The 121,575-nt window shown below is 38.2% G+C and overlaps 4 protein-coding genes across 10 annotated transcripts; 3 read left to right on the top strand and 1 right to left on the bottom strand.

Moving 5' to 3' along the window:
• Positions 1 to 28,253: 28,253 nt before the first annotated feature.
• CDNF (cerebral dopamine neurotrophic factor) lies at positions 28,254 to 50,980 on the bottom strand. Its single transcript, XM_047742912.1, has 4 exons — positions 50,750 to 50,980; positions 36,688 to 36,815; positions 35,493 to 35,634; positions 28,254 to 30,080 (listed from the first exon to the last, which is right to left on the bottom strand). Exons 1-4 carry the CDS (start codon positions 50,862 to 50,864, stop codon positions 29,902 to 29,904), a joined length of 564 nt encoding a protein of 187 aa, XP_047598868.1. The 5' UTR covers positions 50,865 to 50,980; the 3' UTR covers positions 28,254 to 29,901.
• Positions 50,981 to 51,265: 285 nt separating this feature from the next.
• On the top strand, positions 51,266 to 91,471 carry HSPA14 (heat shock protein family A (Hsp70) member 14). Its single transcript, XM_047742693.1, has 14 exons — positions 51,266 to 51,427; positions 52,696 to 52,776; positions 52,851 to 52,933; positions 61,285 to 61,333; positions 61,469 to 61,574; positions 62,415 to 62,505; positions 63,492 to 63,596; positions 64,685 to 64,846; positions 66,572 to 66,727; positions 69,103 to 69,205; positions 86,053 to 86,265; positions 86,866 to 87,039; positions 89,282 to 89,352; positions 90,199 to 91,471. The coding sequence occupies exons 1-14, from the start codon at positions 51,371 to 51,373 to the stop codon at positions 90,275 to 90,277; spliced, it is 1,530 nt and encodes a 509-aa protein (XP_047598649.1). The 5' UTR covers positions 51,266 to 51,370; the 3' UTR covers positions 90,278 to 91,471.
• On the top strand, positions 55,000 to 59,059 carry MSANTD7 (Myb/SANT DNA binding domain containing 7). The gene is made up of 2 exons (XM_047742701.1): positions 55,000 to 55,710; positions 56,227 to 59,059. Exons 1-2 carry the CDS (start codon positions 55,149 to 55,151, stop codon positions 56,748 to 56,750), a joined length of 1,086 nt encoding a protein of 361 aa, XP_047598657.1. The 5' UTR covers positions 55,000 to 55,148; the 3' UTR covers positions 56,751 to 59,059.
• A 6,580-nt stretch (positions 91,472 to 98,051) lies between the features above and the next one.
• Positions 98,052 to 119,565, top strand: SUV39H2 (SUV39H2 histone lysine methyltransferase). Of its 7 annotated transcripts, none has more exons than XM_047742700.1 (6): positions 98,052 to 98,270; positions 100,936 to 101,081; positions 113,635 to 113,766; positions 116,347 to 116,493; positions 118,033 to 118,162; positions 118,929 to 119,565. In XM_047742700.1, the coding sequence occupies exons 1-6, from the start codon at positions 98,240 to 98,242 to the stop codon at positions 119,033 to 119,035; spliced, it is 693 nt and encodes a 230-aa protein (XP_047598656.1). In that variant the 5' UTR covers positions 98,052 to 98,239; the 3' UTR covers positions 119,036 to 119,565. The 7 variants fall into 7 exon arrangements, with proteins under 7 accessions (XP_047598656.1, XP_047598651.1, XP_047598652.1 ...); XM_047742695.1 differs by having other exon boundaries at positions 98,053 to 98,270; positions 113,635 to 114,306; XM_047742699.1 differs by lacking the exon at positions 98,052 to 98,270 and adding an exon at positions 98,281 to 98,645 and having other exon boundaries at positions 113,635 to 114,306.
• The last annotated feature ends 2,010 nt before the right edge of the window (positions 119,566 to 121,575 follow it).

Below are 121,575 nucleotides of genomic sequence, written 5' to 3'. Positions count from 1 at the left end.
TACAGACCAATATCCTTGATGAACACAGATGCAAAAATTCTCGCCAAAATACTAGCCAATAGGATTCAACAGTACATTAAAAGGATTATTCACCACGACCAAGTGGGATTTATTCCAGGGCTGCAAGGTTGGTTCAACATCCACAAATCAATCAATGTGATACAACACATTAATAAAAGAAAGAACAAGAACCATATGATACTCTCCATAGATGCTGAAAAAGCATTTGACAAAGTACAGCATCCTTTCCTGATAAAAACTCTTCAAAGTGTAGGGATAGAGGGCACATACCTCAATATTATCAAAGCCATCTATGAAAAACCCACCGCAAATATCATTCTCAATGGAGAAAAACTGAAAGCTTTTCCACTAAGGTCAGGAACATGGCAGGGATGTCCGTTATCACCACTGCTATTCAACATAGTACTAGAAGTCCTAGCTTCAGCAATCAGACAACAAAAGGAAATTAAAGGCATCCAAATTGGCAAAGAAGAAGTCAAACTATCACTCTTTGCAGATGATATGATACTATATGTGGAAAACCCAAAAGACTCCACTCCAAAACTGCTAGAACTTGTACAGGAATTCAGTAAAGTGTCAGGATATAAAATCAATGCACAGAAATCAGTTGCATTTCTCTACACCAACAACAAGACAGAAGAAAGAGAAATTAAGGAGTCCATCCCATTTACAATTGCACCCAAAACTATAAGATACCTAGGAATAAACCTAACCAAAGAGACTAAGGATCTATACTCAGAAAACTATAAAGTACTCATGAAAGAAATTGAGGAAGACACAAAGAAATGGAAAAATGTTCCATGCTCCTGGATTGGAAGAATAAATATTGTGAAAATGTCTATGCTACCTAAAGCAATCTACACATTTAATGCAATTCCTATCAAAGTAACATCCATTTTTTTCAAAGAAATGGAACAAATAATCCTAAAATTTATATGGAACCAGAAAAGACCTCGGATAGCCAAAGCAATATTGAAAAAGAAAGCCAAAGTTGGTGGCATCACAATTCCGGACTTCAAGCTCTATTACAAAGCTGTCATCATCAAGACAGCATGGTACTGGCACAAAAACAGACACATAGATCAATGGAACAGAATAGAGAGCCCAGAAATGGACCCTCAACTCTATGGTCAACTCATCTTCGACAAAGCAGGAAAGAATGTCCAATGGAACAAAGACAGCCTCTTCAATAAATGGTGTTGGGAAAATTGGACAGCCACATGCAGAAAAATGAAATTGGATCATTTCCTTACACCACACACGAAAATAGACTCAAAATGGATGAAGGATCTCAATGTGAGAAAGGAATCCATCAAAATCCTCGAGGAGAACACAGGCAGCAACCTCTTCGACCTCAGCCGCAGCAACATCTTCCTAGGAACATCACCAAAGGCAAGGGAAGCAAGGGCAAAAATGAACTTTTGGGATTTTATCAAGATCAAAAGCTTTTGCACAGCAAAGGAAACAGTGAACAAAACCAAAAGACAACTGACAGAATGGGAGAAGATATTTGCAAATGACATATCAGATAAAGGGCTAGTGTCCAAAATCTATAAAGAACTTAGCAAACTCAACACCCAAAGAACAAAGAATCCAATCAAGAAATGGGCAGAGGACATGAACAGACATTTCTGCAAAGAAGACATCCAGATGGCCAACAGACACATGAAAAAGTGCTCCATATCACTCGGCATCAGGGAAATACAAATCAAAACCACCATGAGATATCACCTCACACCAGTCAGAATGGCTAAAATGAACAAGTCAGGAAATGACAGATGCTGGCGAGGATGCGGAGAAAGGGGAACCCTCCTACACTGTTGGTGGGAATGCAAGCTGGTGCAACCACTCTGGAAAACAGCATGGAGGTTCCTCAAAATGTTGAAAATAGAACTACCCTATGACCCTGCAATTGCACTGCTGGGTATTTACCCTAAAGATACAAACATAGTGATCCGAAGGGGCACATGCACCCGAATGTTTATAGCAGCAATGTCTACAATAGCCAAACTATGGAAAGAACCTAGATGTCCATCAACAGACGAATGGATAAAGAAGATGTGGTATATATACACAATGGAATACTATGCAGCCATCAAAAGAAATGAAATCTTGCCATTTGCGACGACGTGGATGGAACTAGAGGGTATCATGCTTAGCGAAATAAGTCAATCGGAGAAAGACAACTATCATATGATCTCCCTGATATGAGGGAGAGGAGATGCAACATGGGGGGTCGAGGGGGTAGGAGAAGAGTAAATGAAACAAGATGGGATTGGGAGGGAGACAAACCATAAGTGACTCTTAATCTCACAAAACAAACTGAGGGTTGATGGGGGGAGGGGGTTGGGAGAGGGGGTGGGTTATGGATATCGGGGAGGGTATGTGCTATGGTGAGTGCTGTGAAAACCTATGTAAACCTGGCGATTCACAGACCTGTACCCCTGGGGATAAAAATATATTATATGTTTATTAAAAATAAAATTAAAAAAAAAAACAAAACTACCAGCCTGTATTACTTTGCGATATCAGCCCTAGGAAATAAATATAATATATTTACATGAATTGGAAGGAAAATCATGAATTTTAATTTCTGTCATATAGGAAAGTTTCAATCTAGTGAAACTCACAACTTTCCTGACAGTCTTTGTATTTTACTTTTGGATTGCAACACTGAAAAAATAAATGATATCAATAATTTCTTTTTAAGCCATATTATCTCTTAGGTCTTGCATGTACCTCATCAGTGCTATATGACAAGAATTTATATTGACACAGACTGTTAAAAAGTCCTTTGCTTCAAAAAGGAAGCTATCGCTCATTTTCTTCATTTACAGAAAATGGACTGATAACATTAAAAATTTCAACAACTAAGATCATAATAGAATGACTTTTTACATTTACTCACCACCAGTAAATTAAAAATTTTAAAACAATTTTGCAAGCAGAAGTTAATAATTTTTATTATATCACAGCTATCCTCACCCTTTACTTGATGAGATGTTACTTTACTATTCCACACATCATAATGATATCTGAGAGCATAACTGAAAGACAGCAATCTGTTGAGGGAGCACTGAGACAACAGGCTGTGTCTGCTACTTATCAGGAAGAACCGAGGAACAGCAAACTGCAAATCAAGAGTGAGACCAAGTTTTTAAGATTTCTCAACAGATTGTCATCTGCCTGTTGGAAGATTATATCTGTGTATGAATTTGTTTTCTCTTACTATTCCAGTGAAGGATAAGACAGGTGTGATTGGACACATGTCAGACAGTGGTGGGCTATAAGTCAGAGGTCTCATCTTCTAGTCCCAACTCTGTCACTACGCAACTATGCAACCATGCAACCATGAACAAATCATAGTGTCTCTCTTCCGGTGGAAAATTAAGATTTAGAGTTAGTTACTTCTGCTATGGGACCATTCTGGAAGGGTTTCTCTGTCAGAGATCAATGAGGCAAGGTAATTGTAATCAGTAAGTGCTATGTAAATCGCTGATCTGTAAACACACCACCCCTCACTTGTTGTAACACATGAGGAGTTTAAGGAATTATGGTGTGTGTGGATTCAGATGCTTAAGAAATGATTTAGGAGGAAAGACCAACAGACCTGCTCTGGGTGTAGGGTCACTGAGAGTATCTTGTTAGGGGCAGTTGTGAGTTTGTCCAGGAGCTCTTTCTTTGTGAAGCTTTACCGTGGTTCCCAGTTCCTGCCCCCCCTGCCCCACCCCCTCCAGTTGCTTTAGGAACTGGCTGTCAACTGATAAATCTGCTTTTCTAAGATAATAATCACGTTTACTAGTTGAGCTCAGAACACAATAATAAAAGCCCTTTGCTTTGTTTGAGTCTTGATATCCTTGACTTTTTTCTTCTTTTACCTGAATTAACTGTCCTAACCAGTGGCATATTCAGGAGGCTTCAAGCCTCTTAGGCTAGCCTGAGGCTAGCTAATAGAGACTGTAAGTGGATGCAACCAGCATCTATTAAATTTCCTCCCTGTTCACATTACTGTATTTCAAAGTTCCTTCTCCACTGTCTTTGTAAATGTGTTTTCCTCTGCATATTGAAAATTCATGGCATCAGTTCTTATAACCATAGTTTGGTAGCAAGAGAAAGACAACTCAAGATAAAATGGTTTTAGCAAATTAAGACTTTGTTGTCTCGCTTAAGGGAGTGTAGAACTGGCTTTGGGCAAGGCTATACCTAGAGGTAAAATAGCATTTTCAGATCTTGAGAGCACGAAGAGTGTCACAGAAGCATCTAATAAAACCCTGAGAGGTCAAGCTTCCTGGAGCAAGTGACATCTATACTAAATCCTGAAAAATGAATAGGATGAATTATACAGGAAAAGAGGGAAATTGGGGGAAGGAAAAAAGGACATTCCAGGTAGAAGTAGAAGCACAAGGTGAGGTCTGGAAGCAAGAGAAAGCAAAGTTCCCTTAGGGTATGGCCAGCCCTACACATGGCTGAAAGGTGAGACAGATGAGAAATAGTTTTATAATAATAAATGGTGTACAGATGAAGTTGGTCTTTTGTCACACTGAAAATATGAGCCTTATCCTGAAGGCTCTAGGGAAACACTGAATAAATAAGGACAGCTTCAAAAATAGTGTCATGAAAACTGAGCCCAGAGAAATGTGAAATGAAGAACAGGCAGCCCTATCATCTAGTCCAATGGTTGTGATGGTTTAAGGTTAAAGTGAATATATGAGTGCCTAGTCCTAAGAACTGTTTTTCCCAGTCAATTTCCAGTTAACTACTTCTACAGAGTTCACCAAATCCGAGACTACTACTTGAATATTTTTAAATTGCTGTAATAGGATAATTGACTCTCTGCTTGACTTACTTCACTCAGCATAGTCTCTTCCAGTCCTGATCAACAGTATAAGAGGGTTCCCCTTTCTCCACATCTTCTCCAACACTTGTTGTTTACTGTCTTATTAATTTTGGCCATTCTAACTGGTGTAAGGTGGTATCTCAATGTGGTTTTGATTTGAATCTCCCTGATGGCTAATGAAGATGAACATTTTTTCATGTGTCTGTTAGCCATGTGTATGTCTTCTTTGGAGAAGTGTCTGTTTCTGTCTTCTGCCCATTTTTTGACATGACTATCTGTTTTGTGTGTGTTGAATTTGAGGAGTTCTTTATAGATCCTGGATATCAGCCCTTTGTCTATACTGTCATTTTCGAATATCTTCTCCCATTCCATGGGTTGCCTCTTTGTTTTGTTGACTGTTTCCTTTGCTGTGCAGAAGATTTGATCTGGATGAAGTCCCAAAAGTTCATTTTCACTTTTGTTTCCTTTTCCTTTGGAGACATATCTTGTGTGGCTGATGTCAAAGACATTACTGCCTAAGTTCCCCTCTAGGATTTTGATAGATTCCTGCCTCACAATGAGGTCTTTTATCCATTTCGAGTAAACCACGAGAGACTGTGGACTCTGAGAAACAAACTGAGGGTTTTGGAGGAGAGGGGGGTGAGAGGTTGGGAGAGCCTAGTGGTGGGTATTGCATGGAGCACTAGGTGTGGTGCATAAACAATTAATTATGGAACGTTGAAAAAAAAATAAAATAAAATTTTAAAAAATTGCTGTAATAGGAGTAATAGTAATAAACAGAAGACTTTGATCTGTGCCAAACAAGGATCCCTATGTGACAAGTAGGAATCAACCATCTGATTTCAATTTCTCTCTCACACACACACACACACACACACATTATTCAATGTATCATCCAAACAGTGACAGCTTTTTAAAAATCAGATTTCTTGAGTTACAAATTATATACCATAAAATTTGCTAACTTCAAGTATTCATTTTGTTGAGTGATGATAAATGGCACCATAGTCAAGACATAAACCGTTGCCAGTGCCCCTAAAACTTCCCTATGCCCCTTTTCAGTGAATGTCCTCATCCTGTCCTTCAAGTCCGACAACCCTAGATCTTCTCTCTATCACAATAATCTGGATTTTTCTAGAATTTCATATAAATAGAATCATCTAAATATAGTCTTTTGTGTTTGGCCTCTTTCGCTTAGCTTTTAAGATTCATCAATATTGTTAATTTCTGTAGTTTCTTTTAATTGGTGAGTAATATTTCATTGTTTGGAAATACCTCCAGTTAATGTTTATTTTTTCCACATGGATAACTAATTGTGCCATCATGGTTTTTCATAAAGACTGTTTTTTCTCCGTTGAATTATTTCAATCCTTGTGTGGAAAATCTGTTAATTAGGCATGGTTTGGTCTATTTCTGGACCCAGTTCTGTTCCATGGATCTATATGTCTAAATTTATGCCAATACCACACTCTTCTGTTTACAACTTTATAGTAAGTCTTAGAATCAGGTGATTCTAAGTAAATCAGTGATTTGTCCAACTTTGTTCTTTATTTTCAAAATTATTTCGTCTATTTTAGCTCCTACACAATTACATATAAATTTATAATCAGTTTGTCCATTTCTACCAAAAAATTCTACTGATTGGAATTGCACTGAATCCCATAGATAGATTTGGGGAGTATAGTAGCCTAAATAATGGCAATGGGCAATGACCCGAAAATGTCATGTCCTGATCTCTGGAACCTGTGAATGTTGGCTTCCATGGGAAAGACTGCATGTGATTAAGGATCTTGAGATAGAGAGATTATCCTGCATTATCTTGGTGGGCCCTAAGAGTGATCAGGTGTATCTTTATAAGAGGGACACAAGGGGAGACTGTAGACAGAAGAAAAGAAAGGCTATGTGACCAGAGAGGCAGAGATTAGAGTGATGGAACCACAAACCCAGAGATAACAGCAGCAACAGAACCTGTAAGGAGCAAAGAATGATCTTCCCTAGAGCTTCTGGAAGAAGTGTGACCCTGACAACACCTTGCTTTCATCCCCAGGAAATGGATTTCAGGCTTATGGCCTCCAGAACTGTGAGAGAATAAACTTCTCTTGTTTTATGCCACCAAGTCTGTGGTAATTTGTTATAGCAGCTATAGAAAACTAATACATGGAAAATTAACATCTTTTTTTAAAAAGATTTTCTTTATTTATTCAACAGAGAGAGAGATCACAAGTAGGCAGAGAGGCAGGCAGAGAGGGAGGGGGAAGCAGGCTCCCCGCTGAGCAGAGGGCCCAATGCGGGGCTCGATTCCAAGACCCTGAGATCATGACCTGAGCTGAAGGCAGAGGCTTAACCCACTGAGCCACCCAGGGACCCTGGGGGAAAATAACATCTTAATAAAATTGAGCTTTCTGATCCATGAGAGTGAAATATTTAAGTCTTCTTTCATTTATTTAAGTCTTCTTTCATTTCTTTCAACTTCTTTCATTTCTTTCAATTTAAATTTTCAAAAAAAAATTAAAATAGTTTTACATGTACCAATCTTGCATTGGCATTTATTCTGTTAAATTTATCCCAATACCTTCCATTTTTTTAGGCTACTGTAAATATTTTAAAAATATCAACTTGCAATTGTTTATTTCCAGCCCATAGCAATATCATTTTTGCCTATTGTACCTTGTACCTTGTGACCTTGATAAACATATGTATTAGTTCTGGTAGATTTTTTTTTTTTTTTGCTGATTCCTTAGAGTTTTATACTTAAATAAGCATGTCATCTGTGAATAAAAAAATTTTATTTCTTTGTATCCAATTGCTATCCCTTTTCCTGCCCCTCACTCCTTATTGATTTGGCCAGGAACTGTAGTATAATATAGTATAACATTAAATGGAAGTGTCAAAATGGATATTCTTGTCCTGTTACTGATCTCAGGGGAGTGTGCATCCAGACCTGTACTATATTATATCATGTTAGCTGCAAGTTTTCTACTGATGCTTCTATCAGGATGAGAAAGTTCCCTTCTATTCATAGTTTTCTCAGAGTTTTTGTTGTCTGTGTTGAATTTTGTCAAATCTTTTTTTTTTCTGCATGTATTGAAATGATCTAATCATTCTTTTCTACTCTATTAATATGGTGGATAACACTGATTTTTGAATGGAAAATTAACCCTGCATTCCTGGAATAAATCCCAAGTGGCCAAGATGTATTATCCATTTTATAATCTGTTAAATCTAACACGCTAAAATTTTGCCAGGTTTTTTTGTCTCTGATTATGAAGGCTATGGGCCTATGATCTCTTTTTCTTGTAATGTTTATCAGGCTTTACAAGAAGACTTAAGATTTTTATAAAGATTTTATAAAGACTTGGGGTGCCTGGGTGGCTCAGTGGGTTAAGCCGCTGCCTTCGGCTCAGGTCATGATCCCAGGTCCTGGGTTCAAGCCCCACATCGGGCTTTCTGCTCAGCAGGGAGCCTGCTTCCTCCTCTCTCTGCCTGCCTCTCTGCCTACTTGTGATTTCTCTCTGTCAAATAAATAAATAAAATATTTAAAAAAAAAAAGATTTTATAAAGACTTAAGATTTTTGGCTCTTGGCCAACACTCAAATTAAAATATTTTTAATTAGAATTAAGTATTTTTAAATTAAATATTTTTTATTTAGTTAAATGTTTTAAAAAATTTTATGGAGCATCATATACATACAGAAAATGTATATATCATAAATGTACAGTTTAATCTATTTTTATAAATTGGACACACCCTTGTAACTGGCATTCAGATCAAAAAAATATTACTGGGGGCGCCTGGGTGGCTCAGTGGGTTAAAGCCTCTGCCTTCGGCTCCGGTAATGATCCCAGGGTCCTGGGATGGAGCCCCGAATTGGACTTTCTGCTCAGCAGGGAGGCTGTTTCCTCCTCTCTCTCTGCCTGCTTCTCTGCCTGCTTGTGATCTCCGTCTGTCAAATAAATAAATAAAATCTTTAGGAAAACAAAACAAAACAAAAAAAATTACTAATGTCCCAGAAGATCTCTTTGTGTCCCCTTCTTTTTAATACCTCCTCAAAGATAAACACTGTTTGACTTCCAACAGCATAAGAGTGCTATTTTTTTTAACTTAATGTTAAGTGTAAGCGAATAGTCTGGTTTATTTCACTCAACATTATGCTGTTGGATTCATCCATCTTGTTGTAATTTTTCATTAACGTGTAATGAGTACCCCATGGTGTCAATATGATAAAATATCTGTTCTACTGGGAATCTGAGTAGCTCCCAGTTTGGGCTTTTATAAATAGTTATGCTATGAACATTCTAATTCATGTAGTCATTTCTGTTGGGCATAGCCAAACATTGCGTTATGTTATAAATTGTCACTAATGTAAAAAAAAATGAGCATGAATGTTAAAGTTAAAAATTTAAAACAACTAAAAAATGAAACAGAAATTAACCAACTTGCTTTAAATACTAAGTAAATCAAAATGCTACCCATTGTTTCTTTACCGCCTCTTTCATAATATAATGATGCCTCCCACCAAACGCTTCTACCTGTGCTGCTCTGTCTCTTCAAACTTATCACTCCATCCATGTTCCCTTCACCCTTCCACTGCTCCTCTCCTCTCACCCTCCACTGGCCATTTCCTACCACCATTTAAAAGCTCTCAAGTTGGGGCACTTGGGTGACTCAGTCAATGAAGAATCTGACTCTTTGTATCAACTCAGGTCCTAATCTCAGGGTTGTGAGTTCAGGCCCTGCACTGGGCTCCATGCTTGGCATGAAGCCTGCTTAAAGAAAAGAGAAGAGAAGAAAAGAAAAGAAAAGTTCTCAAGATATTCCCATAGTGAATGAAATCTTAGCCTAAAAGGGCCTAAATATCTAGTGGGAACCCAGGATTTAAATATACTATTTTTGTGTCTAAAACTCACTCATAGAGTGTTCCATTAATTTAGTCTTTTTAGATCTTGGTCATCATCTTACATCTTACATCTAGGTTTGAGTAATTTATCTGTGCTCACACATTAACAGACTTAATTTCGGATGTTACCTATTGTGACCAAGAGAAGGGAAAGAATAATCAAGTCAAAGTAAGGCTGGCAACTCCGAGTTTAATTTTCATCCATGATAAGAAACTGTACTAAAAACACAAAAAAATATTAACCTCTTTAGAGGTTAATGTGAAGAAGCAGCACTGTGTTCTCTGATCCTGAAACACTAAACTAATTTTTTAAATATTTTATTTATTTATTTATTTATTTGAGAGAGAGAGAGAGAAAGAGTGAGTGCTTGAGCAGGCAAGAGAGAGCATGAAAAGAGGGAGGGGCAGAGGGAGAAGCAGACTCCCTGCTCAGTGGGAAGAATTAGTTATTTCTAATAAATTTTAAAGTTATTGACTATGTATTTAACGTTATACAGTCTAGGAAAATAGATATTGAAAGCTTTTAGATCTGACCACCCTAAGACTAATATAATGTCTAGTCTTTTTATTTGAATATGTTTTCCTATATCATAGACTCTATATCATTTAATAATCCTATTTTCTTCACTTATTTAATTTATAGCATATGTATTTCATACTGCCAAGAAGTCTTCATGTCTTATTTCCAGTAGCTATCTCTTCTATGTTGAATGACTACTTTCTGTTTTTCACTAAAATAAACATACTAGGAGAATTTTCATGAATACAGCCTTTTCTCTATATTTTAGATTTTCCTACTAAAAGAAGAGCACAAATAATATAAATATTTTCATGATTCTTGAAATTGTTAAATCTTCTCCTGAAAGATGAATTTTATTTCTTCTTAATAGTAGTCATAGTACTCCCTGGCTAAGAAAGAAGTAAGCAGAAGGTTGCATGCATACATATAAAAAGAATATTAACAGACCTAAAGGGAGAAATAAACAGCACTACAATAATAGTAGGAAACTTTAATATCCCTTTTACATCAACTGATAGATCATCCAGACAGAAAATCAATAAGGAAATATTGGCCTTACATGACACATCAGATCAGATGGACTTAACAGGAATATACAAAACATTCCATCCAAAAGCAACAGAATACACATTCTTCTCAAATGAACATGGAATATTTTCCAGGATAGGTCATGTGTTAGCCTAAGTCTTTATACATTTAAAAGGATTGAAATCATATTAAGCATCTTTTCCAACTTATAAAGTTATGAAAGTAGAAACTAATTATTTGAAGCAAACTGGAAAGTTAACAAATATGTGGAGATTAAACAATAGGTTGCTGACCAACCAATGGATTAAAGAAGAAATCAAAAAGAGAAAATTTTAAAATACCTTGAGAAAAACATAAATACATATGTAACATACCACAATTTGTGGAATGCAGCAAAAGTAGTTCTAAGATGGAAGTTCATAGGGATAAATGCCTACCTCAGAAAACAAGAAAAGTCTCAAATAAACAACCTAATGTTAAAGGGATAGAAAATGAAGAGACAGCAAAGTCCAAAGTTAGTAGAAGGAAGGAAATAAAATCAGAGTAGAAATAAATGAAATAAGAGACTAAAAGGATGATACAGAAGATCAATGAAACTAAGAGCTGGTTCATTGGAAAAATAAATGAAATTGGTAAGCCTTTAGTTAGACTCACTAAGAAAAAATAAGACTCATAGAAATAAAATCAGAAATAAAAAATGCAATGTTAACTGATACCATAAAAATAAAAAGTATCATAAAAGACAAATAGAAATAATTATATGCCAATAAAATAGACAATGTAGAAGAAATAGATAAATTCCTAGAGACATACAACCTATATAGAATGAATTATGATGAAATAGAAAACCTGAACATACCAATACTAGTAAGGAGATTGAATCTATAATCAAAAACTTCCCGGGGCGCCTGGGTGGCTCAGTGGGTTAAGCCTCTGCCTTCAGCTCAGGTCTGATCTCGGGGTCCTGGGATCAAGCCCCACATCAGACTCTCTGCTCAGCGGGGAGCCTGCTTCCCCCTCTCTCTCTGTCTGCCTCTCTGCCTACTTGTGATCTCTGTCAAATAAATAAATAAAATCTTAGAAAAAAAAAAAAAAAAAACCTCCCAACAAACAAAAGTCCAAGACCAGACAGCTTCACTGGTGAATTTTACCAAACATTCAAAGAAAAATTAGTACCAATCCTTCTCAATCACTTCCAAAAGAAGAAGGAGAAGGAGAAGGAAGAAGAAAGAAGAAGAAAGAAGAAGAAGGAACTCTTCCAAAATCATTTTATGAGATTAGCATTACCCTGATACCAAAACCAGACAAGGATACCAGAAGAAAAAAATTACAGGCCAATATCCTTGATGAACATAAATGCAAAAATCATTGACAAAATGTTAAGAAACTGAATTCAATAATATATTAAAAGGATCACACACTATGATCAAGTGGGATTTATCCCAGTGATGCAAGGATGGTTCAAAGATCTGCAAATCACCCAGTGTGATCTATCATACTAACCAAATGAAGGATAAAAATCATATGTACATCTCAATAGATGCAGGAAAAGCATTTGACAAAATTCAACATCCATTTATAATAAAAACTAGACAAATTGAGTGTAGAGGGAATATACCTCATCATAATAAAGGCCATATATGGCAAGCCCAGAGTCAACATCATACTCAATGGTGGAAGCTGAAAGTATTTCCTTTAAAGACAGGAATTAGACAAGGATACCTACTCTTACCACCTTTTTTCAACATAGTAATAAAAAAATTAAAGAAGACACAAATAAATAAGAAGACATTCTATGCTCATATATTGGAAAAATAATATTGTTAAAATGTCCATACTATCCAAATCATTCTATAGGGTCAGTGCAATCCCTATCTAAATTCCAGTGGCATTTTTCAAAGAAATAGAGCAAATAATTCTAAAATTTGTATGAATACACACACCGACACAGACACAGACACACAATCCAAACACTGAAGTAATTTTGAGAAAGAACAAAGCTGGAGGCATAATACTCCCTGATTTCAAACTATATTACAAAGCTATAGTAATTAAAACACTATAACATTGGCATAAAAAGACCTATAGATCAATAGAAAGAATAGAGAGACTAGAATTAAACCCACACATCTATGGTCAATTAACATAACAACAAAGGAGCCAGGAATATGTAGTGGGGAAAGGCTAGTCTCTTCAATAAATAGTGTTGAGAAAACTGGACAGCCACATGCAAAAGAATAAAACTTGACTTATGTCTTATACCATACACAAAAATTAACTAAAAATGGATCAAATACTTGAAAGTAAGAGAGAACGCATAGGCAGTAAGCTCTTTGGCATAGGTCTTGGCAATTATTTTTTTATTCTGACACCAAAAGGAAAAGCAACAAAAGCAAAAACAAATAAATGAACTATGTCATACTAAAAATCTTCTTCACAACAAAATGCAAAGGCAGTCTACTGAGTTAGAGAAAATATTTTGCAAACCGTGTATCTGATAACGTACTTATATCCCAAATATATAAAGAATTCATATGATTTCACTTATGTGTGGACTCTTAAAACAAAACAGAAACAGTCTTATAAATATAAGAGAAAAAACTGGTGCTTGTCAGAGGAAAAGGTTGAGGGGGATGGGCAAACTAATACAGGATATTAACAGGCAAAACCCACCAAAATAAACAAATAAATAATAAAATAAAATGGACTAAAAAATTACAAGGGATAAAGCCCTAGGAATTAATCTAGCAAAAGCTATGCAAAAAATAATAAAATTAAATTTTTAAAAAGCTGTGCCTGGGTGCCTGGGTGGCTCTGATGGTTAAGCATCTGCCTTCAGCTCAGGTCATGATCCCAGGGTCCTGGGATTGAGTCCCACTTTGGGCTCCCTGCTTAGCGGGGAACCTGCTTCTCCCTCTCCCTCTACTGCTCCCTCTGCTTATGCTCTTTCACGCTCTCTCTCTCTCTCAAATAAATAAATAAAACCTTTAAAAAAAAAGTTGTGCAAAACATTTAGGCAGAATATTAACAAACTATTAAGTGACATAAAAGAAGACCTAAACAAATGGAGAAATATAATGTTACTATAGAAAAGTCAACAGCAATATGCTAATTTTCCCCATATAATCTATAAATTCACTGCAATTCAAATAGAACTTCCAATTGCTTTTTTCCATGAAACTTAATAAGGAGATCCTTAAATTCATATAGAATGGAAAAATACAAAGAAAAGCCATGTAAATATTTTTTAAAGTAACAGTGATAACACTAAGTATATTCCCGTATCAGAGGTTGTGATTGGACAATAGCAATTATTAAAATAGTTAGGATTTCACCCATGGAAGAAAATAGAAGCCTAAAAATTGACCCAGACAGTTGTATATCATAAAGTAACACTATAAATCAGTAGAGAAAGAAAAAACTGTCCAGAAAATAATGGAGAAAAATATAAAAATTAAATCCCTACCTCACATCATCAAAAATTTTGGCTTATTAAGTAATTTTAAGTAAAAAGAAAACTTTAGGGGTGCCTGGGTGGCTCAGTGGGTTAAAGCCTCTGCCTTCAGCTCAGGTCCATGATCCCAGGGTCCTGGGATTGAGCCCCACATCGGGCTCTCTGCTCAGCAGGGAGCCCGCTTCTTCCTCTCTCTCTCTGCCTGCCTCGCTGCCTACCTGTGATCTCTATCTGTCAAATTAAAAAAAAAAAAAGAAAAAAAGAAAACTTTAATTCTTTAAAAATAATAGGAGAATATTTGTATGATATTAGGTCAGGAAAGAATTTTTTTAACATGATAGGAAATGCATAAATCTTTAAGGAAAACATTGCTAAATGTGATTACATTGAAAGGAAAAATTTTCTATATAGCAAAAGGCTGCACAAAGACAAAAGCAATGCTACAGATCTGGGGAAAAATTACCTGTGATGCATACAACTGACAAATAAATAAATTTTCAATTATGTAAAGAACTCTCCAAATCACTAAGGAAATGAAAAAACAGGAAAAGAGACAAAAGGTAAAATCAAGAAATTCACAGAATAGGACACATAACAGTAAGATATTTAGCCTAGTAGAAAATACAAATTAATAATAATAGTCCATAACACATTCAATCATACTGAAAAAAATTTTCAAGTCCAATAAAATCTAGTGTTGGTGAATAATGATTTACACAGCTATGGACTTAAATAAAAAGATTTTAGCAGCTAGGAGTCAGTGATTAAAACCCCTTGGGCATAGAATGGTATCCTGGTCCATGAGGCAGGAGGCTAGCCCTGAGACTAGCTTGAAAAGAGTGTCCTCTATGAGACCCAGAATAACTCCTCTCACAGGCCTACAAGCTCAAAAGAGAATCATCACTGCCAAGAATTCTGGGTGAGGATAAAATCCAATCCTGTACCACATTTAGGTTTGGACATAAACCTAAGTTTTGTATACAAACCTTGTATATTTATTATTAGGGTATAAAACTCTGAGTAAATGCACAAAAAATCCTGTACAAAGGGAAGGAAAAATAAAATAAGATGAAACAGAGAGGGAAGCAAACCATAAGAGACTCTTTACTATAGGAAATAAACTTAGGGTTGCTGGAGGGGAGGTGCGTGGGGAGATGGAGTAACTGGGTGATGGGCATTAAGGAAGGCACTTGATGTAATGAGGTCTGGGTGTTATATGCAACTGATAAATCACTGAATTCTATCCCTGAAACTAATACACTATATGTTAACTAAATTGAATTTAAATAAAAGATTTTTAAAAATCCTGTACACAGATGTTCATAGCAGCATTCTTCATGAGAGACTAAAGATTGTGACAACACAAATGTCCTCAGCTCACGAATGTATTAAAAGTGGTATGTCTATAGAGTGGAATATTACAAAAGGAATTAAGTACTTATTCATGTTACAACATAAATATACATTGAAAACAGTATGTCAAGTGACAGAAGTCATACCAAAGGCCATGTATGGTGTGAATCCATTTGTAGGAAATGTCCAGAACAGACAATCCGTAGAGACAGAGATGAAACTAGTGTTTGCTAGGGTTGGTAGTCAAGGGGAAGGAAAACGACTACTAACAGGTACAGGGTTTCTTTGGGGGGGGGAGAAAATGTTTTAAGATGAGGTGGTGGTGATGGTTATCTAATTCCATGATACACTAAAAGCACCAAATTGTATAATTTAACAGGTTACATTTTGTGAGATGAGTTATATCTCAGTAAGGCTGTTATTTAAATACATATATAGTTTTTACAATTTGAAAACATAATTGATAGATTAAACAACATAACAGGTAGGTTAGATATAGTTGAGGAAAGAAAGAATGCACTGAAAGACAGAGCTTTGGGAAATTATCCAAAACTCACTACAGAGAAATACAAAGAAGTACAGTGTGAAATGTAGGTTATGAGAAGTGGAGACCAGAAAGCAAATTCCAACATAATGTTAAGACTTACAGAATAAAGAATATAGAGATGTAGAAAGACATATTTTTGTGAATTAATTTTTTTCAAAATACAAGCCTATGCACAATCTTCACTTGTATAACCCTCCAATGTACATTTTCCTTATCCCTTTGTATTTCTTCAATGACTCATTGCTTCTAAAGTGACATGCTTTGCAATTATTGCGTATTTAAAAATACAGTATGTATCACCAGTCTAGATTTACATATACAATAAGTACCACCAGCATATATTTATATCATCACTCAGAAAAACGAATTATTATCTACTCGATGTGAATGATTTTTTAGGAACAATATCTGTCTTCTTTTTTAGTTCCTTACTAATTGTTTTGGTTCCATTTGTAACCTCTTAACAAGAACTAATTTTGCTTGTTATCAAAAAGTATCAAACACACAATTTCTTGAATTTAGTCCTTCTGTAGATGGTTTCATCTATTTTGTTCTATCAGGAATAGTTCCTGCTACTATCTTCTCAGGGTTTGCCATGGCACTGGGGGCTGGCTCCTGTGAGGGTGTTAAGGCAGATCCAAGAATTCGTGTCTTAGAGTTTGCTTACGCAGCATAAAAGCCAAAGAACCATGAGAGCCTGGATCAGAGGCCTATCCATTTCCTCAGAAATTACCACCAACTGTTACAGGATTCCCAAAATGTGACATTCCTCCCAGAACTACTCCTTCAACAGATACCGTGAATGCTGTTAATAAGAAGTGTCATGATTGAGCCCATTCCTCTGAGATTCAAAAAAGAAAATAAAAAGGAAAAGAAATGAGCTAAATCCAGATGCTCGCTAAATGATGAAACCAGCAAACTCCTCAAACATACTGACATGATACTTGGCTTTAGGACCTCCTAGGTCTGTTGTTATCATCTCCCGTGGCATGTTCCTCTCCCCCTTCCCTTACAGAACTTGTATCAACTAACACATGGCAGCGCATTCACTGAAACAGCTCAGGGGTTATTTATGTTTTATTATTTTTTTAAGATTTTATTTATTTGAGAGAGAGAGAGAGCAAGCTTGAGAGGGGAAAGGTTATTTATGCTTTAATCAGACACTTCCTTCCTGGTGAATAAAATCTTCCAGACACAAAGGTCTCAGATCTCTAAGGGTGAAATTCCAAAACACTGTAGGAAGTGAGGAACAAAGTTTGGGTGGAATACCTAGCATATATGAGTATGTGTATTAAATGACAGAAAAATATTAAGATGGCGGTGCCAGAACAGCACCTCACATTGGTGAGTGCTGGTGGATGTAACTGATGGGAAGATCAGTGAGTCGTTAGCGGAAGTACTCAAAAGTTCCACAGAGCCATCTTGAACTCGGACTAGTATCCTTTCATTGGTTACGTGGTAAAATTTCTGAGGGGAAAAAAAAAAAGCTAACTTTTACATATTCTTCTTCCTCCCATTTATCCCTAGGCACAAACATAGTGTTATGTAATGTTTGAGGAAATGTTTATAAAATGGCTAAGCATATGGTCAGAGGATCAGCCAGATAAGCTGACACCAACATCAAAGGAAGGGCAGGAGGGGTGGGAAGGTTATGAGTCAGTGTGTGCACATCTCCTGGCGAGATGATCCCCCACGTCCTCTGAATCTATTCTAGAGCCGCATTTGTTCTCCCAAACACCTCAGCCCAGAGAGCCTACAAGGGAGTAGCACTTGAATAGAAAATGCTTGCCCTGCTGTTTCCCCCAGAATCTGGACTGCAGCCAGCATCCGCAGTAGAGAAGTCATTATGATGAAAGAGTGAGGGAACCTGTTCCTTGGCCTTCTGCACCTGGGAAGGAAGAAGAACTTCATCTGAGGATGCTGCCACAGACAGAAGTGCCCACCAGGAGGAGTGCGTAGTGCACTGTCCACAGGGGCATGCACGGACCCAGGCCTGCTTGCCCTCTGCTTTATAGACTACTGTACTGCTGGGTCCAGTCAGCAAGAGGCTCAGGGGAATTAGGAATTGGTACCTGGAGAGAATCTGGTCCTCATCTCATGTAGGGAGAAAGGAAAGGAAGGGAAGGGAAAAGAAAAGTGAAGGGAAAATGGAAGGGGAAAGGGAAAGGAAAGGAAAACTCCATGTTAGTGACTTAGACATGAGGTGCCTAGAAGTAAGACTGGGGGGACCCATCCCCAAATGTAAACAGTTGTTAATCTTTGCCTTCTGGAATTATCAGTGATAGCAGTTACTTTATTTTTGCTTACGTGAATTTTTAAAAATTTTCTACACTGAATATGTATTATTTTTAGAAGAGGGCAGGGGGTGGAAAATGTTCCCTAAATGTCTCCCACTTCACACATTGGAGAATATTAGCTCAGCTGACCTTTACACAATACCCAAAAGTAGGTTAGCACACATCACCATTTTAAGTTCGCAAATAAACTGAGGCCTGAACTTCATCATTCTTCACTGGGCTATACTGATCCCAAGTGAGCTGATGTCATAGGCAAGTCCCTTTTTTGATGGCTGATACAACCACCCACTCTCCTGCAGCCCTCTAACTCTCTCCACCCCACCCACTGTGGCCTGCTGAAGGTTGCTGCTCATTCTACGATCACTGGCTACTTGACCAGAGAAGAGGGCACCTTTTATTCTGAGACTCAGGATCTATACCCAGTGATCAAGAAGTAGAAGGGTGGCTTGTTTTCTCCTGTTTATGACCTCCCTTTGAAGCCTGGAATCTTAGAGACTAGAAGAGGTTAACTAGTTTGCCCAAGATCGCACAGCTAGCAAATGACATAGCTACGATGTAGACCTGACATTCTGACTATAGAGACCTCACACTTAATCACTTGATTGTAGCTCCTCAATAAAATACTCAAGATTCATTCAAAACAATATAGATGTAGAAATCTCCATGGGCATACCACCAGAGCTGGGGGTAATCTCTTTGCTCTTGACCTGCACTAGCCAATGTGAGTCGGAAGCACTTGAGATAAGAAGACAGTCAGCATGAATGGGAGATTGGTCACATGCAAATGAATTAATCACATACATTAAAGATAATGGAAGCCAGTCTTCTCACTGTTGAAGAAGGGAGGCACAAACATGGAAAAGGCAAGACTCATGTGATATTGGATTGTAATCAGGGGCATTGGCTTGAACACAGGCTATCTAATCTATAGAGAGCTATGGCTACCGATGTAGAGAGCATATAACTACCCACTGAGAAGACCCAGCCAGAATTGATGCCACTCTGGTAGCACTGAGCACCTTTAATGCTTAAACCTTGATTTCTAGATAACATTCTCAACTAAAAGGATCTAAAGGCTCCTTGTAGACATAGCTGACTCCAGGACTAGGGCAGGGAAAGTATCAGATCAGCCTGAAATCTCTTATGGCAGAAAAAAGGAAGTTCTCTAAGAATCATGGTAACTGTCAAAAGTCACAGGACCTTGAGAAGGCTCTCATGGGCTAAATCTGTGTCAGCTTGAGCATCGTAGTAAATAATGCTAGTAATGGATTATAACTCATTCAATAAAACAGGAGTCCACGGATCCAGACTGATATAAATAAATAAGAGGAAACTCTACCTTATGCCAGCAAACATGAGTAGAAGAAATGGTAACATTATGTAATTACTTACCCACCCTGTTAATAGTAACTGGGTCAGGAATAGCTTCTGTGGATGCCACAAATAATGGGTAAAGTTTTAATAAGAAATCAGGTACTAATATAGTTTTGAAGTATCTCCCCACAAAATACTTATTAACATCTCAATGAATATTTATCAATACTTATTAATACCCCATCACAAAGTACTCATTAATTAATAGTACTGTGGAGAAACCTGACAGACAGCATTTTAACCAAATGAAAAAAGTCAATCTCACCAGTAATAGGTTAAATCAACATCATATATCTGCTGATAATATAAACTGAGAAGAACATGTGGTTATTTCTCAAGATACACTTAAATCTAATTATGACAAAACATGAGACAAATCCAAATGAGGGACATTCTTCAAAGTAACTGACTTAGACACTTCAAAAACATCAAGGTCATGAAAGATAAAGACTAGTTTGCTCCAGATTGGAGACAACTGATGAGACATGCTAACTATGTGCAGCGTGAGATTCTGGAAGTATAAACACTGGGATAATCAGGGAAATTTGAGCAGGCATCTGTAGAGTAGAAGATAGTACAATATCTGTGTCAATTTCCTGATTTTGATGGGCCTCCTGGGGCTATGTAGGGAATGTTCTCGTTTTAAGGAAATGCACACTAAAGCATTTAGAGGTAATGGAACATTGCACCATTTGCAACATAATTTCAAGTGGTTGAGAAAAAATATGTGTATATAGAGAGAGATGAAAAATATAGTGGAATATAAATAATTGGCGAATCTGGGGAAGGGTATATAAGACTTCTGTGTTCTGCTCTTGAAATTGAAAATTTTCTGTAGGTTTAAATTTATTTCAAAGTAAAAGTTCCCCCAAAAAGTATATGATAAAACTCAATACCAACTTTTAGGTTAGCAAAGTAAACAAATAATACATATCCAGAGAAAGAGACAGACCAAGGCATGCTGAGAGACAGACTCAGAGAGATGGGGGAAGGGAGAAAAAGCCATTATTTGAGACAGTTTTCTATATTTATGTACATACATAGGGGTTTTGCTGCTGTTTTTAAAAATAGGATCATATTGTACAAAAACAACTTGCTGTTTTCACTTAAAAATATAACTTAGCAATCTTTCCAGATCAGTAAGCTAAATCTACCTCAATCTTTTTAATTACTGCATAGACTTGACTTATATTGCTAGTCCATCATTTTTAATCAATTCCCCATCAGAAGATATTTAAGTTGCTACCTAATATCCTCTAAAACATTTATTTTCAATTTATAGTTTTACTACCAAATCATACGGTTAAAGTCAGCATGTGAACTGCTGCATGTCACAGAGGGGGAAAAAAATCCTCAGACTTGGGTCACACAAATTTCCAAAAGTAATGATAAGTTCAAGGCAAGGTTAGTGTCAATGGAAAAATCAATAAGATTCTTCAGCGGGGCCTAAATTTCTCACATGCCCACTGTCTAGCAGTGCAACTGGCAAATTTTCAAGGGTCTCTTAATCTCTTTTTCTATTAGTCTACTTGCTTTTAGAACTCTATTTTGATTTAGGAGGCCTCTTTGTCAGTCTACTTAGGAATGACATTGCAATTTCTACCCTTATCCTACAGCTATAAGCATTTTCCAGAATGCCTGCACATGTGAAATTATTCAGGCACATTGATAATCAGCAAAAACAGAATCAGAGGAAACCATTTTGTCCTCTGTATTTGTTGCTAAAGAACCCTTCTCCCTTGATGTACTCACTGGGGTGACAGAGTTTCTGGGCACACGTCATTATTCTGTAATGAGAATAGGGAAGTGGAAGGGGCCATCCATGAAAGAATGTAAGCTTCCCAAAGCAAGATGAGGCTGGGTCAGAGGTATCTACAGCACCACCACCATGGCAACATCCCGGGGGGGACCTTAAGTGCAGTAGAAGCAGAGGTTGGCCTGGAACAAACATTCAAAGACTTGGACAATTCTCTTGCAAAGCTGACCCCCAAAACACTGAGGAATTGCTAGAAATACAAGGTACAATTTCTGTGCAGAAACAGAAAATAAGTTTGTGTGTAGTTATTTTTATGAGGCTTTAGATTTTGTTCAGTGCGGCCAGTGAAGCTAACAGAAAGGGTATCCTAGGAGTCCTTCCTGCTTGCTTCCATTTCCCAAGAAGTGACATGGTCACCAAAGACTCAAGATCGGCCTCTTTGAGGAAGATGCGGTCGCAGCTACAGATGTTCTGTACAGAGTCCTGATCCTGACTCACCACTGTTTGCTCTCACCCAGGAGCAAGTCGGTCAGGAAGCCTTGCCACAGCCATGGCTTTTAAAGACACTGGGGTGACACTGTGGGACCAGAGGCGGTGTTTCACAGAACTAGAAATATTCTCACCAGCTGCAATGTAAAATCTTTAAAGCACGTACATGTTGACTTGATCAGAGGCACAAAGGAAAAGAATCTCAAAGTGAAAGGACCAGTTCGGATGCCTACCAAGACTCTGAAAATCACTATAAGAAAAACTCCTTGAGGTGAAGGTTCTAAGACTTGGGATCATTTTTGGATGAGGCTCCAAAAGCATCTCATCAACCGGCACCGTTCTTGTGAGATTCCTAAGTAGATTACTTCCATCAGTATTGTGCCAGGAGTTGAGGGTGAAGTCACCATTGCAGATGCTTAATCAATCTTTTTAATAAATTATCAATTGTTTAAAAAAAGGACTCAAGATCTTAGGAGTGAAAAGTTTATAATAACCACAATAACCCTTCCACATAAACCACACATAATAGTCACTTTAAAAATATTAAGTTTTCAGTTCATCATCATTTTTACAGCCGGGGGTGGGGGAAATCCATTCGAGTTAACTACAATGATTAATAAAAGCATTTAAGTGTCCTTTGTCTTTTTAAATATGTATTTACTCATGAAGGTCTAGGTTTAAAATTAAGGCACAAGTAGGTTTTTAACCAAAGCACATTCATAGATATTCATTGATTTTCCCAAGCACTATATTACCGATTTCCCCCACCCCCAGAAGAGAGTTACATGAATTAGAGTGTGTTATGATAAGCATAGGTTAGATGAAAATAATTGATACTACTATGAAGACAGAAAAAGAAAATCAACCTTATATTTTCTAACAATTGAAACAAGTGAGAAGGAACTTTTCAAAACAGAACAATAAAGTATCACATTATAGTATATTATGTTTTTTGTCTGATAGAAAAAGGAAGACAGGAAAATTACTAATAGTCAAACTAGTACAAATAAAGCACAATTCAAAAGTGCTTCATCTGAGATTGTGGAGTTTCAAGAGTTTTAAAGGCATTCCAGAGACATGCTGATGAGTACATGTCTCAAGCATTTCCAGACAACTGGTATACGAGGTTGCAATAAAAAGATGCAGGAACATACTCATCATGCTTTTTGTCATTGAACAAGACAGTTGACCTAAGTTCTGCATTTCACATGAAGCAATAGCATCATGGAGATGTGTAGAATTACAGCATGCTCCAGAAATATCGAGTTAGCCCATAAAAGAGATAGCCCATTACCGAGCACAGGTGACCTTCTAGAATACATTATGGTCATGATTTACCAAGTTCTAATCACTTCAGGTTACTGCTATTTGACTATTTATTGCAATGTCTTTAAAACCCCAAACTATGTCATGTGAATGTGCCAACTTCCTAAAGATCACTTTAAAGTCATAGTCTCCGAATCATAAAACTCACCCATGAATTTCTCAGCCTAAAATTTACTTCCAGAAGTCAAGTGACCTAAATTCATTTCCTGACCTCAGTGGACAAGTCACTAAACGTCTCCTTGCCTTACTTCCTTATCAATAAAATGGGCCAGTGATCATCATACCTTCATGTAGAACACTGTGACAGTAAATGAACTCTTGAGAAGAAAAATGCCATTCAGATTCAATTTTTATCTATTGAGGTGTCCACCCTGAGCTGGGCACTCTGTTAGGTATTTTACTTCTATTCTTCCATTTAATGAAATAGTCCAATTAGGTAGACGCTATTAACTATGACCTAAGACAAAAAGTGAGGGCCAGAAAAGGTGAATTAATTTTCTCAGCACAACTAGCCATAGGCAAACACAGGATTTAAATTTCAATCTGATGCTCTTTCCCTCTTATTTCTACTTCTCTCATTGTATAGTCAAGTTGCTATCGCAGTAATAAGATTTTCCAGTAGATTGAAGTTTTTAGGAACCACCAATAAACTACTAGAGAAAGCAAAGAAGACTCCAAAGATCATTTGTAAAGTTTAGGTCAGACTCTTGAAAACATACATCCCGAGGTCAAGGAGCTGTGACACTGAACTTTCTGGGGAAAGTTTATATATATATACACACACACACATATACATACACACACACACACACACACACACACATATACATACATATGTATATATATATACACATATAAGTATAATCTGGAAAGAAGAAAACTCCAGACTTTTTAAGGAAAGAAACAAGGAATTATTAATTTAGGATTGAGGAAGAATAGAAGTATGTGAGAAGTAAATATTTGACTGGCAATGGAAGACTCAGAAATGAGGAGGGCATCTGAATTCCTGGGATAGTCATTTTTAGATAATACCCAGCAGGTGAGCAAGTTTGCTGCCTGCTAGAAACTGCACAGTCCAAGATCCCTTGGAATGTATCTATAGCTGCTCCGTCACTAAGGCTCCAACATTTGATCTGTTTTTTCCAAAATAGGTTTTAAAAAATTCAAAAGGAAAAAAGCAAGAGCCCTGTAAACAACGTCTTCTGCAGCCGTTTGTAAACACTGACGCCAGAGAGAATGGCAGACAGTTGTTTCCGAAGTCCGAGCAGACCTTCAGTCTGAAGAGAGAGAAGGCTTGAGGGCGGGGGCTGCCGAAAGAAGAGCAGCTCCTCCTTTCGGTTTTTTGGCTCTCATGACCTGAGGAGGAGAAACCACAGCTGACCCACCCGTTTAGAAGGAAGACAACACGGTGAGCAAATTTCCTTGATGGGTACCTAATGCAGACCCCGTGCCGTGCTCCAGAAAGTCGTGTGGCCAAAATAAAGAAGTGAGGGGCCCGGAGTCCTAATTTTCTGAGACTCTCAGGTGTTTCTCAACTCCTTTCTAGGAGAACAAGTTCTGTCTATGAGAGACTAGTCTATGGGAGCTAGAGGTTTTATCAAAGAAGACCCAGAGTCTTAATTAATGATTGATTAAAGCCTAGATTGGAGTCACCACAGAATTACAGTACCACAGTCTCTCATCCAAGATTCAGAAATGCAAAGTGCTGTGAAAATAAAAGGTTCTTTTTTTGTAACTCATCTGATAAGCAAAACCTGATCCAGCTTCTTCTGGTGACCAAACCTGACCTGGATTTAAGAGAGAGTATTAGAAGGTGCTGCCCCAAGCCCTTAGGTGATTATGAAATATTTAGTGTATGCACCACACTGTCTTTCCAAAATCTGAAACATTGTGAATTCCAAGAATACCTACCTCCAGGAGTTTTGGTAGTGGATTGTGGACCTGTGTTATGTATCTTTATGTGTTCTTTTGTCCTTTTGTTCTAAATGCAGGTTAAGTCATGTCTCACACGGTATAAGCAACTAGTCCACAGTATTTTAATAAGCAGCTACACATTCCCAGAAAACGCACAGTTTGCCAGACCGTGTATGTTAGCTTGCAAGGTCAGCCACCAGAGTTTGGAAGAGCCCACAAGGTGGGCTTTCCACACCAGGAAACTACCACGGCTGGTAAGGAACTGCCAGGATTATATGTAAACTATGACAGCCTCACACACAAAGAAATAACCTGAGAAGCTTTAAAAAATACTACCCTAAAATGGATCCACTTCAGTGACGACTAACAACCTTACCTCTATGAATTCTCACATTTAAATTTTTAACTTATCAGTCTCAAACATTATCGTTTTCATTTAAATCCTGGTGAGGGGCGCCTGGGTGGCTCAGTGGGTTAAGCCGCTGCCTTCGGCTCAGGTCATGATCTCAGGGTCCTGGGATCGAGCCCCGCATCGGGCTCTCTGCTCAGCAGGGAGCCTGCTTCCCTCTCTCTCTCTCTCTCTCTGCCTTCCTCTCTGTCTACTTGTGATCTCTCTCTGTCAAATCAATAAATAAAATCTTAAAAAAAATAAATAAATCCTGGTGAGTTTTAGAATCTCGGCACCAGGTATACCTGCACAATCCCCAATTCTGAAAATTTTTATCAGTGAAAAGAAACCCCCAAACAAACAAAAACCTTAATATATACTGCTCATCCCCTTTTCCACTTCATATTTGGTGGAATCATTCTATTTCAAACACACCGTGAAAGAATAGGCACTTGGCAATCATTACTTCTGGATGAGTCTGGAAGGTACGAACTCAGCTATCTGCTTAGAAAAAACACTTACTAAGAGCTCAAACCCACGGGTGGAGCCTCTGGGATCACAAAATGCTCTGCTTGTTTTTTAAGGATTGATAATCAAATATTTTCTTGTCCTATAAGCCAAGCTAATTTGTTCCAAATGTAACACTCTTTACTGGAATGTGGATGACAAATATCCATACTCAAGGACCTACAACTTTTAAATGTTATATCTAGTCTCCCATGTGTATTTGGGCACCAGATTAAAACATCATCACTTTGACTTTTTGAAATATAAAATAGATCAGGAATAATGTCTTCCCCAGCTGCTGCTGTTTAAATGTAGGTGTTTGGCCCAGAGTTCTCTCATGTCCGTCAGAATGCCTGAATTGTAAATTTTGTGTGCACATGGATTTTGGGTAAAAATACAACAAAAATTGCATATGTGCATGCGTGCACACACACACAATGAGAGAGGAAGCATTTAAAATGAAAATAAAATAGGGGGCGTGTGGGTGGCTCAGTTGTTAAGCATCTGCCTTTGGCTCAGGTCATGATCCCAGGGTCCTGGGATTGAGCCCCGAAATCAGCCTCCCTGCCCAGCGGGGAGTCTCCTTCTCCCTCTCCCACTCCCCCTGCTCTGTTCCCTCTCTCTCTGTCTCTCTTTCTGTCAAACAAATAAACAAAATCTTAAAAGAAAAGAAAATAGGAAAACAGTAGCTACTTCTTGTCAAACCAAAAAAAAAAAAATAATTGCCTACATTTACAAAAGAAGCAAATAATAAGGAGGAAGAAGACTTATTTAGGGTAAAATAACCAGGAATTATAACTAAGATTCATGGGAATAAAAAAATGGCATTGTGTGGCAGAGATGACTTGTGGCCACAAACTTTTTCTCCATTCTTCCTCAGTAAAAAAATATATAAGTAATCCTGATTTTATAACGGCAGCAATGAACTCAACAAAAAGATGTTCTTTCCCAAACTCCCTTGCAGCTAGGTTTGGCATGGGATTAAGTTCTGATCGATAATCTGTAAGCAGAGTGTGGGGGACGGGTAAGGAGAAGAGAAAGGGGAAAGGCTTCCCTAAAGCAGCGGGCTCTGTTTTCCATGCCTTGTCCCTTCTGCAATAAGGAGCTCCAGAGTCAACTTGGACCATGAGGTAAGAATGGAGCAAGTCCCTGATGTAAAGCAAAAAGATGAGAACTCAGTTCCTAATAACTTTGTGGAGCTGCTGTATTTATTCTGGACTGGCTATCTCTGGACTTCTTTTACATGACAGAAGCAACTCGTGTGTGTTTATTGTTGTTTGTTTTTATTGTTGTTGTTGTTGTTACGGTTACATTCAGCTCTATCAAAAACCTGAGACCGACAATTGGAGAAAATAAATCAACTGTGGGATCCAGGACTCAGGCCCTCTCTTGCCACTCCAGGTGAGCAGCACAGGCCTCACTCAGGGGCTTTGCTAGAAAAGCAGTCTCAGGCCCCACCCAGGCCTCCTGAATCAAAATCCAAACTTTAACAGAATTCATGGGTGACCTGTGGGTATGGTTTAAAAAGTTTCAGTGGCGAAGGAAAAAATGAAACAAGGTGGGATCGGGAGGGAGACAAACCATAAGAGATTCTTAATCTCACGAAACACACTGACGGTTGCTGGGGGGTGAGCGGGGGAGGGAGAGGATGGTTGGGTTATGGACATGGGGGAGGGTATGTGCTATGGTGAGTGCTATGAAGTATGTAAGCCTGATGATTTTCAGACCTATACCCCGGGGCAAATAATACATTGTATGTTAATAAAAATAATTTTTAAAAAAGTTTCAGTGGCACTAACAGAGTGAAAGCTCTATGAAAATCCAAACCAAATATCATGGATTTGAATGAACTGCTGGGCAGTGCTCTTAGGACCTAGATTTCTATCCTGAGGAAAAACAACAACACCACTGAGAAAATATGACCTGATTTTGAGATCAGACATCAAACATACTATGTTCAAATGTTAAGTTCCTCAACAGGTTCAAAATGCACTAAAAGAAAACAAATACAAAGGTTATAAAAAATAAACAACTAAACTAAATATGGACTTGTAAAGATATAATTTGTAATAAACTAGAGTGCTTTACACACAATGATCAAGCTTCTCAAATCCAGAAACAATAATCCTTTCAGTCATTTATTATACCAAAGCTTTTTTATTCTCATTTTTATGTTACTAATCACCAATTCTCTGATAAGTTCGGTAACATCTCAACTGCCTAACTAAAAATTAATTTACCTCCATAGTATTTAAATGTGAAAATTGTACTTTCAGCATACACGTTCAATCTGGAAATTTTCTCCTCCACTCCCCAAAAGGACTCCCAATCAGCAAATGTAATTCTCTACATGAACAAGATGTTTTGAATCAATGAAGTTCAGTTAATTTCCAAATAAGTTTTCTATAGCAGTGTTTTAAATAAAATGTATATTTTAAAAATGACTGAATCTTAACTGTACTGCTGATGAGTTTCACAATCCTATCCAACCCTGTAACCACCACCCCAGTCAAGGTACAAGACATTCCTATCCCCCCCCAGAAAGTCCCCTTGAGCTGCTCTGCAAGTCTTTCCCACCTCTGCCTCCCCACCAGAGGCAACCACTTGTGGGGGTGGGGGTTCTCACCCTGATGTGGCCAGAAAATGGAACCAAGAATGATTCTACAATTTAAGGCAGATAAAATAGCATTAAGAACCATAGAGCTTGTTCTTGCCTGCAGGTGCTCTTACCATGCTTTAATCTTCCAAAAACGCTTGTCTCGGGGCACCTGGGTGGCTCAGTGGGTTAAAGCCTCTGCCTTCGGCTCAGGTCATGATCTCAGGGTCCTGGGATCGAGCCCCATATCGGGCTTTCTGCTCAGCGTGGAGCCTGCTTCCTCCTCTCTCTCTGCCTGCCTCTCTGTCTACTTGTGATCTCTGTCTGTCAAATAAATAAATGAAATCTTAAAACAAAACAAAAAAACGCTTGTCTAATGTGTGATAGCGAGGAATACAGAACACCTTGAGCTTAGTTCAGTCAACAGTGTGAGCGCTGATACAATTTGCTAAAACACAGGGTCTCCTTAAGTGGATTCTTGATCTGTTTTAAGTAGGTATAAATAGGTTTTAAATAAGTATTCCTTCTTTGGGAAAATCCTAATTTCAAATAGTGCCTCCTGCCCTCCCAGATCAGATGCCAAAAAGAGCCACAGAACATAGAGTGATTGGCAGTTGAAAGTACAAAGTTTACTTTTTTAAACCTTTGATTATGCCATGTTATTCTTTTGGATTGAAGGTGGGAGTTAGGTAGACAAAACATTGTCTCTTTTTTCCTAAACCAATATATTTAATTAAAAATTAGTGCACAGAGAGGGGCCTCTGAGCACTGTCTTCCTTCTTTGAATCGACTTACTCCATCAATTTCTCAGTAGTTCACATTTCTCGATTTTAAGGACATGGATTAAGACAATATATGTGATCCTTACAAAAATTATGAGAAAGGCACTGTTAGGTTTGGGTACACTGCAAATGTAAGACACTAATATCAGCAGTTTTCATTGTAAATCCAAGTAATCAATTCTTGGTTGGTTTTTTTTCTTAAAGCAAAAATAATGAGACCACATACAGCGCAACTCCCAGTTACTCTTAACCAACAAGTCATTTTCCTGGAGAGTCACTGTGTCTTTCATTAATGGCGCACCAGCATTGGAGGGTCAGAGCTCTGTTTTGGGGTTGGCTGCTGCATACTTGGGTGCCAGTTCAGTGATGAGATTCACGTAGTCGGTTTTCTCCGCACAGGCTCTGCACTCCTCTCCCCAGCTGTGTAATATCTGTTTCAGCTCTGCTACTCTCATCTTTGACAGGTCCACTGATGCCAGGTCCAATTTCTTTTCTAAACAACGAAAAGGGAAAGCACCATTTAAAAGAAACAAAAAACAAAAACAAAAACAAAAAACTGTGAAACACTTAGAAAGGCCAGCGGTGTTATTTATCTTGGTGCCAACTACCTTATGTTTCAAAGTGGGGAACAGTTCCAATTTCTATGGAAACCAAGACATACCTAAGAAAAATGTGTTATGTACAAAGCTATTGGGATCATTAGTGTTCTATTCAATTTGCTTTCCATGGAATTATACTTGCTTCAAAACAGGAGCCTGGGTAGCTTTACAGGATTTTGTGACCACTCCATGGCTTCTCAAGACCATAATGACTAAAATGACTACACTGCATCTTAATTGCTGCTCCTAAGATACAGAGAAGAGTATTGATAAATGGCAGTGCCTTGGGATGGCCTTGAGCATGGCCAGCTGAAAGCCCTAGATTGTAATTAACTAGAAAGTAATGGTTCGAGTTCTGTAAGAACACATGTCTGCATTAAAACAGATGGGCATACCTATTACAAGGCCCTATGGAGTTTTTAAATAACAAATGTAAAGCCACCAAAAACATCAATGAAATTAAGAGCATTCTCATTGGTCCTTAATTGTTTGGGATCTCTGGCTGAACTCACCTGATCCTCTGTCCCTACTGGGATTACAAAATCATCACAGCATTCATTGGTAGTCCTTTGGGATATATCCACTTCTCTAATGCTAGTGCTTTGGTGCCAGCCAATCTGGCTCTTAACCTTCTTGCCAATAACACTTGTTATTAACATCCAACTCCTCTAGAAAGACTACTGTTTCTACTTACTATCTGCAGACAATGTCAAGAATGCAGCTACTTCCCCATCATCAACCCCCGAAACAGGAAAAACAAACAAACAAAGCTCATCTATAACATACTCATAATTGTAATTTCCCTGTCAGAAAGGAGAAATTCTTTTCGTTCCCCCACCCCCAGGACCAGTTGTGTGTTTGGACATGGATACAACATTGAAGTTTGCTTATTTAATAATTAGTGGTAGCCCAGGACTTTTGCAGCTTGATTTCTCTCGGGGAACCCTTTCCTTTTTTCCCCTGAATGATAGAACACAGCATTTAAAAGTCTCTTATTGGGCGCCTGGGTTGCTCAGTGGTTTAAAGCCTCTGCCTTCAGCTCAGGTCATGATCCTGGAGTCCTGGGATCAAGCCCCACATCAAGCTCTCTGCTCCGTGGGGAGCCTGCTTCCTCCTCTCTCTCTCCCTGCTTCTCTGCCTACTTGTAATCTCTGTCTGTCAAATAAATAAATAAAGTCCTTAAAAAAAAAAGTCTCTTAACAACCATAACATGGTCATCAAGTGACTTATCAAAAATTTCCAGTATGTGTGCTCAAATCTAAAAGTTGGATTTTATACTTAGGAATAAATGTAACCAAGGAGGTGAGAGATCTTTATACTGAAAACTACCGGACTTTGATGAAATAAACTGAAGAGATCACAAATGGAAAAACATCCTGTGTTCGTGGACTGGAAGATTAATACTGCTAAAATGCCCACCCTACCCAAAGCCATCTATAGCTTTAATGCAATCCCCATCAAAATTCCAATGGCATTTTCACCAAAAAAAAAAAAAAAAAAAGAAAGAAAAAATAACTCCAATTTGTATGGAACCACTAAAGACCCTGAATAGAGGGGCACCTAGGTGGCTCAGTGGGTTAAAGCCTCTGCCTTCAGCTCAGGTCATGATCCCAGGGTCCTGGGATCGAGCCCCGAATTGGGCTCTCTGGTCAGTGGGGAGCCTACTTCCCCCTCTCTCTCTGCCTGCCTCTCTGCCTACTTGTGATCTCTGTCTGTCAAATAAATAAATAAAATCTTTAAAAAAAAAGACCCTGAATAGCCAAAGCAATCCTCAGAAAGAACAAAGCTGGAAGCATTGCACTTCCGATTTCAAACTGTACTACAAAGCTATAATAAAACAGTGTGGTACTGACATTAAAACAGACACATATACTAATGGGGTAGAATCAAAAGCCCAGAAATTAACCCTTGCATATAAGGTCAATTAATATTTGACAAAGGTACCCAGAATATACAATGGGGAAAAAACAGTCTCTTCAATAAGTGGTGTTTGGAAAACTGGATAACCACATGCAGAAAAAATAAAACTGGAACCCTATCTTATATTGCTTAGGAAAATTAACTTGAAATGGATTAAAAGTTAAACATAAAACCTGAAATCATAAAAATTCAAGAAGAAGACAAAGGGAAAGACTCCTTGACATTGGTCCTGGTAATGATTTTTTGGATATGACACCAAAGTACAACAAAAACAAAAACCAATAAATGGGGCTATATCAAACTAAAAAGTTTCTTCACAACACAGAAGCCATCAACAAAATAGATGGCAAGTTACGGGATGTGAGAAAGTATTTGAAACTTATATATCTAATAAGAGGTTGATATCCAAAATATATAAAGAACTCATACAACCCAACAGCAAAAATATCTCAAACAATCTGACTTAAAAAAATAGGGAGAGGAACTGAATAGATATCCTCACAAAGATGACATACAAATGGCCAACAGGTCCTTGATAAGGTACTCAGCCTCACTAATCATAAGGGAAATGCAAAACAGTCTTACAATGAGGTATCACCTCACATTTCTTAGAATGGCTGTCATCAAAAACTTAAGAGATAACAAGCGTTGGAAACAATTTAGAAAAAAATCACTCTTGCTGGCAGTGTAAGTTATTACAGCCACTATGGAAAAGAGTATGGAAGTTCTTTTAAAAATTAAAAGTAGAACTACCAAATGATCTAGCATTCCCACTTCTGGGTATATATTGAAAGGAAATGAAAATAGATAGATACCTGCATTTCCATGTTCACTGCAGCATTATTCACAATAGGCAAGATATGAAAACAACCTAAGTATCAACAGATGAATGGACAAAGATGTGATGTTTGTGTGTGTGCACGTGTGTGTGTGACACACATGTATACACACACAATGGAATATTATTAAGCTATGAGAAAGGAAATCTTGCCACTTGCAACAAGAAGAATGGACTAAGTGAAATAAGTCAGAGAAAGATAAATACTGTATGATATCACTTATACATGGAATCTAAAAAAGCCAAACTAATAGAAACAGAGCATAGGATGGTGTTATCAGGGGCTGGTGGATAGAGAAATTAAGAAAATGTTGGCAAAAGGGTACAAACTTCCAGTTACAAAACAAGTTCTGGGAATTTAATGTATGCTGTGGTAGTCATGGTTAATACTGTATTATACATTTGAATATTCCTATGAGAGTAGGTCTTAAATGTTCTCATCACAGAAAAGATACAGTAATCATAAAACATGATGGAGGTGTTAACCAACACAATGGTGGTAATATTGCAATAGATAAGTGTATCAAGCCAACATGTCATACACCTTAAACTTACACAATGTTTTATATCAAATATATCTTAATACATCTGGAAAAAATAAAAATTAAATTTTAAACACTTTTTGTTATTTGGACAGTCAGCTACACCCTGTGCTCAGGAGACCCTTTAATTTTTATGGTGATTTCCATCCTTTAAAAAAAAATAGATCTAGCAAAAACATACTTTCAGGTCAAAAACCAAATGACACCTTCCTAATTGAAAACATAAACCATCTCTACACTTACCTTGTTTGTTAATTTCATGGCTGACTTAACAAAATACCTTAAACATGCTTTGATAGCTCAAATTATTAATATCCCACAAGTCGAAGACCCTGTTCAATCTCAACTTTATTGCCAACCATAAGCAGGGAAGGAGAATTTATTTATTTATTTTTTTAAAAGATTTTATTTATTTATTTGACAGAGAGAAATCACAAGCAGGCAGAGAGAGAAGAGGAAGCAGGCTCCCTGCTGAGCAGAAAGCCCAATGCAGGGCTCGAACCCAGGACCTGGGATCATGACCTGAGCCGAAGGCAGCGGCTTAACCCACTGAGCCACCCAGGCGCCCCAGGGAAGGAGAATTTAGAACTGCTGGTCTATTCGAGATAAATGCTTAAAGGAAAAAAAAAAAAAAAAAAAAAAACACGTTCTTGCAAGTGTCAGTAGTGTCTTTGAGTTTTTCTAGAGAACTTGGCATCTGGCTTTAATTTTAAAAGAGGAAAAACTCTGTAACCCAAAAACTGTAAGGAAAACGTTGGTCCCAAAATTAAAACTGGTTCATGGCTCCCCAAGGGCCTCTAGTGGCCAGCATTGCCAAAACATAGTAACTCTGCATTTCTTTTCAATAATATCTGAATAATTTTTCTATTATTCAAGGATCCAAGTAGGATCCCTTGTACATAGCAGATGTTATTCCAAATACATCTGTCAAATAAAAGAATCAAGACAGGCTTGTTCCTTTTATGAATATTGTTTATATAAACTCAATGATTCCTGCCTCTACTTCACTGCTTGGAAGCCAATAAAAACAGATGCTTTCCCCCATAATCACTACCTTGAAGATTAGGGCCTGCCCTTGGCAAATTAAGAAATAGATTTGTCTTTGGTATCTTCTGACTTTAAACCTATTTAAAGCCAGCTTTGTCACTATGGTGCATAGGCATATTACACAGCTATGTTGGAAAATAAGACTAAAATAATTCAGAGTTGGGTGCTAATTACTTAAGTAGTTTATAATGCTACAGTGGGTCTGTAACATAAAACAATGACTTAAGCAAAAGAAATGAGTCTTTTCTGGTAAAATCTCAGGTATTAAGGACAGGCTAAGGGAGGGATGCCCCAGGCTTTCCACTCACCTCTTCAGTCTACCCAAAAGGCTCGCCCAGATGCAAATCATCTGTACTATATAGGAATAGATCTATATCGGTGAAATTCATAAGGCCAAGGATAATGTTTTAAATAGGACAGCTCCTCCCTTTCCTCACTGTTTATTTTAGGCACCCTCGATAAGCTTACTTCATCAAGCAAAACCTGACTTGATGTGAATAACCTATTTTCTAAATTTTAAAGCTGGCAGGATGGTAGACAAATCTAGGGAAAAAAAGGTATAGTCCATCTTTAAAACTTCAAAGTCCCGACATCGCCTTTGAATAGATCCAACTTTTGTCTTAATAGGTCACCAAGACCTAAATCACCATGAATAGCTGTTCCCTTTACATTTGGATTTTTTCCTTGACATACATAGTCGACATTGCCTTGGTGATTTAAGAGTTTAAATGTGGCTATCTGGGTTGGCAGATTTACCAAATGCTGATTGTGTCAGTATTCATTTCTCTTCCCCCAGAGGAGCTCAGATGGTATGAGGTACCATTCAGCAGCCCCGGAACCTACTGGTGAATGGAGATTTTCTTCCCTTCTCACACCAACTTTTTAGAAACAGGGACCTCAGTTTAGAGAATTGGCAATGCTCTGGACATATTGGAAAAATACACCTGTCCCCATTATACCATATTTCAGTTCACATATCTGGCTGTCCATCTTCTTGAGCTTCTCGCAAATCTTAGCTGCCGGCATATGCACACTCATTGGGCGAGCGACCTCACTGAGGATCTTCGTGGCTGCGTCCTTCGTTGCGCCTAGATAATAGCACTGAAGGAGTACAAAGGGAATTTAGTGTCCTGGGTGATGAAAAAAAGTAGTTAATATAGTTTGGAAAAGTGAGAAAGAGGTTAACCTAATTTTCATGGCCCAGCTATTAAATTTTAACTCCTGCTGACTAAGACACCAGGAAACAAATTGTTCCATCTCCGTGATCATGTTAATTAGAAGCGCCCTACACTTCACAAGATGCTCAAAGACTATTAAGAGCCAACACTTGCTAAGTGTTTTCTCTGTGCCAGGCACTGCTCTCGGGCTTTAAAGGTCTTAACTTACTGAATTCTCACAACAGTCCTGTGAAGTAAGTACTGTAATTATCCCCATTTTACACCCAAGTCTACCGAAGGTCACCAGTTGGTAAGCAGAAGAGATGGAATTTAAAAATCTAGTATTTTGGCTCTAGAGTCCATGTCCTTCTCCATCATGCTATGCTGTCTTTCCAGCTGCCTAGCTGAGGTAATTTACACTTAAAAATATGAAACTTCATGGCACAGATGAATGTTGAGACTTTTACAGTGTGTCAGTGAACAGTCTACAATGCAGATTTAACTGACAAACTGAACATCGAAATTTTAGGCAGAATGAATTGGCTGGCAATTATCTGTAGCGAACTAAAACACTATATTGAAGTCATCTGTGTAAACCCAGGAAACACCATTATAAGAGAACATAAATACTTCATTAGTTATGTAGAAGTGACTTGATAAAAATGTTTTGACGGGTTTGACTAATAGTCTTGGTAACAAATAGAGAGTCTACCCACACTTAACCCAGGACAGAAAATGCTCATTAGGAATCTGTGTAACTTTACTTGCAACATGGAATTGCTTGTCTATTCAGAAAGCAAAATGAATGCAGATATATTCTAAATGAAAACACATCAGACTACATTTCACTGGAAGATCAATTTCTGCTTGCTATCTGCAATGAACATGCTTGAGGCAAGCATTTGAAGAGGAGAACATTAAGACAAAGATGAGAAATGAAACTATTAACAAGTTCTTCAAGCATAAGGGGAAAATGAACAGGGAAAATTTACCATACCAAGCGGTTTTCTTTTCCTTTGACATCCAAGCAAAAGCTGACCAATTCCTTTTCTATGGTGTCCAGGGAAAAGTTGACTCCTCTGGCTATCAAGGAATTATAGAATCGGTTCAAGAATTCTTTACAAACTAAAAGGATCAAAGAAATCGTGTAGTTAGGTACAGTATAACCCGGACCACAATGTGTATGCCCCATTCACAAAATAAAAAAGTTAAATATGATTCAACACATTGTGACAACGAATTCGTTATAAGTAAGAATGGTTTGGGGTCTATAGAAATTTGCTTAGTGGGCCCTGAATAATATGAATTTATCAAATCAATCAATCAAACTTTGGAACCAAGTTGAACCTAAAATGAGAATTCTCCCACAAAAGTTAATCTTAAAAGAGAATATAGCTTTATATAGGATACGATGCTTGGGACAGCTTTGTTTAAAGTGCAGAGAAAAACCTGAATACATATCTTAAATGAAACCCCTTAATAGTCTGCCTATGTCTGTATGTTCTATCATCACAAACTTAAGTGAAATTCCAAATTTGAACAATCATATTCAATCCCAGCATCCAGAGTCAGAAAAGAGGCAGAGGAGCTACGAAGTGACTCAGGCAATAACCAGAGTCAGCATTTGTTGGGTGCTTACAGGTACTGGCACCATTCTAATGTATGTTATTAACTCATTCAAGTCTCAGAACAAAGTGATGCTGTAGACGCTTACCATCCTTATTTTACAGATGAGGTAACTGAGTCAAAGAGAGTCCAGTTAACTTTCCTAATAAGTGCTGGAGAGGGAATTAGATCCCAGGTCATCTGACCCTGGCCCTACACACTTATCCATTAGGTACTTCTGCAGTAGGAGGATGCTGCTTTCCCATGTTGCTTTCCCAGATGGGGCAAGTGTGCGGAGGAAGGAACTGGAGGCCAGAAGTTTAAACTGGAACACAGTGGCACTAGTATTAGAGAGAGAATTCTAGAGAAACATACTAAGGAAGAGTGGAGAGTGCTCTGGCCCTTGGTTCTATCCCTACTCTTGATTTATGGTATTAACTAAAACCACGTAATGCGCTCCCATCCCCAATGTTCAAGTGTCTTTTTTTTTTTTTTTAAAGATTTTATTTATTTGTCAGAGAGAGAGGGAGAGAGAGCGAGCACAGGCAGACAGAATGGCAGGCAGAGGCAGACGGAGAAGCAGGCCCCTGCTGAGCAAGGAGCCTGATGCGGGACTCGATCCCAGGACGCTGGGATCATGACCTGAGCCGAAGGCAGCTGCTTAACCAACTGAGCCACCCAGGCGTCCCAATGTTCAAGTGTCTTATCTGTTTGTCTGGTAAATGATGCAAGGTCTACTGATAACCCTAATACACAAACTAGACACCTGCTGTAGTTTAAACTGTGTCCATCTGATTAAAATAGTTTATTTAATAAACATTTATTGGGCACTTCCTATGTATAAAACACCTTAGGAGGTACTAACAGATAAACTTCAGGAAGGAGGCATGATCCAGAAAGGAGAATCAGGTTGCAAGAAGTAATGTGAGAAGATAAAATTGCAAATGGGAGAAAAACCTAAATCAAGATAACTGTGTAAACAATAATAATACACATGTAGGGGTATAAGCATAAGGTAAAAACCCAAAAACGGGACAATCCTAACATATAAGGTGAGAAATATAGGAAAATTCACTTGAAACTTCCTAAGATCCTTTATCATCCAGAAGAGAGTGGAGAAACATTATTGTTAAGTTATAATAATTTTTAGCCAATTCTCAAGTTAACAACATAAGGGTAATAACTAAAAAATATGAACAGATTACTTTCAGATCTGTATTGGTGCTAGGCATGGGGAGGGATTGTTCAAATATTATCAGTCTGCTGGAAGACAGAAAAGGTTTAGAAGAGGAAGAAAAAGAAGAAGAAAGAAAAAGAAAGAAAAAGCACAATACATGTTTTTAAAAAACACAAAATTGAGTGGGAAAAAGAAACCCAAATATATCATTAATTACAATAAGCATGAATGTATTAAACTTGCAATTATAGAACAGGATTTTTCAGAGCAGAACTATCAAAAATTCAATTGTATGCTGTTTATAAGAGTCACATAAAAAGTATGAGACTACAGCAAAAGGCTGAAAAAAACAACAAAACTGAGATTTTAAAAAATAAAAAATTATGCCTAGAAAATGCTAACCAAAATCTGCTTAAGTTCTGTAAAACATTTTTGAGAATAACAACAGTTGCTACTAACCATAAAATGAACCATTTACCAGAAATACCAAAATAAATGTTGTAAACTAATGCACAGCCAATAACATAGCTTAATAATATAGAAAATCCTGATAGAATTATAAGAAGAAATCAACAAATTCACAATAACCATAGATGGCTGAACACCCTCACAGCAGTTATTTGATCAAATTGACCAAAAGTTAATAAGGACATTAAACATCTGAGCAGTATTCACAAGTTATTATCTGTGCAACCCTTCTCCCCCAAATTAGAGAACCCACATTCTTTTCAAGAAACTATGGAATATTTACATTAATATACCAGGTCATAGGCCAAAAAGCAGTTCTCAACAAGCACCGGAAAACCTGCATTAAGCAGACCACATTCCCTGAATATAATTAGAAATGAGTAACAAAAATAATATAATCCAACTCAGTGTCTGCCCTTCTTGTGCCTGGAAATTTTTAAAATACACACTTCTAAATAAGAAAAAGTAGTAACAGAAATGTACAGGTTTTAGTACTCAATTCCAGTAAAAATGCTATACATAAAACTTAAGGACTACAGTTAAGCAGTACTTACAAAGAAATTCATCACATTAAGTATGTACTTTTCAAAAGAAAAAATGGAAAATAAATAAGTAAGCATTCAACTTAAGTTTTTAAAAGTATAACTATATAAACCAGAAGAATATAGAAACTACCAGATAATAAAATCACATAAATTAGGTAGAAAAAATAAGGATATATGAAAATAATAGCCAATAAGGAAAGACAATTTCTTTGCAAGGAAAAAAGTGATAAAGAATTTTTTAAGTGATAAATAATATTCAGACAACCAAATAACAAGTAAGAACCCTTGGTAATTAAAAATATTATTGTGAAATTAAAGGAGAAAGTCAACCAGATTTACTTAGGGAATTAGGCTGTGTGGGGGGGAGGAGGGATCACCAGGAAGTGGACCAAAAAACAAAGAGATTGAAAATGATTAATAAAATTTAAGAAATTTGGGAAGACAAATACCTAAGTAATGAGCTTCAGGAAGATAGAATAGGGAATTGTCAAAGAACCAATATAGGGAATATTCTTTTTAGCGGAAGACATAAATATCTGGATTTACAGATCCACAAAATTGGAAAAGATCTATATCAAAACACAAAAATCAAGAAACTTTAGAACACCAGTAAAAAAGAAAAGATTCTATAATTCTGCTGAAATCTAAAATAGCTCTAACAACAATTATGAAATAGGGTGTCATTAGATTTCCTAACACTGGAAACGATAAGAAAATGGCTTAATGTCATCAAAATTCTAGAGAAAAAAATGGTTTTGACCTGGAATTCTATAAATAGTCAAGCTATTAATTAAAATGCCAAAGTAAATAAGGTTATTTTCAACATTCAAGATCTCAAAATTATATTATCATATGATGTTTTTCAGCACAGTAGTCTTCACCAAAACAGAAGAGTGAACCAATCAAAGGAATGCCTTGGGTTCCAGGAAACAAAGGCTCGAACACAGCAGAGACCAAGGAAATTCCCAGGAGGGGAGGGAGTCCTAGGACAACAAGCTAGAGAGATGAGTGTCCAGGTTAGAGCAGGACCCAGGAATTAGGCCACCAAACAGAAAATCAAACTAATAGACTACATAATGTGGTCAGCTTGTTCAGAGATAATTTTTAGTTCTGCCAGAAAAAATAAAATAAAATAAAAAATAAAAATAAAAAAATATATATGATATAAATTAATGATTAGAACAAAAACTGATCAAGGAAAAATTGAGGCAAGTTTTAATTCAAGGGGAGAAAGATGTGCATGAAAGATGAAATCCTGGTGCACTAAGTAACTCACCTTTGAATAATATTTACATGGCACAGCAATATAAACCCTGAGATTTATTTTTACCCCAAATGGTGATGTAAAGGTATGTTAAATGAGAGAATGGGTGTGCAGGAGACAGATGTGGGTGGGTGTATAGATCTAAAAATTCATTTTCCAAAGATAATAAAAGTGAAAAACTGAAAAAGAGCATTTTAATCAGTTTACTTAGATTAATAAAGATATGTGTCAGATGAAGCAGCTAAACTACTTAGAAGTAGCTGCAGAGTAAAGCACTATCTAGAGAAGAATGGGTAAGAGTCTAACATTTTTCAATATAGGCCCAGGGGAAAAAATTTACAATTTAAATTTATGCATATACATAACTATTTGATAAAAAATATAAGCTATAAAACATTGATTAAAAAAAAAAGAAGGGATACCTAGAGAGAGAAAAGAGACTCTAAAATCATAAGAAAACACCATAAGAAAGCTTTATTTCAATAAATTTGAAAACAGCATAGACAACATCACAGAAAAGTTTAACAAAAATAACTTACATAGAAATAAGAACCTGAACAGAGCTAAACCATTTTAAAAAATTGAAGCAGTAATTAAAAATCCACCAGGGAAAAAAAGAAACCCACTACCAGAACTATTTTATATAAACTGTCACAGAGACAAGGATAGCAAAGGAAAAGAAAGAAAGGAAAGAAAAGCTCCCAATCTTTAATGAGATTGGCCAAACCTTGACATCAAAACCAGGCAAGGACAATATGAGACAAAAATTATTGGCCAATTTCACGTTTTAAAAATAAAATGCACATTAAAAAATCATAATAAAAAAAAGAATCACATCAGTGACCAAGATGATTTAAAATCAGAAAAGCTATTAATGCAATTTATCATACAATCATCTCAGTAGATGTATACATATTTAGTAAAATCAAATTTCTGTTCATGATTAAAGCAAGCATCCATATGCACACACTTAGCAAACTCAGACTAGAAAAGAACTGCATTGACTTAATAACGGATATCTAAGAAAGCTCTACAGCAAATGTCCGACATTAGCAGTAAAATGATCCTTTGTCACCACTTATATTCAATACAGAACTGGATATGTTAGCTAATAGAACAAATGTTTATTAGAAAGGAAAAAGCGTGGCTCAGTAGGTTTAGCATCCAACTCTTGATTTTGGGTTCAGGTCATGATCTCAGGGTCGTGAGATCAAGCCCCACATCAGGTTCCATGGAGCCTGCTTAAAATTCTCTCCCTCTCCCTTTGCCCCTCCCAACCCCAGCTCACACTCACTCTCTTCCTCTCAGAAAAAAAAAAGGGGGGAAGGAAAAAGCAAAATTTTTTATCATTTGCAGATTATATGATTGTCTAGGTAGAAAAACATTCTTAATAAGGAGAGCATTATGGGGTGCCTGGGTGGCTCAGTGGGTTAAAGCCTCTGCCTTCAGCTCAGGTCATGGTCCCAGGGTCCCAGGGTCCTGGGATCGAGCCCCGCATCGGGCTCTCTGTTTAGCAGGGAGCCTGCTTCTCTTCCTCTCTCTCTCTGCCTGCCTCTGCCTACTTGTGATCTCTGTCTGTCAAATAAATAAAATCTTTAAAAAAAAATAAGGAGAGCATTATGCAAAATTGCTATCAGATTAATACAAAGAAATAATGAGGAAACTGCAAATTTAAAATAAGAAATCATTTACATTCATGATAAAAATTCTAGTATAACCAGGAATAAATTTAATGAAATATATCAAGACTTTGGAGGAAAAAATTACAAAACTTGATCAAAAGACCTTAAAGTAGACCTCAGAAATGAAAAGATAAACTATGTTCATGGATGGGAAGTTTCAATATTATGGATGATAATTATTTTTAAATAAACTTATACATTTAATGTTATTTCAGGGGCGCCTATATGGCTCAATTGGTTAAGCTCTGCCATGTCTCAGGTCATGATCCTGGGCTCCCTGCTCAGTGGAGAGTCAACTTCTCCCCTGGCCTCTCCTCCTGCCTTGTGCTCAATCTCTCTCTCTCTCTCTCAAATAAGTAATGTGATTCTAATCAAAATTCAAATAGGACTTTTATGGATTTTATAACCTGATCCGAAAATACATATGAAGAAACAAGAGCAAATGAAAGCCAAGAAATGTTTGAAGAAGAAGAAAGAAAAAAAAGAAAAAGGAGTTTGAGGAATAGATATTATCAGATATCAAGATTTGGTTCTGGAGCTATAGGATTGAAAACACTGAGGGAATGGCACAGAATAGACCAGGAGAATTAGTCTAGAAACAAATGCACAAATAGAGTCTAAAAACAAATGCACAAATCTAGAGGAGGTTGGTAAAGGATAGAAGTGATGCTAAAAATCAATGGAGGATAAAAATTTACTAGGCAATAAATGGTATTAAGACAACTTAACCATGGAAAAAGATAATCTTAGATCTCTATCTAAAACTAATGCAAACATAAATCCCTGGTGAAGATTTATATGGGAAGACCATCACTACTAAATTTTTAGAATAAAACCCAGGAAAGCATCTTCATGATGTCAGGATAGAGAAAAAAGATTTCGTAAAGAAGGTACAAAATACAGATCATATATTTGATTACAGCAAAATTAAATACTTTTATAATGCCAAAGAAATCATAAACAAAAGATAAGACAAGCTATAGACTGGAGGAAGATATTTACAACTTATATAACTGACTAAAGATTAATATCTAGAACACATGAGAAATTGCAATGGTCATACCCTTCGGTCTAATCATTACCAATGACCATAATCTCTCTATAATTTCAGTTGAAATCCCATTGTTTGACCATCACCTCCTATCTCTCCAGCTCACCTCCTCTAACACCCAATGTCCAAGTTCTCCCAACCCCACCAGGTTGTACAATCCATTGATTTTCCCACTTTTTAACCATGCTTCCTTGTCCAGTTTAGATTCCACGTTCTACACTATAGTCACTTCTTTGCATATAAACTCAACTTTCTTGCATCTTCCCCCCTTGTTGTATGCACCTGGAAAAACCCTAACCCTAATTAAAGCCAACTCCCCACCCAGTTTGTACCTATACTCGCTGAGCATAACTGGAGGAAATAACACAGTGGTGCTCACTGGTCTCACTTCAAATTCATGACCACGAATTTTCAGTGAGCCATCAGGGCTGCTTGACAACCCTACTCCTTTGGCCATACTCCCACTATATCCAACTTCCCAAATGACAATTGCAAAACTGCTCTCTCCTCAAACCTAGTCTAACACCTCCACCTCATTCTCACTCCCACCTCATGATCCTGCATCCTATTTCTCCGAGGGGAAAAAAGCAACAGGAGAGAACTTTCCCCTGGTCCAGCCACCTTTATCTACCACACCTGTACCTGCATGTTCTACCTTTATTCTATGAATGAACTTTGACAACCCTTACATTTGCTAAGGAGAGCCTATCAACTACCTGCTCCTCCACTTCTACACTCTCCCTCCTGTCTCGTTCCCCATTAGCCTGCAACATGCATGTGTTACTTCTCACATCTTAGAAGCAATAGAAGGATCTCTCAAGACCACATTCCTGCCCCACCACCACCAAATACGACCCCATTTCCCCATTCCTCTTCAAGAAAAAAAAAAAAACTCAAAGAATTTTTATTCTGTGGTTTCTAATTGCCCTCCTCTTCTCTCCCTCACTCCCCCACACCTAATTTAAAGCCAGTGAGTTATAAAAGGTTTGTTGTGAAAAAGAGTCCTTTGCCTCCTCTTGTTACCTGATTGTTTCTTTTGTCTACTTCCTTATTTTGTCCTGCATGATAGTCATTTGAATTGTATTTGTGGAGATTATTTGAAGCCTAAAATGATGATGCCTTATTTCCATAAAGGATTTGTGTCTGTATGTATCAGGCTTAGGAGCTACTAGCCAGGGAATACTTTAAGCTAAATTGAGAGCTTGATATTATCTTGGACCCCTGATGTGAAATTTAGCTGCAAATCCAAGTGAGGACATCTTGTGGTTATAATCGCTCCGAAGTGTATTTATTCCTTTCTTCTATTCTGCACAGTGTCAAGGAAATTTTCCTTAGAGACCTCTGTGTGTAGGGATGTGTTAAGTTTATTGCTCATTCAACCATGCTCTCAGGGAGTATTTGGAATTTGGGAATCCCAGTTTAACAAAGAGTGTTCTAGTAGACTCCCTACTTAAAACAAGTCTTAGGCTTTGCCTTCCATCTCCCTCACACAAAAGATCATCTTTACTTTGGCCAGTGTCATCTGGGCAAAAATGAGTGTAAATTCAGTTTACCATTCAGGATTGCTCCTTCCCCTTCCAATTTTGGACTAATAAATTTTTCTATCTTGTCAGCTCTAGGTTCCTTTATGATGTTTTCATATCTTCTTCAGCAGCATTAGGATTTCTTGGTCAGAGGATTGCTATAATCTGACCCACTAAGTTCCCAACATCCTAATCAGATTCTTTGAAAATGAAAGTCAGATTACGCTACTTCATCTGCTCAGCAGCCTCCTGTGGCTTTCCATATCACTCAGAGTCTAATGCAGTCTCTAAATTGTCCCAAAGTCCCTGATGACCTGACTCTTCACCGCCTCTCATGCTTCAGTATCTGTCACCTCTCCCACTTAACTACATTGCTCTGTCCTCAATGAGGAACCTAGACTGGATGTGACATATGTATTTTTTGGCTGAATAAAAGAGCTCCTGCATATCTGTAAGAAAACCACAGTCCAACAGGGAAAAGTTAAGTTGAAAACTCATATAATGGATCACCCAGAAATTCTTGCTCTATGACCTAGAGAAATCATTACCCATGTGCTCCAGGAAACATATATAAGAATTCTCAGAGCACCATTGTTTAAAACCATGTCAAAGTGGGAAAAACCTTACTAAAACTCCAAGAGAGAATAGTTACATAAACTGTATTTCCCTCAGAGAGTAGGATTCTATAGGCAATTTTTAAAAATGAACTACAGAGGCACCTGGGTGGCTCAGTGAGTTAAAGCCTCTGCCTTCGGCTCAGGTCATGATCTCAGGGTCCTGGGATTGAGCCCTGCATCTGGCTCTTTGCCCTGCAGGGAGCCTGTTTCCTCCTCTCTCTCTCTCTCTCTCTCTCTCTGCCTGCCTCTCTGCCTACTTGTGATCTTTGTCTGTCAAATAAATAAATAAAATCTTAAAAAAAAAAAAAGAACAAAACCAAATGCTGGTAAGAAATATTCTGAAGGAGCTAGGCCATGGAATTACCTGGCTCTTCTTTAAAAAACAAACAAACAAACAAACAGCTACATCTGTGGTTATCAGTGTACATAAGTGCCCTAATATCATGTTGAATGAAAAGGTTGCAAATGAATATGTACGATGTACAATTATATAGAACTAAGATTAAAAAAATACATAGGTTATTTGTGATACACACATTTATAGTAAGAGTTCTTTAAAAATGGAAAAGAAGGGGCAACTGGGTGGCTCAGTGGGTTAAGCCTCTGGCTTCAGCTCAGGTCATGATCTCAGGGTTCTGGGATCAAGCCCTGCATTGGGCTCTCTGCTCAGCAGGGAGCCTACTTTCCCCTCTCTCTCTGCCTGCCTCTATGCCTACTAGTGATCTCTCTCTCTGTCAATTAAATAAATAAAATATTTAAAAATGGAAAAGAAGCACACATTAACTTTAGAACAGACATTTCTCCTGGAAAGGGAGAGAAAACGGTGGCTGCAAGTGTGCTATTTTATTTTTTTTTATTTTATTTTTTATTTTTATTTTTTTAAAGAAAGAGCATGAGAGGGGAGAAGGTCAGAGGGACTAGCAGACTCCCCGTGGAGCTGGAGCCCAATGTGGGACTCGATCCCGGGACTCCGGGATCATGACCTGAGCTGAAGGCAGTTGCCCAACCAACTGAGCCACCCAGGTGCCCCTATTTTATTTTTTAAAGAGAGAGAATGGTAGCAAAAATAGCAAAATATTAACAATGAATCTAGATGCTAGGTATAGGTCATATAAAAAATTATCCTGTTTGAAATAGTTCCTAACTGATGTTAAAAACTCACCACACTATCTTTGACTGTCACAGAAATCCCCAATAAGCTCAATAAAATATTTGGTAATTGTTAGGTCCGTGATGAAAGGAGTGAGACTGATAGAAATCGAAGGTCAAGCAAAGCTTTATTTCGAGCCAAGCATCGAGAATCAAACCAACCAGTCGGGGCTGCTTCTTACAGAGAGGGCGACCATCCCCCAGCCTCAGAGAATAACTTTTATAGAGCAAAGGCCTTGTGGTTGAGCCTGGCCACACACAGGTGGCCAATGAGATTACAACACACAGAGAAAGCTGCATAGTCATGCTAGGTCACACACGGGTGGCCAATTGAATTACAATTTACCCTATAGTAGATATTTGAACTAGCCTATCACCTTGGGCAGAATTGGTGCCCAAAAGGCAGAACCCACACTCCTTGGTAGCTAGGGAGACAGTATGGGCGCTCCACTGATTGGATGTCTCCACCTGGCCTGACCCGCCCTTGTAATTTGGGCTCTGTTCCCTGCGACTGGTCGACCATATTTTACTAGTTTCCCGGACTTGTTTGGGAAATATAAGAATGCCACCTGCAGGAAAAGAGCTACAAGTTTTTCAAAAAGATAATGATCAATGCTTAAAATTAGGTTAGTGGAATAATTAAACTGGCAATGGGCTAGTTCCATCCACACCTTCTAAAACTGCAGTCAGTCCTACATTAACTGCTTGATTTTGGAGGAAAAATTTTAAAAAGATACCAATCATGGTGATACCAGGACTAGGGGAGAATTGCTACCTAAGAATAGAACACAAGTTATAAGGAGTTAGGAGCTAAAAAGTAGCCAGAACTTGAATAATTTGTATATTACTTCATTCTTCTGATTTTATTTTTTAATATTTCCTTAAATAATTTAGTCCACAACACTGTACTCAGAAAGCAGTATAAGTAGTAATTCAGTGATTAGGCTCTGAAGTCAGACTCTCTGGGTCCCAATACCAGCTTTACCGATTACTACCTGTGTGATCTTGGGCCTTTCACTGTTGAATCATCTGAGAGTCTAACTCTAAAGTTAGACTTAAACACAGGGCTGTGTTTAAGATTTTCTCTTTTTTTCTTCTTTCTCTCTAGTGATTCATTCTTGACAATTTCTTCCATCTTCTTACTTACTAATTGTTTCATCAGCTCTATCTCATCTGCTGCTAATCCCGTTAATTTCTATTTGTAGTCATTTAATCTGGTTCTTTTCCAAATATGGTTGGACATTTTTAAGAGTCTTTTGCCCTTTGTATTTTCATTCCCTTCCTTTATTTCTTAGAACATAATAAATGTATTTTCTATTCTGTGCCTGGTAATTCCAGTACCTGAAGCTTTCCACTAGCCTCTGCCACCAGTCTCAACTGGCTGTCACTTATGGTGCCTGGATTCCCCATGGGTGCAAGACTTTTCTGAATGTAACCTTTATTTCTTAGACTTTAACCGTGAGAACTATTTGCAGGCTGGGCTAAAGGTGGATTCCTACAGGTAAGATCACCATTTGCTGATGCCTAAAACCCCTTTAAACTAAAATTTCAGTTTGAGATGCTTGGGACCATCCAGGTTGTACGCATTTGGGCCTCAATGCATATGTGGACTATCTTGTGATTAGGAGTTATCTGGAGACAGTTTTGTTTTCCCTTTCGGTACAAAATTCAAATACCACAATTGCTTTCAGTCTCTAAAGACAGGGATAGAGTTGTGGTTATTTCCAGGTCACCTTTTATAACGGAGGTCTATCTCTTTAGGGTTTCAAATTAATTGGGGGAAGACTTCATATTACACTCCTAACTTGGGAAGGTCCTGAGCTTTGTGTTTATTCTTTTTTTTAACCAAAGCCATGAAAACCTAAATTCAGATTGCTGGAGTAACGAGGGCCCTCAAGGCAAAAGCTACCTTCCCCATTCCTTTTACCTCTTTTGGTCCACTTTTACCTTGATTTTTGGCCTCTGGTTGTGCCTTCCTAACTTACTCTTAAAATAATTTTTAGGAGCGCCTGCGTGGCTCATTGGTTGAGCATGACACTTGATTTTGGCTCAGGTGATGATCTCAGGTGTCCTAGGATGGAGCCCTGAGAGTGGCTCCTCATTCAGCAGAGAGTTTGCTTGTCTCCCTGGGTCCTTCCCCAACCCCTCCCAAGCACACGCACCCACACACACTCTCTCAAATAAATAAATAAATCTTTAAAAAATATTTTTACATTTTTATTTTATCCAGTGTTTTTAGCTGTTTTCAGCTAGAGGACCAGTCATGTTGTCTTTTAGAGCTCCAAGTCCTATTCATTCCTAATGCTATTAATAGGAACAGAATATTAAATACAACAGCCAGTCATTTGTGTTTTTAACAAATATTCATTGAGCAATTAGTAAATACCAGACAGTGTTCTAGGCTGTTGAAAAACAAAGTCCATACCCTCAAGGATTACATGTTAGGAAATAAAGAAAAGTATCTTATGGCTGTGAAGAAAAAGAAACATGATAATGGGGGTAGAAAGTGACAAGGTAAATAGTATTATTCTAAATGGAGTGGTCAAGGAAAACCTCTTGGATAAAGTGGTATTTGAGCAGAAACCTTAAGAAAGGGAGAAGACCGTAAGTGGACTACTTGGGGATAGAACTCTCAAGGCAAAGGGAAGAAATGCAAAGGCTCTAATGCAGGAGTGTCCTTGATGGGTCCAAAAACAGGGTAATGGGAGCAAAGTGAGCAAGAGGAGGGAAGACAGTAAAAAATGAAACACACAATAATTACAATATGCTGTAATAAATCTGGGCAAGATGGCATAAGCTTCACATTTAATGAATCGAGGGACTCTGGCTTTTCTGAGCCGTTTTCAGGTAGACACTCCAGAAATTAAATTACTAATGAGTAATCAAATCTATTGTTTATGTCTCACAAGTTCTGCTTTAAATGCATAGATGCAGTTTTAAGATTCTTTAAACAAAATTATAACTTAGAGGAACAAATATAACTATAGAAAGTTTAAAAATGATATTTAAAAATGATATCGTGTAGATATTTCAAATTTCTGGAGAGAAGTTTAATTATTGCAGGGCTGGTAGAAAACTGGACTCCAATTCTTAACACTTCATCAAGTTATTATACAAACTACACTCATCCAATTATTCAATGTATATTGTGAATCTACAATTTCCTGTTAAGCAGGGATAGAGTCCCAAGGTCACATCAGGGTGAGAAGGATATACACTTACATAAATTATTTTGGTCTATGAAAAATGGTTGATACAGCAGTCCAGGAGGAAGGGGCTAGCATAGCCAATTTTCTTCTTTAATCTTGGTAACAACCCTCTGAAGTAGGTACTATCACGCTGATTTTGTAAGGAAGGGGCATGGGGGTTCAGAGCACAAGGGTTGGTGGAACCTAGCCCCACGTGTTTTGATTTCAAGTGCGTAGCTCAGGTTCTGCGAACAGAAAAGGAATAATTCCCGGGTATTCCTCCTAAGGAGTTAATGTACTCCTTTGTGAAGCAACTTTACACTGTAAGTCCTAATAAACGTTACTTTCGTTCTCTGGTTTAAACCACCTCAACTCAATTACAGACAACTTGTTTTATTTTTCTTTTGGGAGTCAAACGAATTTAAATTTGAAAGACCTCTCCTGGGCTGGGAGGGGCCAGACTCGCCCATTCACAGTATCAGCACAGATGGAGCGCTAGGGTCCTCCGAAGCTAGTCGCGTCTACACAACATCTAATCCAAATCCAAACTCCCCGGCTTTGACCACAGCCGTTTACAAGTACAAGACAGGGAGGGAGGCGGCCTCAAGGTGTCACCGGACGCGGATCGAACTTCCCAGACTTGGGAGAAGGCGGTGGGAAACCAGGAACAGGGGCCTGCATTTCCTGAGTTCAATATTATTTATAGCCAGCGCCGGGAGAAGCCAAAGCCGACAACAGCTGCGCTGCAGCGCGGTGCCATGGCCATGCAAGCGGGTCTCACACCGCTCACCTTCACAGTCGGCCCCTGGCCGTTCCCCGGCCTCCTGGCCCATCGCCGTCCTCGAGTTAGACACCCAAAGTCCGGCACAAAAGGCCACCATTGCGGCTGGGCCCATGCACCACATGATGAGCCAGCCGCTCCAGACGCCTGCCACCTGCGTCCACCAAAACAGCCACGCAGCTATCGCCCGGGGCTGTTACAGGACGCGGAGGGCAGGGCTAGGGGTTAGCGGGCGGTGGAATCTGCCGGGAGTTGCTGGGCCAAACGACGCAATTCAATCACGAGTTTCCATTGGCCTTTCACGTAAGGAACTAGAAGGGGGGCGGAACGAAGACATCCCTTCCAGTCCCTCCCCGACTGGCGCGTGCGCAAGATCGCACACGCGTTGCGATTCTGGCAGGGCTAGCTAGGGTGGGAGGACGCAGTAAAGCTATTCGCCCGCAGTCGGAAAGGAAAGGCGAAACCTTCACGCTGATTGGTGGCGACGCGGGAGGCCGCGGCGGATGGACCGGACGCAGTGGGCGGGCGGGAACGTGAAGTTTCCGCGGTGCCTGATGGGGCTGTTCCGAGGCCCGAAGCTGTTGCCACAGGGAGACCACTCGTTACTGCTGCCGCCTTCTCTGCCGCCTCATGGCGGCCATCGGAGTTCACCTTGGCTGTACATCAGCCTGCGTGGCCGTCTATAAGGTGAGGGACTGGGGGAGCTGGGCTCCAGCCTGATGGCCCCCAGTTCTCCGGGTGCGGGGCAAGTCCTTTGGTTTCCTGTGGGGTTGTGAACAGCGTGTCGCCGGCCTAGGAATGTCTTGCGGAAAGGTATTATTGCGGGGAATCTGGAGCTGAAGGACCGGGCGGACCCGGCCTGGTCCTCCGCAGCTCCTCGGAAAAGGCTGCTGCGCGCTGGGTCCGGGAACGTCCGGGCTGTAAGGGGCCTGCAGGGGGGCGGTCCCGGGAACGTCAGGGCCTCTGGAGGCGCAGAGGGATCTCGGGGACGTCGTGGGCACTGGAGCCTCGGAGTCGGGCGGACCCGGGGACGTCAGGGCAGCAGGAGGCCTGGAGGGTCTCGGGGACAAGAGGGCCGCGGGAGGCCGGGAGAGGGGCGGTTCTGGAGACGTCAGGGCCTCAGGAGGCCGGGAGAGGTCTCGAGGACCTCGTGGGTGCTGGACGCCGGAAGAGGGGCGGTCCCGGGAAATGTCTGGGCTGCAGGGGGCCTGGGAGGTCTCGGGGATGTCAGAGCGGCAGGAGGCCCCGGAGGGGGATGGTCCCCGGGGACCGCAGGGCTGCTGCTGGCCGGGAGGTGGGCCTGAACATCCCGACCCGGAGGTTTTCAAAGGTTTGCCAGGAAAGGACCTGCTGGTCGAGATCTGGAACTGGAATTGATGATCCCGCGAAGCTCGTGAAGCGAGTTGGTGGTGCATGCTCTACTGACTTGACCTTTCTTGAATGAGGGGGCTTAACAAGGAACTGTAGTCCGCTTCTCAACAGTAGGGAGGTGGAAGGAACAATAATAATGAACTCCCCTGATATTAGTCTTGCATTTAAATGTCAAGTGATTTGGAAGGAAAAACCAAAGGGATTTAGTGTGCTACCTCATCATATGTAGAAAAAGGAAGAAAGATGTATTTGTCAGGAAAGAAAGAAAACTGGAAAGGGTGATATAAGTCTTATTATTGTATACAGGAAGGTTATTATGTTTGATCCAATTATTGACTAGAGCAGATTGAAAAAAATGAGGCAGTTGTTTGTGAAATGTTGACCTTATATAAAATCTAGGAAATTAATAATGGCAATTAAATCTGCAAGTTTAAAGTATTGATACAGTGGTTTTTTTTCCTACAGGTATGGCAATGTAAAACTGACCCGCATATGTCTGATGAGACTGTGTGTGTATGTGTCTGTGTGTCTATATCCCCCCCTTCAAAAGATTACTAATAGAGTTGTGTATTTTTTTTTTCCAGGATGGCCGGGCTGATGTGGTTGCAAATGATGCAGGTGACAGAGTTACTCCAGCTGTTGTTGCTTACACAGAAAATGAAGAGGTACTATTCTCCTCATGTTTGTGTTTTTGAAATAAGTAAAATTACATGCATTGTAATATGCTGTTCTTTTTCAGGTTGTTGGATTGGCAGCAAAACAGAGTAGAATAAGAAATATTTCAAATACAGTAATGAAAGTAAAGCAGATCCTTGGCAGAAGGTATGGAATAAAATAATACTTTTACATATGGAAATAAAATGTGTTCATACATTCTAAGCATAACTTGAAATGAAACTAGAAACATCAGTTTGGTTTTTTTGTTGCTTTTTATGATTGAATCATTTCAGAGATTATCCCAGTAGGCTCTTTCTTTTGATGATTAGTGTTGTATTTTCTCAGGGATGGGATTCACTCAGATACTTGTTTTTTTGCTCAGAGATCTGTTTTTACTGATAAATGCCAACGTTCGTATAGTTTGATAATGTTTCGTTTAGAAGTGGTAATTTGGACTTTTCATCTTTTTACATGACAGAGGGAACTTGAAAGATTTTGTGGGAATTTGAAGTCTATTCTGCACTGTAGCTGACTTTTGCAAAATTTGTTAAAATTGGTCATAATTTATATAGAAGCTATTGATTTTCTTTCTCAGGTCCTTTTGTGACACTTTCTGGGAACTAACTTTTCCAGTTGGCTTACACATTTAATCATTAGAGAAACAGCTTAATTAACATCTTAAGTAAGAATCAGGTTAATCATCTGTTGTATCTTTAATTAAAAGATTAAAGAGGCTTGCTTCTCCAGACTTCTGTCTCCTCAAATTATAGATTACCATAATAATTAGGGGTTTTCATTTTCACTGGAGTAGTAATACTTGATACAGTGTTTTTAAATTTTCAAAGTGCTTTCACATCTATTATTTAATCCTCTCAAATCCTTAAAAGATTGGTAAGGCAGGTTTTATTCCTCCCCATTTGTAGATGAGAAAATCAAGACACATAGAAATTATGGAATTGCTTGGTTAGTGAGGGGGGTGAGCTAGATAGGACTGCAGTTCAGGACTTCTAACTCTTAGCCCCAAGTTCATCTCCCCTTTCTGCTTTGTTCAGTTGAGAATTTAAGTATAAAAGCCCCATGTTGATCTTGGGATTTGGGGGTTATGGATAAATCTAATATTTATTTCTTTCATACATACAGATATTTTTTGTTATCCCTTACCTGTATTTAGTTTAATTGAACTTGATTTATTTTTTTCCTTAGGGTATTTGTGCAGTAAGTCAAAAATGATATTTTGGACAGAATTTAAATTTTTGTGATGATAAATATACTCCCCTCTCCATTTATGTGTTGACAAAATTGAGTATTGCACATATTGAAAATAAATCAATTGGTGTCAAAATTTGCAGGTTATAAAATCTCTAAAAAGCTCTAGATGGCTTTGAAGCTATATTGACTAAAAGAAGCCAACAGTATGGATTTTTTTCAATTAAACTTTTTATTTTGAGATCATTGTAAATTTACATACTGTTGTAAGAAATAATACAGAAAGACTCAACATATTACTGGATTTACCACTTCCTCTGGATGCTAATATCTTGGAAAACTAGAGTACAGCATCACAACCAGGATACTGACATTGATACAGTCAAAATACAGAACATTTCTGTAGATCTAGCTCCTGGTGGCCCTGTTGGATTTTGCTATTTTAGGGCAGATGATCAGAGTAATGATATGGTTGTGTTCTGCCATACCATGCAAAATCTTTGTATTGTCAGGAAGAAGTTAAGCTTAGTTTTCTGGCCCCCAAAGTTATCTTTTAACAAAGTGCCATGGTGATGGTCAGATGTAATATGTAACCACAGCAGACTGCTGAGGCCAAGGCTGGTAAAGGATGAGTGCTCTTCAGACCTGCTGTTCCACCATGGTCCTGCTGGCATTTCTCTAGAGCGAACTGTCTCTTGGCCCAGGTATTCCCACCTTAGCCTACTTACAAGACAGTGGTGATTTTTACAGATAGACACAGTTGTACCAGGTCTCAGCCTCAGAAGCACTCTCTCTTTTGTGGAGGAGTCGATCCCCTTTTACCAAGCCAGTAATGTCCTTTTGAGCTCTTGGTCCAGTACCTGTCCTGGGCGAACCCTCACAGTTGGGCTTTCTTGGTCTTGGCGTCCTGCCTGTTTGCACCCTACTCACAGGTAGCACCACCTAACTTGCTGCCACAGTTATCCTTACACCCTCCCTGTAACTCTCATTCCCCTATGGCCTTCCAGCCAGAAATGCGGTCCTTGGACCTGGCTTCTCAACAATTAGCCCCGAGAGGGAAGAATCGGCTGGCTCCTGGAAGTACACTGAGAGCACACAGAGCTTCCCCACACCTTCAGACTTGCACCTTGCAGCCCAGGAGCTTCCTGCAGCTAGCCTTCCTTCCCGGTCCACTATGGCCAGTTCCAATAGCAGTGCGGGCATCCGGTGGTCCCGGCAGGAGACGCGAACTCTTCTCTCCATACTAGGCGAGGCAGAGTATATCCAGCGCCTCCAGACTGTGCATCATAATGCGGATGTCTATCAGGCTGTGTCTAAGCGAATGCAGCAGGAAGGCTTCCGCCGCACCGAACGTCAGTGCCGCTCCAAGTTTAAAGTTCTGAAGGCGTTGTATTTAAAGGCGTACGTTGCCCATGCCACGAGTGTGGGTGATCCGCCGCACTGTCCATTTTATGATACGTTGGATCAGCTTCTCCGAAATCAGATAGTGACTGACCCAGACAACTTAATGGAGGATGCTGCTTGGGCCAAGCACTGTGATCAGAACCTAGTGGCCTCTGACACCCCAGGGGAGGAGGGCACCAGCCTTCTCAGAGCAAAAAGGACTCAGGCAGCAGATCATCAGCCTATCTTGAAAACAGTTAAGGAATCAGATGAGGATTGTCAACTGAGAATCAGTGACCAGATGCGAGAAACCAGTGACCTCGAGGACTCCTGGGATGAATCCTCGGGTGCAGGTAACTCCCAAGCATGTGAAGGATTGGGGTACCAGAGTCACTTGGTTCTAAACAGCAGCATATATTTGGATGGTGTTCTCTTCAACCTTGTCTCCATTTCTGACCCCTGCCCTCTGTTTTTTAAGCCTTCTCGTAAGGTAAGGGGCTCCAGGTCTTCAAAAGCAATGACCCTAGGTATATAAGGTATTAGATCTTTTGAAATGTGGAAAAAGTACTCTTTAGAACCAGACTCGATTTGGCATTATTTATAGTGGGTGCATAGGAACGTGAGAATTGAGATTGGGTTGGCGGCTACGTGGAAAGGGGTTCAAGAAGGCAGCGGGGTGGTTTTGGAGGGAAGATAACGGTCGGCAGAAGTGTCCAGACCAAGGCATTGAAATCTTCCCAACCCCTTGTGGAAAGAGGCCTTTCCAGGAACTACCACAGTGTTGTAATTGTCTCTGAGCTCCGCTGCTGGCTCCAAGCATTCCCTTCGCAGGAATGTCCTCTTTGCAACATTGTTGCTTTGTTTTTCAGGGTGCTCTCAAGGGACCCCCAGCTACAGCAGTTCCCACCACCTTTTCAGAGGTGCAGTTGCTCCCTGTCAGAGCAGCCCCATGACCAGACTGGGTGTGTCCAGTGAGCCCAGTCCCTGCGCCAGTACCAGCCGGAACACTCCTGGGGTGGCCTCCACACAGCGGCCTCCGGTCGTCTCCTCCAGAGTTCCTTTTGTTTCTGGTGGGGATAGGCCTTTGACCAGTGAGCCCCCTCCAAGGTGGGCGAGGCGAAGAAGGCGGTCAGTGGCCAGGACTATTGCAGCTGAGTTGGCAGAAAACAGGAGGTTGGCACGAGAACTTTCAAAGCGTGAGGAAGAAAAATTGGACAGGCTGATTGCTATTGGTGAGGAGGCCAGTGCTCAACAAGATACTGCCAACGAGCTCCGCAGGGATGCCGTGATCGCAGTCAGACGCTTGGCAACGGCAGTGGAAGAGGCCACCGGTGCTTTTCAGCTAGGGCTTGAAAAATTGCTTCAGAGGTTAATTTCAAATACCAAAAGTTAGGAGTTGATTGCAAAAGAGTCTCTTTCCTAAACTGGTAGAAGCCCAGGTCCCACACCTGCCTTTTGGTACCCTGGCTCCTTTTACAGGTCCTTCGGGAAAAAGAGCAGATGAACCATTAATACACAGGGTGGCAGGAAGATCCACACTAGTTGCTTTCCCCAAGCTTCTCCACTAATTGAAAGACCTCTCGGATGTGTGAGGAGCGGTCTCCTAGAAAACAGATGGAGCCGAGTCCAGAGCGCTAGTTAGCTGTGGCTTTCCCTCTGACGCGAGGCAGTTTAGTTTACCTCTACATCAGTTTCCTCATCTGTAAAATGGGGGCTAGGTAATAACTCCTGACCTGCCTACCTCACAGGGTTGTTGTGAGGATCAAATGGCTAATAGATGTGAAAGAGTTTGAAAGTTTAAAAGCACTACACACTATATACATGTAAGTTATTAATGCATCTGACCTTGGCTGAGGTAAGGCTAGGGTGAGGCACATTAGTTGACAAGATACAGAAGTACGGTATATACCATGACCTCATTGCTTGAATCTTTACTAGTTTAACTTGACTGATTCTTGTAAGATCTTCATTTTTTTAATTCCTCTGTGTAGCTCATTAGGCTAATATAGATATATGTATTTGTACCTTTATCTCTTAACGTTTTCACTGCTGTGTCTGTGACATACCTACGAGTAAGCACTCAGTGGTCAAACCATCATTCCCTCCATTTTACTAGTTCTTAGTGTCTTATCACTATAAAGATATAATTCAGAATGGACAGGGAGCCACAGTTGTGTGTTATGATTCATATTGATAATCTCTAATGAGGTATTGGCTGTTTTATAAAACATTAAATGTAAGTAAATTCTTTGCATTCCATATCCTTTGGGTCCCTTTATATGCATAATTACGTGCCTTTAGGTTGGGTATCATTTGAACAACATGTGGAAACAATTTAGAATCTGTTTTCCAAATGCTTTTAGCTAATTTTTGTTCTTTTCTGTTAGCCTTTTTTCTGTCTCACATGTTACAGAAAGCAAGCCCTGGAAAACTGTCCTAGGGAGCTTTGCAAAATCACTTTTTCTCATACTGTGTAAACAGACGTTCACCTTGTTAATGGCATATGGTGGAAGAGGACAGCTTTGGGAACAATTGAGGATGGTGTGGATAAAGACTGCCTGCAGAGTTAACTGCTTTTAAGCACAAAGCCCTCAACAGACACATCCCCTTCCCTCCCAAAGCATACATACTTCTCTAGGAGATATGAAGGTGTTGAGCCATACTCCAGTTTACTTCAGGAGGAATGCTGAATGCTGGCCATCATCAAACTAACTTAAAGCTTTTAAGTGGTTTAGTCAGGACTTTCAGGAGATACAAATAGGAGCCTTGGAATTTAAAAGGCTTTCCTCCAGTCTACAGGCTAAGAATAAATAAATAAACAAAACAAGTATAGGCATGTTTGAAGATATTTTGTTTTATATTTTGTAGGCTTGGGTGCTTACCTAAAAGCTGGCAATACAGATCCATAGAGAAATAGTCAAAACAATAGTGGGAATATGCCTGGAACCATGAATAGAGGGCAAGCGAGCAAGCTGTTCTGATGAGTGGGAGATGAATGTAGAAGGCAGCTGGTGTGGTAGAACACACTGGACTCCAGTTAGAACTGGGTTCTAACCCTGTCACAGTTTGTTATATCAGGCAGATGACTTGCCCTGTTTGTGCCTCAGTTTCTCTAAAAGGAGAGATTTGTACTAGATGACTTTTCTAGTACCTTCCAGTTCTAAAAAAAATTGACATAAGTGGCATAACAATAAAAGGCGAAGTGAAATTTTAATTGCAGTGTTTTCAGCTACGGCCACATACTGTATGTTTGAATTATTGGTAACAATTGTATTTTAAGGAAGCATTCTGTGATCTTAGTATTTATTAATATACTCCGCTTAAATAAGCATCACACATAGATTCCTTGCTTTAAAGAAGCATATACTAAGGCAGTGAGATGGGCATATATCTATACATGTGCATTTTCTCAAATCATTTTAGGCCTTTATATGGAGGGATGTGTGTCATTTATAACTGGATAACACTAATGTAGATATGTAGACTTTCTGGAAAAACAGGGCAGTACTTGAAGGAGAGTTAGGCCTGTATTAATCTATTAATTGTAGCAAGGTACATAGGCAGGGATTTATTTGAGATAAGAGAAGTGCTAAAGAACAAAAGTGGAGTAAAACTCGGAAGGTAGTATCGTGAAAATCTTTTGGGCGAAATAACCTTCACGTGAGAATAAAACTAAAGTGAAAATTCTTAATGAAATAAACAGAAAAAGAGGCGAAATGTTGTTAAGGGGAGGCCCCATGAGTGAGAACAAGCTCAGAAATCCTGCCTAAGCTCTAGGCCCAGCCATTCGTATCTGCCCGTCTTTTGGCAGGTCATTTTACCATTCTGTGACTCAGGTTCCTCGCCCACAGAGGGAGAAACGAATGACCCTCCTACCTACCTCACAGGAATGTCGTGAGGGCCAATTGAACAGATGAATGTAAAAACACTTTCAGACACAGAAGGCGCCGTGTTGTGACAGTAACGGGGAAGAAGACCCTGGGGCACCTTAGTGCTGCGCGTGCCAGGTCCGACGGCCTGCTGACGGTGCAAGAGACATTTAAGGAAGGACGAGGAGGAGAAAGTGGCGTTGCTTATAGAGGTGGTGATACAGTGGTGGGATTAACACTCGGCCACCTAAAGACCATGATGTAAATGAGGTGCTGTGTATGCCAACTTCCCACCGTCCTTTGTGTTTCTGTTAAGTGATTTAATCCTGATGTGGACAAATAAAGTTTTCACTTGTATGTACTTGTGGGTCAGTCCGCTGCTTTCTGGCGATATCCATGACCATGTGTTGTCACGTCCACACTCTGCTTTCTTTTTCTTTACCAGCTAATCCCCAGGGTCTCGCCTGTATCTGGCTCTAAGAGCTTTCTGTGCTTCCTGTCCTCACACGAGAAAGACCCTCTTTGCAGGGCAGTTGAGAAGTAATTTTCCATTTCTAAAAGTTCTTTAAATTCCATAATATAGGCTTTCCTGGCAAATTAACTTGTCTAACATAGCTCACAGATAGTTTACAGATAACAGGGTAAATTGTCCTGGTTGACTAAAATTCTCTTCTGAAGAAAACAGCTGTTAAGTGTCATGCTGAAATTACATTGGTGCAAAAAAATTACAATCGGTAGACTTCATCTTTTTTTCTTAATCTTAAAATAGTTGTCCAGGATGTAGTCTAAATACTGGATTATTGGATTTAGAGGAAGGAAGGGAGGGAGGACTGAGGTGAAAAGAATACTAAACTTCGTATTAAAGATCTGGATTCCAGTCCTTCTGCCATGAATTAACCCTGTGACTTAGGGCAAGCTCCTTACCTGTTTTCCTCTCTATCAAGTTTTAGGTAATAGAGAAGGAAGTATGAGGGATCTTCAAGTGTTCTAGACAGATTTCTGAGCTGCATGAGTCCATCAGAAACCCCTTTTGTCTTCCTCTTGTTTACACAGGTTAGGGTCCTCAGGTGTTCAGTAATGGCAGCAGATAGTCCCTATTCATTTCCAACTCCTCTTACTAAAACTGATCCCGTGGACGGAATAGCTATACCTTGGAAGAAGGGTTAACTGGAAGGGTTTACTTTAATTTCTAGATGAAATTAAGCGAAGGATGAGCAACTCCTATCACTGCTGAAAGGGGCAGGAGTACTTAAGTCCTTTACCTTCTTACTGGGAGGCAGTTGATAAAGTGCAAACAGCAGAAGACTGACTAGACAAGACCCCTTACTAGCTTATAAGTCACTGATTCCCTAAGGACCTCTTTTCTCTAAAAGAATACCTGCCGAATTAACCCCACTTAAGTGTTGTGAAGATCAAGTGAGGTAATAATAGGTAAGAACATTTCTGTAGTCTGCACAAATTGGTATTTTGCGCAACATTACACCCATTGTTACTTTTTTCATTTCCATACACATTTATTTACTACTTAATTTGTATGGGACATTATAGATCTATGTACCTGCAGGATATTGCTCCTTTCCATTTACAACGTGTGTACTTTTGCTCAGTTTTTTTGACGTTGCATGTTGATTCATCTTCAGAAGCCAAGAAACAAAGATGGTGCTAGGTGTTCTGGTTTGCCCTTACTTTGAAATATTTTCTTGCCCTTTTCATCTCCGGGATTGGGGCTTCAAGATCATAGCTGAGAGAGTATATGACATAAAATCACTGATACTATGAAAAATTACCCCGATTGTATAGCATCTGTTAATAGCAAGATCAGAACAAACAAGAGCTATTTACTTTCAGATGTAAAGATTAACACTTTAATAGAATCACTAACCATTATAAATACTATATCCATTTAATCCTATCCTCTATATCATGATTTGTTAATACTAGGCAACTTAATAATTGCTTGTATTTTTATATTTGTTTAGTGGTATGGAAAAATATAATCTTTAAATATTACACATCAACAATACTGATTCTAATATTTATCTTTATCTTTATGGACAGCTCTGATGATCCACAGGCTCAGAAATACATCAAGGAAAGTAAATGTTTAGTGAGTATGGTTCCATTATTACCTCTTTATTACACGAAGTAATTGCCAAAGTCATAACCTATAATATTATTTTGAAATTCTGTATTTTTATTAAAATTATTCCTCATCTAACACACTTAACAATTTCCTTGATAGGTCATTGAAAAAAATGGAAAGTTACGATACGAAGTAGATACCGGAGAAGGAACAAAGTTTATTAACCCAGAAGATGTTGCCAGACTGATATTTAGTAAGATGAAAGGTATTGAGCAAAAGATCTTTTAAAAGTTGACCTTAAAAAAAAGTTAGAGGTGTTTCTTGATCTGGAGAGAAGCAGGGTGATGGAACAGATGAAGGAGACCTAACACTAGATCTGTCTGGGCCACTACCCAGCCGCGTGTGACCTTGATTAATGACTTCCTTCCCCAACTTCAGTTGTCTTAGAAGTAACGTTATGGATGGGGCCAGGTTAGCATTTTCACAGCTTCTTAAAGTGAAGTGACCAAATAAGTTTGGTGAAGAATGAACATTTTATCTCAAGATTTAACTCAACATTTAGCTCAAGATTAACAGTGCTCCTTGAACAGGTATTTAGGCAGATGAAGCAGGTCTGGCTTACCACCACTTCTGACTAAGGCTTGAAGCTGAGTGGCATGCTGTGGAACAGTTGGGAAAATTCTGGAGTACAGTATTTATAAGGCTCACTTCAGCTCTGGAATTACCTTATAAATTTTTGGGATGGAAGGCAGCTTTTTAATGTGTTGAACTAATATGCTGCTTTTCTTTACACTCATGGATTAGCAGCTCATTCTTAATGGAACCAGGCTAATTTGGGAGAGAGTTGCCATTTTTTAAGCCTAAGAGCCAGGCTTTTTGGAAAGTACCTAGTTCCACGTCCACAAACTTCCAAAACCACAGAAAGTTCTGCACGATTTAAGAGAGCGAGGGAAGAAAACGAGTGTGGTGGGCAATCAGGTGAATTGGAAAGTCTTTACAGAGAGAAGGTCTTTGGCACAAATTAGTAAACTGCACAAAGTGTCGTGATTTTTTTTTTTTTTTTTTTTGGTCATTGGAATTTATTTTTATATTTTTTTATACACAGAAACAGCACATTCTGTACTGGGCTCAGATGCAAATGATGTAGTTATTACTGTTCCATTTGATTTTGGAGAAAAGCAAAAAAATGCTCTTGGGTAAGTTTATCTTATTTGTTTAACGGAAATATAGATTTCATATCATAACGTAGTAAAAGGTAAAATTGTATTTGAAAATACCTTTGGCGATAAAATTGTATTTGTAAATAGATGATTATAGTTACATATATAAATAATATGGTAGAAAGTCTAGTAATGATCATTAATATTTCCTGTCTTTTATGAAATGCCAAAAGAACATAAAATTAGATGTACCTTATTAATTGTTTCAATTGGAAATGTTTTTAATTACCAGGTTAAGTGGTTTACGTGGTAATTATATAAAATACACAGTTTTTTGCAATGAAAATATTTGTAATAATTTCTTCACCTTAGATCTTTACATCTAAGTTGAGGGGGCACCTGGGTAGCTCAGTCAGTTAAATGTCTGCGTTTGGCTCAGGTCATGATCCCGAGGTCCTGGGATTGAGCCCCACATCAGGCTCCCTGTTCCGCAAGGAATCTGCTTCTCCCTTTCCCTCTGCTCCACTTGCTCACTCTCTCTCTCTCTGTGTCAAATAAAAATAATCTTAAAAAAAAAAAAAGTTGGGTTTAGTTTTTAGTTTTTATGGGTCATTATTCAGGTATAATTGGCAACCATGCATGCCTTTGCCTTGAGGATAGAGTCTCATGTGGGACTTCAGCAAGCATCAGAGTTGCTTCTGGGACAGATAATTGCATTATTTACTTGAACTTGTGGGATGTTAAAACTGTGACCCTAAGTTAAAGAAACTGGAGAGTTCCAAAATGTATTATAAATTTGTTTATTAATTTATGTATCTTTATTAAGTTATAATTAATTACATTATTAATTAAATTAAATTTGTTTATTATTAATCTCTAAAGTTTATAAGCATGGGTATTTTTGAGAGCTTTCCTTTTCCTTCATATATGCACACGTTATTTTCTTTGTTAAGAAAATACTTGAACATGTTGTATTGATGAACATGTTGATATTAAATTTATTGAACGCAAATCATCCACAGGGAAGCAGCTAGAGCTGCTGGGTTTAATGTTTTGCGGTTAATCCATGAACCATCTGCAGCTCTTCTGGCTTATGGAATTGGACAAGACTGCCCCACCGGAAAAAGGTAAAAACCATATTTGCAGCTTTAAGGTTTTCAGTACAGAAAATATTTTAGATTACTACATTTATATCAGTAGGGATTATTATATAAATAAAGCCTTTATGAATAAAAAGATCCTGAAACTGCATTGGAGATTTTCAAATAGATGAGAAAGACGTCCTAGGAGAGCAGAGAAAGGACATAACGAGAGGGAAAACTGAGCTTTCCTATCCTTCTCTTATCACTCATGTTATCTTTATTGGAGAAAGCTTTGAAATTTACAAGCCCGACCAAAGTCTAGCTCAGGCTAGGGCACTGTTAATTTTTCCATCAATTCCAATTATTAAACATGTTTAGAAACTGAGTACTTTTACATACATTTTTCTTGGCAGGAGATGGGGAGAGTCTAGCATAAGATTTGAGATGTCTTTTAGTAATAAAATAGTAAGACATACTCCTAATTTAGTTGTCAAAACTTGTCTTAATAGAACGGACACGGGCACCTTTAGGGAGGGAGATTAAACAGATGTGCCAGTTTTCCCTAGTTGTTTCACCTTACTCATATTTCACAGCTAGAAAAACTAATATGTTTCAATCAGTACGAAAACAGTTTTAGGTGAACTAGATAATCATAGAATATCAGAAATCAGCTTCTAGTTTTACATATGTTTGATTTTTATAGAACGTGTTATTATAGTAGTTACTTAGTCAATATTAGCACATAAAATTTCTATATTTAATTCTCTTACGATTTGTTATAATCACAAATCTCTGCTTGGAAAGGTTAGTATCTTGCACTGTATATTAATTATACTGGAATTTAAAAAGAAAAGAAAATTTAGTATCTTGAACTCTGGTTACTCAGAAAAATCAAATTTTACTAGTACAACTAAGTAAAAACAAACTTTGGCTTTGAGTCAGAAGATATGGGTTATGGTTTCTAGGTTTAATTCAGCACTAAGTGATGACCATGGACAACTAAGTTGACTCGTGTGAGATTTTCAGTTTCCTTATTATGATTAGGGATTAAACTAAGTTAACTTCTAATGTCTAACCTACCTTTAAAACGGTGTGATTCTCTCATAACTTACTCAAGTTATGTTTCTTTTAAGCAATATTTTGGTGTTTAAACTTGGAGGAACATCCTTATCTGTCAGTGTCATGGAAGTGAACAGTGGAATATACCGTGTTCTTTCAACGAACACTGATGATAACATCGGAGGTACACATTTCACAGAAACCTTAGCACAGTACCTAGCTTCGGAGTTTCAGAGGTGAGTATTAATGGACTTGATGATGGTTTTTTTTTTTTTTTTTTTTAAGATTTTATTTATTTATTTGACAGACAGATATCACACTTCAGGCAGAGAGGCAGGCAGAAAGAGACGGAGAAGCAGGCTCCACGCTGTGCAGAGAGCCTGATGCGGGACTCAATCCCAGGATCATGACCTGAGCCAAAGGCAGAGGCTTTAACCCACTGAGCCACCCAGGCGCCCTTGATGATGTTTTGATTGAAGTTTCTCTTCAGGGTTTTTGTTTTGTTTTTTTCTGTTTTAAATTGCACTGCTTTGAAGGAGGACCTATTTTTCGTTTTTATTTTCCAGTGCGTTGGATATTTTTTCGTCAATGTTATCCTGTGCTCTCCCAACATTTGCAGGGAAGCAGAGGCCAAGTTGCGCAGCACAGTGTGCTCAGACTTTTCATTTAGTGCGAGGGCCCACCAGATGTTGAACAGTGTGACCTTGGGTCTCCAAGTTCAAATTCTTAATTCCTCAGGTGCTGCTATTATGTCTAGATAAAGGAGGGTACAGGCACTGAGGGCTCACTACCTTCTAAACAAATTTGAAAAGGTTAGAGCCGATAAAGAATACTTATGTCATGGTCACATCCTAGTGAATTAGTGTCTTTGGAGTGTTTATTTAATTACTAACCTACTGTCACAAGGAATATTTCAATTTTGTTCCTGGGTGTAATTATTCCATTCAAAATCATGAGCCAAATAAATAAAGCTTATATTTTAGACATTGCCACTCTTAAAAAAAAATTTTGGGGGGGTGCAAAAACAGTATTTTCATCAGTTTGACTAAACTGGGTAAAAAAACATCTTGAAAAAGAGGTAGCTTCTCACTTGTTTCGTAAAGACCTATACTGCTTTTTGTTATGAAGGTGCTTCAACTCCAGGGTAAGACGTTGTTCATTTGACTACCAGTTCCAGTTATTATACATGTTTAGAGACAGAGCCAAGTAATTTTAACAATTACCTTGTGTTGGGGATAGAGAAATGGTAATTTTACATATTTTATATGTGTCAAATTTCTTTAAAGAAGCCCTTTTAGAGGCACCTGGGTGGCTCAGTCAGTTAAGCATCTGCCTTCAGCTCAGGTCGTGATCCCAGAATCCTGGGATCGAACCCCATGATTGGTGGGGAAGCCTGCTTCTCTCTCTCACTCTCCCTGCTGGTGCGCTCTCTCTCGTGCTCTCTCTCTGTCGAATAAATAAATAAAATCTTAGGGGAAAAAAAAAAAACCCTTTTAGTTTTTTTGGGTTTTTTTTAGGGCTGGACCGATCATTTTATACCATTAAACTGTGATTGTGCTGCATTTATAAACGGAGAGAGATAGAAGACCTTGACCTGGTCACAATAGATCTCCGTCACCCTCTTGTTTATCGCTTCTGCCAAAAGATGGTAGCTACTCTACTTCTTCAAAGGACAGTCTGTTATTATGGTCACAGAATTTAGCAATTCCAAGTATCAAAAATACTCATTTCTTTTTCTTGAGGAGACTCTTAATTGCAAAGAATTTATTCAGACATTTTGAAGGGTTTTAAAGCTAGTTACTAAAATCTGATATTAATATGAATTTATTATATTGTTATACTAGTAGGCATTATCCAGATTTGAGTTTTTATAAATTCTAATGTATAGAATCTAATCATTAGAATTTATATATAAATGGCCTAGGAATTTTTAAGCTCCAAAGACTGTATTTTTTATTTAGATCCTTCAAACATGACGTGAGAGGGAATGCTCGAGCCATGATGAAGTTGATGAACAGTGCTGACATTGCAAAGCATTCTTTGTCAACCTTGGGAAGTGCCAATTGTTTCCTTGACTCACTGTATGAAGGTCAAGATTTTGACTGCAACGTGTCCAGGTAAAACTGAAATTCAAAAAACCTAAAAAATTCCAAAGACTTTTTTTTAGGTGTAATTTTCTCACTTAGGGCTTTTTGTTTGTTCTTTTGAGATTTATTAGCCATCGGTAAAGGAAGAGCTTTCGTCTTTATTCCAAGGTCGAGTTCTTGTTAGACTAAGTAACTGCTCCAAAGCTACTGACCTCAGTTGTGATTGCTTGCCCTGTTACCGACAGCTACGAAGAACAGTGTGTGAAAAAGGAATCCTAGATCTTTGAAAGAAAGGCTTGTTGTTGGTTAAGTTTATGTGAGCTGCACGTGTTTCAACGGTACTTAGTCAAACTAAATAGTTAACACAGTGTGGCAGGCTGTAGTCTAAGTAGTAATGTATATTAATTCATCAAATCCCCATAACAACCCAATGAGGTAAGTAGGATTCTTTTCTTTATTTTACACACAAGGAAGCAGAACCAGAGAAGTTTCATTCTTGCCCAGGATTACGGGGTAAGTATGTGTAATATTAGTGATGGACAGCAGTTCAAACGCCACAAGCTTGACTCCAGAGTTCATGCTCTCTGTCACCAAAGATTCATGTCTGTCTTCGTTTTATGGCCTCTGTCATCTGTTGTCAGCATTTTATTATTATTTTTTTAAAATATTTAATTTATTTATTTGACAGAGAGAGAGAGAACATCACAAGTAGGCAGAGAGGTAGGCAGAGAGAGAGGGGGAAGCAGGATCTCCGCCGAGCAGAGAGCCCAAAGCGGGACTTGTTCCCAGGACTCTGAGATCATGATCTGAGCCGAAGGCAGAGGTTTAACCCACTGAGCCACTCAGGCACCCCCGTTGTCAGCATTTTAAATTTTGTTAGTGTTTACTTAGTAACCACAGGTTTAATTTGCATAAAGTTGTTTTAAATTTCCTAATCTTTTACATAATCCAAAATGTTGGTTACAGGTGATTACACCTGTACTCAGAGAATCCAAAGGGAGGACATTGCCCTCTCATTTTGCCTTGCATATTATTAACGCTAATAATAGCTACCAGTGGTTCGCTGTTTAAACCTCCCAACAACCTAACAGGTGACTTGGAAACATAATAATAATTTCCAGGGGCGCCTGGGTGGCTCAGTGGGTTAAGCCGCTGCCTTCGGCTCAGGTCATGATCTCAGGGTCCTGGGATCGAGCCCCGCGTCGGGCTCTCTGCTCAGCAGGGAGCCTGCTTCCTCCTCTCTCTCTGCCTGCTTGTGATCTCTCTCTGTCAAATAAATAAATAAAATCTTTAAAAAAAAAAAAATAATAATAATAATAATAATTTCCAGAATTACAGTATTATTTTTAGGATTTTACTGACTATATTTGGTTAAATTCACTCTTCATTTGGTCCTTATAGTTTAGCTTATTTCCCAGGGCTTTCCTGAAGACTCTAGCTCTGTGTCCCCAATACAATAGATACTAGCCACCTATGGCTATTTAAATTGTAATTAATTAGAAATAAATAACATAAAAAATTCAATTCCTCAGCACTAGCCACAGTTCAAGTGCTCAATAGTCTCAGAAGCCTGGTGGCTCACAGAAAATTCTGTTAGCACTGCTAGCTCTTTTAAGAGAGATTTCAGACTATGACCCAAAAGATTGAAAGGTGTTAAATTGAAATCTCTTTGTGGGCAGAGTGTTGTGTATTTTTTCTGTTTCTAGAATTCCTAACTTAATGGTGAGTTTGTCCAAGTACTCAGTATATGCTTGCGTATTATTGCTTGGTTATCAGGAATGAAATAGAATTTGTAATTTTTCATTAAGGAAATTTTGCCTTTATCACAAAGATTTCAACTATAAGGTATGTATAGATAGTACAAATAATTTTAAAAATCAGTCATCTGCATTTAAGTTTAGTATGAAGTTACGGAATACATTTTTCATAATCATAGATCTTAAAATTATGTGTTAGCATTCAGGCTTCTCAGAGTAAGAGAACTAAACACGTACAGTGTAGTCTCAGATTATAAAGAAAAAATAATAAGAAATAATTTTTGAAACCTTTAATGTATAAAAATAGCGAAAGCTTCCAAATGGAGTTTGAATTTGAATCTATGGCTTTGCTGGAAATACCATACACTGAGTATTTATTTTTAGGTTTTTTTGAAAGCTTTTGCAAGTAAGCCATGGGTAAGAATCTTCTGAATTTGACATTGAATGTCTTCATACATTTGTAGGTGAATAACTTAGGTGTCCTCTCCCCACCATGGTATTACACTGTTAGGTGTTTAATATCTTGTTCTGATCATAAACCTATCTTTAAGAGAACCCTTATTCTAGGTTTGGGCATTACTCTTCACAAGAAAAATTGTCTTAATTGTACTAAGCCTTTTTTCTATGTCTTTTCCTGTGTGTATACAGAGCAAGATTTGAACTTATCTGTTCTCCACTTTTTAATAAATGTATAGAAGCAATCAGAGGACTCTTAGAACAAACTGGATTTACAGCAGATGATATCAACAAGGTAATACTTCTATATTTTTATTTTAGGAGTAGTATCAGTCTTGGAATTCAGCCCCTTGTATTGAAATAATATTTTTATTAATTTAAATGTTTTCTGAGATTGTGTTAAAGAATTAGGAAAATTGAATTTTTTAATACTGGCTCCTGTTTCCTAGCAAAAAAGAATAGTTTCTTTCCAGTATATTTTTTGAGATGTGAACAAAAGCTGATGGATACTTACATGTTTACTATGTGCAAAGCACTGTTTCTAAGTATTTCAGATGAATTAACTCATTGAATACTCACCAACAACTCTATGAGGCAGCTGCTTTTATCTGTCCCCATTTTATGAGTGAACACACCAAGGTACAGAAGAATGAGTAATTTCCTGGCAATCGTGTGGTTAGCAGTAGAGCCAGGATTTAACTCCCTGTAGGTCCCGAGTCTGCTCTTAACCGGTACACCATTCTGCTTCTCTTGGCTCATGTATCGAAGTATTTTGAGACTTTTCAAGAATATTCAAATTATTAATGTTTTCCTTTTTCCCCCCAAGATTATTTCTACTCCTTAAACTGTATATTTTTTTCATTGTTACAATAATCATAAGTAGTCATGAAAGAAAATTCAGGAAAAACCAAAAGGCAAGCACTTTACAAAATACAAATCAGTATTTTGTAACATTTCTAACTGATCCAATCTGTACATACAATTTTGAATTGTATTTTTTTTTTTTAAGATTTTATTTATTTATTTGACAGAGAGAGATCACAAGCAGGCAGAGAGGCAGGCAGAGAGAGAGGAGGAAGCAGGCTCCCCGCTGAGCAGAGAGCCCGATGCAGGGCTCGATCCCAGGACCCTGAGATCATGACCCGAGCCGAAGGCAGCAGCTTAACCCACTGAGCCACCCAGGCGCCCCTTGAATTGTATTTTTTTTTTTTTAAAGATTTTATTTATTTGTCAGAGAGAGAGGAGAGCGAGCGAGCACAGGCAGACAGAATGGCAGGCAGAGGCAGAGGGAGAAGCAGGCTCCCCGCCAAGCAAAGAGCCCGATGTGGGACTCGATCCCAGGACGCTGGGATCATGACCTGAGCCGAAGGCAGCTGCTTAACCGACTGAGCCACCCAGGCGTCCCTGAATTGTATTTTTTAATATAATATTATAACCAATTCCTTTCCCCATATTACTGTATAATGTTCTTAAACACAATTTAAAATGCATTCTTAGTGTCCTAGGAAAGGAAAGCCACCACAGATTATTTCATTCTGTTGTGTTCTATTGGGGACACTAAGTTGGGTTTCTCTCTCTACTAAACAGTGAAGCCCATCTTTGGACATCAGTTTTTACCCTATTTGGGATGGATTCCCATTGTAAAATTATTGGTTTGAAGAGTATAAATAGCATTAGACTATTTTTACCTTCAATTACTTTTTTCTTTTTTTAAGATTTAATTTATTTATTTGACAGAGACAGTGAGAGAGGGAACACAAGCAGTGGGATGGAAGAGGGAGAACCAGGCTTCTGCTGAACAGGGAGCCCAATGTGGGGCTCTATCCCAGGGCCCTCTGATCATAACCTGACCCAAAGACAGACACTTAATGACTGAGCCACCCAGACACCCCCTCTTCCATTACTTTCTAAAAGAGTTACACTAATACTATATCAGCAATACCTAAAGATATGCATTTTACCTTGCCAACTCTGAGTCTTATCATTCAAAGATAAATTTTCCATTAAATTGTTGGAAATTGATATTTTTGTATTTTATTGGTAGAGGATTAGCTCTTAAATATTTATTTAATCTTGTATTTCCTTCTGTGTAACTAATTATTTCATATTCTTTGACTATTTAATGATTTACATCTTAGTATTTAAAAAAATTTTTTTGTACAGATGTTTTACATTATCAGTATATTAACTGTAATTTACTGCAATCTTCTAAGGCATGTAGTTTACTGTTTACTTTTGGTCCTCTCAGGGAAGGGGAGGGTACTTGACATACAGAAATTTCCTGTATTTATTTAAATCTATTGGTCTGTCACTCTGATTTCTTTAGCTGCTTCTAAGTTTATAAATTCCATCTGTGTTCAGATGTATGACAGACATTTAATGCTGTTTTCTTTCAAATTATCTATGCTTTGAAAGTTTTTATATTTTAACTATTTTGGTGTACACTATACAGTGGAAATTGGGGAATTTTTGTTTTTGGGTGGTTTTCTTTGCAGTTTCGTTCAAGAAGTTTTGTTTTTTGTTTTTTGAGTTTTTTTGAACATGTATAATATGCCAGGCATTGTGCTCAGTGCTTGAGGGCTGGGGGTGGATCATGGAGAATGAGATGTGGTATAATGGTAGCGAGGCTGTAGTGGGAAGTGAATGGCTTTGGAGACAGACCCACCTGAACTGGAAGGCTCATGGCCAGTAGTTCCAGAGTAGACTTAATTCCAAATCACTTAATTTCCTGAGCCTTCTCTAACTCTTCTTATTAGGAGGGTGAAAATACTTACCTTGTAGGTGAGTATTATAACTTATTCTACAGGGTTGTTAGTTACAAGGATGAAGTGAAATGTCATGTGTAGCACAAGTAAGTTCTCTTCCTTCATTAACTGGTCATAGAGCCCTGACATTTAGATATCACAAGTGGTAAAATTCTCAATTGCTTGAATTTCGTCAAATATATTCTTTCTTTCTTTCTTTCTTTCTTTTTTTTTTTTTTTTTAAGATTTTATTTGGGGCGCCTGGGTGGCTCAGTGGGTTAAAGCCTGTGCCTTCGGCTCGGGTCATGGTCCCAGGGTCCTGGGATCGAGCCCCGCATCGGGCTCTCTGCTCGGCAGGGAGCCTGCTTCCTCCTCTCTCTCTCTGCCTGCCTCTCTGCCTCCTTATGATCTCTGTCTGTCAAATAAATAAATTAAAAAAAAGATTTAATTTATTTATTTGACAGATAGAGATCACAAGGAGGCAGAGGGGGGGGGGGAAGCAGGCTCCCTGCCGAGCAGAGAGCCCGATGCGGGGCTCGATCCCAGGACCCTGGGACCATGACCCGAGCCGAAGGCACAGGCTTTAACCCACTGAGCCACCCAGGCGCCCCTAGGTCAAATATATTCTTAGGATTAAGAATGTTGTTAAAGATTCACTCCCCAGATATTTCTAAAGTATAGACTTTTGAGAACTTAAAAACAGAGTCTTTGTAGTTTGTTGACCTTCTTACAGTAACAAGCCCCAGATCTCAGTGGTTTTCTCCAGCAGACAATCTTTTCTCATTTTTTTTTTAAAGATTTTATTTTTATTTATTTGACAGAGAGAAATCACAAGTAAGCAGAGAGGCAGGCAGAGAGAGAGGAGGAAGCAGGCTCCCTGCTGAGCAGAAAGCCCGATGCGGGGCTCGAACCCAGGACCTGGGATCATGACCTGAGCCGAAGGCAGCGGCTTAACCCACTGAGCCACTCAGGCACCCCAATCTTTTCTCATTTTTCATGTGGGCTGCTGAAGGTGGCTGTAGGTCTCTTGGCTCTGGCTCTCCTCTCCCTGCTTCCCCTTTTATGACCCAGGCTAAAGGAGCAGCTCTCTCTGGGACATGCGTTTCTCATGGCAGAGGGGAAAGGAGGAGAGAGCTTGCAAGAACATGCATGGCTTTAAAAAGTTTGCGCCTCAATACGGTGTGCTTCAGTGCACGTACATGCCGTTGGCCAAAACTAGACACAGGGCCAGGCCTGACAGTGGGGCTGGGGAATCTGCTGCATCTCAGAGAAGCACAGTCGGGCCAGCGGCCATGGGTGGTGATGTGTAATCCTCTTACAGGGAAGGAGGAGGGAATAATTGGACTTTTACTTGCCTTAAAACATTTAATCCAAACAGCACCATGAGGTATGCACCATGATCTCCATCTTCAGGTGAGGAAACGAAGAGGTTTCCAAAGAAGGGAAGTGCATTAGCGGTGGAGCTGGGGCTGGCGCTCGGGCAGTCTGCTTCCGCAAGCCAGGCTCTTTCTTCACCCATGGCTGTGCCCACTGCCTTTCTCACCTTAACATCTGGACTTGTTTTTTTCCAGAAAAATCCTCTGATCTCTTGCTCAAGAAGGACATGTCTGGTTTCTGGCCTTCAGAGAGCAGGAGCGTCACCATTCCTATTCCTTAATATGCGTACTTGCCCTTATTCCACCTGCTTTCAGCACCATGCCTGCTCCCCCGGTGCTGTAGTGTCGTGCCCACATCCCATAACTGGTCCAGAACTCCAGCCCTGAGTGTGGGAGAAGGTGCTGGTAGCCCCCTGTCTGGGTGAGGGGAGGGCTTTGGGGAGTCTAGTCACTCCATGTATCCTGTCAGTCACCCTGCTTTCATGTCTCTGCTTTAGCCTCCCTTCCGTGGGCCTCGGTGCTTCCCAGGCCTGGGCGACACTGGGATTCTGTACATCAGACCACCTTGCTTCCTCCTTGGTTATCTCCGACTTCATCTGCTTTAAGACAGTTACCTCTCTTTCCCAACTTCCAGAATTGTTGAAATCTCAAACTCAAGATCTCATTCCCATTTATTTTGCCCTTGTGCACTTATGTCTTAAATTTCTTTACTGTCATTTTAGTGGGCTTTTGGAAGAACACATAGATAAGTTGATGTGATTAATCCCTCTATTTTAACCAAGCTCCCAGGCTCTACAGCTGCAATTTTAATAGCTGCACGGTATTTGATTATATTGACATACCATAATTTATAAAATCAATTCTTTATTTTAGTTGTAGAAGTTATTTTGGTTTTATAAAAAGCAGTCTTTGAGGCTTTATGAACATCCTTAACTTCCTTAGGATAAAATTTAGGAGTAAATCCCAAATTTTAAAACTTTTAATATTAATTATTGAGTAATTATTAATATTTATTGCCATATTGCTCACCAGAAAACAATTTACTTTCTGAATAGGTATTATTCAGGTAATCTTTATTAACATAGCAATTTTTAAAAATTCTCTTTATTCATACTTCTTTTTCAAGAGAGCTTTAGAATTATTTTTCAGCTTCTTATATAAAATCCTATTATAATTTTGTTAGTTTCGTTAAGACTGTAAAATAATTTGGGATGGTGTAGGAACTTTACAGTATATTGTTTTCCTGACCAAGAAGTTGATATCTCTCTGTTCAGATATTCTCTAGTTCTTTCAGTTACATGTTTTCTTAGTAGTTACATTAAATTATTGCTATATTTGCTGTCAGATTTATGGCTATTGTGAATGAGATGTTATTTATACTTTTATTTTTCCAGTTTGTTTCCACTGATAAATGGAATACTTACTGGATTTTGCTTATTTATCTAATATTTTGCCACTTTTTAAAAAGATTTTATTTATTTATCTGAGAGAGAGAGAGAGAGAGCATGAGCAGGGTGAGGGACAGAGAGAGGGAGAAGCAGACTCCATGCCAACCGGGGAGCCTGATGCAGGGCTCAAACCCAAGACCCTGGGACACTGGGTTAAGGCAGACACTTAACCACCTGGGCCACCCAGACACCCCTATATTTTTGCCATTTCATGAATTCTTGCTATTATTAAGTTTTCATGGAGTCTTCTGAAATTTCCTAGGAATGCATTCAAATTAATTTACTAATCAATCCACAAGTCATTATTGAGTATGCCCATTCTGTGCAAGCAGGTTCTAGGCACTTGGGATACAACACTAAGTATAACGAAGTCTTTGTCTTCATAGAACTTATATTCTAGTAGAAATATTCAGGTGATGTATAAAGGAACATACAAAGAAAATAATGCCCAGTTAAGATAACTGTTATAAAGAACAATGAAGCAGGATAAGGGCACAGCTAGTGACAAAGGGTGATTTTTCAGATAAGAGACCCATAGAAGGAGGTGGCTTCTGATGAGACCTGAATGAAGTGGCGGACCCAGCTGTGTGCCTATCTGCCAGTTTCCCAGACATAGGGAACAGCAATGTGCCCGAAGCTTGTGTGAGGGGCAGCAGTGAGGGTAGTGGGTAGAACTGAGTGGACCAGGGAGAGAGTGGTAAGGGAGCTAGGGACTGAATCAGAACACAGCATGGATCCCTCTGGCTGCAGGGGCGGGAGTACAGTATGGTTAGACATGTGAGTCCACATTTTAGGAGAGAGTTCTGAGCTGGAGATCTACCTTCGTCAGTGCCTGTGTGCCGCTTAGAGCCGTGCCTGTGTGAAATAGAGCCACAACAGAGAAGAGACCTCCGGATAGGATCCAGGGTCTCTGGACATTTACATGCCACAAGGGGATGTAGCACGGGATTTAGGACTAGCTAGTGAGGAGCCATGAGAACCAGGAGACCAGTAAAATCATCCACGTTAGGGAGGGAAAGATCACCTGCCCTGTGCCGCTAGAGGCCCAGCAGGTGAGACCCGAGGACTGACCACTGAGCTTACTTGGTTGGTGTTAGTGGAGTAATGGAGAGAAACATGCTACTGGAGTGAGTTAAATATAGAATAGAAGGTAGGATCGTGGACACGACGAGTACAAAGAACTCTCTTGAGAAGTTTTGCTATAAGGGCAGCGGGAAAATGGAGTAGTAGTTGGGGCGGGCTGTGAGTTCTGTGAGAGGGTTATATGTGAGTGGTGATACTTCTCTCTCAAATATGTATCCCTCACTTTTTTATATATATTTGGTTGTGTTAGTCAGAACTTCCTTCTTTTCTTCTCTTTTTTAGAGGAATATTTTATGTCTTTTAACAAAAAATGTGATTACTGATAACTGGGTAGAAATAGTTTGGGCACCTGGGCGGCTCAGTCGGCTAAGCATCTACCTTTGGCTCAGGTCATGATCCCAGGGTTCTGGGATCGAGTCCCACATCAGGCTCTCTGCTCAATGCAGGAGCCCTCTGCCTGCTCCTCCCTGCTTGTGCTCACTCAAACAAGTAAATGAATAGAATCTTGGAAAAAAAAAATATATAGATTTTCTTTCTTATATTGAGCATTCTCTTTTCCTAACATTTCCTGTGTTAATATGAAACAGGTGGTGAGTCTTTACAAATGTATTTTCTGGACACCTCCAAGGCAGGCCTGTGGTTTCCTTTATATTTGTCTTTGAGTTGTGTGATAAATTACTGATACTTTCCTAATGTGGAACAGTATTCCTGAGATAGACCTCACTTCGTTATGAAGAATTATTCTTTTAGTATATTAATTTTCTGTGATAATTTATTATTTTCACCTTATTTATGTGGCTTCGCAGGAAAGAATAAATGGTCTATTTCAGGCTTCTCTACCTTAACCATATTGTCTGAACAAAGTAACCGCTTTTGATATCAGATGCTTTAAAGGAGAATGGTTCTGCTTTTTGGTAAGAAGTGCCTTAGAGGGATACCTGAGTGACTCCTTTGGCTCAGGTCATGATCTCAGGGTCCTGGGATCAAGCCCCATGTCTGGCTCCCTGCTCATTGGGTAGTCTCCTCCTTCTTCCTCTCCCATTGCCTTCTCCCCTGCTCTTGTCTCTTTCTCTGTCTCAAATAAATAAATAAATAAAATCTTAAAAAAGAATGATAGAAGTGCCTTAGCTACTGGCCTCCCAGCTCATTCTCTCTTCCCTGCATGATGACTTGTCTGTGGCATCTCCTGAACCATTGTTTATCAGTAGGGCCTCAAGGCTTCTGTATATGGACAGTGTGAGGAGTGTGGGTGAGTCTCAAGCATTGTTCAGATATGAAGCATATTATAAGGTAGAGGCACGGCTTGGCCCTTTTCTCGTCTTTCTTGCTCCTACCTCCCTTCTTTTTGAGTCCAGCAGCATGACCTGCTCCTTCCTTAATGGTCTACCTTGTCCAAGGTTGTAATTTCATAAGCAGAGACTTCTCTCTCTGTCTTTAAAAAAAAAAAACAAAAAAAAAAAACTCCTGAGACACACTCAAAGAAATAAAAGCATTATTCCTTTTTTGTCTCAAATGCTTGAACTTAGATGACAAAATACCACAATATATCTGATTCATTTACTCAGAATAACACCTTCTAAACCAAAACTTACAGTACTTTAACTCTACTTTATTTCATGGTAATGTAATCATACACAGTGTTCCTCGGAAAGAGATTAATACTACCTTCCTTTTCTTCATAGCCGGAGGCACCATGTGGGAGAGGTTACACGCTCTAGCAATTAGTTGTAGGGGACAGCCGTGAACGTGAATGAAGTTGTCAGGTATAGGAAAACACAGCTGCCAGAAAATACCCATCGGAACTCAATATAAAAATACAAATACCTGACAGTGGAGGTTACATTTTAAATTCCAGCTTGAAAAAAATAGCAAATTGACAAATAGAAATATTGAGTAATTAATGTTTCTTTCACAGCTAATTTCTCCAGATTTGGAACCTGAAACCTCTTTTCTTCTGTTCCACCATGTCAGTGTCCAATCTTACATTTTGGGTTATGTTTGGTATAGAATTCAGCCTTAAATCCTTTAGAGGGGCACCTAGGTGGCTCAGTCAGTTAAGCATCTACCTTCAGCTCAGGTCATGATTCCAGGGTTCTGGGATCAAGCCCCGAGTTGGTCTCCCCGCTCAGAAGGTCTGCTTCTCCCTCTGCCCCTTCCCTGCTCATGCTTGCTCTCTCTCTCTCAAATAAATAAATAAAATCTTTAAAAAAATTTTTTTTAAACTGTTTAACTAGAAGTAATATTTTGGGTTTTTGTTTTGTTTTGTTTTGTTTTGTTTTTTCATTTTCATCATGAAAAGTATCCACTCACAAAATAGGTTTGTGTAGGGGTGCCTGGATGGCTTGGTCGGTTAAGCATCTGACTTTGGCTCAGGACATGATTTCAGTGTCCTGGGATTGAGCCCATGCTCAGCAGGGATCTGCTTGTCCCTCCCTCTCCCTGTCCCTCTGCCACTCCCCCAATTTGTGCACATGTGCATGCTCTCTCTCTCTCTCTCTGTGTGTGTATGTGTGTGTGTGTGTGTGTGTGTGTGTGTGAAATAAATAAGATCTTTAAAAAAATACGTTTCTTTAACCAAGGACAGAACCTTTTATGGTGGTTTTTAAATATACATTCAGTATAACTCCTCCAAAGATATATGTAGAATTCTAAAGTAAGTGTTTAACCATATAATGTGGGAATGTGATTTTAGGTATGATTTACATATCTGTAAATTAAGTTCAACATAAGAACATAAGATCCCCTTGTCAAGTAGAGACTTAATCCACTGAGCTACCCAGGCACCCCATATATACCACATCTTCTTTATCCATTCATCTGTTGATAGACATCTAGGTTCTTTCCATAGTTTGGCTATTGTGAACATTGTTGCTATAACATTCATGTGCATGTGCCCCTTCAGATCCCTACACTTGTATCTTCAGGGTAAATTTTTGATTAAAAATTTTTTTTGTTGTTTTAGGCTAATTCTTTATTTTGTTTATTAAAAATTTTTTTAAAATTTCTTTAATTTTTAAAATTAACATATAAATGTATTATTTGCCCCAGGGGTACAGGTCTATGAATCGTCAGGCTTACACACTTCACAGCACTCACCATAGCACATACCCTTCCCAGTGTCTATAACTCAGCCACACTATCCCTACCCCCCACCCCCCAGCAATCCTCAGTTTGTTTTGTGAGATTAAGAGTCTTTTATGGTTTGTCTCCCTCCCAATCCCATCTTGTTTCATTTTTTCCTTCCCTAGCCCCCATGACCCCCTGCCCTATCTCCCAGGTTCCTCCTATTAGAGAGATCATATGATAATTGTCTTTCTCTGATTGACTTCTTTCGCTCAGCACAATACCCTCTAGTTTCATCCATGTCACTGCAAATGGCAAGATTTGTTTCTTTTGATGGCTGCATAGTATTCTATTGTGTGTGTGTGTGTGTGTATGCATATATATGCATTTGTGCGTATAATTGCCTTTTCCTTTGCTAGGCTTGACAGATTTTTTTGTTTGTGTTTTATTTTTTGGCTCTAACTCCTGCCACTACTTCCCCCAAAAAAACTTCAGATTTTTTTTAAGTCTTTTTTTTTCTTCTTTTCTAATTGGTTTATTTCTGATTTTCTCCTTATTTCTTCCAGTCTTTCCAGGACACTTTCGTTATTTTTCTAAATCCTTATATTGAATGCCAATTTATTTTTTCATTTTTTTCTGTAGTAAAAAAATTAACTACAGTTTCACTTCTTTTTTTTTTTTTTAAAGATTTTATTTATTTATTTGACAGAGAGAGATCACAAGCAGGCAGAGAGGCAGGCAGAGAGAGAGGAGGAAGCAGGCTCCCTGCTGAGCAGAGAGCCCGATGCGGGGCTCAATCCCAGGACCCTGAGATCATGACCCGAGCCGAAGGCAGAGGCTTAACCCACTGAGCCACCCAGGCGCCCCTACAGTTTCACTTCTTAATAGCTTTGGTTTTATTCAGTAAACTTTGATAGATTTTATTATTTTCTGTATTTTTAGAATAATCTATAATATATTTTTTCCTTTTTGTTGTTTAGATTCATGTTTTTAATACCCAAGTAGTTAAGGTTGTTTGATTTTTTTTTTAACAGCAGTTTTATGAAATTACTGTGAAAGTTATATTTGAAAATCCTTTAGTATGTTATTTATGTTTAGTATGTTACTTAGTAAGTTATTCATGTTCAAAATATGTATACTCTATTAAATTTTAAATCACAAAAGAAATCTTATAGTACAGACTAGATCTTTAAAGAATTTATTTAAATTAAAACTTGGTGGTTACTGTCAGCATTAATGGTAACACATTGTTATTTTTTTCATTTTTTTATTTTTATTTTTTTTAAAGATTTATTTATTTATTTGACAGACAGAGATCACAAGTAGGCAGAGAGGCAGGCAGAGAGAGAGGAGGAAGCAGGCTTCCCACTGAGCAGAGAGCCTGATGCGGGGCTCAATTCCAGGACCCCATCATGACCTGAGCCGAAGGCAGAGGCTTTAACCCACTGAGCCCCTTTTTTTCACTTTTTTAAATGAAAATTCCAAAAGCCACGACTTTTTAGTTTTTTGTTTTGTTGGGTTTTTTTTGTTTTTTTCGCATAGCATCACTTAATTGCTTCTTTTTTTTTTTAATAAACATATAATGTATTTTTATCCCCAACTTAATTGCTTCTTGATAAAGCTTTTTGATGTTGACTGTGAGAAATTTGAGTGGCGTATTCTACATTCTTATCCTCATGGTATTTACACGGAATCGTAAAACTTTAGAGAAGACTTTTATTTTTACTTACCTCCAAAACAGACCTTTTAGGGAGGTCTTAGGGAACTTTGCCAGGGCAAACCTGCTTTTCCTTTTTTCTGTTTCACTCAGCTGATGTTCCTCATGCCCTCACCTGAAGATCAGTGTATTACTCCTCATTTCACACCTAATGTTAAAGAGGCCTAGTTTTCATCAGTTGGTCGTTTTCTCTAACACACTGAGCTTTGAGAATATCCATAAAAAGACTGTGAAATAAGAAGTGATTATTGATGGTTTCCCTTCTTGGGATACCTATTTATTCATTATCCTGTGTACCTATGGAGATGTAAGTGTTAAATGTATGAATTAGGAAATTCGGGTCTTTATAAAGGAGCAGTTTTATTCAGCTTTATTGAATTGTAATTGACAAATACAATTGTAAAGTATTTATAGTTACAGGTAGGATTAGATATACGTATACATTGTGATAGGATTCCCACCATGGAGTTAGTTAACACGTCTGTCACCCTGTATTTTTACCTTTTTGGGTCAGAGGTGAAAACACTTAAGCTTGCTTTCTTAGCAAATCTCAGTTACACAGTACAATATCATCAACTGTCATCACCATGTTATAGAATAGATCCTCAGGCCTCATTCACTTACAACAGCGATTTTGTACCCTCTTACCGACCTCTCCCTATTGCCCTCAGCACGTAGCTCCAGCCACTTTCCTACCTTCTGTTTCCATGAGTTTGACCTTTTTCCTTTTCAGATTCCACCTAGAAGTGACGCCGTGCCGCATTTGTCTTTCTCTGTCTAGCTTACTTCACCTCGCGTAATGCCTTCCAGATTCGTGCATGTTGTGGCAAATGACGGGATTTCCTTCTTTTTTAAGACTGAATAATATTGCGTTGTGTCTATACACATGTGCCACATCTTCATCCATTCATCCATCAGCAGACACTTAGGATATTTTCATATGTTGGGGATCGTGAATGATGCTCTAATGAACGTGAGCGTACACATACCTCTTTGAGACAGTGACTTCGTTTCTTTTGAATATATACTCAGAAGCGGGATTGCTGGATCATATGGCAATTCTATTTTTAATTTCTTGACGAATTTCCGTACTGTTTTCCATAGTGGCTCTATCATTTCACATTCCCAGCAGTGTACAAGGGTTCCCTTTCGTCTGTAGTTTTGCCAGTATGTGTTCTCTTTTGTGTTTTTTTTTTTTTAAAGATTTTATTTATTTATTGGACAGACAGAGATCACAAGTAGGCAGAGAGGCAGGCAGAGAGAGAGGAGGAAGCAGGCTCTCTGCTGACCAGAGAGCCCGATACAGGGCTCGATCCCAGGACCCCGGGACCATGACCCGAGCCCAAGGCAGAGGCTTTAACCCTCTGAGCCACCCGGGCGCCCTCTTTTGTGTTTTTGATGAGAGCCACCCTAACAAGGGTGAGGCGACATCTCATTGTGGTTTTGATTTGCATTTGCCTTATGATGAGTGATGTTGAGCATCTTTGCATGTGTCTGTTAGCCACCTGTATATCTTCTTCAGAAAAATGTCTATTTAAGTCCGTTTACCGACTTTTTAATTAGGTTGTTCGGTTTTTTTGCTTTTGAGTTTATGACGTCTTGTATATTTTGCATATTAATCCCTTTTCAGATATGTGGTTTGCACATATTTTTTCCCTTCTTCCAGGTTGCCTTTCCACTTTGGTGATGGTTTCCTTTGTTGTTCAGTAGCTTTTTAGTTTACTGTTATTTATCTTTGGTTTTATTGTTTTTGCTTTGGGTGTCAAATCCAAAAAAAAAATCACTACTAAAACTAATAATGTCAAGGAGCTTACCCCCTGTTTTGTTCTAGGAGTTTTATAGTTTCGGGTCTTAATTCAAGTCTTCAATTTGAGTTAATTTGTGTATATGGTATAACATAATGGTACAGTTTTATTCTTTTGCCTGTGGATATCCACTTTTCCCCACACCACTTGCTAAGGAGACTGTCCTTATATGATCTCAGGGTCATGTTGTATATTCTTGGTTCCTTCGTTGAAAATTAAATGACCATTTATGCATGGGCTTTTTTCTGGGCTCTCCGTTCTGTTGATCTGTGTGTCTGCTTCTGTGCCAATACCATTTTGTTCTGATTACTATAGCTTTGTAATACGTTTTGAAATCGGGAAGCATGATGCTCCAACTTTGTTCTTTCTAAAGATTGCTTTGGCTGTTTGGGTCTTTTGTGGTTCCATATGGATTTTAGGATTGTCTTTTCTATTTCTGTGAGAAATACTATTGAAATTTTGATAGGATTGCATTGAATCTCTAGATCACTTTGGGTAGTATGGGCGTTTTAACAATATTAATTTTTCCATTCCATGAACATGGAATATCTTTCAACTTACTCATGTCTTCTTCAATTTCTTTCATCAATATCTTTATAGTTTTTAGTGTATAAATCATGCACCTCCTTGGTTAAATTTATTCCTAAGTCTTTTATTCTTTTTTTGCTGTTGTGAATAGGATTGTCTTCTTAATTTCTCTTTCCAATAATTTGTTGTTAGGGTACAAAAAATAATTTAAAGTAATTTTTGATTAGCATAAACTTACTCTAACCATTTTGCTAATTTTCTGTTTTATAGTTCATGTGTTCCTTTATTCCTTCTTCCTTTGTGATTTCTTGATTTTTTTGTATAGTAATGTGTTTTGATATCTTTCTTTTTATCTTTTGTTGTATCTATTATTGGTTTTTGCTTTATGGTTACCATGAAGCTTATATAAAACATCTTATAATAGCCTATTTGAAACCGATACAGCTTAACTTTGAACACATACCAAAGCTCTACATTTTTACACTCCTCTTTTTCACATTTTGTTTTTGATGTCACAATTTACGTCTTTTTGTTTTGTGTATCCATTAATTAATTATTGTAGTTATAGTCATTTTTAATGGTTTTTTTCTTTTAGCCTTTATGCTAGAGTTATAAGTGCTCACCCCCCACCATTACAATATTAGAGTATTCTGAATTTAACTACAGTTGACCTGTGAACAACACAGGTTGAATTGCACAGATCTGCTCATTAATGGATTTTTTCTTCAGTAAATACAGTAAAGTACTTTAAATGGATTTTCTCTTCTTCATGGTTTTCTTGACATTTTATTCTCTAGCTTACTTTAAGAATATAGTATATAATACATATAACATATAAAATATGTGTTTATTGACTGTGTTATTGATAAGGCTTCTGGTCAACAGTAGGCTATTAATAGTTAAGTTTTGGGGTAGTCAGACATTATACATAGATTTTCAACTATGCAGGGAATAAGTGTCCTTGACCTTTGAATTATTCAAGGGTCAACTGTATATATTTACCTTTACCAGTTTCATATGTTTTCAAGTTACTAATTAGCATCCTTGAAGAACTCCATTGAACATTGCTTAGTCTGGTAATCTCCATCAGCTTTCATTGGTGTGTAAAACACATCTCTCCATCAGTTCTGCAGGATAGCTTTGTCAGGTAGAGTATTCTTGGCTGACAGGTTTTTTCTTTCAGCAGTTAGGATAGCTTACATCTAGTTTGTAAGATTTCTTTTGGAATATCTGCTTATCATCTTATGAGAGGGTCACTTGTATGTAACAAGTTGCATTTCTCTTGCTCTCTTTGAGATTCTGTCTTTAACTTTTGACGCTTTTTTTTTTTTTTTAAGAGGGGAGCAGGTGGGTGGGCATAGGGAAAGGGAGAGAGAGAATCTTTTTTTTTTTTAAAGATTTTATTTATTTGACAGACAGAGATCACATGTAGGCAGAGAGGCAGGCAGAGAGAGAAGGAAGCAGGCTCCCCGCTGAGCAGAGATCCCGATGCGGGGCTCAATCCCAGGACCCTGGGATCATGACCTGAGCCGAAGGCAGAGGCTTTAACCCACTGAGCCACCCAGGCGCCCTGAGAGAGAGAATCTTAAGTAGGCTCCATGCCCAGCAGTGAGGCTGATGCCGGGCTCAGTCTCATGATCCTGAGATCATGACCTGAGCTGAAATCAAGAGGGATGCTTAACCAACTGAACCACCCATGTGACCCATTAACACTATAATTACAATGTTTCTCAGTGTAGGTCCCTTTATACATCTTACTTGGTAATTTGGGGGCTTACTGTATCTGGATATCTGTTTCTTTCCCCAGGTTAGGTAATTTTTAACCATTATTTCTTTTAATATGCATTCTGCCCCTTTTTTTCTCTTCTCTTTCTAGGACTTATATAGTATGTGCATTCGTATACTTACTACTGTCCCATAAGTTCCTTAAGCCATCTTAATTCTTTTTCATTTGTTTTTCTTTTTACTCCTATCTTTAGATGAATTCCTCTGTCCTGTCCTGAGTTCATGAATCCTTTCTTTTCCTTCATGAAATGTGCTGTTTAACCTCTCTACTGAATTTTTCAGTTCAGTTATTATATTCTTCAGTTCTGTGATTTGGTTTTTTTTTTTTTAATATTTTCTATATCTCTGTTGAGATTCTCTTTATTCACACATTACTCTGCCGACTCCAGCAAGCAGCCTTATTGTTATAAACTGTACTGGGAAAATCACTTACCTTTGTCTCATTAAGATCAGTTTTTGAGAATTTATTTTGTTATTTTGTTTGGAATATATATGTTGACTCTCCATGTTGGTTTCTGTGCATTACATATAACTACCACATCTTCCAGTCTTGACACACTGGTCTTACATAAGAAATTAACTTTGTCAATCACCCCAGCCCCAAGCTTCTGGTTGCCTCTCAAATCTGTATGCCTAAGCTGCCATCTTTGTTCTTAGTGGCTCTCAGTAGTTGAGAGTGTGCCAAGACCATCAGTGTCCCAAAGAGGAGGACTGAAGAAACAAGCTGATTGGAAGCCAGACTCTCAGGCAGCAGCTGGGAAAGTATGCAGTCAAACCTCCTCCAGGGATAAACTGGGAAATGGGCATTTTTGCCTGGCTCCCTCTCTGCTGAGCCCAGGTATATAGGTATATAGCCACTGGGCAGGGGGTGCTCCTTAACCATTTAAAAACTGCCTCATTGTGATAGTCCTGTGGAACTCATGAATGCCAGTACTTTTAACTATCAGAGCTAGGTGATCTGGAGCCCCAGTCCCTCAGGTGGCAGCCGTAAAAGCTGGGGCACTTGTGTGGATAAGCTAGTAAAGTAGTTTTATATGAAATTCTTCAGAGACAAGATATTTAACTAGATGGACCAAGAGCTTAAAATGTAGTTTTGTAAAACATCTTTTTCCTCAGAAAATTGAGTGTTCTTCCATGGTGAAGATAAAAATCTGTGGCGTAGTTTTCACATAGTGAGATTGCTTATATTTGTCATAAAAATGCCATAAGATGTATGTAAACATTTCTTTTAGAAGTGTTGGAATAGTATAAAGTATTAATATATTTCCTATTCAGATGCCTGTTTATGGTTAAGCTGCATATGCCCAGTATTAATCATAAGCCACAGTGTTTGTATATTGTATTTTCTACCATGTGGTAAGATCTCTTCATTTCAAATTTTGTTTTTATGAGTAAAGAATATGTTAAATACTTAAAATGTGTTAAATATATGTTTTTTATATATATGGTAAGTACTACATAAAATAATGTTACAATAGGGCTTCTTGTATTTTATCATTATGTGGGTAAAGATGGCCGAACTTTTAATACTTGATTTTGAGAAACAGCCATTGTTCTAAAAGTAAAAATCTGAAAATTATTTTTATTTTCTAGGTTGTCCTTTGTGGAGGGTCTTCTCGAATCCCAAGGCTACAACAACTGATTAAAGATCTCTTCCCAACTGTTGAGCTTCTGAATTCTATCCCTCCTGATGAGGTCATCCCTATTGGTGCAGCTATAGAAGCAGGGATTCTTATTGGGAAAGAAAATCTTTTAGTGGAAGACTCCCTTAAGATAGAGTGTTCAGCCAAAGATATTTTAGTTAAGGTAGGTTTAGCTTTTCTTTACTTTTCCATAAAAGTAGCATAAACTTATTGTCATAAGTTTTTATACATACCATGGTTTTACAATGAAAATTTGTATATTGGTAAAAATTTTAAATTGAGATTTATAATTTTACATTTAATGAGTCTCTTGTTTTCTTTCAGTTAGTATTTATCTAACATATTAATTTCTTATAATTCTAATCATAAGGGCACCTGGGTGGCTCAGTCATTAGGCAGATGCTTAGGTCATGATCGCAGGATCAGGCTCCCTGCTCAGTGGGAAGCCTGGTTTTCCCTCTCCCACTCGCCCTGATTGTGTTCCCTCTCTCGCTGTCTCTCTCTCTCTGTCAAAGAAATAAATAAAATCTTAAAAAAAAATTTTTTTTTAATCCTAAGCTTCAAATACAGATAGAGAGATACATGTTTCAATTTATTTTTTTAAATGAAGTAAGTTGGGATCGAGGATCACATCTGCTTCCTTGGCCTATATGTAGTTTCTAGATGATCAACAAGGATTAAGTATTATATTTACAATAGGAGTGACTTTATAATTGTAATGATAAATATCAAAGGATATGCATATTATTTTTCTGCTTATTAGGGAGTCGATGAATCAGGAGCCAACAGGTTCACAGTATTATTCCCATCAGGGACTCCTTTGCCAGCACAAAGACAACACACATTACAAGCCCCTGGAAGTATATCTTCAGTTTGCCTTGAACTCTATGAGTCTGAGGGGAAAAACTCTGCAAAAGAGGAAGACAAGTTCGCACAGGTGAATACATAAATTTGGGCAATGAATTAGTCATGTGAGACTGTTTAGCTTTTCTTTCTTCATTAGACTCAGTTTAATATCAATATAAAATGTTTATAAGATACCTATTTAACACATTTGTATGAATGGATTACTTCTACTTTTAAAAGAAGGAATAAGCAATTTTAATTTGAAAGAGTTACAGGAAAGCAGAAACAAAATACAATGTGGTTGTTTATTTTTTTCTGTTTATCTTGTGCTCTTGACTCTCCTTGGTAGAATGTAAGTGGCAGGGAAAATGACAGTTTTTGGTTTGCTATATGCCAGGTGCTAAACCAGGTAACTTACAAATGCATCAAAGTGCCATGAGGTAGACATTATTATGATCATTTCATAGATGATTGAGAAACAGGCTCATGGCAGTAAGTACCTTATTTTCCTTGTTGAGGTAAGATTTATCCTCAGTTGGTTTTACTCCTGGGCCCTTGCTCTTGCCATTATACCATGCTGTCTCTCATATAGGATACCTTTACTTTTTCAAAGTACCACATTTCTATTTCATATTGTAGAGTCCTCTGCATCCTTTAAAAGAAATGAAGTGGAGCCACTTTATTTGCTTAGAAACATGCCCAAGAAATATAATTACATTAAAACACATATACAGGGACTGCAGAGCCGTATTTACAGTATGATATCATTTGTGTTTAAATAAAAAGTTTGAGAGCTTGGGTGTGTGTGAGGGAGGTGGTGTTTGGGTAGGTGTGGGTATATAAATATCCATGCATGGATACAGAAAATATCTGTAGGTATTAGAAATATATTGGGGTGCCTAGGTGGCTCAGTGGGTTAAGCCTCTACCTTCGGCTCAGGTCATGATCTCAGGGTCCTGGGATCAAGCCCCACATCGGGCTGTGTGCTCGGCAGAGAGCTTGCTTCCCGTCCCCTCCGCCCCACCTCTCTGCCTGCCTCTCTGCCTCCTTGTGATCCCTCTCCCTGTGTCAAATAAATAAAATCTTTAAAAATATATATATATGTGTGTGTGTGTGTGTGTGTGTGTGTGTGTGTGTATGAAACTGTAAGTGGGTAGATTTACAGTGTAAATCTACCCACTATTAAGTTTAGATTAACAGTGGGTACCAAAAGGATTTTGTTTTGTTTTTTACTTTTTAGCACTTTGTACTGAAGTTTTAACAAAGCATAGGACATGAGCATGAAATACTTTCACAGTGAAAATAAAACAAATGTAGGTAAGCAAAGGGAATCCATAGTATCTTTAGCTTTGTACCTGTTTTCTAATTCAACAAAAGAATAATGAAAACACACATACAAAACCTATCTGGGCTCCACCTCAAACATCTTAGAATCTAGGGGAATTTGGCCCCTTCAACTAGTAAAGTTTTCACAAGCTCCTCCAGATGTTTCTGTCGTGGATTACTATATAAGCACTTTTCTGTGTACTGTATTTCTAAACTCACTTGGCTGTCTTAGTATTCCCTTAGCTTCTCTCTCTTACACATTTATTACTTTTTCTCCTCATACACTGCTCCAAGACTCTGCTGCAGCTACTGTCCCTATATCCTAAGTTACAGATGCCAAAAGGAGAAGAGTTAGTCAACTAATACTGAATTTGGGAGCTACTCTTATAAAGATCCCATCTATTCTAATCTCTGTGTTTTACAAATGAGTAAACCAAGGTACTTAGTGCTTCCCTAAGGTCATAAGACTTGATACTGGAAAAATCTGAAAAGTCACTTCCAAACTTGGTTTATTGGTATACTTTTCTTTAGGAAACTAAATAATTTTTTTGGTAAATTCATTAATATTTCTTATGTACAAATATAATCTTAGTTGTACAAAAGAATTTGTCATGTGTTTCCTTAAATTGGTTTTCCAAGTATATGTAAAATATTGGAATTTTTAGAAGTATATATAGAAGTATATACCTAAATATAATTTACATGTTACTGGTAATGGCTTAATTACCAAAAAGAAAAGCAGTCTTTATTTTCTGAGACAGAGTATACTTCATAACCTAGGACATGATGTTTAAGAGGAACAAATCTATTACCTCTATGCTCTCCTTCTAAAGGCAGCATTTCTTAGTTAAGAAAGCTTAATCCTATTCTCTGATTGTGGTCATTGAAAACTGCCCTATTTTAAAAGGTTTCAGTAAGTAAGATTTGGTCCATTGGAAGAACTGGTGCATAAGTTTACTAATATATCAAAGTACTGAACCATCTTTATATTATTTTTGCACAAACAGGTTGTACTCCAGGATCTAGATAAAAAAGAAAACGGATTACACGATATATTAGCTGTTCTTACAATGAAAAGGTATAAAATTAAACTATTTCTGATGTTCCAAAGATTCACTGTGAGGCTTGACCTTTTTTGTTAGTTTATTGATTTCTTCACGCATTGCCATTCTAGGAAAACTTGGTATTAAAGCTTGTAAAGGTTTTATCAGTGAATTACATTTTTTGTTCTACAAAATTGCTATATTTTAAAGAAAGTGTATCTCAAATTATTTGCATTCTGCATTTTTCATGAACTCTAATTATTTTGGTGTGGTCAGTGTAAAAAACTGGTCCATGAAGTTTGAGATGCAATTTTTATCAGTCTTAAATATAATCTTCTAAGGTTTTTGTTGATTTTATTTATCCTATGAAAGGATAAGTTTACTTTGGTATTGCTACAGAAAAGCTCTAGGATATATATTACTAATTAAATCCAGCTATTACCACTGTACTAACAACTGGCCATCCATAAGACTGTGTCTTGCAAGTAAATCATTTCCAAATTAACTTTAGAGACAATTCATTCCATAACCATACTTAGCAAGAATGTCAAATTCATTAGTGTGTGTTTGCCTTGGCCTAGGCTTAAGGATGGCATGATTCATGTTCAATGTGCATAAAGTCTTAAACTTGAGATCTTCATCCTGGTTTTCAAGGAATACAACTTCTGTGTCAGTGGTCTAGAAAGAAATTTTTAAGAACAGCTATCTAATTACGGCATATGACACGAAGTTAGACACCGAAACTGTGTTTCTTCTTTATCTTAATACTCTTCTTTCAAAAATTAAAATTATCTCGTTTACTCTAAGTCTTCGAATTATTTCTTAAGAACTTTTTGCTTTTATGAAATGAGCTGATGAAATGTTATACTTTGTTTGTTTAGGGATGGATCTTTACATGTGACATGCACAGATCAAGAGACTGGAAAATGTGAAGCAATCTCTATTGAAGTGACATCTTAGTGCTCTAGAGAAACCAGGAGTTTTTTTTTAGAACTAGACTGTCAATATTATTTGGTTTTGTTTACAAGTGATGTTTATATTAAAATACTTTTTGAATGAATTGTATATGTTTCTATTAAAATACAATATATTAGTAAGTGCTGCAACCTTTTTTTGTTTTCCATTTAAGATGGGAAATACAAGGTCCTTTATTAGTGGGAAATATAAGGAACTTTTTCTATCATGAAGCTATTTAGAATTAAATTGAATTGAAGGAAATATTACTGGAAATTTAACAATGTTTTTAAAATTTTGTTCTATAACTTTAAATTTGAAGAAGTCTCATTACTTCTTACTAGATAATGAACTAGGAACAATTTACAAGTGTTTGATATTAAATGAAATTGGAGAGCCATGTGCAAAGTAAGAAACAATTTTTGCTTTAAAAGAAAAAAAATTTCACAAACTCAACAATTGTGCATAGATATGTGTGTGACAAGCATAGAAAACAAGTGTCTAGAGGGCTGCCCACCAAACTTGTAACAGTGGCCTTTTTATGGACAGAAATATTACAGGGTGGCACTTTCACTTTTCCTTTTTACAATTTTGTTTAGTGTGACTTTTTCTCTCTAACAAATACATTTTATCTTTTGAAATGAAATGATCTTTTTTTTTATTTTGAAGAGAAGGCCAGCCACATTCTGTTTATCAGAGAACACTCATTAGTGCATTGAGATACTCTGTGGATTACTAATGAAACGCTTATTCACTAAAACAAGATAACTAATCTGTATATATTGAAAAGAGAGTTGGAAGGTGAGCAGTGCACATGAGATTCTGTTATCAAGAGAGGATTTTCCATTCATTTCTCTCCTTGGTTCCCAGGAGACTTGAGAAGAGGAAGTATCTTTACCCAGTGGTAAAATTAAAACTTGTGCTGTTTTTATCTTGTTCAGGCTTTGTGGATGTGCTTTCTTCATTATAGTTTATTTTTATGGAGCTTGGTGGCAGTAATATTCTATTTCTAAAGATACAGAAACCAAACTTAAATTTTTTCATGATTATTCTGTATCAGATTATTGACAGACTCGAAAAGATTTCAGGTATGATTCTGAGTCCACAAAGCAGCAGACTCAAAGGCATACCCTTTTGATTAAGGCTGAGTACTTAGTTATTTTTTAGGATCTTTTCCAGTTATTAAAAACTTTTAAACCAGGGGCACCTGGGTGGCTCAGTGGGTTAGGGCCTCTGCCTTTGGCTCAGGTTATGATCCCAGGGTCCTAGGATCGAGCCCCGCATTGGGCTCTCTGCTCAACGCGGAGCCTGCTTCCTCCTCTTTCTCTGCCGGCCTCTCTGCCTATTTGTGATCTCTGTCTGTCAAATAAATAAATAAAATCTTTATTTAAAAAAAAAACTTGGGGCACCTGGGTGGCTCAGTGGGTTGAAGTCTCTGCCTTCGGCTCAGGTCGTGATCTCAGGGTCCTGGGATTGAGCCCCGCATCAGGCTCTCTGCTCCGTGGAGAGCCTGCTTCCTCCTCTCTCTCTGCCTGCCCCCCTGCATACTTGTGATCTCCGTCTGTCAAATAAATACATAAAAATGAAAAAAAAACTTAAAAAAAAACAAACCAAATAAATAAATAAATGCAAATTAAATGTTTTTAGGAAATAGGAAAGTAACATCTCAACTAGTTGAACAGCTTTCAGTTATGCTTCAGAAAGTGCTATTGAATTTTATTTCATAGTTACTGTTAGCTCTTTAAACTAGATGAGGCACTGGCCATCACCAGTGTGTCAGTCCTGTGCCATTCCTATTTTTGTAAATAAAATTTTATGAGAATACCAGGCTTACTGGTATCTGTATTGTTTGTGGCTGCTTTCACACTGTAAAGGCAGTGAGGAGTTGCAACAGAGACTCTGTGGCCCACAAACTTTAAAATATTTCCTGTCTGGGGGCGCCTGGGTGGCTCAGTGGGTTAAGCCGCTGCCTTCGGCTCAGGTCATGATCTCAGGGTCCTGGGATCGAGCCCCGCGTCGGGCTCTCTGCTCAGCAGGGAGCCTGCTTCCTCCTCTCTCTCTGCCTGCCTCTCTGCCTGCTTGTGATCTCTCTCTGTCAAATAAGTAAATAAAATCTTTAAAAAATAAAAAATAAAAAAAAAATATTTCCTGTCTGGCTCTTTACAGAAAATGTTTGTCAACCCCTGAAGTAGATTAATGAAACCTGTAGAATAAAATATCATAAGGATTTATTCAAGAGTTTTCTTTCCTTCGATGTCTGTGTAATAATTTACTTAATTGACAGCTTTCTCCACTAGATTAGTAAGTATTGTGAGAGCAGAGACACTCTTAGTCATCATAATGTCCCAGGTCCCAGAACACATAACCTCATCATAGGTGTTCAGTCAGTGTCTATCGAATAAGTGCATTATATGGAAGAAAAAATAAGTCCTCTTTGTATTCTACAGGACAATGGCCAGTAAGTACATCTTTTGCATATTTTATGATTCCTTTAGAAATGCAATAGAGGAGGAAAGCAATACCGCTGCTTCTGGCTTTATTAGTCAGCTTTGCATGATTTTTTCCCCCCAACATACCAAATTTGAAACTGTCACCGAGTGTGCTCTGTTGCCTAATGGAATGTACTCCAAATTGTCTTGTATCCTCATCTGACAAGGTTTTCTTCTTCTGAATGTAGGGAAGTTTTGCCAATGAACTTTTTGTATGTTTTACTTTTTCAAGGTAAAAATAGCTTCAACATTCTTCTAATTATAAAATGATACACATTCATTATAAAATTAAAATTGCAAAAGCAAGGGGCACCTGGGTGGCTCGGTCGGTTAAGCATCTGACTCGACTTCAGCTCAAGTCATGATCTGAAGGGTCATGAGATTGAGCCCCACATTAGGCTCCATGCTCAGGGCGGGGGGTGGGGGGAAGTCTGCTTGAGTCTGCTCTTTCTCCTCACTCTGCCCCTTCCTCTGCTCAGCATGCACGAGCATCCTCTCCTTTCTCTCACCTCTCTCTCTCTCAAATCTTTTTAAAATCAGCACAAAACAAATTCTGAGGGAAAATGTCAGGATTTCTAAAATAGCAGTGAGTGACCATGTAACATAACAATACCACCGTTTGTTTGCTTTAATTCTTTATCTCACTTTTAAATTGTAACATCACCATAGCTCCCAGAGTAGTTGCAATTTGCAGAGAGTAAGCTAGCCTCTATTATTTGTGTTCTAATGTACAAAGAGAAATAGATGGAGAGAAATTAATTTATCCAAGAACTGACAGTAAGTGTGAATTTTGAACTAATACTCATGCTTTTTTTTTTTAACAATTTTCCTTGATTGCTTATTATTCTAAACACTTTCTGTGCATTATTTCATTTAAATTCACATTGTCCATTCTATTCCCAAACAACATTCAAATGAAAGAGGGGACACTCCATGGGTCTCCAGAAATCATGTTTGCATGGGTCTTTGTGGGGAAAAAACTGGGGGGTGGAGGCATACTTCTGTATGTTTCCTTTGAGGCCAGTGATATATGTGTCTGGCTTTGATTTCCCTCTCCATTTATAGCCAGAATTTACCAAGATCCTCAAACTTTTTAGTCTCAGGACTCTTTTACATTCTTAAAAATTACTGGGAATCTAAAGAGCTTTTATTTATATTGGTTTTATTTTTGTTTAAAGATTTTATTTATTTGAGATAGAGCAAGACAGAGAGAGCATCAGCGGGGGTGGGGAAAGGCAGAGGGAGAGGAAGAGGCAGGCTCTCCAATGAGCAGGGAGCCCAATGTAAGGCTCTATCCCAGGACCCTGGGATCATGACCTGAGCTAAAGGCAGATGCTTAACTGACTGAGCCACCAGGCATCCCTACATTGGTTCAATATATATATGTATGTGTCTCTGATTTCCCCATCACTCCTGCACCTCCTTGTCTGTTGAACCAGCCTCCTTCCTTTTGTAACTTGTAGGCCCTTTGACTCATATTTTCCCTTCCTCCTTCCTATGTGAACTTTTGCTATGAGTCTGATCTTTTTTTGCTGGGCATGTTGGGAGATACAAGGATAACTTTGGGGGCCAAGGGTCTGGCATGGCTCTGGTTTTTCAGGGAAGATCAGAACCATCCTCAGAAGCCAGGTCATGGAGAAGATGGGAGAGAACTTTCCAGAACTAACCTTCCTGAGTTACAGCTGAGGATTACAGTAGTACATTTCCCCCTCATCTCCTGAATGTTATGAAAAAATGTTACCCTCCATTGGGTTAGTCCTAAAACCCAGAGATTTTCAAAATCACTCATTTTTTTAGGGGTGCCTGGGTGGCTCAGTGGGTTAAGCCGCTGCCTTCAGCTCAGGTCATGATCCCAGGTCCTGGGTTCGAGCCCCACATCGGGCTTTCTGCTCAGCAGGGAGCCTGCTTCCTCCTCTCTCTCTGCCTGCCTCTCTGCTTACTTGTGATTTCTCTCTGTCAAATAAATAAATAAAATCTTTAAAAAAAAAATCACTCATTTTTTTAAATAAAAAAATTACATGTTAAGTAACATTTTTATGAAAGATAACTTCTCAAAAACAAAGATTTAGTGTTAATTGTGGAATGTTTTATGTTTTTCAAATCTCTTTAATGTCTGCCTTGAGAAGATAGCTGTGTTCTGTTTCTTTAAATCTGTTGCAATATCCAAGTTGTGTATCCTCTGAAAAACTTCACTCTATAATTGTGAGAGGAAAGTAAAGAAGTCAGAAAACATTTTGGTATCATTATGAAAAGTTTTGAACTTATGAAGGGTCTTGGGGTCTCCGTACCATACTTTGAGAGTCGCTGCTTCACTTAGTTACACAGTAGTACCTGTTGAAGAGACAAGGTCTTATCTGTCCCCTGGAATTAGTGGGGTTAAAGACGAAAAACAAAGGAAACAGTTGATCTACAAAAGAGTCCAATTTATTCTGTAAATTTTTGCTGAAACTGATCAAGACCCAAAAAACACACAAGATAACTGCAAATGTTGGGAAGTGCATTTAGTGCCAAGGAGAAAGAATGGAAGACTGGAAGTACCTATGTTAGGGTGACCCGGAGAGGCCTCTGAGGAAATGGAACAAGTGGAGACTCAAGCACTCCTCCAGGAAGTAATTTAGAGTTGCCTTAAGATATTTATTTACTTGCTTATTATCTGCTTCTCCTACTAGGACATAAGCCTTAGGCGGACAGGGTCTTTTTCTTTCCTGTATACTTTAAGCACCTCATACATTGTCTGGCACATAGGAGATACAACACCATAGAAGACTTCTGAATGGGTGGAAAAGAGCCTAGAGAAGAGTGAGTAAAGAGGAGAGTGGCACAAAGTCAGGTCAGGGTGTTAGGGTTCCAATCACTTAAGGCCTAGCAAGTTAGCAGAAGGTTTGGATTTTATTCTATGTACTCCAGGAAGTATTTAAAGCAGGAGAAGGACATGTCCCACTTTATGTTTAAGGTGACTCTTTGAGTTGTATGGAAGATGGATTGGAGGAGAAGCAATAGCGGAAGTGAAGCCAGGCAGGCTTTTGTAGGACTGCAGGTTAGAAATGGTGGCCTCTACTAAGGGCACAGCAGCGGCAATGGAGAAAGGGGGCAGTATGAAGGTATATTTTGGACATAGCATTGACATAAATTGCTAATGAAATTATGGAATGAAGAGAGAGGAAATCAAGATGACACCTAGATTTCCTTCTTGGACCCCTGAGTTGATGGTTGTGCCAATGTATTGAAATGAGAAAGTGTGGGGATGCCTGCAGTGGAGAGGACCAGGCAGGTCTAGAGGTAAAAATGAAGGGCACTCTTAGGAGTGTGATCAATTTGAGATGTTTGTGCAACACCTAAGAGAATATGTCAGCAAGGCACTATGGGTATTCAGATGTGGAATTCAAGGAAGAGGTCAAGGCTGGAGACAAAAAGTTGGGAAGCTTTAGCATAAAGATGATATATAAACCCATGGGAACTGAGGCAGTCACTTAGGGAGAGAGCCTAAGAGAGATGTCTTGGGGGCCAAGTCCTAAGGAACCTCAGCATTTAGGCTACATAAAGGGAGTGAAGAGAAGTCAGTGAGGTGTAGAGGTCAATGAGGTAGAAGAAAAACCTACAAAGAAGCTAAGGATGGGGTGCCTGGGTGGCTCAGTGGTTAAAGCCTGTCTTTGGCTCAGGTCATGATCTCAGGGTCCTGGGATTGAGCCCCACATCAGGCTCTTTGCTCAGCTTCCCTTCCTCTCTCTCTGCCTGCCTCCCTGCCTACTTGTGATCTCTGTCTGCCAAATAAATAAATAAAATATATTTTTAAAAAAGTTAAAGATAGATGTTCCTGGGTTGTTCTAATAAGAACACATAGGACTGGCAATGAATACACTTGGGGAGGGGAGGAAGGCGGTGAAGCTGCATCTAAGTCTTAAAGGGTTTCTAGGAGTAGTCCTGGTAAAGAAGGGGCAAAGTAGGCATTTTCTAGCAGCAAGAGCAGAATTGAAGAAGTCCTGGGAACACGGAGCAGGGAATATTTGAGGAACTCACAAATTAAGAAGGAACAATGATGAGCAGTGAGGCCTGAGATGTGGACAGGAACCACTATGCCACAATAGGGCTTCCAGGCAATAGGGTTGGATAGGATTTTTTATTCCTTATTGCCAAGGTAATAAGATGCTCACTATAGAAAATGGTTAAATATGTAAAGAGAAATCAAAAAGGAAATCACCCCCCAGAGATTTTACATTTATCTTCCTATGCCTTTTTATGTAGTTGAAACTTTTATAGGTTTTTGTTGTTGCTTTTTTGCTTAACATGTTAAACATTCCCCCATGAAACTAAAGGCTTCATAAACATCTTTTTATGGCTAGACAGTATTTCACAATGGAATCTAATTTCTTCAATGTTCTGTATTTACAGTGTTCCAAATTTATACATGATGCTTTGAAAGATTTTCGTAATTTTTGACCAAAAAATTATCAAAATCCTTGGTCAATATCAAACGGCTTTCTACACAGGGTTTCCCAATTGACTCTTCCTAGATTTCCGCGTTAGACTGTTTAGAACAATCACCATGGAAGCGGTGTGAAGAGTGGATGGGGGCGGGGCGGTGGGGGTGGGGAGACTGTTAGGAGTTCAGGCAGTTGTCCAGCAGAGACCCGGCGTCCTGCAGCCTTGCTAGCAAACTTCCCTTCCGCTCGACCCTGCCCGCCCCCCACCAAGAAGCATCAGGCGAAGAGTTCGTTAGAAACGGTAGAACCTCAGATCCCAGCCCAGACCTACCTAATTTGAATCTGCATTTTAACAAGATCCCCCAGATGATTCCTATGGCCATTCAAGTGTGAAAAGCACAGATGGAGACTGGTGGGTTCAAACTGCTGCATACTACAATCACCTGGGGAGCTCTAAAAAATTCCAAAGCTCATGTCACACCCCATACCAATTAATTCAATATCAGCGAGTGGGACCAAAAAACAAAACCTTTCCAAGTGATCCCAACATGCAACCAATTTTGAGAACCTTTGATCTAGGGGTGTAGAAACAATGGTTAGTTGGGCTCAGGTGGCTGAAGAACAGGCATGGGAGGTAAACCTACTCGGCACCATACAGCTCCGCTCTACATTTTGGATTTTTGTATGACATGGAAGAACTAAAAAGCGTGGGAAGGCCTGATGCATATGCATGCTCCGGAATTAGGAGTTACACCACCGGGTCAAGGTAGGCTGGCAGCTAACAAATTGCGCCGCTTGGCCGGGACCGCGCGCGCGCGCGCCCCGCCCCCGCCCCCTCATGCGGCTCCCTCGCCCTCCCGCGCGTAGGGATGGGGTTTGGGGCGCATGCGCGCTCGCTGCTGCGGCCGGGGTCGGCCTCCGGTGACGTCAGGACGCGTCGCAGATTCCATCCCCCAGCCCGGGCCCCCCGACACCCGCGCAGGTCGGGCAGGGGCGGGGCGTCAAGCCAGCTGAGCTATCCCGTCAGACCGCGCCAGTTTGAATGAAAGCTCTTCAAGATGGCGGCGGTCGGGGCCGAGGCGCGAGGAGGTGAGGGCTGGAGAGCGGCACCCCTCAATATCCCCCGTTCTCCAGGCAAACTCCCAAGGCCCAGGAAGCGGGGCCGGGATCCGTGGGGCCGCCAGAGCGCGACGCGGCGAAACGCCGCTTTCCACTCTGCTGACACCTTGGCCCCTAAAGGCGCCCCGCGGGCTTCACCCTTCCCCCGGTCCCTGACCCTTCTCACAGCACGGCCCGCTCGCTCCTCGCAGTCTCCTCCTGCGCCCCGCTTCCGCTGGGCCCGGTCCGCGCGCCCTGCTCCGAGGTCGGCTGTCTCTCGCTCCGCGGAGGTCCCGCGGACTCTGTGGCTCGGCCCCCGCTGCCCGTTGGGCCGGAGGCCCCTCCCCGCCTGGTCGCCGTGTGGAGGTATTCGGGCGGCCGCCGCGGCTCCTAGTAATCCCCGGGGGGGTGCTCGAGGGCCTGTGGGCACGCGTGTGGTTTACTCCTTTGTGGTGGTTTGGGCGGGACGTTTTGTGTTCGGGCTGGCTTTTTAACTGGGGAGCGGGAAGTACCCGGTGGTGTAAATGTGACCTCAGTATCAGAGGAAAAAAGAAATTGGGGCTGAAGTGTGAACCCTCAGGAAATAAGTGAGCATACGCCTCAGTATGGACGCACTAGAAGGGTAAATTCCCCGTCGGACAATATCCCAGTAAGTGGGTATTTGAAGACGTAGCCTCTGGCTTAAGGTAATTTTTATACCCACCGGGAACTTGCGTGTTACTTATGCGGACGCCAGAGAATTAGGTACCTAGCGTGTAGTGCTTGTGTGTATGCGCCTGCCTGCCGCGCGCACCCCCTGAAAGACTGGAATTTTCAAGGCATTCTAGAATTTAAAGTGTTTGCTTGCACTACTCTCCACCTAGATTATGAGCTCATTATCCCCAAACTTTTCTTCCGCTAGAGGTTAGTGTGAACCTAGTGTAAGGTTTTTGTAGTGGGTAATGAAATGTTTAATCTTCCAAATGAATTATCTTCTACATTATTATAGATAATCAGAATTGTTAACCAAGGGTTTGCGGTTTTCTATGTTACAGTCTTTTTCTCAAAAATAGCGTTTCCGTTCAGGGTTGTCTTGAACCTCAGGTTAAACTAGATAAAAATGGTAGGGACAACAAGACATACACAGCTTGGGTGATATCCAAGAGGAACCTCCTTTGCCCGTGATCAGCATAGTGAGGATAACTTTACACAAAGCATCCCCAAGTTTTTTTAAATGGAAGACATTTTAAGTGGTCATTTCTGTTACAGCACTCTCCTACACCCAAACCACTACTCCACCGTAAGCAATCACTCCCCCAAATATTTTTTTGGAGAAAATACCTTTCATTTTTGTAGTCTAGAATTATGAATCTTTTGTAGGAAGTGGGGTGGTGGAAATCGTGCTTCAAGGTTTCTGACAATGAAGCCCCAGTATGAGTTGGGAAAGGTGAGGGAGGGATATTGTAAGAGCTGCTGTGCATTCTCTCTTCCTTCGAAATTTACCTCAAAACAAAGGGTTATCAGAACTACCTTGGAGAGCTACCAAGTAAAGCTTGAATTTACCGGTAGATTTTGTTTGGTTAATTCCACTTAACTCCCACCCTCACATTTTTTCAGTGAATCTGAAATCTGGAAAGATGGAAATATCACTAACGTCAGGTAGGCAGATAGCAAAGGCTGGGGCAGAGGACCCTTGATTCTCTGGAGTGCTTACCATGACACTAGCAATAAAACCAAGTTTATTACATATTTCTAAACATCAGTTTGCGGTAACATATTTTATATGCCATATGGTAGCATACTGTTTACAGAAATTTGTGAGTAAAAATCTTCAGCATATTTAGTTACTGGCTTCTCTAAGGTTAAGTATTAGTGTGTCTGATTTTTTTAATTTGGTATATGGATTATGTAAATTGATTACTCTGTTTTACAAATCTTGGCTTTAAAAACTACAGGAAATGAGTATTATGAAAATAAATTCTTCATTATTTGTTATAACTCTTGGGTTTATTTACCTTGATAATAATACAGCATAGGCAAAATAGTAAATGAAGTTAAAATTTCCTTCAGCATTCCAGAATGGGAAAAGTAGGGCATGTGATTGATGTAAAACTGTGATACTATAAAGTTATATTTCAATTAGATTTCATTTCTTATTGACCAACTAAGAGAAAGGGAGAAAGTTGTTTTGAATAACTTGTAAGGATGTTTTTAAAATATATTTAAGATATTTTTAACAAGTTTGCCTTAGAGATCTACATTTTATTAAGACCAATTATATTCTTTGTATTCTATGCAGAATATAATGGAAAAGGTAAAAACATTATCTCTGTTGACCTTTGCATCTATATGTAATTTTAAGAAAGCTTACAGACATGAAACTTTTTGTTCAGGTGGCTTAGTAGAAATTAATTTACATTAATTAAGCATAGTAGGATAGAGACCTATGAAAAAAAATCCAAGAAGACCAGTTTGCCAAAATAGTTCCTTAATGCTTAACTTTTTCTTGAAGACACGTAAATGGTTTCTTGTCATATGAATTTTCAGTTCTATAAAATTGCCAGTTGAAGGGTGGGATATAGAGGTCTTAAGTTTTTCCTTTTTTTTTTTTTTTTTTTTTTTTTGCTTTCATTGAGTAGCTACTTCATTAGTAAAGAATTCTATTTTCTTATTGTAGCTTGGTGTGTGCCTTGCCTAGTTTCACTTGATACTCTTCAGGAATTATGTAGAAAAGAAAAACTCACATGTAAATCGATTGGAATCACCAAAAGGAATCTAAACAATTATGAGGTGGAATACTTGTGTGACTACAAGGTAGTAAAGGTAAGGCAAATATCTAGCCCCTTAAAAGAGACCTAATCAGACTTCAATTCAGTATTTCATATTTCTGTAACCTAAAAAGAACCTTAAAAGTAAGCAAAAGCTCTTAATGTTAAAAATTCTAAGCCATAATAAATTTATATGTCCTAGCATCTATATTGCCAAATAACACTGAGAGGATTTTGAAGCATTAAATGTTCTCGCATTAGAATATTTTAAGGTGCTTATATCATTCTACATCCAACTCTTGATTATCTCCATGTGGATTACCATAGCAAATGTTTTATCTCATATTGGCTTCTCCTGTCATTCATTTTGTTCCTGAATCATATTTCCCCACTATCATCTGAAATAAACCTAGAAATTCAGACCCAATTTTAGTGCTATTGAATCTCCTCGGGAAGCATTACCATTTATATGTCCTGTATCATGTCAAACTCCAGATATTAGGGAGGTTCTGGGTGCAGTAGGATGGCTTGGAGTTTGAAATTATTTCTGATCTTCGGTTGATACTTTGAGGCTTTATCAAAGTCATTTAACTTCTCTGGGCCTCACTTGATTCCTGTTTCTCTTTAAAATGACAGGTTTGGGGCACCTGGGTGGCCCAGTGGGTTAAAACCTCTGCCTTCCGCTCAGAGCATCAGCCTCTCTGCTCCTCGGGGAGCCTGCTTCTTCCTCTCTCTCTGCCTGCCTCTCTGCCTACTTGGGATCTCTCTCTTTCTGTCAAATAAATAAATAAAATCTTTAAAAAAAATAAAATGACAGGTTTATTTTCCTAAGAACCTTCCTCAATCTAAACCTTATGATATATTTTTGAGTAATTCATCATCTTTCTTTTGCCTGTTCCTCTCCAAGAACTCTTTTTTGGTCATTTAGTTGTCATTTCTTCCAGACATATGAATTAGAAATCCTCCTCTTTTGTCTTCCATATTGATTCAGTCATTAAATCCAGTTCTTCCTTTGAAACATCCATCATCTTTTCATTTAATTACCTTCCCCACTCAATGGGATTTTATGATCAAGCATTTCACTACACTCTTAAGCAACCTTCAACCCCAAAACAGCCCAGTCACCTGGCATCTCAGTGTATAAACTGGCCTGACCAATCTAGCCAAAAATATCCTATAATCACACATACTGACATCATTAAAGCTTATTTCTAATCTCACTCCACTTAGTTCTACAAAAGGTTTTTGTTATTTTCTACATAAGGCTTTTATCTGTTGCTTTCTTTTCCTTGTCAACAATTTTTCTAACTTCTATTACTTTTTTGGACTTCTTACTCTATCCTTTATCTTTATATTCAGCCACAGACAGGGAAGTATTTACTTCCCTTTCTTCTATTTCTGTGAAAAATGGGTTCCTCTCAATTTACTTTTACACCAGTTATCTCTATCTTTGCTGTCCCAGTTTTTCAGTTTTCTTCCTCCATCCCCGTAAGGATTTCGCTTAATCCCTGATGCTTTTGTGTGTGTGTGTGCACGTGTGTGTGTTTCCACTGACTTCTCTCAGTAAAACCTATTCAGGTTTCCCCCAGTCTTTCTTCGACCTTATCTCCCCACTCAAGCATTCCTGTCTTCTACTTCGTTTCCAATTATCTTTTTAAAACAGCTTTGTCAAGATGTATTTCACATACCGTACACTAATTTAAATTAAGGTGTACAATTCAGAGCTTTTAGCATGCTCTCAGAGTTACTCGAAAGTTGCCTATGGTGATGGTTGCACATTTTCATTACACCAAAAAGGAACTCTGCACTACTCAGCCACCACTCCCCAAACCTCCCCAGTCTTCTTCCCCCATTGGCCCTACCCAACCTGTAATCTACTTTCTGTTTCTGTAGATTTGCCTGTATGGACAATTCACACAAACAGAAGCTTACAGTATGTATGTGGTCCTTTGTGATTGGTTTCTTTCACTTAGCATGGTGTTTTCAAGGTTTGTCTATGTTGTAGCATGTATTAATACATCATTCCTTTTTATTGCAAACTATTCCATTATAGGGATATGGCATATATAATTTACTCTGTACTTGGACATTTGGGTTGTTTCTGTTTGGGGGCTATTATAAATAATGCTCTTATAAACATTCATGTAGAGAATTTTGTACAGACATGTTTTCATGTCTCTTGGATATATACCTAAGAGTTGAATTGCTGGGTCATACAGTTTCTGTGTTTAACCATTTGAGGAAATGCCAAACTTTTCCAAAGGGATACTCCCACTAGCAGTGTTACAAGTGTTTCAATTTCTCTACCTCCTTACCAACACATGTTATTATCTGACTCTTTGATTATAGCTCTCCTAGTGGGTGTGGAGTAGTACCTCCTTGTGGTTTTGATTTGCATTTCTCTGATGGTTAATGATGCTGAGCATTTTTTCATGTGCTTTTCAGCCATTTGTATATCTTTGGAAAACTGTCCATTCCAAGCCTTTGCCCAATTTTTAAAATTGGAGTTTTTTTTTTTAATTAAATAATAGTAATAGTTCTTTATATGTGCCAAATAGTCCCTCATGAGATACACAGTTTATAAAAATTTTCTCCTGGGGTTTGTCTCTTCACTTCTCATGAACTTTTTAACCCATTTTATTCTGATTTATGCCTCTCTCAGTGAACTCCTAATTCCAAATATGAGGACCTCAAATCTTACTCTCCTTAGCAATGTCTGACACTGTTGGCCTCTCTTTTCTTTGATATTCTCTTGTCCAAGGAGAGACTGCCTATGCTCATACTCCATATCTACCATCTATTAGTTGAGTGGCTTTTAGCAAATTACTTAGCCTCTCTATTTCATCACTTATAAGGTGAGGATACTTGTAGTATCCATCTATAGGGTTATGATTAGCATTAAATTAGTTGATGTAGATAAATGCTTACAACAGAGACTCACCTGTGATAGTCATATTGTAGAAGTGTTGTCTATCATTGTTACTCATCTCTAGCTCCCCTCCTTTTTCTACCTATTTTTCTTACTATTCTTTCTGAATCTCCTTTTTTGTCTCTTGGCTGTCCTTCCTCTGAAAGTAAATAACCTCCACAGCTCTGTCCTTGGCCCTCTTCTCACCTTGAAGTGACTCAGTAGATGACCTCTTTCCCCGTGGTTTCTACTTCTGTTTCACTCATGATTGTCAAATCTTTGTGAGGCATTGACCTCTTTATGAACTTCATTTCAAACTGGACACTGTACAGGTTCCCATATTCAGCATATTCAAAACTGTACCTGTTTTCCTCCCTCAAATTTGCATCCTGATCTAGTAGTGTTCCCTATCTAAGCTAACAAAACCATAATACCTCCATTTACGTAACATTTTAAGTTCAGACATTTTCAGTTCTTCCTTTCTACCTGCCCTCTAATAGGATAGAGGGTACCCTCTGCCTCCCCTCTCTTTGTGTTTTCCTGTTCATTCTTGCTGTACTTGAACAGTTAGTTACATCAGGGTCCGTGCCTACATTGGAGGCGCTACCTTTATTCTTATATAGGATTCTGACTGTTGTAGTTAGGTTTTAGATAGCTTTTGTTCTTTGGTTTCCCCTTCGTTCTTCTCATCAGTCCTTTTGGCTTCTGTTTTGGAATAAGCACCCTTACTTGCACATTTCGGTCCCTCATTTCTTCTTGTTACTAGCACAAATTACTTTATAAGCTGGTATTATTTCAATATACCGCTCCCTTTTTTCTTTCTTCCCTATCACACTCAGGGCACGTACCCCTCCATTTAGCTCGTTAAGAGACACTGTTTCAATACCATATTCCTCAAAACCATTACAGATGTTTCTAAAACACAGTTCTGATTGCGTTAGGGCCTTGCTATAGACCTTTCAATGGCTACCAATCTAAGCTGAGACCTTTTGTACTGAGGTTCTTTATTATCTGGCCATCAGCTACCTTTCCAGCTTCATCTCCTACTTTTTTTTTCCATCTCCTAATTTTTATCCACACGGAAATACTTATAAATTCTTTTATTTAGCTAACATTTAATGAGCACCTTTATCCTTGTACCCTTTGCTGTTCTTATCCAATTCCCTCTTTGGAATACTGTTGTTCCCCTTCTTTCCTTGACAGAATTCTCTTTGGCCTGGAAAGTTGAGCTGAAAGGTTACCTATTTTTGAGGCTTCTTCCCTCCCCCATTTCCCTAAAATTAATTGCTTTATAATCAGGACTTAATGAGCACTGTTCTTACTATTCTAGAACTTGACACATTTTATAGCTTGGTTTCATACCTTCTCTGCTAAATTGGCAACCATTTAGGGCTAGGACTCTGTCTTACTGTAGTTTCTAGTTTCTGTAGTATTTAGTTAGTGCTTAATGAATTGAATTGGCTTTTGCATCAGTGATTTCTCCAATCCTCACAATCACCAGTACACTAGATCTTCTTAGCTTCATATTTAGATTACAGCAGCAGTCTATTGACTAATAGCTCCTGTATCATCTTTCTGTCATTTCAATAAACATTTGATTTCTTTTGTGTGTCAGGTACGACATTAGATTCTGGGAAGAATAAAGATTAATCAGAAACTGTCTCTCACCTTAAGGAACTCACAGCCTGCTGGAAAGATGGACAAGTAAACCATCCACTGCAGTATAGTAAAATAAGTGCAGTAGCAGACTTCATTATGTATCTGTGGGAGGTGCACCAGGGTCAGGTTACAGAAAGCTTCCCAGAAGAGGGGATATCGCACTGGGGCCTAAAAAAAAGACAGGTACACTGTCACTCATAGTTTTTCTACAGAGAATGGAGTGCTAGAATGTGGGAGTGGGAACGAATGAGAGATGAATGAAGGAACTTTCACAGCATTCTCCAGTAATGGGGGAATCACTTGCCCAGTTATCTGGGCAAGAAATTATAATGTTTAAATTAAAGGAGATAAAGAGAAATAAGTAAATTTTTAAAAAATTATCATGGTTATAAAATGTACAATTCTATGATTTAGTGATTAGGATTGGGTAGAAATCCAGCAGTGAGGGAATCCACATGTATGAAAACATGGGCTTCTGACTTGTATTAGTGTAGATAATACTGCTTACCAAGACCCAGCAATATAGGAGGATTAAGGTAGAAGGACCGTGTTGGGTTTGGAGGTGAAGGTTGAGAACATTTAAGTGTAAGATGATTGGTACATGGTTGAGAATGTGGCTTTAAGTCAGAATGAGAACTGGAAACATTTTGAAGTAATTGGCAAAAAGATAGCAGTTGAAGCTCTGAGAATGGATACAGTTACCCATTAATTAACAGATATTTATTGCCATCTGCCATGTCATATGCTAGATACTAGGGATCTCAGCAATTAATGACACAGCGGTATGGCCCTTGATACATGGACTTGGTCTTCTAATGAGGATAGAAAACCTTAAATGTAATTGTACAACGTACTTACGGTTGAGGTAAGTGCTAATGTAACAGCACGTTGTAACTTCTGGAGAAACTAGGCAGCCGTTCCTAAGAAATGGTGTTTAAACTCAGTCCCAAAGGATGGCACGAGAAGTAGGGAAGGGTCTTAAGGCAGAAGAGAACCTGAAATCTTCAAGGAGTAGAAAGTGTGAGTGGAACATAGTCAGCAAGAGGGATCGAAAGGATCCCTAGAAGGATGTGGAGGACCCAGAGAGCACAGCTCCCTACTCTCCAATAAAAGAATTTGGACTTTATCTTAAGAGCAGTAGGGAAACATTTAGTGGTTTTGACCAGGGGAATGACATAATGAGATGCATGTGTTGAAGATGGAGTTCTGGCTCTTGGGCCATGAATGGTTTGAAAATGGCTAGAGGCTACTGTAGTTCAAGTAAAGAAAATATGAGAAGAGAACAAGGACTGATGAGTAGTATAGGGGGCATGGGGGGAGTGATTCTCATGGGAAGAACTATAAAAGCAACTGAGACAAACTGGCAAGAAAGGTAGGAAGAAAACCAGAAGAATCAATCATGAGACCTGAGGGAGAGGTAGTGTCAGCACAAGAGGGAAGAAGCCAATGGGTCACAGAAGAACCATGAGGGACCCTTTGGATTGAGCAATGGAAGGGTCATTGATGCTGTTAGAGCCATATATATATATATATATATATATATATATATATATATATATTTGTGCATGGATAGAAGTTGTCAAAATAGAATGAATTAAAGAATAAATTAGAGGTGAAGGATGCCTGGGTGGCTAAGTCAGTTGGGTGTCTGCCTTCGGCTCAGGTCATGATCCCAGGGTTCCTGGCATGGAATCCTGCATCAGGTTCCTTGCTCGGTAGGGAGTCTGCGTCTTCCTCTGCCTACCACTCCTCTTGCTTGTGCGTGCTCTCTCTTTCTCTCTGACAAATAAAATCTTAGAAAGAAAAGGAAGGGAGGGAGGGATGAAGGAAGGAGAAAGAAAAAAAGAAGAGAAAAGTAAAGAAAAGTAAGAAATTAGAGGTGAAAGTAGAGTCAAGTAGTATGGACCATGCTTTGAAGAATTCTAGCTTTGAAGAAAGGGAGAAAGGGCTATGCAAGTTTTAAAGGTGTTTATAATTATATATTTCAAAATCTGCAAAGGTAATCTATGTATGTGATTTTAGAAATTGAGTGTTATAGAAAGTGAACTTAAACTGAAAAGAAATCTTCCACCCCTGTGACCTTTAGTCTCCCATCTCTCAACTTTTAGTAATTAATCCTATCTTTTTGAAATTCCTTACATATTCCAGCATTTATATCTCAAAGGTGGTTTCGTTTAATATTGCTTTTTAAAAATGAGGGAGGCTTAAGGGGCGCCTGGGTGGCTCAGTGGATTAAAGCCTCTGCCTTCAGCTCAGGTCATAATCCCAGGGTCCTGGGATCGAGCCCCACATCAGGCTCTCTGCCCCATGGGGAGCCTGCTTCCCTCCTCTCTCTCTGCCTACTTGCGATTGCTGGCTGTCAAATTTTAAAAAAAAAACAAACAAACAAAAACTTAAAAAAAAAATGAGGGAGGCTAAAACTAAAAAAAAAAAAAAAAATCAGGGAGGTTTAAATGCTGGTGAGAACAAGTAGGGAGAACCTGAAGAGACAGGAGAGGTGGGATAATTGATGAAGTACATCTCTTGTATCTGCATCCACCTTTTCCCTAGTTACACGACCAGGGAAGGATGGAAATTAAGGGAGTTTCTCTTTTCTCTCTGCATTAGGAATAGAGGTCTAGTGCTACCCAAAATAATGGGGGAAGTAGTGGGATTGTGACCTTGAACAAAATGGAGGAGTTCTGAAATAGCCAGTTTGGGAAATGGAATGAACGCTCACTGGAGGAACAGCAAGTCTCTTACTATTGTGAGTTCATGTTGGGGTCCACTTGAACAATTTGTGGTAGTGTCAGGGCTGTATGGTTTTTCTGCGCCATGTTCTTGCCATGTTCACCTTTCATACAGAAACATTTCTGACAAAACTGTGAATACTCTTTATTAACATACTTAGCTCATCAGTGAAGAACGAGAACCCCCATACACATTGGTAAGGCTTCTCCCTTAATAAGCATATATTAAGAAAGAAATACTACCAAAGCTTTGACTTCATAAAGTATCCAGGTAGTTCTGTGTCTCTAGAACCACCACAGAGCATGGCTCATACTGGGAGAATTGTCCACATCTAACATAGATTAATATTCCTGAAAGACTGATTGCACTTAGAGGGGTTTGTTAAGAACTAGAATAACATAGAAATCATTTGACTAAAATCCATATTTTAGGCATCAGGAAAAGAGGACTCCAAGAAAAGGCTTTTCCAGGGTCATGTTGCTCAGTTGTGTCAGTCTTAGGCCACTAGCTCAATTCTCAGAATTGCTACTTGGTTAGTTTACTGGCCTGAAAATCGAATGACTTTCCATGGAACACTAGTGTTTTCATAATTAGATTCAGGCTATTCTACCACTAATACTGAAAAAGATGATTTCAAAACTTGATGGAAAAATTAGCTAACAGGAAGATAGTTTTTGTTTTTTTGTTCTCCCATATATATATATATATATATATATTAGGGTTTTGTGCTTGCTACCACTTACTGGCTATAGACTGCTGATGACAGAATAAATATTGAAAAAAACACGAATTAATAGCCAGATCAAACTTAACAGGTTGTATTTCTTTTAAAGATCCATATGGTTACTCTTGTGATTTTTTTTTTTTTTTATTGCATACATGTTGGTAGTCATATTTTTTGTTTTGCATTCAGAAACATTTAGTCAAAGCGTGGGATATAGTAGGCCATTGTGATTGGTTTGGGGGCTATGAAGAATAAGATTTCATCCCTCTTGGTCTCTGGTTAAGTTTAGAAATGGGAACACAAGAGGATTGGCAGTAGTCAGTTCTCCCTAGGCGAGAGAGGCAGGAAAGACTTCACAGGGTAGGTGACATTTGAACTGACTTCTGAAGATGAATAGGTTTTCCATACATAAAAAATGAGACCAAAATAAGTTCATTATGGAAATGTAGGAGGCCATTTTAATTAGAACTTTGTAAAGAAAAGAGAAAGGGGTGAAAAGGCCTGGCATGTTCAAATATTAGCAGCCACGATTCAGTATGGTTTCAGTATGGCTAGAGAGGGTTATGTGAATGGGGCCATGCCGGAAGACTGTGTTAGGCATCAAGGACCCAATCAAGAATGATCTTTGTTTTAACAGGAAGTTTGAACTTCATTCTTTAGGCAGTGGGGGAGCCATTAAAATTCTTAAGCGAGAAAGTTACAGAATGACTGGTGCTATGGATTTCTTATTTTTATAAGAAAACTTAAAGATAAATTAGGGTGTCGTCAGTTTGGAGGTAGGGAAACAAATTAGAAGATTAATTCAGTAATCCCAGCAAGAATTGAAGGCCTGAAATAACTAGAGCTGTGGTAATAAAGATGGACAGTAACAAGAATCTGAAGAAACTTGGTGACAGATTGAGAAGGAGAATCTATATTGAGCTCCTAGTTTGTGACTCATGTGACTGGGTATATGATGGGTAAGATTACCCTTGATGGGGGACAGTGGTGAGTTCCATGGAGATAGATGGATATAAGAACCTGTTGGACATCCAGTAGGCTATTGGATGCATGGTTGAGCCGATAAGGTTTTGGAAATCATCAGTATGTAATTAACACCACTGGAGTGATGAGGTTGCCCAGAGAGCATTTAGAGCAAGGATTCTTAACCTCTGGAATCCAAATATTCGCCATTATCCAAATTAGTATATATGTGACTTTTGTTAGGGGAAGGTCCATAACTTTCTTCAGATTCTCAAAAGCGATAAATACTTACTTGGTGTGGAAAGGGGCCTAGGACAGAGCCCCAGGTATCTTCATTAAGTGATGGGCAGTGATAGTGAGTAGTCTCAGCAAAGAAGGCAGTAAAGGAACAATAGTGAAGAGAGAAATGTGATGTCAAAGCCCAAGTCAAGTAACGTGTAGACTGAAGAGTCATTGGCTTGGCAATTAGAAAACTTGTAAATTGTTTCTAATAAACAAGATGGAATCAGATGTATTTGTATGTAATGAAGCTTTCCACAGAACCCCCATGGCTTTCTAAGAATTATAAAAACCATTGGCCTGCAAAAAAGTTCAAATGCCTCTGTCGAGTGTTCAGGGCTAAAATTTGCTCTTGCCTTGCTGTTAGAGTTTAACGTCTCGCTTCAGTATTCTGAACTAGCCAAAGCGATCTCTTCACTGTTTTCTGGATACTTCATACAAATCTTAGCCCCACGCTTTTGCTGGTGTTTTTCATCCTGCCTGCCCTATTCCCCCCCAACAAATCCTAGCAGTCTTTCATAGTTTAGTTTGTTCTGCTATCTCTGTGCTCCTTTCTGACTATATTGATTTCCTCCTTTATATCAGTGGTAATTACTGTCTTGTTTTGTCATTTAAAATTGTACCGCCTTGCATTGCTACTTACTTTATATGTTATTGCCGCCTTTTCCCAGTGAGAGTTTACTCCTAAAGACTAGCAGTACCTTACATCTCATCACACCCCCTAGTGGCTTGAGCTTTCACGTACTTATTTTAAATACTAAAATATTTGAATGAATTTAACCTAAGCCAAATATAGTGGGAGAAAATGTGTTTAAGAAAAAATTCTTATGATGCATTCTAAAGGATACAGGAGTGATTGACAGGTCATTTACAGCCGTACTCCATTTCTATGGGTAATCAAGAGTTGATTGCGTATCAGAATAAAATACTGATATATATGAGGCTTCTGGGCTTTTATTTGGAATTTTTAATGAATTAATTAAATTTGTTAGGCCAAACTAATTTTTCTGTGTAAAATTACTAATTTTTCAAGATGGAAATATCTTTTTTGGATTTAAAGTAAAATGCACTTACTAAAATAAGTCTACAAGTAGAAATAAAATATTACTAGTATTTCTATACTGTTTTGCCAAAGGCACTCACATTTTATAAACATCTTTACCATCCGTAAATTAAGTAGGTACTGATGGGGTTAACATACAAAACTTATTGACTAACAATGCAGCTGGCTCATTACTAAACAATATGATATATTACTTTGGAACCTGACTTCAGTGTCATGGTGTTGCTGGTTTTGCTGAATGATAATTTAGCTTAATCTGATTTTGAAGCCAGTGTTTGTCTTTCTTCCATTATTTGCTGAAAACTTTTGGCATAATCCAGGGTTATGGTAGGAAAACAGTAGCAAAAAAAAAAAAAAAAGGCCAGAGTTGCATTGCTTTATTCCAGAGTCAGAAAAATTAAAAACTTTCTTAGTTAAGAAGTAGAATAAATACGTTAGATACTCCTATGTGGGTCACGTTGTTGAGCAGATATCTACTAACATAAATCCTAAATTGTAGTAGTTACCTGACAGGAGTCTGTGTAACACTTAGTAATCCAGTTTGACTAACATTTCAATATGTTTAAGCTTTTCCTTTTTTTCCCTGAAATCAGAATATGTATTTTCAAAAGAGTATAGTTTTTGTGCATATCCTCACACCTTAATTTAACCACATTTTGTAAACCGGTAAAGCATATTTTGACCATTTTCATAAAGAAGGAAAGTTCCTTTAATTCCCAAGCAGTATTGCTTATTGAGTAGAATATACTAAAACATTGAGACAGATCAGTGGGAAGAAGATAAACTAACTCAGTGGCTGAGTGACTTGCTTCAGCAAAGCTGCCTGGGGGCTCCTTTACCTCAGTTAGTGGCTCAGCAACATTTCCTAAAGTTCCAGGTTATTTGGCATGAATAAATTATGAATAGTAAAACAAGTGTTCTATGTATCCTTTATAATAAAAACTTAATAAAAATGAAATTTTTTAAATAAAAATTAAAAGGGAAAAGCAGGTGTATCCCAATTTTTTAATCCACATCCATGATTTAAAATAACTAAAAACTGTAGAATATACAATTTTAATCCCTTTCATATTTTAGAATATGGATATATGTGAGTTATTCTGGCAGACAAAGAAAAAATTGAAGGACTTTAGAATTTTATTATACACACTTAACTACCTTTTTTAAGAGAAACTTAACATGGCATTCCCTGATTTTAAGGGAAGAGAACCTAGTCAAGTCACTGGGGTAGGAAGGCAAAATTCTAGGGACCAACAGCAATGTGGGAGCTAAATCAAAATGTTTGATCTTTGATGGGTTGAGTGCCTGTTACCTTCTCCATTCACGGATGAGTCTAAATAAGGTAAGAATTCTCTGGATTCATGATGTCCAGTAAAATAATATAAGCTACATAAATATAACTTTAAATTTTTAGTAATCACATTAAACAAGTGAAATGAAACAGGTGAGACTGCTTTCAGTAATATATTAATTGGGGGCTTCTGGTTGGCTCAGTCGGTAGAGTGTGTGACTGTTGATCTTGGGGTTGTGAGTTTGAGCCTCATGTTGGGCACAGAGAGTTGTTTAAACAATTCAATCTTTTAAAAAAAATAATGTATTTAATCCAGTAAAAGCAATATTTTTCAGTATGTAATCAGTATTTTTCAGATGTTAAGAAGTATTCTAGTTTTTTGTGTGTTTAGTGTTTGTAATTCAGTGTGTATTGCATTTAAAGCACACCTCAATTTGGGCTAGTCACATTGCAGGTGCTTGATAGCTGCATGCTGCTAGGAATGACTGTATTGGACATTGTCTCTCTAGAACATCTAAGAGATGTGTGCCCACGATATTGAGAAATAGAACTTGCCTTATATCCAGTGTAAAATATTAAAATTCCCTACCTTAGTGGATGCCTCCATCTGTGCTGGCTGGGTGAAGCACTAACATAGGTCATAAATTGTCAGTTTTGAGAATACCTGTTTCCAGGATCGAGATAAATAAGAAATACGACTTTAACAATGACTGGCAACGTATTTGTGAGTTTCCGTACTCTCATCTTCATATGCGGTTCTTTCACCTGTGCTTGCAAACGTACGATGATGCCACAACTAAATTCTGTGCCTGATTTATGTAATATAAAGAAAAATGTTTTGCATTTTGTATTTCATCCGCTAGAAACCTCTGACTCTATATTCTGAGCTTTATTAAGAAGAATGATAATGGCTACCTTACTCTTTAAGATACTAAATTATTTTAAGTAATTAGGACTGTCATCTGATTGCAATTTTCTTTTATATTTTAAGGATATGGAATATTATCTTGTAAAATGGAAAGGATGGCCAGATTCTACAAACACTTGGGAACCTTTGCAAAATCTCAAGTGCCCATTACTACTTCAGCAGTTCTCTAATGACAAGCATAATTATTTATCTCAGGTAAACAAAGGCAAAGCACTATCTCTAAAAGACAATAACAAGGCTTTGAAACCTGCCATTGCTGAGTACATTGTAAAGAAGGCTAAACAAAGGATAGCTCTGCAGAGATGGCAAGATGAACTCAACAGAAGAAAGAATCATAAAGGAATGATTTTTGTTGAAAATACTGTTGACTTAGAGGGCCCACCTTCAGACTTCTACTACATTAATGAATACAAACCAGCTCCTGGAATCAGCTTAGTCAATGAAGCTACCTTTGGTTGTTCATGTACAGATTGCTTCTTTGAGAAATGTTGTCCTGCTGAAGCTGGAGTTCTTTTGGCTTATAATAAAAACCAGCAAATTAAAATCCCACCTGGTACCCCCATTTATGAATGCAACTCAAGGTGTCAATGTGGACCTGATTGTCTCAATAGGATTGTACAAAAAGGCACCCAGTATTCACTTTGCATCTTTCGAACTAGCAATGGTTGTGGCTGGGGTGTAAAAACCCTTGTGAAGATTAAAAGGATGAGTTTTGTCATGGAATATGTTGGAGAGGTATGTTCACCTTATACCAAACAATGGAAGGTTTATGCTTTTTTTTATATCAGTAACAAATATTGGTACATTTTTATATTACCATTTGCAAGTATGTAAAAATTTCAGGTTTGAGAGAAGGGTTCACTGGCATAGTTAGATATACAAACTTGTATATGAACAAAAAATATATATATATAATGACAAAATTGTCTTCTTTCAGAACCATCCATTAATAGTCATTGAAACTGGAATTTGTAAAATATGACAATTTTACATAAAAGCCCTAAGAAGAAAATCAGATCTAAACATCTACTGACTTTGAAAACTTTTAGATAATTTATCCACTTGACTAAATATGGTTAAGTGTAGTTGGCAAAACTAAACATTATATCAACGTGAGAGATACTGTAGACAAATGCTCTCTGAGCAAGTGTTGTAAAATAAACTTAAAAGCATTTATTGCATCCACCAGAAAATCCAAATTCTTTGTAGCTCAGCAAGAGACTCTTCTCTAAATTGCCAAAGACTGAACTGATATTCTTGTATGTATAATGTAAATTTAGAAAAAATAGTATTTGCATGTACCACATACTATTTTGAGCACCTTATGTTTTAACTCGTTAATCCTTTCAATAACTGGGAGGTAGTACTGTTATCTCCATTATTCTAGATGAGGAAACAGGCACAGAGAAGTTGAGCAACTTGCACAAGGTCACGTTGTAGTGAAGAGGAGCCAGGATTCAAAACCAAGTCTCTAAGATGAGTGTGCTTTGCCCCTGAGCTACACTTCCTCAAACTGGGTGAAGGATTAAGTCGTGACTAGAATACAAGTGTGACTTTACGTATCTCAGGTTGTCACATCTGACATTTTAAAAGTGAATTAGGTCATGTGTAATTATCTGTATTCATCTAGAATACTGAGATTAAATTGGAACCCTACTTCGATCCTTCAATTTTTAGACAACAGCAGATTATTGTAAATCACTATTCGAGATCTTGTATAATCGAATTCTTTTTGTATAATCAAATTCTCCCATTTTGGCTTACTGAATGCAGTGGTTAAGTCTGGTTGACACCATGAATCGCTTTAGACATTTTTGGTTTCCTAAGCTGAGCATCTGGTAAAGCTGTGTTCTTAGAACAGAACTGTAGATGATGGTTTTGAGCTACAGAATTTCATGAAAACAGCTGATTCAGCAAAACTAAACTTTGTCCATACAGTTGACTGCAAATTTAGCATGCCTTCTTTCCTATGTTTGTAACAAATTTCCATTTGTAACTGCACAGATTAGTTCCGGGAATAATAACCTTTTAGAGTATCTTTACTTTTTTTTTTTTTAATTAACATATAATGTATTACTGGTTCAGAGGTGCACGTCTGTGATTCTTCAGTCTTGTGTAATACCCAGTGCTCATTTATATCATATGCCCTCCTTAATGTCCATCAGCCAATTACCTCATCCTTCTACACCTCCCCCCCCACCCCCAGCAACCCTCAGTTTGTTTCCTCTGATTAAGAGTCTCTTAAGGTTTGTTCCCATCTGGTTTCATCTTGTTTTATTTTTTCCTCTCTTGCCCCTATGATCCTCTGTTTTGTTTCTTAAATTCCACATATCAGTGAGATCATACGATAATTGTCTTTCTCTGATTGACTTATTTCGCTAAGCATAATACCCTCTAGTTCCATCTGTGTTGTTGTAAATGAGTATCTTTACTTGTAAATTTAGTCCTTTACATTCCCTTATGTCCTACAGAAAGCTATAATTGGGTAGCGTTTTGAACATCTGAATACATTGGAATGAAAGTAGTACTGTCTTAATTGTGGGTTGTCCTAATTCCTGTCTTAAACAGCCTTGATTCTTTTGCAGTCATTTCTACCCTTAGTTTCCCACATCTTTTCATCCAGCTCTTCTAGAGTAGTTTGTGTGAATATTTGTCTTGATGACACTCTAATTTCTTTTTAAACCTTTGTAGGCATTAGTATGTTAATAATTTATGGATGAGTGTTTCTTCAGTTCAACAATAGCTATATAATATACTATAGTTTTTTCTTTTTAGGTAATCACAAGTGAAGAAGCTGAAAGACGGGGGCAGTTATATGACAACAAGGGAATCACATATCTCTTTGATCTGGATTATGAATCTGATGAATTCACAGTGGATGCAGCCCGATATGGAAATGTCTCTCATTTTGTGAATCACAGTGTAAGTGACACTTAAAGAATAGACAGGACTAATCAACTTAGCAGTGTTTTTAATGATTTTCCATAGTTGAGGAATAATTATCTTTAAATTACTTATCCTTTTAATATTTCTAGAGTATTTTAATACGAAGACCTCTTAGGTTAGGTTATGGTATTATTGCTGTATTAGGAAAATTCACCGAGGTACCTACCAAATACCATGCATTCTGCAGAGTTTTTATGTATGCTGCTTCATTTAATCATTCCATAACTTCATAAGTTAGGTTTTGTCTTAATGTAGAGGATGCAGTTAGTGGAGGAATTAAGCAGGTAGAAAGGTTAGGAATCCCATGCAGCTGGAGGGGTTAACATGTAACATGTTAATACATATATAAAACTTAAGAACTTGTAGAGTACTTAAGTATTTAGGGCTATTTTTCTAAGTTATATGTTAGTATTTTTAATTCATGTTTGAAACGAACTTAGAATACACCTGGAACTCTAACTGTAGAATTTTATACTCTATAAACTATTTGTAAAAATAAGAGAGATGAATAGTTACTGGGTACCTACTAAGTGCCCACAGGTAAGGGTAGGTTATGTAGCTGCCCATCTAAGGAAGTAGGCCATGCTAAACTTTCCTTGGATTTTATACCGAGAAACTAGTTTATGTTTAAATAGTGAAATGTCAGAGACCTTCTGACTCTTTTGTTAGCTTTTTTGATTGACTTAAACTTTGCTTTAATTTTTTTTTCCTAATGATAAATTTGAGATACTCTCAAAATAGATGTATTCTAAACAGGTAAACACTTAACTTTGATTTCTTAGGATGATTCACTAGATGTTTCTTCTTGCATTATCCAGAATTAATGTAGAATTTCAGAGTATTAAAGAGTTCCAAATAGAAGTTAAAGCAATGAAACTGCATGCAGTATGAAATTTGAGTTGTATAATGCTGACTTTTTTTTTTTTTTTTAAAGATTTTTATTTATTTATTTGACAGAGAGAAATCACAAGTAGGCAGAGAGGCAGGCAGAGAGAGAGGAGGAAGCAGGCTCCCTGCTGAGCAGAAAGCCCGATGTGGGGCTCGAACCCAGGACCTGGGATCATGACCTGAGCCAAAGGCAGCGGCTTAACCCACTGAGCCACCCAGGCGCCCCAGTGACTTTTTTTTTTACTTGATTTTTTAAATAGTTATCAATAAGTTATTGAAATGAACTACATACAGGTGAAATGATAATGTTATCTAGGGTTTGCATGACAAGTCCTCAGAGATGTTAAAAGGTTGAGACTGGATGAAACAGGATTGGTAAAAATGTTAATTGTTAAAGCTGCAGGGTGAATATATGTGGAATATTTTTACTAGTGTTGTGTATGTCTGAGATTTACTATAAGTGAAAATACTATTTTTTAATTTGCGTGCCTCAAAGACTGCTGAACAATAATGTAATTTCTAATAGAACTTAAAATAATAGTCAATAAATTAAATATTTTATATGGCATGTAGAAGAGCCTATTCATGTCATTTTTTACATAAATGGATTCTAATGTTCCTTTTTAGTGTGACCCAAATCTTCAGGTTTTCAATGTTTTCATTGACAACCTTGACACCCGTCTTCCCCGAATAGCATTATTTTCCACAAGAACCATATATGCTGGAGAAGAGCTCACTTTTGATTATCAAATGAAAGGTATGGTTTTCAAGTACAGTTTGGTGTTCATTTGTTTCAGTTATGAAGAATCAGAGTAGTAAAAGACCTGAACCAAAAGATCGGAACCAAGCAAATATTAAAGACGAGAAAAAACGAGGTCACAAAGCTAATCTGACAAAGGTAGAGCTGGAATCCAGGTCTGCCTGACCTTAAGCTGAGTAATGCTCTTTTCTCTGTCTCACGTTGCCACCTGCTTTTTTCATAAGTTCCATTATGAGAGCTTATTATACATCTTTTCTCAATATTACTTAAATTTTAAATTTTAAAATTGTAATGCATTTCTGAATATTTACTAAGAGATGTATATTCAAAAGATTGAAAATACAACTTAAATCACAAGTGAACTTAATCCATTCCTACTTGGATTTGGCTTTTTTCAAAAAAAGAAAAATGGTATTTTGTTTCCTTTATTGTAACAATATGTGTTTTCTTTCCTTTGTTTTTTTTCTAAGTATTAATTACAAGTTGTTGCTATTTGGCCTCACTTTATGGCCCTTAAGTCATGTATGAAACTAAATGTTTATCAGATTTTCCCATTAATTCCCATCATTTCCGAAAGCTATTCTTAGAAATATGGGCTAATAGCATATGCTTTTATCTCTTACTAGCCCACGCCATCCTTTGAAGATAATCCAATGATTTGTTTCTGAATATTCACATTTACTTAAAACTGTGATAGAAAATTTGAACTTCCTTCTGAATTGTCTTAACTCTTATTTCCGTATTTCTTTTCCTATGTAATCAGGTTCTGGAGATATATCTTCAGATTCTCTTGACCACAGCCCAGCCAAAAAGAGGGTCAGAACTGTGTGCAAGTGTGGAGCTGTGACTTGCAGAGGTTACCTCAACTGAATTTTCAGGAAATAGAGCTGATGATTGTAGTTTTGTTTTTTTCTAACGTTGACATTTCAAAAAAGTATTTGGGACTCTTTTCATATTATCAAGACTATATGCTTTGTTAATTTACAGTTCACGTTTCAAACTATTGGCCAAATGTATTACTGATGCTTCTGAAGAGAAGAACACAGGGTCATAGACTAATTTGAAATACACATATTTAGTAATGAGTTACCAAACATGAAAACTATTTACATATGAGCATATACATACATACGAAGTCTGTGGGAATAAAGAAATGCCTCCTTTGGTGTTTAAGCATTGAACTGATAGTCAACAGTCACTCAGATCAAATATGCAACCTGAGTACACCTTGAATTTAGAGAAAGGTAATCCAGTTTGGGCAAATATATACAAGTGTTATTTCTGTTCTGTTGTCATTCCCATTATTACTTACTGTACTTGTATTTGAGACAAACAGATGATACTGAATTATACTATTTTCCTACTTTCATGAAAATATTGGGTCTTACTGATATAGAAATTTAAGGTTAAAATTAAATATAAAAGAATTTATTACAGCTCAGTTTCATATTTTGAAGCTGTTATATGAGGCATGTATGTCTGAACCAATAATTCTTCAAGACTTTTGTTCCCTTAAAAGAAAAATTTCCAAAAAGCTCTCAAATTGTAGCATGGCTGACCATTATGCTGCCTTGAAAAGATGGGGCAGTGGGACCACAGGAGGGTTTTTGGAGTGCCAGGTAGAGGAAAGGGAGCACTTGAAGGGCCCTTCTTAGTGCCATGAATTAAGAGATCCATGTTGAGTACCTCTGGTCTAAACATAAACAGTAAAACGAGCTACTCCTGATTGCATTTGCACCTAAAAATAATGTTTCATACAATACATTCATATTACATCTTCTGAATTTCAGGCAGTTTTAACATTTCCACCAAATTTAATTATTTTTATATTTCGTACAGGCCCTTCTTAAAATAATCTATATTTTGAACTGATACTTATTTTTATACATGAATTTTTAAATGTGATAAAGCTAAACTGGCTTGGCCAAAGTATGTACCTGAATAATGAGAACTTTTTTTACTTGAACCATGAAGACTGAAATGGAATATATTCCTTGTTTGGTTTTTGTTTTTATTTTCCTGCATAGTAAAACCTCAATCGGGAAAAAATGTGTTTTCATCTCTCATTGTGGCATTTGTAATCATGGTATCCAACATAAAGGTAAGCACAGCAAGTAAATCTGGCTTTCAGTATTCCTAATTAAATTATACCTAAGCTCATTGCCCCATTGCTTTAATGACCTAAAATAAGTTTGGGTAAAATTGAATTGACTTCAAGAATGCAGCACTTCAAATATCTTCTTAATTTCGAGCCTCTTTTTTGGGAGAATGCATCTTTATTATGCATTATACTGCTGCCACATGACTTTGCTCTTTCATAATATAGGGTAAATTTTTACATGTTTGGAGTCTCAGTGTATTAACCAAAATCTGCAGGTGTCAACGAAAAATACATTTTTGGGTGCCATTTCTTAGGTTTTCTTTATGAGAAAATAGTTACATGGTGTCTGTGGTAACAAAGCATCACAGATTTACAGGTGCTTCAGTGGCCAAGCTTACTCTGAATTACAATTCTCACGGGTTTAAAGGTGTAATTTTAATATTTTTCTTAAGTCTGTGTTTTACTGTCCAGTTATTCTTGTCTACTTCTTGTGGTAAAAACAAATGTAAAACAGGAGGGCAAAGGGAATGGCTATTTTCAGTAAATTTGTTTCATTTTGTCCTTATTACTAGAAATTTAATGGGTCTTTGAGAGTTTAATTATCTGTGTTACCCTTATTTTATTAAAAAGCTGAACCTAATCAGTAAAATAGAAACTCCCTACATGAAGCTATTAAAAGGCTTTAACTATTTTAAGTCAACATTTAGCTTCTTTAGTTTCCCAAGTTGTCAGAATTTGTTCTCTCAGTATAAATATAGCCAATATTCAAGGGCAATATTTAGATTGAGTTAAAACTGTAAATCCACTGTGCAAGTTGTATTGATATTGTTTTCAGTACCTACACGAGGATCGTGATAAACAGTTGGTAATCTCAGGGTCTTCTCCTCTGTGCAAAATCTAGACTGCACTTATTTTTCTTACAGTTCATTTTTCTTCAGCAAAATAATTTAGTTTGGCATTTGATTTTCTATTTATCGTGGCTTAGCTTTGTTTCTATTTTACTGTCATTTCCAGTAAGGCTTTGTACAAAAGGGTCAAAAAACACTGGTGCATTCTGGACTACTTGCTTTTGAGATTAGCCAAAGGTTTTTACACCGTTCCTTTTAAAGTTTATCGTGGTCATGGTTGATCCATTTGAATATTAAAGTAGAATTTTACATAGCCTAAAATGGATACGGATGGATACTTGTAAAATGTCTTGAGCATTATTAGTCACCAGGTTACTTAAACACATTGTGCTAAATAAAAACTGCCTGGAACTGTAAGGGAATTTTCAACTAAAGCTCCTATTCTTTGAGCTCCTCATAAA

The sequence above is a fragment of the Lutra lutra genome, chromosome 8, assembly GCF_902655055.1.
Source record: "Lutra lutra chromosome 8, mLutLut1.2, whole genome shotgun sequence".
Classification (NCBI taxonomy): Eukaryota; Metazoa; Chordata; class Mammalia; order Carnivora; family Mustelidae; genus Lutra; species Lutra lutra.
The sequence above is the reverse complement of the archived record's forward strand: the minus strand, read 5'-3'. Positions and strand labels throughout refer to the sequence as shown.

Coding starts and splice junctions, on each gene's coding strand:
- SUV39H2 (XM_047742695.1), top strand. CDS start 98,240: ATGGCGGCGGTCGGGGCCGAGGCGCGAGGAG. Junction 114,307..116,346: donor TCATGGAATATGTTGGAGAG/GTATGTTCACCT, acceptor TTTTCTTTTTAG/GTAATCACAAGTGAAGAAGC. Junction 116,494..118,032: donor CTCATTTTGTGAATCACAGT/GTAAGTGACACT, acceptor GTTCCTTTTTAG/TGTGACCCAAATCTTCAGGT.
- HSPA14 (XM_047742693.1), top strand. CDS start 51,371: ATGGCGGCCATCGGAGTTCACCTTGGCTGTACATCAGCCTGCGTGGCC. Junction 61,575..62,414: donor GATATTTAGTAAGATGAAAG/GTATTGAGCAAA, acceptor TTTTATACACAG/AAACAGCACATTCTGTACTG. Junction 69,206..86,052: donor CAGCAGATGATATCAACAAG/GTAATACTTCTA, acceptor TTTATTTTCTAG/GTTGTCCTTTGTGGAGGGTC.
- CDNF (XM_047742912.1), bottom strand. CDS start 50,864: ATGTGGTGCATGGGCCCAGCCGCAATGGTGGCCTTTTGTGCCGGACTT. Junction 35,635..36,687: donor AAGGAAAAGAAAACCGCTTG/GTATGGTAAATT, acceptor GTACTCCTTCAG/TGCTATTATCTAGGCGCAAC. Junction 30,081..35,492: donor GATATGTGAACTGAAATATG/GTATAATGGGGA, acceptor TTCGTTGTTTAG/AAAAGAAATTGGACCTGGCA.
- MSANTD7 (XM_047742701.1), top strand. CDS start 55,149: ATGGCCAGTTCCAATAGCAGTGCGGGCATCCGGTGGTCCCGGCAGGAG. Junction 55,711..56,226: donor GGATGAATCCTCGGGTGCAG/GTAACTCCCAAG, acceptor TTTGTTTTTCAG/GGTGCTCTCAAGGGACCCCC.